The 144,179-nt window shown below is 39.9% G+C and overlaps 2 protein-coding genes across 2 annotated transcripts; one reads left to right on the top strand and one right to left on the bottom strand.

The window, feature by feature from the left end:
• Positions 1 to 28,606: 28,606 nt before the first annotated feature.
• On the top strand, positions 28,607 to 115,369 carry LOC126236986 (uncharacterized). The gene is made up of 20 exons (XM_049946710.1): positions 28,607 to 28,793; positions 30,803 to 31,066; positions 32,617 to 32,867; positions 45,576 to 45,731; positions 49,199 to 49,320; positions 49,512 to 49,703; positions 50,796 to 50,908; positions 51,001 to 51,077; positions 51,165 to 51,340; positions 53,734 to 53,874; positions 60,577 to 67,020; positions 67,902 to 68,129; positions 68,223 to 68,342; positions 74,821 to 74,931; positions 80,546 to 80,690; positions 88,356 to 88,621; positions 89,770 to 89,950; positions 100,580 to 100,857; positions 101,129 to 101,274; positions 114,307 to 115,369. Exons 1-20 carry the CDS (start codon positions 28,623 to 28,625, stop codon positions 114,499 to 114,501), a joined length of 9,777 nt encoding a protein of 3,258 aa, XP_049802667.1. The 5' UTR covers positions 28,607 to 28,622; the 3' UTR covers positions 114,502 to 115,369.
• Positions 115,370 to 142,909: 27,540 nt separating this feature from the next.
• Positions 142,910 to 144,146, bottom strand: LOC126234607 (dynactin subunit 3-like). The gene is made up of 2 exons (XM_049943331.1): positions 143,900 to 144,146; positions 142,910 to 143,827 (listed from the first exon to the last, which is right to left on the bottom strand). The coding sequence occupies exons 1-2, from the start codon at positions 143,907 to 143,909 to the stop codon at positions 143,262 to 143,264; spliced, it is 576 nt and encodes a 191-aa protein (XP_049799288.1). The 5' UTR covers positions 143,910 to 144,146; the 3' UTR covers positions 142,910 to 143,261.
• Positions 144,147 to 144,179: the final 33 nt, after the last annotated feature.

The following is a 144,179-nucleotide window of genomic DNA, read 5'->3' as shown; positions in this document are numbered from 1 at the left end:
GCAGAATACTGCTCCGTTTCACTAGCTACCGGAACAAGCGGAGCAGGGCGGGGTCCGAACTGGGCACTGTCACCGAAGACGGCACTGTTCCAAGCAACGCGAAGGTGGCGGCGAGGAATGTGAAAGGCTGGCGAGCGAGATCTGATAGTTTCCGTCTGCTTCGTCAGATTTCCTTGCAACCGGTCGGAGGCCAGTTTCTGGCGTGAATCACCTCTTGGCGGACGGGCGACCTTTACGTTGCCTCACATTCGAGTCGCGATCACAAATAAAATGCTGGCAGCAAATGTTTAGTGGGTGACAGTTCAAACTGTACGATTATTTCCTTAATTCTTTCGCTGATGCAGATTTTGGCATCATTTTAGCGCTGGATAAATGTTGAAGAAGTCCGTCACCGAAATCGGAGTGTGCATTTAAAAGCAGAGAACTTGGATATTTAGGTTTATTTGTGATTCAGTCAAGGGAAATATAGTAATACTGCATTTCTTAATTGTATGCATGGTAATATTCATTGCGGACAACTTTTCTCTACAGTTATATATATATATATATATATATATATATATATATATATATATATATATATATATATATATATATATATATATATATATTTCATCCAGATCCACGGTTCATTAATAAGTAACAGCTACGTATCTGGCTTAATGCCGTTGAAATAGCTTGTCTAGAAGAGGAGGCCTCTTTAGTTGTAAGCAGGTTTCATTCTAAGATAGTGTCTTCGTATTTCCTCTATATTTCAGGATTGGCATGTTGAAGTAATTTTATTTTCCAGGGAAGTTTGTTGTGAGTACAACATTATGAGAAGGCACCTTTTTTTAAGTTTTACAACTTGTTCAGTATAGAAATTCGATTTAGTTGAAGGAAGTTAGTTTGTATGATGATGATATAAACAGTTGGGGGTAATGGAGAAGGAGGAAAAATGTGTCACTTTGAGATAGGAAACTTTCGCCCGGAAATGTCGAAAGTTACGAATACAATCGTATCGCGGGATATCTCCACCGGCAAAATACGAGAACCTATGAATCGTTGTTTTTGCGGTGTAATAAACACTAGAAGACGCAAATCTACTGTACGTGTAGGCGTAAACCAGATTTCATACAAGGTGGATGGGAAGAAGTCCTGTTTCGTAGTCTGTTCGTTCACGTGATCCGACCCTACTTGGTTTCTCTTCTTCTGGGATCATGTTGAAACTAAAGAGCGTCTCTTTGAAAGGACTCTCCTGCCTGTTTTCGAGTGACGGTGGCGTTTTCTCATTATTTAGTAAGAAAAAGAAAGAAACAAGTATGACAGAACTTCGTGCAACGATGTCTCATGTCCGCTTAAAAGTTGGAACACTCCGCTTTGTACACCTGCCGCGAATATAAATCGTATGGAAGTCATCCAGATAAAATGTTTAAATTCTCTGTTTTTTTATCATCGTCTGCAGACCGAACGACAGTGTATTGAAAATGTCGCTTTCGCTTATAATTTTATGCTCTTACGTTTCCAGGTTAGGCTCCTTTATTTCAAATTGTTATACAGGGTGAGCACAAAGTCTTGCCCTGATTATAACAATTTATTACAGAGTAACAGTTTCATTTGTTGCCGTTGCATAGGTTAGTGTTACTTTTTTTTTTAAACCACTTGCGTTAGTAAAAATCAACATGTGCTCCCTTGGTAGCTTGGAAAATGTCGAGGCGGTATTCCAGTTCCCGCCAGGTGTTTAGTAACATGTGTTCTGTCACAGTACCCACAGCAGCTTGTATCCTAGCCTTCAGTTAGTCGACTTCACCAACTGGTGTGACGAAGACTCTGTCCTTGATATAGCCCAAGAAAAAAAAAAAAGTCAAGGGGCGTAATGTCTGGAGAGCGGGGTGGCCAGGGTGTTTGACCGTTCCTTCCACTCCACTGATCCGGAAATGTTTCATCCAGGAAGTCACGCACTATCAAAGCCTCGCACAGTTCGAAGAATATCAACCATGGATAATTTTCCAGCAAGATTGAGCAACCCCCCCCCCCCCACACACACACACACACTGGGCTTTGATAGTGCGTGATTTCTTGGATGAAACATTTCCGGATCGGTATCAGTGGACAGTGGAATGGAACGAACGGTCCAACACTCTGTCCACCCCGCTCTCCTGACATTACGCCCCTTGACTTTTTTTTCTGGGGCTATATCAAGGACAGAGTCTTCCGTCATACCAGTTGCTGACGTCGACGAACTGAAGGCTAGGATGCAGGCTGCTGTGGGTACTGTGACAGAACACATGTTACGAAACACCTGGCGGGAACTGGAATGCCGCTGCGACATTCTCCGAGCTACCAAGGGAGCACATGTTGAGGTTTACTAACGTAAGTGGTCTTAAAAAAACTAGTAACACAAACCTTTGCAACGGAATCAAATGTAAATTATTATGTCAAACGGTTATTCTGTAATAAATTTGTTATAATCAGGGTAAGACTTCGTGCTCACCCTGTATTTGCCCACCTCCATCTTCTCTGAAATTTTGTGTTATTCTCGTAAACACGCTGTAAATTTATAAAAAGAATTGTTTTATTACTAGGAGCAGTCACACGAGAACGAGATAGATTGAGAAAGTAAGTGAACTGTTTATTATTTCAAAAGTGATCGCCATAACTGTTAGTACAGTTATGTCACCGTGAACAAGATGTTCAATGCCCTCATGGAAAAACGTTTTCAGTTGCCTACAGAACCATTGTTATACTCAGGCTTGCACCTCTTCCTTCGTATCAAATCGACGGCCGCGAATGTATTTCTTCGGGACACCAAAAATATGAAAATCGTGTCGGGAGAAATCGTGACTATATGGAGGATGTGAAAGGGCTTCCCAACGAAATGTCTGCAACGCAGTCGAAGCAACCTTGTCAACATGTGAGCGGGCCGCCTCGTCTCACAGCAGGACAGTTGTCGCGATATCATAATAAACAGTTCACTCACTTTCTCAATCTGTCTCGTTCTCTTTTGACTATGCACTGTAGTAAGACAGATACAGCTGTCACTAGTGGCGGTTTTTGTAAAATATATTTAATAATTTTAACAGACAATCACGGTCTAAAACAGTCATTATGTCAATAGACTGCTTTTTTGTTCTTACTTCACTTCGTTGTTAAACTGTAAATCTATTAAAATGGGAATTACAAAGGAATCCTAATTCCATTTGAGAAAGCTTGTGAAATAAGATCATACTGAAATCATACATTACTTTTGCCATCTCTCTTTATAATGCGAAACTGAATACGAGTTCGTTGACAGAATGTAGCGACGGTACCTACAGTGACACACCATACTTTCTTCTGAAGTTTCATGTGAATTGCAGTTAGGTAAACTTACAATAATCATTCGGCGATCTACATTTCCTACATCTGACTTTTTAAAATATTTTCTGAAATGTGTACAAGATTGTTAGCATCAATCATTTACCCTTTTTTTACTTATTTACTACAAAAATTTTTTACTGAACTTACTTTCAGTAAGTACCATTTTCCTGTTTGGAAGCCTTTGCATACCAAAGTGCATCAGAGCTGGCCTTAACGTTTCCATACTCCAGACGGATTACTATCGACAGTGTCCCACGATCTTAATCTTCGAGACACCAGTGAAGCGTTCGCAGTTTAACTTAGGACTTGTGCGCTAATTCTGATGAGTAGAGACTTTCTGCCATCCCCTCTTTCTCCCCTTGTTGACCGAATGCGGATTGTTAATTTCTTCTACTGCTAGGCTTCAAACCAAGAACCTCCGAATCGAAAGCCATCACACAACCATGCGTTAGCGATTTCGGTTAGAATGTACAACTGCATTGTTAGCACACAGTGTCTAGGTATACCCCAATTTTCTTCCAATGTTTGAGTTTTTTAATGGCGCAAAATCAGCAGGAGACGCTGTAGTCGTTTTACCGTTCGTTATCTTTCGTACAGCTCTTTCGGTCGCGTACACTTCTGAGAATTACGTCTTAGTCACTATATTTTCCATAAGAAGAGCACAGAAAAGCGCATTTCAGGGTTATTCTGCATAGTTGTGCCATGAGCAGAGTAAGTTATAGGCAGTAAGGCTTCATTATAGAGCGATTTTCCAGAACTCGATTGCAGCAGTGATGCAGTTACGGGCAGGAGGTCGTTTTACCGCCTCAATTCAGTTCGTGACCGGAGCACAAAGATTCATTTGCCCCGTAAGATTTCCCTTACAGACAAAATCTCTCGTTGCTCCGAAAGTGATGAGGTCGCTCCAGGAATCTAAAAGCCTGAAAGAGACTTTCTACAAAAATGTCTGTCTGCCGCTACAGATGTAGTGCTTGAAACTGTGACTAAAGTAGTTGATTTGAAAAGCACCTGTGCAGCTCCAAGAAAAACTGTTCATTGTTCAAAGCAGTTGTTCACGAACACGGTTTTGTTGCACTTAAGCAATACGACTGACCCAGGTCTACTTAACTCTCTTGCAGTGTTGTACTTTTCTTCACTCCATGTTCCTTCTTTCTTTATGTATTGTGGCTATCCCAGTCGTATGTATGAAGGTTTAACAAACTACTCCACAGAAACTTATTATAGAAGAAAACGATCATGTACAGAAAGCTATAGTAGAAGGAACAGAAATACGCAATGAGCACATAGTACTCTGCACTGAAACTCTGTTCTTCGCTCTAAAATAACTATCAAAGGATCCAAATTCATAATTAAAAAATACATTACATTCGAACAGACAGAGAGAGAGGGAGAGACTCACGGACACGCCCATCAGAGCCTGGTGTCAGTACAACGTTCGAAATTCCCACCCAGAGCACGTAAAACAAGCTGGCGGAACAGATGAACACCTAATAAACAGCAACAAAAATGGTTCAAATGGCTCTGAGCACTATGGGACTTAACATCTGAGGTCATCAGTCCCCTAGAACTTAGAACTACTTAAACCTAACTAACCTAAGGACATCACACACATCCATGCCCGAGGCAGGATTCGAACCTGCGACCGTAGCAGTCGCGCGGTTCCGGACTGAAGCGCCTAGAACCGCTCGGCCACCGCGGCCGGCAAACAGCAACACAATCCATGTTATAACGTATAGTTTACATTGGAGCATGAGACAGTGGAAGTAACAAAACGAAAGTACATACAAATCAATCAAATAACATACTGGTAAACGGAACAAAATAGTTTGTAACTCCGGTTTTGCCGTTGTCATTTGTGGTTTCTGTGGCTGTTTACTTTAGGCACAAGACTTAATGAGTCATACTCTTCTTAAATTACCTCATAGTCAATAGGTCATTAAAACCTCAGTCCTGTAAATACAATAATAACCAGTAAAGCAAAAATATAAATAAGAGAAGAATCTAAATAATATGAGAAATCTAAAACATCGTCCGATAATAGAGTTTGGTGTCGATGACGTAGATGTTGCGCACCTTAATTCCAGCCAATAACCAACCAGTGAGCCGACCATGAAGCTTATCCTTCAGGGATCATTCACAGATATTATAATCACATTGTTCATAATAAATTACTCTTCTTCGTTTTTATTCAGAGGCGAGAACATGATGTCAGAAGCTCTCCATTGCATTGCTGAGACAGCTGAGACCATTTCTGTTAGTACTTAATGAATTGATTAACTGTCTCTGTAGCGTGTAAGCAAGACGTGTGTTGTTGTGGTCTTCAGTCCGAAGATTGGTTTGACGCAGCTTTCTATGCTACTCTAACCTGTGCAAGCCTCTTCATCTCCGAACAACTACTGCAACTTATATCCTTCCGAATGTGCTTACTGCATTCATCTCTTGGTCTCCCTCTACGATTTTTACCCCCTGCACTTTCCTACAATACTAAATTGCTGATTCCGTGTTGTCTCATAATGTGCACTACCAACTGATCCCTTTTTCTAGTCAGGCTGCGCCACAGATTTCTTTTCTTCCCAATTCTATTCAGTGCCTTCTTCTTCTGTAACATCACGTTTTAAAAGCTTCTGTTCTCTTCCTGGCTAAACTCTTTATCATGACTACACTCCATACAAATACTTTCAGAAGTGACTTCCTATTATTTAAATCTATATTCAATATTAACGAATTTCTCTTCTTCAGAAATGCTTTTATTGCCACTGCTAGTCTACATTTTATATCCTCTCTTCTTCGGCCATCATCAGTTATTTTGCTACCCAAAAAACAAAACTCATTTACTACTTTAAGTGTCTTGTTACCAAATCTAATCCCCTCAGCATCACCTTATTTAATTCGACTACATTCCATTATCATGGTTTTGCTTTTGTTGATGTTCATCTTATACCCTCCTTTCCGTTCAACTTAACGTACGAAGAATAAATTCGAAGACAGCAGTAGACCCATGACTACCTCACCCGTGTCATATGAATCAAAGCGATGTATCAAGGGCAGCGTCCAAGTGGGGTTGGGCAGTATTTCTGGTGGTCTGGTTATCTTACAGAAGTCCTTGATGTTACAAGCTAATCAAATTTGGAATATTTTTTCATAAGACACTTCCTGCTATTCGAAACATTTTCCAATGTCTGTGTGGTTCTTGAGGATTTTATCAGACAAATGTGAGGGGCGAGGAACGAGACATTTCTTTAACTACTCATTGTCGGGAGTTGAGACAAAAGGAGGGGACGGGGGTGGAGTAAAATGTAAATGTCGTGTGACTAGGGCCTCCCGACGGGTAGACCTTTCGCTGGGTGCAAGTCTTTCGATCTGATGCCATTTCGGCAACTTGCGCGTCGATGAGGACAAAATGATGATGATTAGGACAGCGCAACACCCATTCCCTGAGCGGAGTAAATCTCCAACCCAGTCGGGAATCGAACCAGGGCTCTTCGGATTGACATTTTGTCGCGCTGACCACTTAGCTACCGCGGGGGGGGGGGGGTGAAGCTACGAAGATGATATTAAATCACTAATACGGCCACATGTTTGTAGCCGCAATGGTGAGCTCACGTAGTTTTTACGCGTGAATGATGCCTCAAGGGCTGTACACAGCATTCTCGAGTTCTAAGGTTTGCAGATACATCCAAAAGGAGTTGCTACCCCGGCATATTGAAGAATCTTATCTTTCCTTGCTTCATAACGCCCCTGGTACTATTTACCGACAAGTCAACGTCTTACCTTAGATTTCACCTTGAATCACAGTGTTCTAGGCTATTCGCCAACATGCCGACGACAGAACACGAGGGAGATACGGTAATAATCCAATTCGTCCATCGATGTCGTGTGACAAATGTTAACGCTGAACTATCGACTCGAAGAGTTTTCGAATTTAATCCACGGAAATGCTGGTGCGTAACATGTTAATTAGATGGTTATCCACAGTCATCCCATCCGCTTTGACGGCCAATCATGCTAGTAAAGATGTACCTGAGTCGCAACAGTGAGTGACACTAAACTCGATGTGACCCGTAGTGCACAGCGTGTCCTACCACTTGTCCTAAAACAACCCTCGCAGATCGTCCGGACTGCGTGGACTTTGCCCGTGGCTTTTGGCACGTTGTTCCAGCAAGCTCTGCAGATATTCAACGCAGTTCAGTCCGCAGGCTTTGTGAGACAGTCGTAACACGAGAGTGTTCTTACGTGTTTCACTGACGAAGCAGTCTCATTTATGCCAGTAAGGACGAGTATTTTCTTCTTTGGAGATAGAACTGGTAGTGCTGTGCTCCTTGTCATGACGATTGTCCAGGGCCTTCACGTAGTCGTTGCTACTCAAGGCACTTGTCATCCCCACCAGAAGATCACCCTACATAGGAACAGACTCTGAGCACTATGGGACTTAACATCTATGGTCATCAGTCCCCTAGAACTTAGAACTACTTAAACCTAACTAACCTAAGGACAGCACACAACACCCAGTCATTACGAGGCAGAGAAAATCCCTGACCCCGCCGGGAATCGAACCCGGGCGTGGGAAGCGAGAACGCTACCGCACTACCACGAGCTGCGGACTACATAGGAACAACATTCCCAGAGAAACACTGAGCCGTCTCCAGCTTTTAACGTCTCGTGTCTTCGACGAACACTACACCTCACACCACTGGATTGCAGGCAGAACAGTGATCAAAAGTCTGTTATGCGCATTCCGCACAAAATGATCGATCGGTGCAACTCGCCGCGAAGTATTCGTTCAGAATTCTCTCGGAAAATATTTGCGTGCACGTCTTGCAGAAATGCACGACTCACACTGAATGAGATTTAGTAGACAGCCGAGAGATATGCCAGAGTCCCGGTCTTTCGTGATTGCTTTTCCCCCACTGTGCTCAACCACTTTGGTAAACATGGAGCTCTAATTGAGATGCCATCTGAACATCTGAAGCTAATATTAGCTTCAACGCAGCAGCTGTTAATTTGTGTTGTTAGTGACTTTTTTTGGTGAATTTGAAAATCTTCTGTAGCCACGATTGCTTAACATTTTTGTTTTATTTCACAATGACCGGTTTGGACAGGATCTTGCTGTCATCATCGAAACTTCTTGTTGACGTGCATACGTGCCACGAATGCAATCAGAACTTATTTGACTGTGTTGTTTATTTAGTTTATTTGTACCAGAATCGCCTTAAATAATACACTAACATGTAAAAAAAACAGCTAATAAGAGAAATAAAGCTGACTGGACTTAAAAACTAAATTTTCTCTGATAAAAAACTGACCATCTCAGTTTCTCCGGTGAGGCTGTGTGGAGGTTCTCCGTCGTACATGCGGGGAACGCAAATTGCAGTAGTAGAGCTGAAGTGACACCACGACTCTGAAATGCTAATGCTTGTTACCTAGTGACACTGTAGTTGGGACGCTGTCTCTTTAAAATCAACATTTTTGTATGTCCGGTAGAAGGCTACTCGCAAGATGTCATCGACTGTTAAGGTCTGGGGGCCCTTGCTCGCCACCTTTGGACTCAAGCTTGCTGCGGAGTTTCTAGAGTGCCAGTGCTATCTAGAAATTGTTTCTTGACCTGAGACGTTGGTGTGCTGATTTATACTCAGACAAGGGATGGGCAGAAGATTGCAATCCCTTGTTATTTCACTACCATCACGCGAACCCGTTACCTTCAGGTGGACAACGGCCACACGATTTACCGGAAGTGGATGTTTGATGTGCCAGGCATTACGTAATTTAATGGTAAGTTTACTTTGCTCTTTTCTTACGTCGTTCGTTGCGGACTACGACATCCTGTAAGCGAGAGAATGTTGACCGCCAAACCAGTAACCGCCGCAATTTGTTTCTGAGACAGCCGTTGGCGGAACGCATCGCGGCCTTGGCGGTGGCGGTTAGCTCGTCCTTTCGAGCAACGATGTTCATGGCTGGCCGCGCCATCCTCTGTAACGAGCTTTTAATACGCCGCATCGCATGTAGCCCTCCTCTTTCTACTATACCTGCACCGCCTACGGGGAGTTAGGTTAGCGTCCTGGCGATAAAGTATCACTACCATATTGTTGTCACAGTGAAGAGTGGATAGCGATCCATATGCTGTTTTGTATTATCAGTTGTATTTCCCTCACTCCATGGAATCATGTACTTAGCAATACTATTGGCCAATACGTAATTTTATACAGTATGTGTTCGCTGAGGCATCCTTATCACCAATGAATGGAATATGGTGTGTCAGAAGCTCACGACACGCATTCCCAATCAGTATATCCGGCACACTAAGCAATCTCGTGTTGACTGCCATTTATATCTTTCCGTTGCTTGAGGCTGCAATCATATGATACTGTTTAAACGAAAGTTCCGCCACTTGACTGTATAGATTGTTTATTCTATTGTGCATTCATGATTTCGGTCTTTGGCCATCTTCATGTCCACAACGTTGGGCATGATCACCAGACTTCAGCAAACAAAGTCGTTGTCGAAATATATTAAACTTCGCAAAGTGTCTGGGAGGAATAGAACAAACATATTTGATGTACATTTAGCAACTATACCGTAAAACGACCACGAAAAACAGTCGTTAATATGCAGGCACCGTTATCTCGCTTTAGGTAATAGTGCCTCCACATGTAATGACTGTTTTTCGTGATGATTTTCCGGCATAGTTACTAAATGTGTAACAAATATGTTCGTTCTATTTCTGCCAGACACTTGGTGATTATGTTCTCGTTTATATTCTGTGACACCTGCATTACATAACCAAGCTTAATATATTTCGACGCTGATTTCTTCTACAGAAGTCCGATCATGTTTCTACATCTACATCTACATCTACATTCATACTCCGCAAGCCACCCAACGGTGTGTGGCGGAGGGCACCTTACGTGCCACTGTGATTACCTCCCTTTCCTGTTCCAGTCGCGTATGGTTCGCGGGAAGAACGACTGTCTGAAAGCCTCCGTGCGCGCTCTAATCTCTCTAATTTTACATTCGTGATCTCCTCGGGAGGTATAAGTAGGGGGAAGCAATATACTCGATACCTCATCCAGAAACGCACCCTCTCGAAACCTGGCGAGCAAGCTACACCGCGATGCAGAGCGCCTCTCTTGCAGAATATGCCACTTGAGTTTATTAAACATCTCCGTAACGCTATCACGGTTACCAAATAACCCTGTGGCGAAACGCGCCGCTCTTCTTTGGATCTTCTCTATCTCCTCCGTCAACCCGATCTGGTACGGATCCCACACTGATGAGCAATACTCAAGTATAGGTCGAACGAGTGTTTTGTAAGCCACCTCCTTTGTTGCTGGACTACATTTTCTAAGCACTCTCCCAATGAATCTCAACCTGGTACCCGCCTTACCAACAATTAATTTTATATGATCATTCCACTTCAAATCGTTCCGCACGCATACTCCCAGATATTTTACAGAAGCAACTGCTACCAGTGTTTGTTCCGCTATCATATAATCATACAATAAAGGATCCTTCTTTCTATGTATTCGCAATACATTACATTTGTCTATGTTAAGGGACAGTTGCCACTCCCTGCACCAAGTGCCTATCCGCTGCAGATCTTCCTGCATTTCGCTACAATTTTCTAATGCTGCAACTTCTCTGTATACTACAGCATCATCCGCGAAAAGCCGCATGGAACTTCCGACACTATCTACTAGGTCATTTATATATATTGTGGAAAGCAATGGTCCCATAACACTCCCCTGTGGCACGCCAGAGGTTACCTTAACGTCTGTAGACGTCTCTCCATTGATAACAACATGCTGTGTTCTGTTTGCTAAAAACTCTTCAATCCAGCCACACAGCTGGTCTGACATTCCGTAGGCTCTTACTTTGTTTATCAGGCGACAGTGCGGAACTGTATCGAACGCCTTCCGGAAGTCAAGAAAAATAGCATCTACCTGGGAGCCTTTATCTAATATTTTCTGGGTCTCATGAACAAATAACGCGAGTTGGGTCTCACACGATCGTTGTTTCCGGAATCCATGTTGGTTCCTACATAGTAGATTCTGGGTTTCCAAAAACGACATGATACTCGAGAAAAAAACATGTTCTAAAATTCTACAACAGATCGACGTCAGAGATATAGGTCTATAGTTTTGCGCATCTGCTCGACGACCCTTCTTGAAGACTGGGACTACCTGTGCTCTTTTCCAATCATTTGGAACCCTCCGTTCCTCTAGAGACTTGCGGTACACGGCTGTTAGAAGGGGGGCAAGTTCTTTCGCGTACTCTGTGTAGAATCGAATTGGTATCCCGTCAGGTCCAGTGGACTTTCCTCTGTTGAGTGATTCCGGTTGCTTTTCTATTCCTTGGACACTTATTTCGATGTCAGCCATTTTTTCGTTTGTGCGAGGATTTAGAGAAGGAACTGCAGTGCGGTCTTCCTCTGTGAAACAGCTTTGGAAAAAGGTGTTTAGTATTTCAGCTTTACGCGTGTCATCCTCTGTTTCAATGCCATCATCATCCCGAAGTGTCTGGATATGCTGTTTCGAGCCACTTACTGATTTAACGTAAGACCAGAACTTCCTAGGATTTTCTGTCCAGTCGGTGCATAGAATTTTACTTTCGAATTCACTGAACGCTTCTCGCATAGCCCTCCTTACGCTAACTTTGACATCGCTTAGCTTCTGTTTGTCTGAGAGGTTTTGGCTGCGTTTAAACTTGGAGTGAAGCTCTCTTTGCTTTCGCAGTAGTCTCCTAACTTTGTTGTTGTACCACGGTGGGTTTTTCCCGTCCCTCACAGTTTTACTCGGCACGTACCTGTCTAAAACGCATTTTACGATTGCCTTGAACTTTTTCCATAAACACTCAACATTGTCAGTGTCGGAACAGAAATTTTCGTTTTTATCTGTTAGATAGTCTGAAATCTGCCTTCTATTACTCTTGCTAAACAGATAAACCTTCCTCCCTTTTTTTATATTCCTATTAACTTCCATATTCAGGGATGCTGCAACGGCCTTATGATCACTGATTCCCTGTTCTGCACTTACAGAGTCGAAAAGTTCGGGTCTGTTTGTTATCAGTAGGTCCAAGATGTTATCTCCACGAGTCGGTTCTCTGTTTAATTGCTCGAGGTAATTTTCGGATAGTGCACTCAGTATAATGTCACTCGATGCTCTGTCCCTACCACCCGTCCTAAACATCTGAGTGTCCCAGTCTATATCTGGTAAATTGAAATCTCCACCTAAGACTATAACATGCTGAGGAAATTTATGTGAAATGTATTCCAAATTTTCTCTCAGTTGTTCTGCCACTAACGCTGCTGAGTCGGGAGGTCGGTAAAAGGAGCCAATTATTAACCTAGCTCGGTTGTTGAGTGTAACCTCCACCCATAATAATTCACAGGAACTATCCACTTCTACTTCACTACAGGATAAACTACTACTAACAGCGACGAACACTCCACCACCGGTTGCATGCAATCTATCCTTCCTAAACACCGTCTGTACCTTTGTAAAAATTTCGGCAGAATCTATCTCTGGCTTAAGCCAGCTCTCTGTACCTATAACGATTTCAGCTTCGGTGCTTTCTATCAGCGCTTGAAGTTCCGGTACTTTACCAACGCAGCTTCGACAGTTTACAATTACAATACCGATTGCTGCTTGGTCCCCGCATGTCCTGACTTTGCTCCGCACCCTTTGAGGCTGTTGCCCTTTCTGTACTTGCCCGAGGCCATCTAACCTAAAAAACCGCCCAGTCCACGCCACACAACCCCTGCTACCCGTGTAGCCGCTTGCTGCGTGTAGTGGACTCCTGACCTATCCAGCGGAACCCGAAACCCCACCACCCTATGGCGCAAGTCGAGGAATCTGCAGCCCACATGGTCGCAGAACCTTCTCAGCCTCTGATTCAGACCCTCCACTCGGCTCTGTACCAAAGGTCCGCAGTCAGTCCTGTCGACGATGCTGCAGATGGTGAGCTCTGCTTTCATCCCGCTAGCGAGACTGGCAGTCTTCACCAAATCAGATAGCCGCCGGAAGCCAGAGAGGATTTCCTCCGATCCATAGCGACACACATCATTGGTGCCGACATGAGCGACCACCTGCAGATGGGTGCACCCTGTACCCTTCATGGCATCCGGAAGGACCCTTTCCACATCTGGAATGACTCCCCCCGGTATGCACACGGAGTGCACATTGGTTTTCTTCCCCTCTCTTGCTGCCATTTCCCTAAGGGGCCCCATTACGCGCCTGACGTTGGAGCTCCCAACTACCAGTAAGCCCACCCTCTGCGACCGCCCGGATCTTGCAGACTGAGGGGCAACCTCTGGAACAGGACAAGCAGCCATGTCAGGCCGAAGTTCAGTATCAGCCTGAGACAGAACCTGAAACCGGTTCGTCAGACAAACTGGAGAGGCCTTCCGTTCAGCCCTCTGGAATGTCTTTCGCCCCCTGCCACACCTCGAGACGACCTCCCACTCTACCACAGGTGAGGGATCAGCCTCAATGCGGGCAGTATCCCGGGCAACCACAGTCTTAGTCCGATCGGGGGATGCGTGGGACGAGCTGGCCGTCCCCGACAAACCCCCATCCGGACCCCCACAGTGATGCCCATTGGCAACAGCCTCAAGCTGTGTGACCGAAGCCAACACTGCCTGAAGCTGGGAGCGAAGGGATGCCAACTCAGCCTGCATCCGAACACAGCAGTTGCAGTCCCTATCCATGCTAAAAACTGTTTTGCAAAGAACGTCTGAACTAATCTACAGAGAGCGCAAACAAATCGACAAAACTTAAACGGTTATTAAAATACAAGATTGCCTAGTAAATGCAGTAATGCTGCTACTTGCGCACTGCTGACACACTGCTCGTCGGCGGAAGGAGACTACGCGATTTTACACTATTCAGGTACTAAAACGCGATGCTACAACTCTCAAATACTATAATACGCCCGAAATTTATGTATCAAACAATGCAAGTACCAAAAACACTCAAAGAAATTAAGAATTAAACTATGTAACAAATGAGTGAGCTAGGAGTATACGACTTGCTGCTGCAGCTGCTTATCCAACGGCGGCAGGGAGCACACTGCAGTACCTGAAAATGCGCAAAGGTCGAAATGATAATTGTGCAGTAGAATAAACAAACTGTAAAGTCAAATGGCGGAGCTACCATTTATGTGTTTCTGTGTTGTCCTGCCACAGTATAGTCCGTACCTTGCCGCCACGACAGAGTGATTTTTCTGCGTCATGGTCCCTTTAACTATCATAGTGATTGTAAATACGAACCTGTGCTTGTTGAATCCCTCACTCGTTGTTGTTGTGGTCTTTAGTCAAAATCGTTGCTTGATGCAGTTTTCCACGCAGTTTTACAGCAGAACTTCATGTCCTCGGGAAATACAACGGCTGTAGCTTGCGTTTAACTGTTCGCAGTACTAACATCGCAAGATCATACTGGCTGATGTTACAAGGGCAGATCAGTCAGTCTTCCCATGGGAATACTGAAAAGGCTGCTGCCCCTCCCAGGAAATATGTGTTGATCTGGCCTCTCTACAGCTATCCCTCGAATGCGGTTTCACCTACGGTACAACTATCCCAATTCGGCAGGGTCCGTGGTTCGTGGCGGCAAGCTTATACAGTAATTCAGAGATTGTACCCTCATTCTCGTCAATTGGGTTCAATTTCCTACAAACCCATCCTGTTTTCGTGGTTCATCTAAATTAGCTGAGCCAAAAGTACCTATGTTTCATTCATCCTAACCGGAATAACTGAGTGTTTTGTCCATTTGTGATAATACACTCTTTCAAGTGACTTTTTAACAATGTCCTGTTAATCTGGTCTTAGATATATGTATCTGCACTTTCCTACCCCCAGAATCACACTAAATCTTTCTTGGAACTCCAGAAGTTTTTCAGAAAATTAAAAAAAAATGTACAAAATCTTTTTTTGTCAAGATCGCAAACAATGTACATTAAATTTGATAAGTAGTTTGGGTTGGTCTCAACCATCAGTCGTGGTAAAGGCATTGTGTCAGCTTATACAGTAAGGTTAGGCCGCATCATTTGCATATCATGGTACATTCTCATGTAAGGGACCATTTTTTGTTACACTTCATACACTCGAATGTTTCGATAGTCCGCAAATGTTACATTTCAAAAATTATTTCTTCCGTTACACAGCCTTTCGTCAGAACTGTTCTCAGGGACTTTCACTTATCTTATTGACAAACTTGACCACCGTCTAGTATTTCTTGGATTCTTCTCTCTGTGCTTTTACATACTAAGCTGAAGAGCATTTATAAGCTTGTGTTAATTATACAGCGTTAAGCAAAATTTTCATGTTCACACCGTTACATTATATTTATAGCCTATGTACATGATTTTGGGGAAAGGCTTAACTCGGATAGTTAATATTTTTGTTTTTTTTTATAAAAAAAGTCTCAGTTTTGGAAGTCAGTATACCTGACTGAAAGTTCAACGCAGTTACGATATTTGGATAGCAGTGTGATTCATTGTGTTTTAAATCGACGGCGAAAATCGTATGGATGCTACGAACAGAAAGCAGGGTGGCGAGAATTTCTCAAAGGAGATTTGCCAGTGAGCAACAAGGCTTTATTGAAGTGGTGCTGAAGAATGCAAACATTAAATAGCTACAGCCACAATGGCAGTATGAGTTTGGAAATTAACCGTCAGGAAGTTGAGTATTAAAAGAGATAAATGACGTCGACGGTACTGCTCTTGGTCATAAGCCAATGTCTGGACGACCGCGAGCAGTAGTAAATCCGACTTCCAGTGCTGCCTTGTTCCAATATCTACCGTGAATCAGCGTGCAGGTGAAAGTTAGGTGAGCTGTACGGTGCATTCTGAAGGCTGCAAAGTGGGAGGTTGAACTACAATACAACAGCTGCGCTCTGTGATCGAGGACGGCACGGATTGAAGTATTTAGTACTACGAATGGTTCGAAGCGCAACCTGACTGCCAGCGAGATGTCTGGTCGATATTGGATAATACTGTAAATGGACGACGGATAAGTCACAGAGGTGCTACTGAGTAATAGGCACCACGGTCTCTAGAAGTAACACATGTCGATCTATATCTGCGTCTTACCTTAGTGATGAAATTTATCAATGGACGCCAGATGGACGAGGAAGCACCTAAGCGTCGTGTGCAGCTAACATACGAATATTCGACAAGCTCACAGTCATAGTTTGATCAGTAGTGTAGCGCAAGGGTGCCATTAAGTCGTTGATGGTGGCTTCGAGCACCTGAAATGACCTAAAAATGTCAGAAAATTTTTAACTACGTTCCATTTTGTTCCAAGAAGATGTGAGTTATTAACAGAGAATGAGTACACTTTTTTGATCTTTCTGTACGTTTTGATGACATCCCATGCCGCAAACGACAACCGCTCAGCTCTTGCTGTTTTCCCCTCTGACAATCTGGTCCGTGGTGTCGCCGTTATGGCTGCGCTTGTTCACACAGCCCGAACTTTCGACAGACAAGAGGGGAGGGGGGGGTTAAGAAAAGCATCAACGGTGGACACTGCAAACTGGTTGGCAGCGGTCCAGCAACTTTCTACGCCGGCGTCTGTTGGCTGCGCCTAGCGGCACAAGAGCAAACAGGTGGCCGGACCCGGGAGAAGTGCCGACTCATTTCTCTGCACCGCACGGCTCATTATAAGGGAGGACGACTCGCCGGAGAAAGGTCACAGAACACGCGCCGCTGAGAAACTACTGTGTGGCGTTCCACTGTAAGCGACATTGGGGAGTACAGAATCGTTAACTTCCTCGAACGAATGACACCGAGCTACCACATGCAGCAATGGTGCGAACAGAGACCAGCTGATGAACTGTCAGGATTTTGCATTGCTAGCGTCAGTCACCCGATTTCGTCGATGGGGTCGCTGTCACTTGCTAGAGCGTTGGTGGTAGACACTGAGGTAACTAGTATGAAGTCTGGTGATGAAAGAAATTATCGGTGAGAGACAATGCCATAAATCATCAAGAGCGTAGACTGTACCAAGTATGTAACAGTAATACATAAAAATTCTCCTGAAATTCCTTGTTACTATTCCTTGAGCCAGTTTCCTATGTTAAGTCCAGGGTCACTTCATTGTGTCTCGAAAAATGAGGATGTATGACACTGTAATCAGATCGTCAGAAGTGAAAGACAAGTTAGGTAACCCTCCCGTTACCATTCTAGTGGAGTAGGATGTATGCCGACACCGGATTTCGCTCTATCCCTTATTTTCGTTTCTGCTGTCGAATAAATCATGACAAACCACCTCCACTAAGTCCTTTCATATACAGCTAAGTTGGGTTCCCGCATTATATCTCCATTTTACTGCCTGAGAGTGGGACTGACTTATTATGGAATCATAGTATAACAACAGGAAAGGAAGAAAGTTGAAATGGAATTAGAATCGTGATAAAATCTATATTTTTCCACTTACGCGTGTTAGTACTGTATGAGTCCTGTTGACTGACATTAAAAAATCGTTGGATCAGTGTTATAAATGAACTCAAAGGTTCCACTTGCGTGACTTATGTATAGATACAGTATGTCCTAGATTGTGTGGATTTTCAAACTGCATATCTATCTCGTGGAGAAATCGGCCGTTAAGATCGTTGAAGTTTCAATAACAACAGTGTAGAAGATCAAAGCAAGCATCGCTGCAGAAGGCGTCCTGGCCGTGAATGTAACAGTACGTGTCTGGCATTCGTCGGAAAATGGCGGTGGAGCAGCGGGGCAACATACATCACGTTTTGTGTTGTTTTATGTCTGTGAGAGAGAATTCGTCGAATTCGATCCGAATACCAAGAGGCCAAGTTCTTAATCATTCTTCCGCGACAACACCCTAGCCCACAAAGCGAAGATCGTGTACGAGTTTTTGGCACCCGAACAGACCACGTGTAAAGAGTATACATTGTGCTTTCGTCTACATATCGAAACAGCGCATCACACACACAACCCCTTTTGAGAGGGTACGCGGCGTAGCACTGTGCAGATGATGTACAACGAGCCGGTTCCTTACAATGTATCAACCACAGTTGGCACAACAGCTGTGTAACCGCCTCTCCCTGTCTGCCACATTTGAAGGCTGCCAGCTCGATCAGCAGACCGACCTAAGAAGTGAATGTGACGAATGCGTAAGACGAAAGGGGCGGAGGAATGCAGCTCCTTGGGTTCCGTTGAACTGAACAGTTCTCTGGATATCTTAACGGAGGCTTTACTTTAGAGGAAGATGTTAGACCTCTCATACCTCTGCAAAACATCACTCTTTTTTCCATTTGTGCAAGTCCATTCACCCGTTGTCCCGGCCTCTCTTGATGATTGTCCTAAAAATGAAATACTTTAATAAAACACTCCTCGGTATATTTCAGTCTTATACTGTAAAATTAAATTGAATAAGAGCCAACTGATCGGCTGTCTTTGAACTTAAAATGGCAACCATTGTTTTTTAAAACATTATAAAAGTAATTCTGAAGATCGTATGACCGAAGACGGATTTTTGTGTATTGTTTTGACCACATATTTGTGTTGTCAGCTGCAAGAATTCGTGTACAATGGCATACCAATTATTACAACACCTGAAGACGGATCTACTGTAAATGAAAGGCTACGTCCATCGACAAAATAAGAAATATTTTCCGACTAAAAAGTGAAATCCCAGCAGTCGAGTTTGTTAGTCTCAAACGCCTCTCTGAATGGGAAATTCAGCTGAGAAACTCTTATAGGGCTCGGCGTAATTACCCTTCCACATGACTACCCTGCAATTCGTCATTAAGTGTCTGGCAGAGGGTTCATCGAACCACCTGCGTGCTACCTCTTTACCGTTGCAGGTCGTACAGCGTGCGTGAAAAACGAACGCTTAAATCTTTCCGTGCGATCTCTGATTTTCCTTGTTTTATTACAGCGAACATTTTTCCTTGTGTAGCTGGACGCCAACAAAATATATTCTCATTCGGAGGAGAAAGTTGGTGATTCTACCACAACGAAAAATGCATTTAGAAGGAAGGTCAGCGTTAGCCAACCTTCCTTCTAATTTTACTTATTATATGGTCGTTGTGCACACAGCACTCTACGGAGTCGCCAATCAATTAAAATGCCTTTGTTTTAATGATTGCCACCCCATCTCTCATATTATATGCGTGACATTATCTCTTCTATCTCGTGATAATACAACATGAGGTGCTCTTCTTGAACTTTTCGATATGTTCCGTCGGTCTTATGTGATGCAGATCCCACAGCGCGGATCAACAGTCGAGGAGAGGACCGATAAGCGTAGTATACGCAGTCTCTTTAGTACGAGCCTGATTTGCCTCACCGTTCCGTTGTTCTGTAGGGCAGTGTAAGACGTTTTTGTATACAGTATATATCTTCCACTGCCGTGTCAGGGTGGCTAATATTTAGTAGAATTTCTTTATGTGCAAATCACCAGAGCTGAATTCTGAGTGTCATTCCGGTTGCCCAGATCTGTCATTTAAGATATTCACTTAAAGTGCAGAAGCAGAATATTGCAGCGTTTTACCTTACGCCATAGATCTTGCTGCGTAGGCGAAGTCGCTAACGTACGCTTAAGCATTGGCATATGTTTCTGAGACAGTTGCTTTAATAGTCGACATTTGATCGGAAACGGGAAGTGGATACAGGCACAAAGTTACAGATTACCACATCAGACCTCTTTATGGTCACTCATGATGTGAGACCATGTGATAATTGAGGCGACACCGGTTTCCATTCTCTCCTTGTTATCCTCATCCTCAATGACAATGCAACCACGGCTCTCTCATATCATAGGCAGCTACACTGCAGAGCCATACATCAGTATCTCTGCATTAAATATCTAAGACATCTGCGTTAAATATCGTCCAACACTTAAAACAAATCAAAGACATAGTATAAAAATGTTTTTGGAGATGCAGACGGAGGACCCGCCCCATGAACAAGTATTGTCAATATCTTACGTCGTCATTCCGTTAGGATCTCATCCATATTTTCTTTCTACCATTTTCAAGTAATTCGCCCATTGCGGCAGCTTTGATTTTTGTTTATTAAGCAATATCACGTCTGCTAATCTGGAAAAAAAAGAAAAGAAAACGAGTTGCGCAGCGGTTCAGAGTAGACATTAAACTGTAGGTCCCTCCGGGTAAGTCATTTCAGAGGTCGGAGAAAGGACCAGGCTTAATGAAGCACTGTGAAGTTCTAATCAGCCTTCAGGCTGACGACAGCTTTACCATTTTACCCTGTTATTTTGTAACAGATACGACTAATGAGGCCGTAGTTACTGCTTTCAGGATAACTGTGGCAGCTTTCTCATGCAGGATTGCTTGGATCTGCCGTGTTTTGCTTCAGAAACTTGATGCAGCGCCATATTTCCCAGGAAAAGCGCATAGGTCGTTCACTCGGTGGGCGGCTATCCCCTCGTTCTGGTCTGCGGCAGAGCAGGCGGAAGGACAATTAAGAGCCGCAGAGAGAGACGAGATTCGTGTCTCGGAACACCAGCGTTGCGTCGCTGTTGTACGTATAACGAAGTGCTAATGAAACCCGACTGCATTCCCCCAGATTCTCGCGGAGAGCCTGATGTAACGGAGGCCAGCCCACTGCGCATTTCCCAACAGGCGCCATTGTGTCTCTTGTCCTTCCTTCACGCGGAGCGTTCTCTAGGTTCCTCGGCTCGTTAAGCTGCGAAGTGGCGTCGCAAGTGGAATGCACAGATGCCCGCGGCTCTTCGTGATCCTCGCGCGAATTGTTGTCCGGGAAAAGTCAGTAAAAAGCGTACAAAATGGCTGTAGAAAGTAAAGGTACTTACGTAATAACAGATTTAGTTTTTTCCATGTATCATCGAAGTGTCCCGTGGTTCTTATGAGCATCAGCCTACAAGTATAACAGAGTTGTTGGATTTCTTCCACAAGCACGTATGATCGATGCATTCATCTTCTACATTGCCGGCGAAACGTGGGCCGCTATGACGAACACTGAATGAATTTGGTACATGTATGATGGAGAACTGGCCCATTTTCAACTTCGGATGAGGCGACATCTAACACAAATCTTTCAGGAGCGATGGACTTGTCAGTGAGGACGAATACTTTGACCAGCCCGTTCCCACTGACCAAAACCTTGTGGATTTTTGACTTTGGGGTCGTGTAAAGACCTTGGTGTATGCGGTACCCATAAATGATGCGGATACACTGCGAGAACATGTGTCAGTGATTGCAGTGCTTGCGACGCAATCCAGCAATAACTTGGGGTGTTCCAACGAGACATAGGGTGGGAGGTTGCATTACAATCGATGGCGGTCACATCGAGCACATGTTGTGAAGAGTTGCGTATAGGCATGGTGATCATTGACAGTAGTAGTAGTAGACCCCTAGCTGACAGAAAAAAATGTCACGAACTGCAGGTCTTCTAATGTACCTGCTTCCAGCGCTGTGGCCGTTTTCAAAATGTTCTGATACGTTCAACATTGGTGAAAACTGTAAATTCCTATGTCTATCGTGAGGACATAGCATGAAAACAGCTGGATACAGGATAACAGCTCGTTAGTTAGCCTTTACAGCATATGGAAGACCACTATTATTATTATTAGCAGAAAACCAAGATGTTAAACATGAATGGTGACCAACTTTTCACAGTTCCAAATCTTCATGAATCGTTATCGTCAACAAATCGCCAAGCGCCAAAGATGGTTTCAAATGCAGACCTGTCGCAGAATAATGAGCAAATAAGGCCAGTCTAAAAATGAAGAAAATAAAATGCATGACTAAATGACTTCTCATCTTAATAATTGTATTACACCGAATGGTGTCGCTAAAACTGCAGGACTTCTAACGAACCGCTCTAGTTGTCATCTTCAGAGAGCGTTGTAGACTGTTGAGCGCTTGTACTAGTCATCATTGCCTGAAGATGAGTAGGCGCACGGTCGAACGTTCCAGTTGGAGGGACATTTTCCGACACGACGCTCGAGAATACAATGGAGATGGGAAATGCATATACAGCGAGATGACGAGCTGCTCTATAAAAGTGTAACCAGCAGAACGCGTCGAAGGCCTAGAAACACATGAAGAGAAATAGTGCAAGGAAGCTAACATATGGATAAAAACAGAGGAAGCGCAATTACTCCGTTTGCACCCTTTATTCAAACATATCCAACACGGGAAGCTGAAGATCTGTTTTTATAATCAGAGGCAGTGACACCCATTGCAGTCGAAGACTTAATAATACGAACTAGTTCATGATCTGTCTCTGTCCGTCAATAAAGATATACAGTCTTGACGGCGCTGCTACGAATACAGTCTTCTCCAGCAATAACTGATGTTCAGTAGTTCTTTAATTTTTATTTAAGAGAGAAATATTCTGTAATTGTAACAAAAAAAGCCAGACTGCATTGGAGTGACTGTAGAAAGTGTTTCATACTCGAGGAAAATTCGTCTGTCTACCTCAATTAACCACTAATATAAACGCACGGATCAAGGCGCACATAACGAACACACACATAGATCACACATCTCTCATCTTTCATTGGTAAGGAAATTTTCTTTTCAGATGCAGTTAGCCAAAAACCAACGTAGAGAATGCTTGTAAGTCAGCAAATACTACTGTTGCTTCTTAAGGACGATCCTACGACGAAAAGAAAACGACGGGCAAATTTACGTGGAAGCTGAAATAACAGCTTCTGTTTCGCGCAAAAGTTATCTTCTTGGCATCTGACAGCATCTTGCATGCAAACAAAGCACTTTGCGTAGCTTTGTGAGACTTTAGCTCTCGAATGCAACTAGTAACGGTTTTGGCGCCAGAGTTCATTGTCATGAAGAAGCGACATCCCTACCTCGTATCACACACTACGGCTACCAGCGCTGAAAGTAATCTTCATTTCAGTTGACCGGTGTCTGATTATACTTATAAGATCAGGAGCGCATGTGAGAATGAATATTTAACGCATTGCGGAAAGCCCTCTGCCATGTTGAAATCTCATTTGGTGTTTTCGAAGCGAATAGTCTTTTACCAGCACAGAGTTTCACCCTGAAACTAAATTTCATGGCTGTATCGCCTTACAATATTGGTTGTCAGTGCCACGACTGCAGCTGCAGCTGCAGCTTCAGTTTCAGTTTCAAATATCTCCTCATTCGTCTTCACACGGAAGAGTGGATTCCGTTCGCCAGAGGTTACCGTCAATCGAACCACGTTCCTCCGCATTGCTGAACCTACATTGACGAAAAGAAAATCGCAACACCAAGAAAGAGTTGTGCGATATAAATTAAAGTTGTTAGGCTTGTTTGCCGGCCGAAGTGGCCGTGCGGTTCTATTCGCTGCAGTCTGGAACCGCGAGACCGCTACGGTCGCAGGTTAGAATCCTGCCTCGGGCATGGATGTGTGTGATGTCCTTAGGTTAGTTAGGTTTAACTAGTTCTAAGTTCTAGGGGACTAGTGACCTCAGAAGTTGAGTCCCATAGTGCTCAGAGCGATTTGAACTCTCTCTCTCTCTCTTTTTTTTTTTTTTTTTTTTTTTTTTCTACATCTGAAAGACGTCGTCTATTCAGATTTAGCACCAGTCACACAAGAGTGGCTCAAGTAGCTTCACTACGAGGATACAAATGAGGTTTGCTTTACGTAACGGTCTTGAGCGCTTGGAACCTTTGTGATTGATCGTGCTGAGTTGGTGTTAGTCAAGAATGCATTAAGGCGACAAAGACGCCATTATCAACACCTCGCTGAGTTTGACCGAAGTCGTTTAATAGCGCTAAGAGAAGCTGAATGTCCCTTCTGCGATATTGCAGAAAAACGTGGAAACGTGGCAGGAATGTGGCCACTGCACGTGAGTGCTGGTCATGAGAATGTACTGTCGCAAGAAGACCAGGCTCCGGACTGCCACTAGATACTATCGAGAAGGAAGACCATGGTGTTCAGCGTATGGCTCTGTAGCATTGTAGAGCATCTGCAGCAACTATGTGAGCAGAAGTTGGTACCAAAGTGACACAACGAACTACACTACTGGCCATTAAAATTGCTACATCACGAAGATGGCGTGCTACAGACGCGAAATTTAACCGACAGGAAGAAGATGCTGTGATATGCAAATGATTAGCTCTACAGTGCATTCACACAAGGTTGGCGCCGGTGGCGACACCGACAACGTGCTGACACGAGGAAAGTTTCCAACCGATTTCTCATATACAAACAGCAGTTGACCGGCGGTGCCTGGTGAAACGTTGTTGTGATGCCTCGTGTGAGGAGGAGAAATGCGTACCATCACGTTTCCGACTTTGATAAAGGTCGGATTGTAGCCTATCGCGATTGTGATTTATCGTATCGCGACATTGCTGCTCGCGTTGGTCGACATCCAATGACTGTTAGCAGAATATGGAATCGATGGGTTCAGGAGGGTAATATGGAACGCCGTGCTGGATCCCAACGGCCTCGTATCACTAACAGTCGAGATGACAGGCATCTTGTCCGCATGGCTGTACAGATCGTGCAGTCACGTCTCGATCCCTGAGTCAACAGATGGGGACGTTTGCAAGACAACAACCATCTGCACGAACAGTTCGACGACGTTTGCAGCAGCATGGACTATCAGGTCGGAGACCATGGCTGCGGTTATCCTTGACGCTGCATCACAGACGGGAGCGCCTGCGATGGTGTAATCAACGACGAACCTGGGTGCACGAATGGCAAAACGTCATTTTTTTTGATGAATCCTGGTTCTGTTTACAGCATCATGATGGTCGCATCCGTGGTTGGCGACATAATTGTGAACGCACATTGGAAGCGTGTGTTCGTCATCGCCATACTGGCGTATCACCCGGCGTGATGGTATCGGGTGCCATTGGTTACACGTGTCGGTCACCTCTTGTTTGCATTGACGGCACTTTGAACAGTGGACGTTACATTTCAGATGTGTTACGACCCGTGGCTCTACCCTTCATTCGATCCCTGCGAAACCCTACATTTCACCAGGATAATGCACGACCGCATGTTGCAGGTCCTGTACGGGCCTTTCTGGATACTGAAAATGTTCGACTGCTGCCCTTGCCAGCACATTCTCTCCAGATTCCTCACCAATTGAAAACTTCTGGTCAATGGTGGCCGAGCAACTGGCTCGTCACAATACGCCAGTCACTACTCTTGATGAACTGTGGTATCGTGGTGAAGCTGCATGATTCTGCCCCTGTACCAGTGATGGTTGTGTGTGGAGTTATGGTGTAGGATGCGATTTCGTATGACAGCAGCGGCACTCTCGTGTTAATCCCACGCATCCTGACTACAAATTGTACGTCAATCTGATGATTAGACCAGGTGTGCCGCCATTCATGAACAACGCGTGTTTTCCAACAGTATAACGATCCCGCACATACAGCTATTGTAATCCAACATCCTCTACAGAGCGTCGACATGTTGCCTTGGCCTGTTCGATCACCGTATCTGCCTCCAATCGAACACATATGGGGCATCATCGGACAACTCCAGCGTCTTCCACAACCAACATTAACTGTCCCTGTATTGACCGACCAAGTGCAACAGGCATGAAATTCCATGCTACAGACTGGCATCCGGCACCTGTACAACACAATGGATGCACGTTTACGTGCTTGGATTCAACATTCAAGCTGTTGCATTGGTTATTAATGTATCAGCATTTCTTTACATTTAGAGTGGCTTATCTCGCGCTTACATTAGCCTGTCATCTTGCAATGTTAATTACTTAAATATTTTACCTACAAAAATGTATTCCCGAAATGTCATTGCTCTACATTAATTATTTTTTTGCTGTTGCGATTTTCTTCCGTCAGTGTACACATATTTTATTTACTTAGTCACAAAAAATATTTGGTATTAACACTGACGGATGTGCAATTATGCTATAGTTGAATTTTTCGATGAAATGGAAAAAGAAAAGCTTAACCTTACCGTTCCTGCAGCTTACTGGCAATTAAGCCAGTTAACAACTCGTTGAGCTAATTGCTTATACCGTGCATTTGACTGACAATGTAATTATTCCAATAATGCCCTACGGTTTATTTGGCATTACGTAGTCTCCCCACTGACTTCGCACAGAAAAGCAAAGTCGGTAAAAAAAAAAAGCACGATGACAGCCGGCGGTAAGGACGGGGGCGGAAGGCCACGCCCGGCAGAGGATAGCCAGCGGTCAGCGTCGCGGGTGAGCGAGTTCCTGTCTGCGGCCTCGAGCCGGCGGAGCCAGCGGGCTGCTGGTTGCGCAACCGCTGCCACGTCCTGTGGTTCTGTGGACGACAGTCCCGTCTCGCCTCATGCTGGCTGGCGCTAGAAAGGAAAAGTGCCGGTCGCATGCCAAGCAGTTCCGTAACGGGTTACCAGCCGGGCCGTAGAGACATCAACGAGTGGTCGGAACACTAACCTTCAAACGATGCAGCAGCTCTCCGTACGAAAGATTTCTGTGCACGACTGGCTAATAACATACGTTCTGTGATTTGTTTTTACCATCCTTGTGTATGTCGGACTTACAATTCCATTTTCATTACCCCGGCCTGACACATCCGTAACATTTGTGCTGTTCGCAAAAACGAATTAGCACGTGATATTTAACTTTATCAGTGAGTGCGCCATTATGTTTTTGCTCATAAAGCAGCGTGCTGCGTTATTGTGGCGTGGGGATTTCAATGTGTACCAGGACTGCAGACATGTATCTGCAAATAAACAAAGAAATAATTATGTAACTTTAATGCACAGCCGTTGTATATTACCGGTAATATCCCTTACCAATTGCGACGACAAGTGCGAGTAGTGTGGATCAGTTTCTCTCCAAAATGACATCTGACACCTGTACAATCGTCTCGCGCCTGATTGCAGGACTGTTTTGTGGCTAGACAAGATCAGACATGGCAGTTGCGTTTTCCAAGGCAATTTTCGCCTTATACAAACTCGTTTTATAAATTCGATGCCTTTTCTTTACTGCAAACTAATGTTTATTTACGTTCCAAATGGTTTTCGCTTTTTATTTTAAGGTATCCTCAGGGGATTTAATAGGGAATAACACAGTTTTGTTGATCCATACTGTGCTCATAGATTCGAAAACGTTCATACCATAATTTTTACATGAATAAAATACTCCTCGGTTACTAGTTCATCATGCCAAAATATGCGTTTCCTCTCATCTGGTCGTAGGTTAGAGGTCTTACGCCCCACCTCGGAAGCGTCGCCACATGCTCACATGGAAATCTTTTGGTTATGAAGGTTTCATATTTCGTTAGCTAGATGATGTGGAACACATCACCACTTATCTGGCAAGGACTACAGATTTATCTTACAGGAACTGCGAGCGATTTGTTCACTTGGTATCTTTTTTTTTATTTGTGTACACAAGTGTTGCCAACCTGTCGGCTGTTACGGCGCGGGCGTGTATGTGTTTGTGTGTGTGTGTGTGTGTGTGTGTGAGAGAGAGAGAGAGAGAGAGAGAGAGGGAGAGAGAGAGAGAACTTCAAAACCAAAAGATCTCGGCGTGAGTACATGGCGAATTTTTATTAGTTAAGTAGTTGTGCTCGCTCTAACCTGCGACCAGATGAAAGAGAACGCAGTCTTTGGCAGGACAAATGAGTTAAAGTAATATTTTATTACTTTAAAAATTATGATTGTGAACACTTCCGAATCTATAATTATCGTACATAAAAACAAAACTGTATCATTCCGAATTAAATCCATTGAAGACGCCTTAATATAAAAGGCGAAAGCCATCTGGATCGTAGATAAATATTAAGGGTGCAGTCATAAAAAGGTGTTTGAATCAACAAAAGAGTGTTAAGAATATGTAATTGCCGCGGAAAATGGCCACATACTTGCTGCACGCAGTTATTACACAGTCAAAATATTATTTGCACTTGGCCTCCTGTGACCGCTATCGGAAACACACTGTGACCTTACGATAAATAAGTACAGTGGTGATTAAGGGAAAAGTTTCGCACAGTCAGTGTTTTGAGGTCAGCTGTGCATATACTGTCAAGTGGTTCAGTTTGCCCTCGTGAAATATCAGGCTCGCGATAAGCCGAGAGAAGCACACTCACTTCCAGGTGCAAAAATATTGTGGTCGATTAACAAACTTTGTGACTGTTAGACAACTACTTCAGGGTCTTCAAATTTCATTTTCCATCATTGTGGCGGGAAGTGCTCGTTGTAGTCCCGCAATAGCGACAGCTTAAACCGCGGTAGCTGTCACATTGCGGCACCCCAGCGGCGTGGCTGCGCCATGTCGCAAGGGCGGGGCAGCGTCTTCTGAGAGCTGGCTCGCTTCTGTTGCAGAGCACCGATGAGCGCACGGCCGTGAGCACTTCGCCGCCATGGAGGCCCAAGACGAGCTCAGCTGCTCGAGCGGCGGCAGCAGCAACAGCACCAGCACTGCCTCTCTGCCGCGCCACCACGACCCGCCCCCGCCGCCACCCAGCACGCCGCCGCCCCCGCCGCCAACGATCGACACCAAGAGGTCCAGCATCGTTATGATGATCAACCAAGTAAGTGCCGTCTGCTCTCCAGCATTGGGGCGAACCGACGAAATTTCGTTTAGGCACATTTCCTGAGTATTTTGGTATGAGGTGCGTACTGTCTCCAGTGGCTCATTGCAGATTTAACTGCATTTCGTTTGATTTCTTACCACCCCTCCCTCCCCCTCCACCCCCTTCCTCCACCCCCTCCCACCATTTACAGTGTATCATGGATGATCCTGTTGTATACAGAGAAGCAGCGACCTTAGAAAATATCTGCAAAATGCAGGAAAATCTGAATAGGATCTGCTCTTCATTCGAGCATTGGTAGTTCATCCTAAATATAAACAAATGTAATGTTCTTCGCATAAATAGATAGAAGGATCCATTATTGTATGACTACATGATTACAGAACAACCACTGGAAGCAGTCACATCCTTTAAATATCTGGAAATGGGGATTATATAAAGTGCATAAACCACGTAACACTAATCGCAGGGAAGGAAGGTGTTAGAATGAGACTCATTGAAAGAATCTTAATGAAGTCCACATGTTATAGTAACCACAATCCCTAACGTGCAATAGCAAGGTGAATGTCTTTCTGGAGGGAGTGGTTCAAAACCTGATGAGGGAACATTCTTTGATGAAATTCAGCCAGTAAGAGGAAACGATCTGGTAGCTTACCGTTGCTCATCAGCAGACCTTTTGCTCTCCCATATATCCCATGGGGTGTGGGGACAGGCGGCACAGTGCTTCTTGAGAGAAATGGGCTGTGTATCATTACATAAATTGTGTTATGTTAACCCAGTCCTATATTAATCTCATACGGTTCAGTGTGATGGGTTTCTCACACATTATTTGGTAATTGCACTGCATTTTGGTACTAATGCCAGACTGAAACTCATTGGAGGAATCCTCAGGAAGTGTAGTTCAACAACGAAAGAGATAGCCTAGATAAACTTCATGTGACAGAATAGCTTGCCAGTATATATTGCTTCCTCCTACATATATCTTGAGAAAGACTGGACATAAAATTGGAGAGATTCAAGCTCACTTGTGAGCTTACCAACAATTGTCCTTCTCGTGTACCATTTTCAGTTGGCACAGGAAAAGGGGGAGGGGGGAGTGAGTGCTACTCAAAGTACCCTCCAACTACACCATAATATGACTTGTGGAGTTTAGATATAGGTTGCACTCAAAATATCTCCAAAACAGTGTAAATGTCGATGGCATGTGCTATCTGTTTTGTCTGGTTGCAAACTTCTTCAATTCACTCACACTTTTGCTAACAGAATGTTTGTACTGTACAGCTGCAACCACCCACAATTTGATTTCGTGTACTTTACTGAAAAATTGCAGTTTTTGGTTTTGAATTTTACTGTCATCACCAGACGTGCTTTCATACTTGTATCAAAATACGTAGGTATGAGTTTACATGTGAGCTGCCCTAGGATAAACAAAAATTCTCAGTTTGAAATGTTTGACAGTGATGGTTGTGTCACGTACTCAACTTACATGGAATGACTGCCTTTCTTTTCGAACAGCTGATACTTATGTTGTTCTTTATGTTTTCACTTACATTCACACTGTTACGTATGTACATAAGTGCCTGTGAGAAGCCAGCTCTATTCTGGTGATTGTGTTTTACAGTCTCTTTAACATTTGTGAAGGTGTTTTCACAGAAACAAAGATCATTGGGGTAACAAACAGAATAAATCATAATTATGTAAACATGCTAAGGGATACCATGGTTCCCTTATAACAAAATACAGTAATGAACCTGCAATACCAGATATTTACTGCGAACTATCATGTCATCAAAATTGCAGATGTAAACCATTCACCTCCTAAATTCACTATGAGTAGACTACGTGGCAAAACCAGAATTACATTATTTTTATGATATTGTGTAATGCATCCACACTGATCTATAGTTATAAACATATGGTAAACATATGGCATAGTTGAAAAAAGCCATACGACGACTCGATAGGACGGGTCTAGATTTTTCTCGCTATTGGTTATCAATATGTCTCAGGACGAGGTGGATACCAAGGGCTCAGGTGGCGTCTCCAACCCGGGCTTTGTGGATGACGATGGCAGTGCCAGCGGCCGCGCCACAACGCCAACTTCAACATCTGGTGCAGAACCACACCGGCCTGCTCCACCACCACCTCAACCACAGCTGCAGCAGCTGACCAACGGTGGCTTCAATGAGCACCACCTCAATGGCGTAAATGGCGGGCCATTCCTCAACACCACTGTGCAGCAGCCACCAGGAGTCGTTGGTACTCTTACCGAGGTAAGGGCACACACCTCATTTCTTGGCACAGATTATGTGGTTTACATTCAAGGGAAAGGGCCAGCATCACACATTTTCATAGTTGTCTTCTGTGATTTTTGGGCATGGGCTTTTCTTTCCAGTCTTCTGACTCATTTGATATGGCCTGTACAACACCCCTAAAGTGTGCCCTGACACTTCCCTGTTCACTTTTAAATCTTTTGAAGTGCTGAATAAGTTATATTAGTAGACTAAACATAGTCAATGGAGAACCAAAATTACCTTAAGCAATTTGAATTTTATGTATGACTACTTATATCTTTCTTTTAATATATACTCATCTGATTATTACTTTTATATGCTGAAATAGGTATTACATATCTGGCTTACTTACAAAAGAGTTACTTATTTACCACTCTATTATTCCTCTTTCATTAAATTTTCTTTCAGTTTTAACAAGTCAATGTTATACGACTTTCCTGTAATAAATCTTATCTTAGTCAAAATTGTAGCAACAAATCCAGAGATACACTAATTCTCAACCCAAATATCACATTCCTGGGGTTCTTATACTTGGTGTTTCTATATGTATTAAGGAAATAAAGTTAGATAAAAGTAGCTAAAGTGGACGAGTTGGGTTAACTGTTGTACTGTGGGCCAGAATTTATTTTGAGGGAGGTAGTTGCAATCATCACTTTTGCACTTAAATTAATGCATTTCCAAATGAAGCCTAATCATTTCAGACATTGTCCTCTCACTACATTACTTTTCCCATATACAGGAAACTATCAATTGTTGTTGTTGTTGTGGTCTTCAGTCTTGAGACTGGTTTGATGCAGCTCTCCGTGCTACTCTATCCTGTGCAAGCTTCTTCATCTCCCAGTACTTACTGCAACCTACATCCTTCTTAATCTGCTGAGTGTATTCATCTCTTGGTCTCCCTCTACGATTTTTACCCTACACACTGCCCTCCAGTGCTAAATTTGTGATCCCTTGATGCCTCAAAACATGTCCTACCAACCGGTCCCTTCTTCTTGTCAAGTTGTGCCACAAACTCCTCTTCTCCCCAATTCTATTGAATACCCCCTCAACTTATGACCACAGCAGTTGAGTCCCATAGTGCTCAGAGCCAATACCCCCTCATTAGTTCTGTGATCTACTCATCTAATCTTCAGCATTCTTCTGTATCACCACATTTCGAAAGCTTCTATTCTCTTCTTGTCCAAACTATTTATCATCCATGTTTCACTTCCATACAAATACTTTCATAAATGACTTCCTGACACTTATCTATACTCAATGTTAACAAATTTCTCTTCGTCGGAAGCACTTTCCTTGCCATTGCCAGTCTACATTTTATATCCTCTCTACTTCGACCATCATCAGTTATTTTGCTCCCCAAATAGCGAAACTCCTTTACTACTTTAAGTGTCTCATTTCCTAATCCAATTCCACAGCATCACTCGACTTAATTCAACTACATTCCATTATCCTCGTTTTGCTTTTGTTGATGTTCATCTTATCATCCATCTTATATCCTCATTATTATTATTATTATTTACTTTTTTTAGGTGCAGCTGAACAGCATGGAACGCAGGAAAAGTGCGAAAGACAAAGAGGTGGCTGCTGAAGCTGTGAATCTAGAGCTTGTGAATATGAACCCATTTACTGGCAATGGAGATGCTGATACTACAACAGCTGGTAGCCTTCCTATCAAGAAAGAAGGAGGAGATGACCTGCCAGACATAGCAGCAGAGTCCTATGCTAACGATCCATATGATGAGTACTTTGTACCTGTCAATGAGCATCGAAAGTACATGAGGTAAGCTTTCAGCTGGGTTCTGCAGTTTAAGATAACAGAAATTTTATAATGGTAAGTTGCAGTATTGACTTCAATCTTACTATTTCACAACCAACAGAAATGTGTAGATTGCTTGATTTAGAGGCAAAGCTTCTTCTTCTTATTCTTCTTCTTATTCTTCTTCTTCTTCTTCTTCTTCACAAAATGTAGCATACTCATGGTCTTCTTCTGACAGCCCTTCTATTCGCATGCAATAATTATTTCACTCTCTGTTGTGTGCCATGGAGCTTAAGTAAGAAATTGTATTATTGTGATCCCCATTAGTGTATTAGTACAAATTTGTTCTCCTTGGGCATTCAAGATGTGTAAAAAGTCAGGATTATAAATATAAAATGAAATATTTAAATGATTTTAGACATGAGCTTTCATATATGTATATTTGGTAATCAACGTGCTATATTGATTTCTGTAATTCAAAGAAAAATTGCAAAATACACTGAAGCACCAAAGAAACTGGCATAGGTACGCATATTAAAATAAAGAGATGTGTAAACAAGCAGAATATGGTGCTGCAGTCAGCAATGCCTATATAAGACAACACGCATCTGGCGCAGTTGTTAGATTCGTTACTGCTGCTACAATGACAGGTTATCAATATTTAAGTAAGTTTGAACGTGATGGGACACAGCATCTCCATGGTAGCGATGAAGTGAGGATTCTCCTGTATGAACATTTCATGAGTGTAGCGTGAACATCAGGAATCTGGTAAAACATCAAGTCTCTGACCGCTGGGGCCGGAAAAAGATCCTGCAAGAACAGGACCAACAATGACTGAAGAGAATCGTTCAACGTGACAGAAGTGCAACCCTTCTGCAAATTGCTACAGGTTTCAATGCTGGGCCCATCAGTAAGTGTCAGCGTGAGTACCATTCAACCAAACATCATTGATATTGGCTTTCGGAGCCAAAGACCCACTTGCGTACCCTTGATGACTGCACAACACGAAGCAAAGGCCTCGCCTGGGCCCGTCAACACTAACACTGGACTGTAGATGACTGGAAACATGTTGCCTGGTCAGACAAGCCTTGTTTCAAATTTTATTGAGCGGATGGACATGTATGGGTATAGAGACAACTTCATGAATCTATGGACCTTGCATGTCAGCAGGGGACTGTTCAAGCAGATGGATGCTCTTTAATGATGTGGGGAGTGTGCAATTGGAATGACATGGGACCCCTGATATGTCTAGATATGACTCTTGACAGGTGACACGTACATAAGTATCCTGTCTGATCATCTGCATCCATTCATGTCCATTGTGCATTCTGACAGGCTTAGGTAATTGCAGTAGGATAATATGACACCCCACACATCCAGAATTGCTACAGAGTTGCTCCAGGAACACTCTTGTGAGTTTAAACACTTCCACTGTCCACCAAACTCCCCAGACATGAACATTATTGAGCATATCTGGGATGCTTGCAACATGCTGTTCAGAAGAGATCTCCACCCCCTCGTGGTCTTACGGATTTATGGACAGCCCTGCAGGATTCATGGTGTCAGTTCCCTCCAGCACTACTTCAGACATTAGTTGAGTCCATGCCACGTCATGTTGCAGCACTTCTGCATGCTTGTGGGGGCCCTACATGACATTAGGCAGGCATACCAGTTTCTTTGGCTCTTCAGTGTAACAATAATTAAAACAGTTATGTACCAAAGTTGATGAAATCTGCCATATTGTGCATCACAACACATCCAGAAATTGTTAAGAAAAGAGGAAAAACTCTGAATCATAAAATCCTGAAGTGTCACATTCTAGAATTAAAATTGCATTGAAAACAGCCATGCTATTCATATGGAATAGTTTATAAAGAACCACAGAAAACTCAAATCGGGATGTAGGGACAAGCCAAAGTGACACAAAAAGTTTTTTCTCCCTTTTTAAGCCATTATGTTGAGCTACAACCACCATAACCTAATCAAGTGGACATGACATACCAATATACAAACAGTATTGTCCACTACTCCATTCAGTTCAGTGAATTTCATTCCCATTATTCAAGTAAGAGGATCTAAAATACCTCTGCAAATAACAGAAATAGTGCTCCAGCAGGAACGCCTTCAACTTGGATATGAAAATTGTCAGTTTGTCACTAAAAGCATTCAGCTGTTGCAAAAGTCTGTTTAAAATGTAATATGCAGAGCTTTACTGGGGTTTTGATCAGATCTAAGGTTACATATACAATATAAAGATTGTTACTGAGCCTTATGTTCATTGGATAGACATTGCTACTCCTCTCTAAATATTTCATTCTGTTGACCAAAAATTTTAAAAGATGTACAGCAATATCAGTTTAAGAAGCCCTAGTTCATTAAATAGATCTCTGTGAATTATTTCCACACATGATGGGTGGAAGGCACACCTTTGGGCTAAAAGTATAAACATGAAAACATGTTTCCAAATGAAAATTCTGCAGGTTTTGTGTCAACTCCAAGATTATTATTTATCCACTACAGTGAGAAACTGTGATTGATTTCTATTTTGAGCAGTAACACAATAAGTGCATTTCATATGCTGATGGTGTGGTTACCAACATGTATATTGTACAAATGGAAAGACTGTTATTGACTCAGAAGCTATAACATTTTAATTTAGAATACCAGTAGCAGTATTCACAACACAACCCATAACAGACAGAATAGATACCAACACAATTACATAAAATGGATGCATTTCAGAATGAATTTTCATTATGCAGCAGAATATGCACTGATTTGAAACTTCTTGGCAGATTTAAACCTTGTGCTGGACTGGGACACAAAGCTGGCAGTTGTGACTTTCATGGGCACACAGGCTCACCATTTACTCTGCAGGAAGTTTCAAAGAATCTATTTGTTCTCAAACAAAATACCTATTTATATAGACATTGTGTAAAACAGGCCATCTAACAAACTTTTATTTGAATACTACAAAATGGATACTCAGGTTGGAATAACACAAGCTTTGTTAGTATTGAATGTGGATATTCTGAGCAGGAATACGTCACTCACAGTGAAGTGTAAGGCTGTTAATGTGTTGTGTCTCTATGAAGTGAGTGCCATTCTGTCTTCAGAGCTTTCTTCTAAGGACAGGGAAGGCCTAAAAGGAATATTACAAACAGTAGAATCTTTCCTGGAAGCAGCCCATATATGCTTTAAGAGATCTAAGCAGACCACATACAAACACTCTCTTATATTAAGGCATTCCTTTTATGGATGTTTGATGGATAACAACAGATTCCAGCTTCTTATACACTCCAGATATTTTGCCGAGACTGCGGTAGCTAAACTGGGACTTATCTGCAAAGACAGTGGTCCATCCTTTATTCACAACTTAGTGACGAAATACTGACTGCAGGCACTCTCCCCTGCGTCTAGTGGTGAGTGGTGCACATAATCAGTACCTATAGATAGTTGCCTTCATGAAGCCTACTGTGCGCCTCCAGTGATTGTATTTTTTCAAGTGCATAACAGAAAATATCAAGGGTAACCAGGTGTCATATCCACTAATCGAGTCTTTTAGCTGCTAAACATCTTGTCAGAAATTCTTGCCACATTGTTCGAATGACAACAGGAGAAACATTTTACTTCGAAATAAATTCACTGACTGCAAATATCTTGGCATCTATAGATATAGTACCTATTAGTCACATATGAAAATTTTTGCCAGACCGGACTTGAATCTGGATTTCCCACTTATTGCCCACCTCAACCACTTTGGCTACCTGTGCCTACCTCCAAGACTGACCCAAATTTCCATATGTCATACTGTGTATGTACCTATACTGTAGTACTAAACCAAGGTGTAGAAACTTCGTACTTGATTTATGCATTTCAAGTTGGCAGTATAACAGTTTAAGTAGTGAAGAACAGGAAGCCCAAGGTGCCAGGTATGGGACATGAACCCATCCCAGTGCAATAAAATTGCTTTCGGTTGTGACGTCAAAACTCCATTGTTGCCGGATTTGTTTTGTGTGTACGTAAACAGTGTGCCAAGTGGTTCATTTCTACTGTGTGCTTGTGTTAAATTCTGCTTTAGAAAGTTCTGATACATGAAAAATTCCACAGAAAAGAGTTTGTTCATCTAGTGATAATCCTTTGCGTCCAGGTGTGCCACTAAACTGCCAGGCACTGGAGTTACTATGGAGAACTCATGAGTTTTACAAACAGGAGAAAGAATATGGACAGCTGTCAGTTCTTGCTGATAAAGTAGTGGAACACATCTCAATAACTCTTTGAATTAATGTGAGAATGGTAGTAAATAAGGGGATGTTCGTGCAAAAGTTGAGAGATGTAGACATGAGCTTAACGATGCCGAGATGTCTGGATCAGATAATTTACTTTTAGCAACTCCTGGAAAGAAGAAAAAGCAGCTTTATCCTGTCACCAACTTAGCTTCTTTCCAGACTGATGCAGTTCACAGGCATACTTATGCTTGCAAAATCAGGAAAGAGTATCATAACATTACAAAGTTGATAGTGTCATTAAAAGAATGTGAAATTTCCAGGGGTGGGAAAACATCACTAAAAATTGTACTGAAAGGTATCGGTTTCCATTACAAATACTAGGGACCCAAAATCCTGTTAGAAAATGTGCATTCAAGGGTGGGAAAACATCACTAAATATTTTGCTGAAAAGTATGGGTTTCCTTTACAAAGTGCTAGATGGACCCAAAATCCTGTTAGAAAAGGAGCATATTGTGACAGCAAATTCTTATTCTTGAGGGAAAAAAAATCTTCTTTCACAAAGTGCCTAGCACCTGGTACATGTTGGTCTATCAATTATTCAGATGATTTTGAAAGGCATCCCAATTGGTTTTTGAACACATTATAAGTTGATTTCTGAAGGAATCATAAATTGATATTTGAATGTGTGCATAGTATATGTAATGCCTCTGCCAGGGGAATCCATCTAGAAATAAACTTTCCTGCAGACAAAAGGGGACAGGGCTATACGAGCTGAGCGGAATAAAGCCGAATGGGTGAAAGCCAACTGCTGTTTGTTTATGTGATTGATTGGGTATGTGAATGACCAGCAATGTTATAATTACTTGTGAAGTCCATAGATTCAGACTACCAGAGTGGAAATAAACAACTAACAGGAATAACAGGTAAGAAAGATTAAGTATTATCTTCTCGGTGTATCCAAGAAATTGAAATTTTGACAGAAAATTTTTGGGCAGATCGCTACACTAGAAAGGGCAAGTTGTACAGTCCCCAGCTAGCAGTCACTTAAGTTCTCTTCTGGGAGTAGCATGGAAAATGCATTGTACGAACATGTAATAATGCGTAACTGGAGAGCAATCGCTGGATAACTAAATCGGTGATTCTGACAGGTTGGTAGGAGTTAACCAGAGAATGAGTTTTGTCAGTGGTAGGAATAGTTACAGAATTAGTGATGAGAAGATTGTTAGAATGAGGAAGGAGAAGAAATGGGACAACACACAAATTATGGAAGAATATAATGATTCCAAATTTATACAAAAATTTCGTACTACTACTTTTCGATCACATGCTTGAGAAACTGTAGCACATGAATGAAATGTGAAACTATTTCCTAACATCAAGCTTTTTGCTTTTAGTAGGGCAAATAGGCATTTCATATTGGTATTTCATGAACTATATTCTGCCCTATTATAAAAATGACCATTATTACCAAAACAGTCTCACATATTTGGTGTGTGTTACAATCGATGCGATATTAGAAAGGCCTATTTTCTTTTACCTAGTAGACAGTGACAAAATAGACGAAATCAGATTGAGAAAACACACCAGTCTTGGGTACTATTTGTATTAACAGCTTTTTCTGTATTAGACAATGACATTTCGATTTTTAATGTAGCAAAGCGTTTGACAAATTTTGAAGAGGTAATAGATTCTTTCACAGAGAGGAAAGCACACCATTTAAAGCTATAGCAAGATTAGACAGAAACAAAATGCTAGAAGCCAAGGACTGAATAAATGTCACCACAGGACATTTTAATTTCCACTATCCTGAATATAGTTTGATGGCATCCATTACAAAATATACACATTTGAGTTCCACAGTGCAAAATACAGTGACGTGCGCTAGAAGAATGCTGTGTGAAAACGCATGGCACTGCACTTTAGCACACTTAAGACGTGCTACAAAATGAACTTTCTTCTTCTTCTTCTCCTTCTTCTCTCTCTCTCTCTCTCTCTCTCTCTCTCTCTCTTCTTCCCCCCCCCCCCCCCCTTGCGTCCTGTCTCAAACGCTCTAGGGAGGCAGGCAGAGGGTGGGACACTACCATCCAATATTTCCCCAGTTAGAAATATTGTATATCTGGGGCTGCTGCACAGAGCAGTCTGACTTATAGTTGGGGGGGGAGGGGGGGTAGGTGTGTCTCCACATGATCTGTGTTTACATTCAGTGATTTTGCTGTTTCCTCTTCATTTACTGCTCTCACGTCAAATGAAAAAACAGCGATTTCTGTGGCTGGGAGTTATCAAGTGAATTAAAATACATTCACATAATTATGGAAGGGTAAAATATGTTATTAGTTTCAGATTTTATTTTTTTCCGCCTTTCTGACAGTCAGGCATTAATTGCCTTGCAGAACAATGAAGTTAGATTTCTTTTCCGCTGAGGCAGCCAATTTATTAGAAACAAAGCGTTTAATTCCACACTATTGGCTAGTTTCAACTGTTCACTGCATTTCAAGTGCACGTTTTCATCTTCTAGCACATATGGCATTATGCCATAACAAAGAACATAACGTAAGAAAAAACAGTACTGGTACTCCAGAAAACCACACTGAAAGGCTTAATATCAGGTCGAGGCCTGCTTCGTTGAGAATCTGGATATACGAATGAGCACTTTAAGGTGAATTATTCATTTCAGTATGGTTCACGAAATTTCAATGCTCTTGGAGTATCCTCTGATGTCTTGTTTCTTTGATGATATAATTTAAGATCTTTTAATGTCTTACACATATGAACATTTGGGCTTCCTACGTCATCGTAGCTGTGCAAGCATGGTGACGCCTCTTATCTGGCACTCTGGTAACTGCTGGAACAAATCTATTTCTAACACATCGTGGGAAAATATTGCGAATTGTGGTTTGAAAAGTACTGTTTCGAAGTAAATTTCCTTTTACCCAAGATGAACTATGTGCGAGAATGTATTTCTTAAATCACAGAGCATTTGCCCCTCATTTAAAAATCAAATCTTTGATGACGAGCCATTCAGATTTTTTGAGCCCAGAACATCAGAGATTTATGTCAGTGTTAAACATTTTATGGGCACATTTGTGTGATGTATCTTAAAGTGTAAAACGCATAAAAAAGATTAACATTATATGTGAAAGCTTAGCTTCTCTTGTAGCTTATTAATCTTAGAGACAAATATTATATATGAAAGCGTTTCTTTTCTTGTAACAACACTGTTGTTGTTGTGGTCTTCAGCCCAGAGACTGGTTTGATGCAGCTCTCCATGCTGCTCTATCCTGTGCAAGCGTCTTCATCTCCCAGTTCCTATAGCAACCTACATCCTTCTGAATCTGCTTAGTGTATTCATCTCTTGGTCTCCTTCTACAATTTTTACCCCCCACGCTGCCCTCCAATACTAAATTGGTGATCCCTTGATGCCTCGGAACATGTCCTACCAACCCATCCCTTCTTCTAGTCAAGTTGTGCCACAAACTCCTCTTCTCCCCAATTCTATTCAATACCTCCTCATCAGTTATATGATCTACCCATCTAATCTTGAGCATTCTTCTGTAGCACCACATTTCGGAAGCTTCTATTCTCTTCTTGTCCAAACTATTTATCATCCATGTTTCACTTCCATACATGGCTACACTCCATACGAATACTTTCAGAAACGACTTCCTGACACTTAAATCTATACTCGACGTTAACAAATTTCTCTTCTTCAGAAACGCTTTCCTTGCCATTGCCAGTAAACATTTTATATCCTCTCTACTTTGACCATCATAAGTTATTTATCTCCCCAAATAGCAAATGTCCTTTACTGCTTTAAGTGTCTCATTTCCTAATCTAATTCCCTCAGCATCACCCGACTTAATTTGACTACATTCCAGTATCCTCGTTTTGCTTTTGTTGATGTTCATCTTATATCCTCCTTTCCAGACACTGTCCATTCCGTTCAACTGCTCTTCCAAGTCCTTTGCTGTCTCTGACAGAATTACAATGTCATCGGTGAACCTCAAAGTTTTTATTTCTTCTCCATGGATTTTAATACCTACTCCGAATTTTTCTTTTGTTTCCTTTACTGCTTGCTCAATATACAGATGTGTATATTAATTTCAAGCATTAACTTTTCCTGTTTGTGTGTTTGCGCTACTTAACAATGATGTTGCTATTGGCTGACTATGTCACATGTCCTATGCTTTGAGTATCCGCTGTTATCGACTGGCGAGATCACGTGACATGAGCTATGACTGGCTTACAAAAGCACATCGTAATCTTGATTTCAATGCTTCAGAAAGTAACATGCGGTGTTTGGTGGAATCCAATTTTATACTTTCGTAATACAAAAATATGCAGCGTACATGTTGCTGCACATCAAAGAACATTCCAAAACATGTTTTTCCCCTGTGTTTCATTTTCTAAAGTGCCAGTAAATTCTAAGTAGCTGTATAAAACCATAATGATTCAAATTACTGACAAATTTTTACAGTTACAAGGGAAAGTATACTGTCACTTAACATGGAAAAAGTGTAGTTTCACCCAGGAGAAAGTGTATTTTTAACCAGGAGATCTGGGAATTTTTTTGCTTGTCCACATATACACCCTGATTAGACAAAATCACCATGGAGCAGCATGATACTGCAATAAGGCTGCCACCATATCAGTGCCATTTCAACCCCACCATGATGTGAAGACATACATAAGGAACAATAACAAGGTCTTACGATAACAGGGGTAGAAAGGCTGTTGGTGAAGCTCGTGGGACTGTGCGTGCAACCTCTTGAAGGAAGAATGTCAAGCATATCAAAACACTTATTTAGGGAGCACAGACAATGGAAGGTACCATTAGTGACCATGAACAGCTAATGAAATGACTCAGTGGTGACCACAATGACAGTTTTTATGCTGATTCTAACAACAGTGATGACGGGGAGCTGTGTAGAATTGCGCCATTGTCACCATAACATCTTGAGTGAAATGCTACAAATATTGGTTATTAATTGCATCACTGTGTTAATAAAACCTAGAGTGAGAAGTTACAATCTCAGTTATTGTCTATTTTGTAAACTATGTACCATAATGTTTTCAAGATATCAGTCACCATCAAATGCTTATTTTCTCCAAATACTTATTTCCTATATTTCTTTGCTTCATTATCAAAAGCATATGTTTTGTTATTCTTATATCTATAGTATTATGTGGTTGAATCAAACAATGGAAAATCCAAGATGGAATGTAACAGTATTATGATAAGGGTAGTTGCTAGTCACCATATAGCGGAGATGATGAGTCACAGATAGGTACAACAAAAAGATGGTTGGAAGTGAGCTTTCAGCCAAACTAGGCCTACAAGAGCAATAGACAACACACACACACACATATGTAGACACAAATTACAAACACACAACCACGGTCTCTGACTGCTGAGGCCAGACTGCGAGCAGCACTGCATGATGGGAGAGGCAACCGGGTGGTGGAGTAAGGAGGAGGCTGGGGTGGGGAGGGAGAAGGATAGCAGAGTAGGGGTGGGGTATGATAAAGTGTTGCTTGTGGAAGCATACAGGGAAGAAGTGGAGAAAGGATAGGGCAGCTAGGTGCAGTCTGGAGGTTAAACAGAGAATTGGGGGGGGGGGGGGGAGCATGGTGGTATCAGAAAAAGAGAGAAGTGAAAAGAATGTCGGTGCATTGGTGGAATGAGGGCTCTTTAATGCTGGAATGGGAACAGGGAAAGGGCTAGATGGGTAAGGGCAGTGACTAATGAAGGTTGAGGCCAGGAGGGTTACGGAAACGTAGGATATATTGCAGCGTGATTTCCTGTGCATTTCAGAAAAGCTGGTGTTGCTGGGAATGATCCAGATGGCACAGGCTGTGAAGCAGTCATTGAAATGAAGAATGTCATGTTGGGTAGTGTGCTCAGCAACAGAGTGGTCCAGCCATTTCTTGGTCACAGCTTGTCTATGGCCATTCATGTGGACAGACAGCTTGTTGTTTGTCAGGCCCACATAGAATGCAGCACAGTGGTTCAGCTTACTTGTAGATCACATGACTGGTTTCTTAGGTGACCTTGCCTTTGATGGGAGAGGTTATGCTTGTGAATGGACTGGAGTAGAGACAGGTCTTGCATCTAGGTCTATTACAAGGATATGAGCCATGAGGCAAGGGATTGGGAACAGAGGTTGTGTAGGAATGGACAAGGATATTGTGTAGGTTCGTTGGGTGACAATACCACAGTGGGAGGAGTGGGAAGGGAAGTAGGTAGGACATTCCTTATTTCAGGGCACAATGAGACATAGTCAAAACCCTGGGAGAGAATGTGATTCAGTTGCTCCAGTCCTGGGTGGTACTGAGTCACTAGGGGAATGCTCCTCTGTGGCTGAATGGTGGGACTGTGGGAGGTGGTGGGCGACCTGAGAGTTGACCATGAGAGATCTGTTTTTGTTCAAAGTTGGGAGGGTAATTATGGTCTGTGAAGGCCTCCAAGAGACCCTCAGTATACTTCAAGGGACAATTCATCACTGCAGAAACGATGGCCACGGGTGGCTAGGCTTTATGGAAGGGACTTCTTGGTGGGGAATAGGTGGCAGCTGTCGAAGTGGAGGTATTGCTGGTGGTTGGTAGGTTTGATACGGATGGAGGTACTGATGTATGCACCTTTGAGGTGGACATCAACATTGAGGAAGGTGGTTTGTTGGGTTGAGTAGCACAAGGTGAACAGAGTGGGGGAGAAGGTGTTGAGGTGTGTGTCCTCACCCTCAATTCAGATTACAAAGATGGCATCAGTGAACCAGAACCAGGTGAGGGTTTTGGGATTCTGGGGATTTATAAAAGCTTCCTCTAGATGGCCCATGAATAGGTTGGCATAGGATGGTGCCATTCACGTGTTCATAGCTGTACCCTGGATTGGTTTGTAGGTAATGTGGGACAGGGATGCAGGGAGTGGACTCTGGGGAGAGGTTGTGGAATGGGCCCAAGGATTTGCACAGAGGCTGTAGATCCTACTGGATTTCTGGAATGGGGTCAATGTGGCAGGGTTTGTAGGTAGATGAATTTGACAGCTAGCGTAATCCTTGCGGTTCAAAACAATAATGGTGGAGCCTTTGTCAGTAGGTAGGATTATAAGGTCAGAAGCAGTTTCTAGATAGTGGATTTTGGTTCTTTCTGTGGATGTAAGGTTAGTTTGCATGTTGAAGGAGAGTTCAGTATTGATCTTAGGTTGAGTCTGATTGGTAAGATTGGTGGCGAAAAGTGTTTCCACTGTAGGGTCTGCAGGAAGGTTGTTTATTTGCTGTCATTGTGGTAGCAACTCAAAAATGAATTCTTATGTACACTGTCATTGTTCAGTAGCTTACATTTACTAGATGGAAAGGAAATCCATATTATCTGCTGTGTGTGTGTGTGTTTATGTATGTGTGTGTGTGTAGAGTCAGCTGTTGCAGTGTCGCTATTGCACTATAGCCAACCTAACTTAATATAACATGAACTGTCAAGTGCAATATTTCTCTGACATAGATATAATAGGTTTCTATATCTGTACCTAAGACAGCTGATGTCAAGACACTCTCAGACAGTTAATTTATTTTGAATTTGTTTTGGATAGTTATCAGTCATCATTAATGCATGTTAAATGTGACAAGCAAGTAAACATTTTACTATTTGACTACTTTTGAGTTCAAAATCGTTACAATTTACCAGTGGTTTTTCATCTCAGTTCATCTGGTAAACAATGCTTCTGTTGTTAACCAGACCCTACTGGACAGAAGTGACAAGTGAATTGCAGTGCAACTAGTTAGTGTATGGTGGTGTTCACCTGTATTATTGTTGTTTTTAAGAGTTTTCAATTGTTTGTAGAAATAGGTTTTTGTTAAAAATAGGAGAGTGCTAATAACAACAGTGATGCCGGAATCTTTTCATCACCTTCATGTACTGAAATCTGGAATGCTATTCTAATTTTATAATGGGACTTGCATGAATTGAAACACTTATACATGCATCATTTTTGCTATGAAATTTGTAATCTTAAAACTGTTAACATGTACATATTAAGCACAGTTAACTGTAGACATTTTGGAAAGAAGGAGTAAAAAGAAATGGTGTATTAATGTAATGAGTGTGTATCACTTCACTCATACTGATTTCTGCTGAATACTTTAACTGCATGTAATAGACTTTATTTGTATAGCTTTTCTCTGACGATACACAGTTTTGCACTTCATCAAATTATATCGTCAATAATTTGAAAAAAATGTAATTTTTGAATGGTTCTAGTACACTGTGTTCTGTAAGCAATGTAAGTACTATACTTTATTCTTCTAGTTTCCTGTAACTCTAATACAGTCATAGCAAATCTTGATTGCAGAGCAATAAAAGTGATTTTATAAAAAAAAATAAATAAAAGGGTCTGTAAATACATGCTAAATGTAGAAGGCACTTAACACATGCATGGTACATCTGGAAACCCTTTACCTTTCCTGCACTGTCTGTTGTGTTTAGTCAGTTGCACGCAATACTTTCTTCACAGTGCAAGGACTCCCGAAGACCCACCTCGGTCGCGAATTACCTTCCTGCTCCCCAAGCCGGAGGTGCCCGGTTCCGGGGTGGATCGATCGGGCCTGTCTGTTAGCCCGCCTGTGGAAGGGGTCATCAACTATCGTGAATGGATGCAAATGTCTGAGAGGTCAGAGATTCTGACAGAGTGCATAAGCAAAGAGTCTCTGCTTTTAATTTAAATTTCTGGGTAGAGGGAATAAACTGCTGAGTGCACGCTGCCTGTATATGGTTGGGTGCAGTTTGGTTGACCTCTTTCACTTATTATTTTTTCCCTAGTCCTTGCAGTGTCCTCAAACTGACCATTAATGTTGTGCTTCATGTGTTAATGTTTGTGTATTGCTGTCAGCTGTGTAAAATATTTTGCTTTCACTTGTAAGTAGAGTGCATAATGAACTAAAAAAACAAAATAGTTTACATTTTTATTTAACTGGAAACATAGGAAACATAAACAAAATACAGACTGCATAGACTCTGTTGTAGTACAACAACATGTATTTTATTGAACAGAATCATAAAGTAATTAAACTGCTGTGTATCATTCCCAGCAAAGATAACTGTTTACATTTATACCTTGCTTTCAATGTCATCTGAAAAACATTGTGTGTGCAAATCTACTCAATTATTATTTTGTACATTTCTTACATAAAACACTTTACTGCATTATGAATAACAGTACAATATCTGGATACCTGTGCTATTTATTAACTGCATGGGAATAATCAAGACATTTCCACTATTAATACTGTACTTCCTGAAGAATGCACACTCTTATCCACAAAACTTGTAAAATATACTGAATATTGTCACTTCAAGAGTTTTTTTTCTTCTTTTTTCTTTTTTTTTCCCCCCTTGCAGTCTAAAATGAGATGAGGCACGGGCATATTTTCATTCTCAAGCATAATCATTAGGGATGCATTTGTTGTAAATGCTTTGTATTTCAAATGTAAGTAATATAGTCTAATTCACAGACACAGACAATTAGTGGATGACTTCATTTTGCAAAGTTCAGTGTTTGAAGGTTCTTTTTTATTTTATTTCTTAAATCCTATCTTATTGTTATCATTTCCCTTTTTATTTTACTTCTTTTTTCTGGCACCTTCATTGTGTATGCTTTATTTGCTTGTCTCAACTATCATTCAGAAATTATATTTTCTTCATGGTTTTAACATTTTGTGTGTGCATGTCTCTTCATTCATGATCCAGAATTCATTTTCATGTTCTTTTACATCTTTTCCTGTTTTGTTTTGACTTGAAGAATGTATAAGGGACAGTCAAATGAGAGCAAGACACATGGGAAAAAAGTAAATAAACTGTTTATTATTTCAAAAGTGATTGTCATAACTGTTCATACACGTATTCCATTGTGAGACAAGATGGTCAATGCCATTATGGAAAAATGTTTGTGATTGCCAACAGAACTGTGATTGTATCCATGTGTGAACCTTTTCATCCAAAGCAAATCAACAGCCACAATTTCTTTCTTGGGGGCTCCAGAAATAAGGAAATTGCATGGGGCAAGACAGGGTCTGTATGGAGAATGTATAAGGGCACTGCAGCAAAATTTCTGCAGTGTACTCAAAGCAGCGCCATTCTGTTTCAGGATAATGCTCACAAACATGTTGCCAAGATTATTTCAAATACACTGTAGAAGTTTCACTGGGAAGCCCTTACACATCCTCCATACAGTCCCAATATCTCCCCAAGTGAGATCCATATTTTTGAAGCACTGAAGAAAGACATTCATGGCCTTCAATTTGCTTTGGATGAAGAAGTGCGTACCTGGGTTCCATAGGCAACTGCAAACATTCTTCCATGAAGGCTTTGACCATATTTTCTCACAGTGGGATAACTGTATTAACATCTATGGCAATTAATTTTAAAATACTAAACAATTTACTCACTTTTTTCACAAGTCATGTTTTCATTTGGCTGCCCTGTAAACCTTTTCTTCCAGAAAGTAAAGAATAATTTTGATTTGTTGTTTATTGTTATTAGTCAAAATACAGTGTGTATTTAGTAAGTACAGTCTTTATTCCCTATCTGTCCAGCATCTTTAATTTTTGATTGTCTTTTTCTAGTTTAACTTTTAATAAAATCTTCTATGTTACACTGATCCTCACTAACATGTTTTTCTTCTTTTTCTCTCATCTTACTGGAGGTGCTTTCATTTGTGGTTGTGCTACTTTACACTTTATTCTTCATGTGGCGGTGAAAGAAAGTTATCTTATTTTTTGTTGATCAGCTATATAAGCTATTGGTTCTGTAGATGGTTACTGTATTGTCTTCATCTTAAATTCTTAAACAGTGCATACTAACATTTTAACATTATTTTACAAGTGAACACTAGTAAAAGTATAGGAGACAAGAAAGCTAACAATACCCGGTCTTCAGAATTCTTACATTATATGAGCAAGGCTTTTTTGAGTCCAATTTAAAAAAGTAAAGACTATTATTTGTCGTGTAGGAGTACATTATGTAAAAATTTTGTGACTTGTACTCATGAAAAAATTTAGACTTATTGGGCACTTTGTAAAAATGTGGAAGGGGGGGGGGGGCAGAAGTATTGTATATGATGTACATCCACAGCAAGTCAGTAGGCATTAATATCCTCAAAGAACACTTGTTGTTTTATAAATATAATTAAAGTAACTGTCAGGACTGTGAAAGTTTCTTTTAACAAAAGATATAAGGGCACTATTTACATAAAACAGAATAAAAGTGAGAGTACCAAGATTTTTTCATAAGAGAGGCATCATTATTTCCAGTGGTTATTACCATTGTAGGATGCTGTAGCAGTTTGAAGTAAAAGAATTGTTAATATAAGACTAATTAATATGATGGGAATTGCTGCTTACATAAAAGAGAAGTCAGCCATAATGAAAATAATACATAATAATGAAGTGTATGAGGATAGACTCTGTATCTTCACTATCTGTGCCAAATTGTGCTATTACCAGTGTAAAAAAGACCTGAAAAATAAAAATGCCAGTTAGGAAAAGAATGACTGGGATCACAACAGAATGTGACTTAAAAATATATGGCCACCAGCACTGAAGAAACAAATGCCAATAACACGTAAACAAAGTAAAATTTGAAGTATCAAATAACCAACACAAATGTCATCAATTATTGAGAAAGAAGCCTCTCAAATGTATGAATCTATTATGAAATTACTGCCTACAGAAATTGATGGGGTGAAAACCCATTGTCTTCAAGACTCATCCCAAAACAAAAGAGAAGCCCTTGCCAAATGTAATGTAGAAGATAACTAAGGAAAACAAAAAATCTACTTTTATGATCCACATTTATTTGAAATTGTAGAAATGGTTCAGAATTTTGGTCTGTATTTATATGAACTGCTAAACACACTTAACAACTACTATCTTTGACTGATCCATGATCAGTTACTTTTTAGGTTTTGTATATCAATGCGTCTTTTAAAATATGTAATCAGTTTTATCAAAATCTACCTAGTCCAAATTTTACTATTAGTGTAAACGGTAAATTAGTTAAAATTGGACTCATTTTTGTGTTAGCAGTCACAGTAAAGAAACTATTGGATCACAGAATACTAAAAAGCCTATTCAATTTCAGAGGTGAGAAGCTCTACGTCACAAAAGACAAAAGGAGATCTCAGTCATGGAAACGTTGCATCTGTTGGGGAATTGCCTTTATTTTATTGGCCGTTGCAATATTAATTGCTGTTTTAGCAGGCAGTAAGTATTTAAATTTTTACTTCCTTACTTTACGCCTATGATGATTTTTCAGCTATGTAATATTACACAAGAGGACTTGTTTTGAGTTGCTGAAAATACTGTAGCAGCATGTTTAAACTACAACCTATACTATTGCATTTAGAATGAAGTAGGTCTGCTATTTTTAAAAGATTTCATGCCTTAAATTTCAGCTGGAGTTATTCTTGCACAAGAAGAGCCCATTATTGGTGATACAAGTGTAAGCAGTAGGCAGTTAGGTGCAACAGGGAGTAAAACATTAGAAACAACAACTGAAGGGCAAATATCATCATCGTACACACCACCACCACTGTTCCCAAGTATACCTGATAAATTGCCAACTACTGACATGAGTGGTCTCTATGGTAAGTTTATTTTCAAGTAACTTTAGTATATGCTTTGCATCTCAAAACTGTCAAAACGTAATCAATTTCATTTATTGTAATGATTTACTTTCTGTGACTTTCAAACTTCATCAGTTTCCCTCAAGAAATACAACTCATTTGTTACATAGCTATTGGATTCACCTTGTTTATTTACAGTTATTCAATACTACAATCATTAGTCTTTCATATGAGTGAGTTGACAGCTACTGTGACTTTCTTGAGGGAAATCATTTTCCTGTGCAGATTGTTTTATTTTTGAAGTAGCCAATTTATTTCATGAGTTAGACTTTAGCTAAGTTTGCCCTGCCCCCTCCATGGACACAATCAAGCTGCCTCTTTTTCGTACTTCACTGTAAAATATTGTAAGCATATAGCGTAATATATTCCACACATCTGTGTGGAGATAGCAATATGTGGTAGAGTCCTTCACAACAGTTTCGCACAACAGTGGTAGCTTTGGGCACAACTATGTCACGCATGCAACTTATAAGTAAAAGGGGAAATATGTGCAGTAATTGCAAAAAGATGAGTCCAACAGTGAAGTATTGAAAACATTCATAAATGTTCCATTTGCCATAATAACATTCATAATACTTACTTTAAAGCTATATTACTCTTGTCATGGAAAAAAAAGAAGAAGATGAAAAATGTTGTTGGATTTTCATTGTAGTATTTGGCCATACTTCATGGGATGATGTAAATTTTTAGTCCCTCAGCATGTGCTCTGAGAACAGCTTACATGGGTATAACATGGGCTTGTGAATAGAAACTGTTCCTCAGTAATATAGTCATCAGCTATCATATCACAATCCAAAATTCCGAAGACCATTGCCTTTTGAAGTATCAGGAACCTGATTGTTGAAATTCTGTGGTGTAGTCTCAAGTACTGAACCAATCGACATTTTTCTAACCAGTAGATTTCAGTACATGTGTTTGGTGGATCATTTATTGTCAGAGAAGAGTTATTGAGAAGAGAAAGCAAGAACAGTCAAGAATCTCAACACTGCCTAATCTTTCGGTGTCAAGAAGAATCCTAGGAGAGACTTATTCCAGTAATTATCTTTTTTATAGTTCCAAGAACTCTGGATGGGGAGCTAAAAATAGATGACATGGACTTCAAACAAGAATATAGTGATAAAAATTCAGATGAATATAATAATCTGGCAAATCAACTTGAGGAAAAAGTGAGTACATTTTCAGTTTGTCCAAGTAGTTTTTGTAATGTAAATAATTATTGTAATTATGACCATAAGCTGATGATTTTCATTTCTTTCAGCTGTTGCATGCTCTGTTTACTCTTCAAGAACGTGAATATGGAGCTGCAGAGCTTTTAGTGAAGGTCCTCAGCTTCTCGTAAGTAAAAAAAGCAATTTTATAAGACAATACTAAATTGAAGGTAAGATTATCACAGATAATTCCAAAATGCTTATAATTTTTCAGTCCAGGTAGTATTGTTGTCAAGTTCCGAATAGGATGGCAGTTTAAGGATGGAATAAAAGCATCTCGCCCACCACTTAAATTGACTGAAGTCCGAGAAAGACTGGAAAAACATTTGGCCACCAATGGAGGAACATTAGATCAGTTTCACATCCCTATGGGCTCTATTCGAGCTAATTGTAAGTATACGTATGGATATCTGTTTACAATGCTTGTGAATGCTCTGCAAGTTATTTGAAGATCCAGCATTATTTACTGTGTAAATATGAGATAACGAGGAAGGTTTCCATGCTAAACAGGGAGAAAGTTGTGTTTCATTGGTGATGGACTACTCATAAGTAATTGTTAAGATTGAGCTTCTAGAATCAAAGGTTGTGTTATTGAAAATTAAATGACAAGCAGTATAAAAACAGCAATAATTGTAGGAGTGGAAGGAAGGAACCAGTAAAACAAATAGCCGAGTTCAAAAATTGTGGGGTAATTATAATGTATGTGTATGAACCAAGAGACAGACCAGGACAGGTCAGATCTTAAGTTTCTAAACAACATTTTTGTATCCTGTTCTCATCCAATGTTTTTTCTGTATTTCTTGATACACTGCTCTAACTGTATTGCTGTTTCATATTGTATCTTGACTATTGTTTAATTTAACTCCCCTCAGCTGTCTTCCTATAGTTTTTAGAAACTTGAAAATTAACTTTTTTTTTTCATTTTTCTTTCTTTTTGTATCATTTTATCCATCATTATTTGCGTTTTTGCTTTTTCAATGTGATTCTATGTTCTGAGTTAGTTGGTTCATTCAGCATGGCATAGACCAGCTGTGTGGCTGTATTGAAGAGTTTTTAGCAAACAGAACACAGCATGAAACTTCCTGGCAGATTAAAACTGTGTGCCCGACCGAGACTCGAACTCGGGACCTTTGCCTTTCGCGGGCAAGTGCTCTACCAAATGAGCTACCGAAGCACGACTCACGCCCGGTACTCACAGCTTTACTTCTGCCAGTACCTCGTCTCCTACCTTCCAAACTTTACAGAAGCTCTCCTGCGAGCTTCTGTAAAGTTTGGAAGGTAGGAGACGAGGTACTGGCAGAAGTAAAGCTGTGAGTACCGGGCGTGAGTCGTGCTTCGGTAGCTCAGTTGGTAGAGCACTTGCCCGCGAAAGGCAAAGGTCCCGAGTTCGAGTCTCGGTCGGGCACACAGTTTTAATCTGCCAGGAAGTTTCATATCAGCGCACACTCCGCTGCAGAGTGAAAATCTCATTCTGAGAACACAGCATGTTGTTCTCAATGGAGAGACGTCTACAGACGTAACCTCTGGCATGCCTCAGGGGAGTGTTATGGGACCATTGCTTTTCACAATATATGTAAATGACTTAGTAGATAGTGTCATAAGTTCCATGTGGCTTTTTGCGATGACGCTGTAGTATACAGAGAAGTTGCAGCATTAGAAAATTGCAGCGAAATGCAGGAAGATCTGCAGCGGATAGGCACTTGGTACAGGGAGTGGCAACTGACGCTTAACATAGACAAATGTAATGTATTGCGAATACATAGAAAGAAGGATCCTTTAGTGTATGATTATATGATAGCGGAGCAAACACTGGTAGCAGTGACTTCTGTAAAATATCTGGGAGTATGCGTACGGAATGATTTGAAGTGGAATGATCATATAAAATTAACTGTTGGTAAGGCAGGTGCCAGGTTGAGATTCATTGGGAGAGTCCTTAGAAAATGTAGTCCATCAACAAAGGAGGTGGCTTACAAAACACTTGTTCAACCTATACTTGAGTATTGCTCATCAGTGTGGGATCCATACCAGGTCGGGTTGACAGAGGCGATAGAGAAGGTCCAAAGAAGAGCGGCACGTTTTGTCACGAGGTTATTTGGTAAGCGTGATAGTGTTACAGAGATGTTTAGCAAACTCAAGTGGCAGACTCTGCAAGAGAGGTGCTCTGCATCGCGGTGTAGCTTGCTGTCCAGGTTTCGAGAGGGTGCGTTTCTGGATGAGGTATTGAATATATATTGCTTCCCCCTACTTATACCTCCTGAGGAGATCACAAATGTAAAATTAGAGAGATTCGAGTGCTCACGGAGGCTTTCCGGCAGTCGTTCTTCCCGTGAACCATATGCAACTGGAACAGGAAAGGGAGGTAATGACAGTGGCACGTAAAGTGCCCTCCGCCACACACTGTTGGGTGGCTTGTGGAGTATAAATGTAGATTTAGATGTAGATCATTTCCACAATCTGTATCAAAAATTTATTTATAGTGACAATTACAGGATGCATATTGCAAAATTTGTTTGTATCTTTGGCCACATTCTAGCAGTTTTCAGACTACTAAATACCAATAATGGCTGAACTTTTGTAATAAAATGAACATATTAGTCTTTTGTTCTAGTTATAATGTTAGTGAAACATATTCATCTTTGAACAGCAGAGCCAAACTGGTTTTTGTTTTGTACTACACAAGCTGTTAGATTTTAATTGAATTACCATAATTTATACTCTGTGGCTTTTGCTTTCATTTTCAACAATTCCATACAGTTGTTAATCTGGCTCTCTTTCCTTTGTAGATGTTCTGGATTCTTGCCAACTTAATAATGGTGGCTGCTCACACAGTTGTGTTTTTGACTACAAAAAGAAGTTGGATTTTGAGTGTGTGTGCCCAGACACATTAATTTTGGATGCTTCTGGCAAAAATTGTGTTAATGAAGGTAAGAGATACTTCCTCTGCGCATTTTCAAGTGTAATATGGAGAAATAATCAAGGGCTGCAAAATTACTTCACTTCTTACCCCCATTCCTCCTTTTCCTTACTTCCATTCCTCATAATGTTTTATATATAATTTTCTGTATTGGCAATCTGGCAAGCACCAGAAATCTCATATTTGTCAGGAATGGTATTGAGATCTTTGAAAACAATACTGTGGCATCTTTAGACACATAAAAAGTGCTACTGGAATTAAATATCTACCTAACTGGGGTCATTTACATGTCCAGTGTGATGATACCTAACTTGGAGGTAAGTAGTTTGAATATTGGTAGTAACTGAAATTTTCCATCATCAGCATTTGCCCAACAAGGGGAAGAGTGGTGATAGCACAACATTCCTGATTACTGGATGGAATTAGATTCCAGACATTATTGTAGTGTCTCATGGAGAGAAGACACGTAACACTGTTGACCATAATATGTCCATTGGATTGAGCTCAGCAGAGAGTGAAAGGAAAGTGAGAAGGGGTGGGGTTTAATTATGTGTGGCAGCAGAAAGGTTGTTAACAAACCCTTTCCTTATTGCCAAGCATTACAAAATGTTGTTGAAAACAACACTGCATAAAATTGTATTGCCACTATGGCCATGTCTGTACAAGATCAGTTATCACTGTCCAGCATTAGTGAAGACAAGGCATTCGGAAAGAGACTGAATTCAGTTATTGGCAGTTGTTTTTGGAGTGACATACTATGAGAAATGGGCTGGTTTCACGGCATATTCAGCATAAAATGTAGTCTGAATTCAATCTGAGAGCTAGTCCCCTGTTTTCTTTGAGTAATTCATTCACTGGCTTTGTTATGATCAGAATTCACAAAAAAATTTCTGAGGGAATCTAGTACCCTATACAACAACTTTGCCAGCTGGAACAACTACAGAAACAAAAAAGTAAAGATGAAAAATGTCTAGCTCAGTAGTTTTTTCCTTAAAACCAGAATGCAGGAGAAGGAAAACTGTTGATTCAGTTAATATTAGTAAAAGAAATGAGTGCATTGAGAGCTCTGCATGAGACAGTTAAAGTGCACAATATGACTTTTCTAGAAATGGTTCTTCAGATTCCTTTTATATATGCTTCTGAACTCGGCTTTGCCCAGTACTATTTGACATCTCTTTTTTTTAGCTTTTTGACTCTGTTTTGCGTTGTGTTTCTCAAAGTAAAACAGTTCAAAGTCAGAAATTAAGTGTTCTTTTCTTCCTTTTTTGTTGGTCTTTTTCTAAGTATCCAAGAAGACCACAGGAATAAATGTCTAATCAACACCATGAACATTATGGACAGAGAACTAGATTAGCTAGATAAGAATGGGGAGGAAATATGCAGGTGCTTACTTGTAAGGGTTATGAAAACAAAGGAAAATATGAATCTGTGACTTCATGAATTTAACAAATTTCTGATTGGAAGTTTTCTTTCCATACAATATTCATAATTTTTCCATCATGTATGAGAGTTTTTTATTCAGATACCCATATATAAATGGATGACACTGCTTTATGATCATGAAAATTAGGTGAAGTGTTCAAAATACACACAGTTAGTTACTACTCTGCTGCACCTTTGGTATTAAGAGATTTTCTCCCTATTTCCCAGTGTAGCCCCCTAAGTAGTCCTTAACATGGATAACAGCAGTCTGATTCAAATAAAATCTTTTGTCTTGTTCTGCACTTTGTTTGTTTTGGTTTGACAGAAGAAGAAGAAAATCATTGATATGTTGTTGAGATCTTGATCTGGAGAATATCACTAATGTGAAAAGACTTGCTATCCACAAGAATAATATAGCCACAGTGGTTTCACCAAACATATGAATGGGACTATTGTTGAGAGAGAACAAAACACCCCATATGAACTTTTCATACTGTTCAGATTTAACAGACATCTAGCACATAGACTTACAGTTTGCAAATAAGGCTGACCACATTGAGATCTTACAGTCTTATTCCAGAAAATTTATCAGTGAGATACAATAGCCACACTTACTACCTACAAAACTTCTTTTTTCTCAAGTTATGCAGTATTACCTACAGCTTATTGAGTTAAATGTTCTGTGAAGGTTACTGTTTGACATTACAAACAAATAGCTTAGCTTTGAACATTGGGTCAATGTTGACTAGTTTTTATTGATTGATCTAACATGGGCAATCCAGGATGAAATGTAACATATAATGAAAAGTGTAGGTGCTGCTCACCATATAGCGGAGATTCTGAGCTGCAGAAAGGCACAACAAAAATACTGTCACACAATTGGCTTTCAGCCAACAAGGCCTTTGTCAAAATTAGACAGCACACACACACACACACACATATATGCAAATGCAACTCACACACACGACCACAATCTCTGGCAGCTGTATTACTGATTAATGTTTTACATGGCTAATTCTTGAAAATGAATTCCTTATAATAGCTCACTTCTATGAAAGATAATGCAGCATCACCTTTTGCTATGACATTTTGTGTAGGAGACTGAATTAAACAGTTCTTCAAGCTCCTAAGGAAATTATATGTGAACAAGAGGCTACAATTGGTTGCAGAATAGAACAATAACAGAAGTAATTCATATCTATTTTGTAATTCTTTTATTTAAAATCGTATGTGGTTTATATTTCAAATTACATCACTGCAGTTAAAGGGAGTTGGAATGCCCTATCCTGACAATGTTAAATTTAGTGACTTGGCTTCCCTGTATTTCAGGAACCACTGTAGCCATTGACATAAAACTTTTACAGGACATTAAGCCGTATGTTCTGAGTCTACTGAACTACAATAAAGCATTTCAGCCAGTGCTTTTGGAAGTACAATTTTTTAATTACGTGGTTAAAATTTTGTGTACCTTTTTTGTATGTTATCCTAAATAATTTTAATTTTACATAACATTATGTTCTTTTTTTTAGTTCAGTAGACTCAGGATATGTATGTTATTACTCCCTGAAAATTTGAATATTCTACTCGAAGTGGTTTCTGAGATTTAGGGAAAAATGCAACAGAAAATGTAAATTTTCAGGAACAGCTTCTAAAGTTTCAAAAGACTCTAACTCACATAATATATGAACATAATAGAGGGAAACTTTCCACGTGGGAAAAATATATCTAAAAACAAAGGTGATGTGACTTACCAAACGAAAGTGCTGGCAGTTCGATAGACACACAAACAAACACAAACATACACACAAAGTTCTAGCTTTCGCAACCAACGGTTGCTTCGTCAGGAAAGAGGGAAGGAGAGGGAAAGACAAAAGGATGTGGGTTCTTATTTTTTTATTTTTAGTCACTCAGAAGCATCCTGCACCATACCATATATCGTCCTCTTGTTCTTTTTACAAGTTTTTTCTTCTTTTCTTCTTTCTGGACTCCTTAGTGGCCAACTGTGCTGCATACTCTGCTTTATCAATGCGAACCGAGTCCATCCATTCAAGTTCTCTGATGCAATTTGCTCCAGGATTAATTCCCATATGCTGTAGCACTTTTACGCTACCAATGTTGCCATCATTAAAATCAATAACAGCATCACTGACCACCCATTTTAGTGTCTTCATTCCAACAAAAACATTTTTTGTTAAGCAAGTCCATATAAGATTATTGAATGACTCATTGAGATTTTGAGTCTGACCATGCAGACACTTCTTCAGTAATTCAGGATTTGCCATGTCTCTGTAAATAGGTTTTATGATATCCATGAATGTTGCTGGGATGGAATGTTTATGGCTGTATGAACTGTTTGAGCACAGGGCATTGCTGTAATTGCGCCATGAATCAGGTCCAGAAGGGCAAAGGTGGTGTACTGGTTTTTCATCAGTTGACAGTCTGTGGAAGAAGGTAGCCCATACTGCCTGCTTCACTTTCAACAAATCTTCAGTATTATTTCTAATGGCCATCCCATAATACTGCTGTAGCTCATCAATCATTTTGTCTGTCCACCTGCCTCTTATGGTTTTACCATCAGAAAGTTTCTTGTCTTTTAAACTGTGTCTCAACTTCCTCAACCTGGTGCCCATCCTCTTCTGGACATGACCAACACATTCCATCTTCTCACCATGTGGCTGAGCAGCTACTACACTGTTATATGCTTTTGAGTCTCCATAACCTAAGAACATAGTGTAACACACCCCCTTTCATTCACAGATCAACTAAAACTTTCAGTTGCTGCAGAGGCCTCCATACCATCACTTGTTCCTTCACAATTTCTGTCACAGATATGCTCTTCTTCATTCCCTGATTTTCACATATAACAATGTTCAGTTAAATCTGGAAATCTATTACATTTCCAGTATCCACACTGATCACCGTAGCAACAGAATTCTTAGAACTGTAGCTGCGCTTCTGCCAAGTGCCATCAAAAGCTACTGCTATGTCAGTCATACCATCATTTATTCAGCAGCTTTGTTTACAGCACCATTCATTGACTCACATGCAACAGATTCCACAGCAGCTCCAATAGTCCTGCATACTTGTCGATTTTACAAGGTGGGCGTGGCAAATTCATCACGGCACACGTTGTTTCTTCTGCAGTGTGTCCTTAGCCAATAGCTCTCAATCCATAAAACCACATAACATTTACTTCAAAATAATTATCTTTACACTCATCAGAATTCCAAAATGAATGAGTATATTTACAACTGGCACAATTAATGGTAAGTTTCCTTGCTAGTCCATTTGATACCTCACTGTCTTCACATAAACTAATTGGCTCTCCATATATTTTGCAACACACACATTCACCTAACATCCTTGTTGTTGTTATTGTTGTTGTGGTGGTCTTCAGTCCTGAGACTGGTTTGATGCAGCTCTCCATGCTACTCTATCATGTGCAATCTTCTTCATTTCCCAGTACCTACTGCAACCTACATCCTTCTGAAGCTGCTTAGTGTATTCATCTCTTGGTCTCCCTCTACAATTTTTACCCTCCACGGTGCCCTCCAATACTAAATTGGTGATCCCTTGATGCCTTAGAACATGTCCTACCAACCGATCCCTTCTTCTAGTCAAGTTGTGCCACAAACTACTTTTCTCCCCAGTTCTATTCAATACCTCCTCATTAGTTATGTGATCTACCCATCTTATCTTCAGCATTCTTCTGTAGCACCACATTTCGAAAGCTTCTATTCTCTTCTTGTCCAAACTATTTATCGTCCATGTTTCACTTCCATACATGGCTACACTCCATACAAATACTTTCAGAAACGACTTCCTGACGCTTAAATCTATACTTGATGTTAACAAATTTCTCTTCTTCAGAAACGTTTTCCTTCCCGTTGCCAGTCTACATTTTATATCCTCTCTACTTCACCATCATCAGCTAATTTGTTCCCCAAATAGCAAAACTCCTTTACTACTTTAAGTGTGTCATTTCCTAATCTAATTCCTTCAGCATCACCCAACTTAGTTTGACTACATTCCATTATCCTCATTTTGCTTTTGTTGATGTTCATCTTATATCCTCCTTTCAAGACACCCTTGTTACGATATGTAAATCTATCAAAATATAACCTAACCTACCATTTACATCATTTTCGGTTTGAGAAAACTGTGTATCACAAAATTTTATTTTAATCTTCAAAGCACTGATGGGTGTTCCTGTAGATACTGATGAGTTTGCCTGTATTTCATAGTATGTAACTTCACATGCCACATGTTGAACACAATGCTTCCCTTTATTCAAAAATCTGTTATGAAACCCACACCCACGTTTCTTAAAAACATTTTGTTTTGGCATCATACTTTACCTTTTGAGAGATTTACCGATCTGTTCATCACTTTTCCTTGGGAAAATGTCAGCACTTCAACATACAATGTATGTTTATACTATGAAATGATATGACACTGTTTTTATCAGTGCTATCAGTACAAGCACGTATTTTAACCTCTATAATACAGCAAATATAAAAAATTACCGATTTTATTAGATCTTGAAGTAATGCATGTAAAAATTTCAACATTTTCAATCAGTTTAGATTATATTTTAAAAAATAAAATAAAGTACTTCCCATGTGAGTTTACCAGTTTGTTCAGGAAATTGCAAATTTTAGAATTAGGTAAAAATCCGAAAATGTGAAAAAAAAATTTCCATTCTAACTCCCCTTAAATAGACTGAAGAACATATTTATTATAATTTTTTTACTCCATTTTTTCCACTGTGGGATTCCAGTTAAATAATATCACTTCAAAAATGTATAGTATATCATGTGTATTGTAGAGTATCACTCAGTATTACATACATGTAGGCCATTTATAATAGTGAAAAAAAATGGCTTCTTCTTTTTACAGTATGGCACAGTCAAGCATTCACAAAAGTTTTAGAGAAAATGACATCAGCAGGAAAACCCTACAAATAAACAATATTACTTTTGTTCTTGTAATGGCACTCAGGTTATAATGAAATCAGTTCTTAGAAAATTGTACACATGAAGTTGCATAACTTACTTTTCATTGTTTTATTTTGTGAAATAGTGTGTCACTAAATGAACCCTTAAATACTTTGTGGTACATGAAATACACGGAAAACGTCATAATTCTTTATTTCCTGAAAAATGTCAGGCACTTCAGAAACATCTGTAATTATGTTATTACAGAGACAACACCCCAATATTTTTTAACTTTTTTAACATTTCTCTAATTTCAATGAATAATATTGTAAATAATACCATTTCTGTTCCAGGCACATGGGAAAAGGAACCCTCACATCACGTTGGAAATACTGGAAACACTGAAGAGGAACATGATGTGCCTGTCTCTCATTCACCAGATCCATTTCTCTCATATGAACCATTACCTACAACTGAACCATCTCCTTCAGCTGAACCATCACCTTCACCTGAACCTTTTCCTTCATCAGGGTCACCCTATTTCCTTGATCCTTCAGTTTCACCTGAACCATCTCCTTCAACTGAGCCATCTCCTTCACCCGAGCCATCTCCTTCGCCCGAGCCGTCTCCTTCGACCGAACCGTCTCCTTCGCTCGAACCGTCTCCTTCGCCCGAACCGTCTCCTTCGCCCGAACCGTCTCCTTCGACCGAACCGTCTCCTTTGACCGAACCGTCTCCTTCACCCGAGCCGTCTCCTTCACCCGAGCCGTCTCCTTCACCCGAACCGTCTCCTTCACCCGAACCATCTCCTTCACCCGAACCATCTCCTTCATCTGAGCCATCTCCTTCACCCGAGCCATCTCCTTCACCCGAGCCATCTTCTTCGCCCGAGCCATCTCCTTCGCCTGAGCCATCTCCTTCGCCCGAGCCATCTCCTTCACCTGAACCACTTCCTTCACTGGTACCAAATCCTGCAGCTGAACTATTGCCTTCACATGAACCAACTCCTCCACCTGAAACAACTCCTTCACCTGAACCATCTCCTCCATTCGAATCACTTCCTTCATCAGAACCGTATCCTGCAGCTGAACCAAGTCCTTCACCTGAACCAACCCCTTCATCAGAACCATCTCCTTCAGCTGAACCATCTCCCTCACTTGACACATACTCTGAACATTCTGCTTTGCTTGAACATACTTATCTTCCTGAAACAGTTTTCTCTACTGAGCTCTCCTCTTCTGGCCAACCTTATCCTCCAATTGAAATGAACTCCACACCTTCATCATCATCTCTGTTTCATCCCTTTTCTACATCTGAGCCTTCTCCTTCATCAGACCCACTTCCTTCATCTGGAACATTGCCTTCAGAATCTTCAACTCCATCTGGACCTGTGATGGAGGTGGAACATGATGCAACTCATCATCACAGAGAGACTGAACGTGACTATTATCCTCATGCACAAGGTGGTAGTTGGGCTGTTAATGAGAATCAGGCAACAGCAAATACATCAGTTTTAGAACCTGAGACAAGAGATGAGCTGGGAACATACACAGAAGTACCTGTGTTCCAAGATGCGCAACCAACAGTCTACCCTGAGATGAAATCTATAGCACAAGAACATGACTCAGATGTTGCAACAGAAATAACACCATTCTTGCATGAGCTATCATATGATATGGCAACAGGAAATGCAAATCAAACATCAAATGAACTACAGAAGCATCAAGAGGCAGAACTTTCTGAGAAATTTCAGTCATCACTGGGAAAACAATTTCTGGAATCACAGCCATTACATGAATCAGAACTAATGACAAGCTCACAGTCATCACTGTCAGCAGATAGCTTGCCGATCACCGAATCATCAGCAATTATGGATCATGCATCTGTAGGTATAATTCAGGGAGTTTCTTTTAATAATACAGCACATGAATCAGGGGAAACGCCTGAATATCAGATAGGATCACAGTTTGAATCTTCTGGAGTTACTCTAAAGGAACATCTGTTACAAAAAAATAAAGGGACTGAGGCAGAATTTCATGGTTCACAAGAAATGACAACAAAAATTCCTGACATGCTTGTGGCTACAGAGCACATTTCGGTACCAGGGATAACTGCCATAAATGAAGTGCACCAAGAAGCTGAATACGTAACTCAACCTGCACCTGACCAGTCACTGAGAAATAATGAAAGTTATGCTGATGCTGTAAAACCTGAAGCTGAATATGAAATGGAAAGAATGAACGAATCTTTTGGAAAATCTCTTTCAGATACATACATGCATTCAGATGTTAGAGCATTCTTGCATCATTCTTCAACACCGTCTTCTACAGTGTCAGAGATGACAGAAAATACAAACCTGGAAGATGGTCTCCACAGTGTAGAAAATGATGTAAGTGATCCTAAAAGAGTTTCCCCAACTGCAGATATTTCTAACGAAACTACTATGTTGACACCAAATATTCACGACAACAATGTTTTAAATATTTCAAAACCAGACGTACTCCAGTATGATACTGCAGATTTTAACACACCTGGGACAGAAACTGCTAATGTATCACAAAATTCAGCATCATATGATACATCTGATGCATTAATAGGCAATACGCCACTAGAAGATGTCACCAAAGAGAAAGAACATGTAGAGGATGTTACTGTGGATGTGGAGCATGCTGAGCACATCTCCTTACATTCTGATATTTATAATAACATAGAATATCAACCAGAAGCCAAAACACACTCTAGACACTCACATGAACATACTGAGAATCAAGAAATCTCTGATGTGATTTATACCACAGCTGTGCCCTTTATGTTGAAGGAAGACCATATGATTATGGTAAATGAATCTCAGTTGGTAAGTCCTACTGTAAATGAGAACAGCACAGCACAAAATATAAATTACAGTATTCATATAAATAATAATAATTCTATGTCAGTCCCCAACAGTGGATTTAATAATCAGCTCCTTATTTTACAAAATAGTAGTGCGAATCTAAGTACAGAGTCTCCAATACTTGTTCCTCATTATCATTACATGGAAACTATCAATAATTCTACTGATAATGAAGAAAATATGTTCCCTGAAATCGCTATAAAGAAAGCAGAGCTGGATGATATGGGAGAAGTCAGTATGTCTGACACAGCAACACAAATGAATGAAGGTATGTTTGCAGAAAAAGGCACTGAAGATGAAATGACAACTTCCCAACCATTACTCTCATTTAATGATGATATAAATGCCTTACAACCTGATTCAGTGGTGGACACACTCCATAAAAATGTCAGCCAGGTGGATGATGCAATAAGTTTTGTTTCTAACACAGGGGAACAAAAACTTAATGATAGCTTTCCAGAGAGTATCTCACATACAGAACCAACGAGATTACATGACAATGAGATATATGATACAAATGTTCATAATAATGGGAAAAACATAGTATACAGTGAGCAGAATGGTACTGAATCACCATTTTTTGATGGAAAGGCAAACTTAGGTATCCCTGCTGATGACACAATAAAAGGTAATTCATCAGTCTCTGAAAAGAAAACAGGACATGCAGGAACTGAAAAGGATCACTTCAATGACATCACAAATCAAGAAAAAGTTATGAAAGATCAGATTAAGGATAAACAAAATATAAATGAGAGTACTATGCAACCGCCAATATCTTCAAATGTGGAAGGTGTTACTACTGTTACTGGTCTTGATAATATAGCTGTAACTGAAACAAGAAATTCAAGTAATGTAGAAGAAACAGGAGTATTACATTCTGTGAATAATGTTGTTGGGATCTCGTATGCTACTGAGATTCCTGATAAAACAGATCCAGCTTTACAAGTAATGGAAGTTACACCTACTAATGAAACAAACTCTCATATTTTTAAAACCACTGATGTTCAAGAAGTTTCAGCTATAAATTCAGTACAGGGTGATACTCATAATGTTGCTTCTCACTTGGAAGATAGTTTACCCCCAGAAATAGCAACAACAATATATGGGTTTGAACCTGTTACATCACCTTCATTTAATATTGTTACAACAGAGGGTGAATCACATCATGTAAACTCAACAGATTCACCAGCTGATTTTGGTACATCACATGAAAATTCTGTTCTTGATATTGTACCTTCTTCACAAGACTGGACAGAGAAGGAGAACGCTACATCAGCCAAATATAATGAAACTGCTCCAGTAGCACTTGATACAGAGCACAGGTCCGATAATGATAATGTCTCTAGTATTACTAAGAATGGTCTGAATATATCAAACATCAGTACTGTGTTCACTGGCAACAATGAGGGTCATTTAGCTAATGTGGTCACAGATGTTGTCATGAATGATCCATTGATTTTGAATGAAAGCTCCATTGCCAGTGTCACTGAAATGAAAAATTCATCAGATGCCATAACACACCCAATTTATGAAGTTCAAGAAATGGAGAAGGGAACATTTGGTCACTACAATGCTCAAATCTCTGGAGACAGAACTGTTGAGAACAGTACTTACAGAGCAGATAATCCAAATGAAAATCATATTTATAGTGATACTGAACCATTAAATCAGACTACAGTCTCTGTAGAAAGCATACCTGTTTTTCATGAAATAAATGAAAATGGAGACATGTTGGGAAAACATAATGGTACAGAAGCTAAACATATTGAAAATGATATCATCAATGATTCACTTGAGAAAACAACTGAAACTGTAAAATTACCACCTTTATCTGTAGTAGCCAATTTTGATCCCAGCTCATCACCAGTTCCTTCTGTAATACCACTTAGTACAGAAGAAAGTGTATTAAGCAACAATGCAAATACAACTACGGAGTCTACTGAGAACATAGGTGATTCAAAGTTACAAAATGTCACTATAAAATTTGAAACCCTTGATAATATACCTACAGAATACCCTCATGTAGTTAGTTATGATGGTCCTATTCCATTTGCTAATGGCTCTGATGTTGCTAGCATTTTAGTAAATCCTATAGTTCACAATGAGTATGTCGAAGAAAGCCATGAAAACAAATTATTGATTGGAATGGCTGGATCCCCACAAGCACCCTCAGTAACTACTCAGAATCCTGAAAATGTTCACAGCTTGGAACCAAGTGCAGAAGGGAATATTATTCCACCAACATCGCAAAGTATTATTGAATTAAGTCCAAGGATACCTGGAAATATGCAACAGGAGAATATGAATGGATCTACTTTAACTCAAACAAATGTTGACATGCCAAAAATGACAATGTCTGAAACTGCACCAACTGATCTTGATGTGGAGGGAGAAAATAATCCACCACTCATTAAAGATGAAGTTAAGAAAAAAGATTTAAATAATAATGGTAAGAAATCAGTCCTTCAGTATCTAGATACAGATTCAACAGGTGAAAATATCCAAGAAAAACAGGTAGCAGGTCAGTTTGACAAGAAAAATAATGAGAAATTGCTGAAGTTTGACAAAGAAGGTAGCAAGAAAGTTGAAAAGAATTTGCTGATGTCAGTGTTAAATGATACTAAAGAAGCAGGAGGAATAGCGGCACAAGTGGACCACATACCTGACACTACAATTCTTCCACATGTTATAGAGCCGAAGCATTCAACTGAAAATGAGTCTTCTCCAATGGCAGAAGGGACAATTCTGGGAGATAACCCATCAGAGACAATGACACTGCCATCAGCAGACCATGTTTCACCAATAAGTGAAATGACTCCCATTGTGGTTTCTCATACACCAGAACCACAGATCCCTCAGAACGAGAGCAATTTTGGCATTTCAAAATCTGAAGATGAAATAAATGTTGTTGACAATGAAGAAAATAAACCAAAAATTGCAGGAAATGTTTATGTAGAGGAGAAATCTTACAAAATATTGAAAGATGATTTGAAAGGTGCAGAGTTGATTGGTAGTAAAAGTGAGGAAACAATTAATGGCAGTAATGAAAGTGCAACCCTTGTGAGTAATACATCTCAGTATCATTCAGTTTCTTCTGTGCAAAACTACAGTGTAATTGAAGGCATGGAAGATATGAAAACTGAAATTCCACAGAATTTTGATGAAAATGTTGTTCCAAAGGAAGGTTCATTGGTTTCAGAAGGTACACAGGTAACAGAAATGCCTCCTACTCTAAACAACAGTGGCATCTCTCAAGATAATGTTACAGAATATGCAATCAGTTATAAAATATCTAAGTCACCATTAGCAACAGAAAACAAAGTTCCATTAGATATGCCATTTAGCAAGACTGAAAATCCCATTACAGAGACTGAAGAAAAGTCTGGAAACATAAACATTGTGGCAGATGTAATAAACTCTGATAATTCCTCAATACAACAAAATTCCTCAGGAAGTTCACATATTTCTACAATGAAAATTGAAGAAATAACTGGGAATATGCACCTAAGTCGACAGCCTGTAATTGAAGCTACTAGTGAAATGGTATTCAAAAATCCTGTAAATATCTCTCAGGATAAAGAAGGCTTGTTCTTCTCAAGTAATGAAGCCAGAGAAGTGTTACCTCCAGAACTGAATGAAGCAAAACCCTATTCATCCACAATACTTCCTGAAATATTCATAACGCCTTATCCAGTTACAGTGCAGGACTCATCTAAACAATCAACCAGTAGTACCTTGAATGGTTTTGGAGGAATAACTGTTAACACAACAAACAATAACAAGGCTATTGATGACTCTAATGAAAATCCAAGGGAAAATGAAGCAGCAGAAGATGAAGCTGTCCAACTTCTCACTGTGTCTGCAGCTGAAAAACTGCCCATGTTTTTCTCAAAGTGTGCAGCAGGTAAATTATCTTAATTTTTTAGTAATTAACTATAGTTAGTGAGCTGAAAATGTATAAATAATGCAGATTTAATATTTGAGGTAACTACTAATTAGTATCACACCTAGTAAGTATTTATTGGTTTTTCAAAACCCATATTAATTCAAGTCATGTACTGAATGCAAGTATCAAATAAGAAGCACAGTGACAGTGGCTGTGAGATGGATATGATGAGATTAACAAACTGATAAGCTAGCAAGCACTGTACTACCTTGTTACCATCTCCACTTTTGCATCTCTTACTTACTCACTTTTATTAGAGGGTATGTATATGTTATTTAAATCATGTTGTGCAGTATTTTTTACTGTTTCTTATTTTATTGTTAACTTAGCAATTGCATTTTGCTATACAAATGTTTTTGCAAAATCAAGTTTATTTGAAATTTAAATTTAGTAACTTTATCTCAAAGCACATCAGTTGTTACTGTAACAACTGAAAACTGAAATTGTTACTAGGCTGAAAGAAACTGGCAATTTCCATTGCTCTTTGTCATAATGCTTGTAAAACATGCTTATTTGCATTTATCTTTGTAAGAAATTTTGCTTTAATTCTTAAACTGTTAAATAAACAAGCATCAGCAGCACAGTATATTACACTCTAGTAATCACATTTAGGAAATAGAATTGTATTAGCAAATTTTTAGCTGTAAACTGCTTTGAAATGAGCCTTAAATGTATAGATCCTTATTGGCGGTAAAGGGAGGTTGGTCATAACAAGCTGATGAAACACTGTCTGCATTTAAACTAGCTCTACTCTATTATTCATATGTTCTTAGGCATTGATTTTTGAATCTGAACTTTAAAAAGTGTATTCACATTGCCCTCTTCCTTGTGGTTTTCAGGTCAGTTCCAGTGCACTAATGGTACAACAAGGGAAGGTGCCTATTGCATTAGTTTGTCAGCAAAATGTGACTCTATAAATGACTGCTCTGATGCATCAGATGAAGATGGATGTATTGAAGAAGGTTGCCCAGGAAATTTCCAGTGCACAAGTGGTCAGTGTCTCAAGCGGCATTTGGTGTGTAATGGTATCATTGACTGCAATGATGGCAGTGATGAAAAAGAGTGTGGTAAGTCTTTGTACTGGTTTGTGCAAAATCTGATTTCTGTGTTTTATGATTTATGCAATAAGTCACTCTACTGAGAGAAATACAATATTTCAGATAAATGGCAGTGTAAATCTGATGAATTTCAATGCCCATCTGGAAGGTGCATCCCTGTTCTGTGGCAGTGTGATGGAAAACCAGATTGTCACAACCATACTGATGAATTTAGCTGCCCAAGTAAGTTTATTTGTAAATATGCATTCATTAGTCTGAAAATGAATTTTATGGTATCTATACTGCAAACTGTTGTGCTGTTAGTTTCACTATTATTAAATTGCTATTTCCATTACAAAAGCACATAGTGTAGTAGCTGCAGTTTTCATAACAGATGCTACTAAGCTTTAGCTTCACTCTGGCTTTCCTGAAACAAAAATAAAACACTCCTTTATTATTGTCTATCTTTCACTAGATAAATGAAGTGCTGCTTTATTTCTTTTTAATTCCAGTACTCTTATTAATTGTCTGCCTCCGTAGCTAAACAATCAGTGTGACAAACCCTCATGCAGGGGGACCCATTTTCCATTCCCGGTACTGCCAAGGATTTTTCTTTTGTTGGAGGACTGGACTGATGTGCACTCAGCCTCGTGATGCTAATTGAGCAGCCATTCAATGAGAGGTAGTGGCCCCAAGGTCGAAACATTGGCAACTGCCAGGAGTGTGGTTTGCTGACATCATGCCCCTTGATACTACGTCTGATGATGAATGGCTGAGGATGATACGGTGGCCAGTCAACTATCGCATAGTCTTCAGGGCCTGATCATGGTTTTTCTTTTTCTTTTCTCTTATTAATTACTTTTTCTTCAATTAATTAACCCTTTCACTGCTGTGGGCATGTATGCACATACCCAGGCACTGTGGGCATATATACGCACACATGGGTTTTCTTACAGTGCTATGACATCCACACGTGTTGATCTCTCTCTGTTGTGGATCAGTTACTAGGCCAAGTCAAAAATTATCCAGATTTTCTTAAAAACAGCCTTTTGTAGTAGTTGTACTGTGTTCCGTGAATGTGTGCTGGCAGTTGGTATCATTGTGGCGGCGTGTGCCTCACTTGACCTTCATTGCAACAGAAGTGAGCCAGCAGTGGCAGCATAAAAATGTCCATTAGACTAGCTGTTTGTGCAAAGGAAGAACAAAGGACAGTGATATGATTTGTTTGGTCAGAAGGAGTGAAATGGGCTGAAATTCATCACAGACTGTTAGCACAGTATTTGGACAGTACATGGCCACTGTCAAGTGTTTTTGAGTGGATCAAGAAGTTCAGAAGTGGCTGGAGAAATGTGATGCGCAAGCAGGGAGTGTAGCACCTGTCAACATCCTCAATGGCCGACAAAATGGAGCAAACTCAATTCATGATTTTAATGAATAGGCGAGTTACTACCAGTGGTGTAGTCATGGTTCTGCCTGTACCATCATCTGTGATTAGCTTGGCTTCCATAAAGATTTTTTGCAGTGGGTCCATGACAACCACTGAAGAACACAAATTCTAACATCTTGAGATCTCCCAATGCTTACTCAATCATTACAATAGATAAGGCGAGTCAATTTTGTAAAAATAGTGTTCTGTAATGAAATGTGGGCTCATCACTGTGAGCCAGAATCAAAATGCTAGAGTATGGAGTGGAAGCACCCTGAATCACAAGTGAAGAAAAAATTCAAGTTGGCAGCATCGACAGGAAAGATTATGCTAACTGTGTTTTGGGATGCAGAAGGACTATACTGGAAGATTACATGGAGAAGGGGAAACCATCAACAAAGACTAGCACTGTGGATTGCTGACCAACAATGACTTAAACCAGCAATTCACAGCAAATGATGAGGTCTTTTGTCACAGAAGGTGTTGTTGTTGTATGATAATGCTTGTCCTTACAAGGTCACCTCACCCTTGAAGCCATCCAGAAACTGGGTTTCTACCTGATGGAACATCATCCTTATAGGGAAATGTGCCCTCACCCCAACACACAAAATACTTCTCTCCTGGCCTCCTCAGTAGCACCCAGAGATAGTTTGACAACCAGTATGACATAATTTATAAAATCAAGAACTGGCAAAAGTGTGAGCATCGGTGTATAGTTCAAACATTACTCTAGCAAAGATAAATCTGCACCATTCAAATACTTCCCAGTGATCTCAGTTGCATTTGTGCCTAAAAATGACAAGGTGTTCATCTGTCACAATATTGGTGACTGCCAATGACATTACCTGGCATTAAAACTTACAAAATAAATAGTACTAGTCACATCAATAATTAGAAGGAAGAAAGGAAACAAAACAATGGAGATTTCAAAGTTGTTAAATTGTACTTGCACAAACTAGAAACAGCGAGGTAAATAATATACTGCAGGGATCGATAAATTTGTCAGTAAATAACATTTTTATGCAAAGATAAAAATTTATTCCTCCACTGTATACAACACATATTGTCCAAAAAATTCAGATCTTCATCTTTTTTTTATTTTCTTGCATAAGAAATTTGTTTCTTATACTGTATAATATTTATTCATGGTAAAGCCAATCCTTGCCTTGACCAGATTTCTTTCCTGAAAGCAGTTTTTTAAGATCAGGAAACCAAAAAGACACATGACCAAAATCAGGATAATTTGGTGTGTGGAAAACTATTGAAGTGGTCCGTTCATGCACTTTTACCATCAAAATGGCTGTCTTTTATGAGCATGTCCATTCTCCTGGTACAAGATCATCTTTTTACACAATAGCCTTGGTTGTATATATTTCAATTGTACTACTGGCCAGATACTTCCTGGCCATCAAAACTGCAACACCAGGAAGGTGGCATGCAACAAACTTCAAATAGGCCTGAAGTCTACTGCGTGCTTGGTTATACAAATGTTAGTATTTCAATGCAACTTCACAGAATAGGAAGGAGTAACACCATATTTAGAAGTAAGTGTCATAATTTGATAACTGCAATATGCACCCTATCAAGACTGTAGTTTTTTGTTCGGTGGTACTGCAACTCTTGTTTGATGGGATTCCATAATTGTCATGTGAATATGAAATCAGTGGATTCAGGAGGGCTATACTCAGTGCCATGCAGAATCTCAATCGTAGCACATTACTAACTTCTGAAGAAGATAAACCTATTTTTGCTCTACATGAAATTTCATGCAGGACTAGGACTCAGACCCAGATTTCCTGCATTATGCAAGTGGTTGCCATGGCCACTTCGGCTATCCATGCATAACCAACTGCCAGATCCAAGCTTCTATATGCTGTCATTTCTGTGTCACAACCTGCACTCATACACAAATTATGTAATTCCCATTTTAAATTAAAGTTACTGTCTGGTACTGGCAGATAGATATAATACTGCAGTGTCAGAGTTGTTAAGAGGAATGATGCAAGATTCCTTCAGACATACATGCATGTCTGAACGAGCAGTAATTGTGGCAACTACAGCCATTCTGAAATACATGAAATGTATCAGCTGTATAAGGGAATGCTATATAAGGGAATGACAGCAATGAAAATGTGTGCTGGACCATGACTCAAACACAGATTTCCCACGTTATGCGAGTGGCTTCCTTAACTGTTTTGGCTTTCTGTGCTGACTCATGGCCAGACCCAAATTTCCTGTGTCACAGCGTGAGTCGTACACACATTATGTAATTCCCACACAGAGGAGGGACATTTTAATTGAAAGTCGTTGCCTGGTATCAGCAGATAAATTCAATGTTGTATTACCTGTGTTGTTAAGAAAACCCATGCAATGTTCCTTTGGATATACATGCGTGTCCAGAGGAACATTGCATTATTCTCCTTAACAATGCAGGCACTGCAATATCGTATTGTTTGCTAAGCCATGCAGGATCCATACAGTGTTGTCACATATTTTGAGTCAGGAAATGGGACTGTTTGCAACAAGACAAGTAATGTGGATAAGGGAACATCATTTGGCAGCACATGGACTTGGCACAACAAACATTGTTGTGGCTTCATTTTTCACAGCAACAGAAAGTGTGGAGAGGAGAGAGAGAGAGAGAGAGAGAGAGAGAGACTTGGCAACGCTGAACATAACAAATACGTGGTTACACAAATAATAAATAGACAGTTGAAACAAATGACCTGTCATAGGACAGAAGAACTACAAAAATTATATCAGTTTCAAGATGCTAAAGATGATAGCACAGTACAATAACACAGCATCTACTTGTCATTTATACTACATGTAATATGAGCACTCAGATGTTGCACATTAGCAAACAATTACAATAATAATGACCATATTAATAACCACATGACCTTCACAACAGAATACATTATCCTCAGAACAACAGATGCTCACAGCGACCTCCCTGCATGTCCAAACATTGTGCTGGATCGTACAACTGCAGCCACAGTAACAAGAGCAGCCTGGACATGCACTACGAATTGTTCTACATTCGTCGGCAGAGTAGAGTACACATGCTCCTTCAGGTGTCCCCACAGGAAGAAATCCAGTGGATTTATGCCAGGCCATAGAACTGGACCTCCACATCCAAGCCATTTCCCTGGAAATGTTCTGTACAAATACTGTTGCACATTAATTCCAGATTGTGGAGGTGCACCATCATCAGGGTGTATATGACCCAGGACAACCGGGAGATCCAGGAAAAACCAGGGAATTTTTTCATTGGGGAGAAAACCAGGAAAAAGCCAGGATTTTTTTAGAATTCCATGAATTATTCATTGTTTTAGTTTTCAGTTAAAATTTTTGTAATTTTGACTGGTAAGAACTGATACTCTAACAAATAATTTTACTTTAGCCCGCTACTGAAGAATAATATTGCAGCAATAAAACATAAACAAGGGAAAGAAAAGCAAAATAAACTTAAGTTGCAAAGGAAATGCACCGTTTCCAACAACAAATGACAGTGCACACACAAGTGCCTGCCAACACCAAAATGTGTCGAAGGCCTTAGGATGAAGACTATGCAATACTTCATAACAACAAACTGCTTCCGATGACCATGAGGCCACAATGATTTGCATTAGGTTCGTTTGAGCAGTTGCCAGCGGGCTCGTGCACATGCGCAGTTGATTCGCGGCGTATGAGCAGAACCTACTCCCGCACATGGCTATTTGAAGTATGGCTGTTAGCTGTATCAGCAGTCACACACAGCAGGAAAAATTCTTCTGGCAGTCCAAGCTGCCAAATTCACACATGCGCAGAGCAGTTTAAGTAGCAGTGGAGAGGATGGTAGTCTCCATGTGACCTGTGTTTAGATTTAGTGATCTCACTGTTTCTTCTTTGTTTACAACTCTCACGTCAAATGCAAACAAAACAAATTTCTGTGGACGAGAGCTAGCAAGTGAATTAAAATAGTCATATAATTATGAAAGACTGAAATGTTATTAGTTTTAGTTTCCTGATTTTATTTTAATTCCAAGTTTTTGGCAGTCAAGCATTAATTGCCTTTCAGAATACTGAAGTTATTTTTGTCAATTTTCCAAAGAAATTTGACTTTTATGAATCTCTTCCACAGAATCTTTTATTTGAAACGAAGCATTTTATTCCACAGTACTGGCTAGTGTCTACTGTTTGCAGAATTACAAGTGTCCGTTTTTATCCCCTGGCATGTATGGCATTATGTCATAATAAAGAATAATATAATAAAGGTGTTTGACACCTGCAAAAAGTATTTTTGAAGAATGGCTTTTCACCCAGGCAAGCGAACAGAGTGATGAAGACCTACAAACGACGGAACAAGGAAGAGGAAGAGGCCTTCAGGTCGACTGTTTATCTACCATTTATTGGGAACATTTCTTCACAGATAGGCAGAATATTGAGAAAGTATCAAGTGAGAGTCATCTTTCGCCCTCCTTCCAAAATTTCATCGCTGGTGGGATCCGTTAAAGACGACCTGGGCCTGCATAAATCAGATGTTTACAAAATTCCGTGTGAATGCGACAAATCATATATAGGGCAAACAACACAAACTGTGCAGGAACGCATTGTGGAACACCAAAGGCATACTCGCCTTCTCCAACCCACCAAGTTGGCTATCGCCGAACATTGTATTTTCCACAGACCATTCCATGAATTATGATGACACAAAAATTTTGGCCCATACATCAAACTTTTGGATCATGATTATCAATGAATCTGTGAGTATAAGATTTTCTTACAATGAGACTCTCATCAATCGAGATAACGGTTATCAGCTAAACTCTGCTTGGAATCCTGTTATAGAGAAACTTCGTAGTCGACATAGTTATCTGCAGCTCTCCATGCTACTCTATCCTGTGCAAGCTTCTTCGTCTCCAGGTACCTAATGCAACCAAAATGCAGTCGCAAGAACTTCAAAACAACAGATGACAAATGGTGGGCAACAATGAGCAATCTAGTACTGGGAGCTAGGTTTTCGTGCACCTCTCTGTATAATATGTATGTATTTGTATACAATTGGCACTCCTGCGCGTACACACACACACACACACACACACACACACACATATACACACACACACCACAAGGCACTCCAATAGGTATGTAAAAAACATGCTCTTATTTGAATGCACAGTGTGTCAGAATTGCAAAGCAATCAATGAAGAACATTCACAGATATAAGATTTTGAACAAGTGAACATTTACATTTTTATTGAGATAGCTGTAGATTTTCAGCAAAGTTTTTGAGGATCTGACTTTTTACAGCATTGTGTGGAAATCATGAGTATCAGTGCCCTGAAGGATGGTGTATACCAATGACTTGGAGATGCAATGGTGTCCCGGAATGTACAAATGGAGAAGATGAAAAACTTTGTGGTATGTTCACTTAGTATTGTCCTATAGAAAAATTAGCAAAGTTTATTTTGTTCTATCTTTGCATTATAATTTATATCTTAGATGATTATTAAATCAAAATCAGTCTAACTGTTGTCATTTCTTAAACATAAGAATTTTTATGCAGAGAAGTTAATAATGCAGTTATAAGTATTATGCACACAGGGCAAAAAACAATATGATGTGCTTTATATATGATACAAACATTTTTCCTCATAAAATAACTTTTTATAATTATTTGTCATGATTTTACCCTCATGATTAGACTGGGACAGGTAAATACATATTTTTATTGTAACCTTTCTTCAAATAATGTCTTCAGTGATTAGTATATTTATATGCAAATAATTTCTGTATACGTTTTACATTATGCTTCAAAATTGTGGGTTGGTGGGCTAGTGTCAGACTACATGTTCAAACATTCATGTTCCTTCCACAGTCAGTCCTAAGATTTTGTGAAATCTGTCTGTGAAGAAAAGGCAATGTTGCACTGAATGGGTAAGTCAGTTCAGGGCATACAATCTCCAATAGGCTCATACCTAGTCAAGCACTGTTATTTTGAAACGAATCGTCTGTTTGAGGTCAGCTATAGTTCACCTTCGTACTATACACAGATGTAACATATCCTGCCTTTATCTGTTGCAGTAAGCATTCTGTATTCCTTTGTATAGTGCGAACTTCTTGTAGTGGGGACTCTTTGTCCTGTGGATGGTTGACACTTGACATATTGGTGTTCTTCTCTCTACTGATGCTGATGCAAATTAGTCAGCACAAAAACAGATGAGTTAGTGTTGTGCACTTCCCATTCCTATCAGGACACAACTTTTATAAGGAAAAATTATCATGTGTGTCATATGTGTAAATAGAAGTAAGTACTCATAATCCACTGTATAATTGCAATCACCATGAATATAAAATCATATAAATCTTCCTGAAACAGTGGCAGTTATTCATACCGTGCGTCATTTGTAAGTGGAATGGGAGGAGAGGGAAGTTAATGCTACAAGTAGATCTTTATTTTCCTTGTTCTCACAACATGCATGGCCTTCTCATGTTGGGATCCAAACAACCTGCTCTTCTTTCTAACCTTCCCCAATCTATTCTAGTTCTTAAAGGTAGGAAAATTATTTTTATTTTTAAATGTGCCTCTCAACATCACTGGAAATTTTCCTTCTCAATATAAACACTGGTCAACTATTCTGACAGCTCTTGTTTGATCATTTTCGATCTCCTTTATTGAAACTGTTAACAAAGATCCCAAACATAGTAATGCCATAAATGGATTGGATGAAAGTTTTTTAAACAGACCCCTTTGCAAATGACTTTCAGTTTCTGAGAAATTTTCCAATGAACCTTAGCCTTGTGTCATATTTCTTAACAACAAGATTCATGTTGGTTTTCCTTGTAATTAATTTGGTTTGTGTAATGACATCTAAATGTTCAATTCGTGTGATTCGTGTGACAACTGAGTGTTGTATGTCAGACATTATAACATGTCTACAACTGTTTGCTGCATTTTGTTATATTTGCTCCTAGTTGAATACAATCTGCCCATCTTTCCACCAAGCACTGATAATCTGAAAGTCTTCTTGCAGTTTGCAATTACTTTGTATTGCTGATCGTCAGTACCTTTTTTTAGCTGTTTAATGAGCATTGCCAGGTAAAGGCCTCTACCATACTTCTGCATGTATTATGTACTTCAGCTACATTGCATCCATTTTGTTCCTGTATGTTTTCTAATGTCTTGTACCCCCCCACCCCCCACCCCACCCCACACACACACTTTTTAAGTGGTTGTCTCACCTTTCTCATGCCCACTGCGATACAGCATAGTACTGCCCTGGTGCATCTACCATCCATTCACCTACCTACATGTCCCAGCTGCCTACATTCTGTTGTCATTATAGTCGTCATTAAATCTTTCTATTACATCTGTTCTTTATTGTAACACAAAATAACTTAGTCAATTATGTTCTCAGTTTTATTTGGTTGTTGCCATGCCTATTTTTATTTGTGTGTTGAGCACAAATACGAGGTGCATTCAAGTTCTAAGGCCTCCATTTTTTTTTTCTAATTAACTACTCACCCGAAATCGATGAAACTGGCGTCACTTCTCGACGTAATCACCCTGCAGACGTACACATTTTTCACAACGCTGACGCCATGATTCCATGGCAGCAGCAAAGGCTGCTTTAGGAGTCTGTTTTGACCACTGGAAAATCGCTGAGGCAATAACAGCATGGTTGGTGAATGTGCGGCCACAGAGAGTGTCTTTCATTGTTGGAAAAAGCCAAAAGTCACTAGGAGCCAGGTCAGGTGAGTAGGGAGCATGAGGAATCACTTCAAAGTTGTTATCACGAAGAAACTGTTGCGTAACGTTAGCTCGATGTGCGGGTGCGTTGTCTTGGTGAAACAGCACACGCGCAGCCCTTCCCGGACGTTTTTGTTGCAGTGCAGGGAGGAATTTGTTCTTCAAAACATTTTCGTAGGATGCACCTGTTACCGTAGTGCTCTTTGGAACGCAATGGGTAAGGATTACGCCCTCGCTGTCCCAGAACATGGACACCATCATTTTTTCAGCACTGGCGGTTACCCGAAATTTTTTTGGTGGCGGTGAATCTGTGTGCTTCCATTGAGCTGACTGGCGCTTTGTTTCTGGATTGAAAAATGGCATCCACGTCTCATCCATTGTCACAACCGACGAAAAGAAAGTCCCATTCATGCTGTCGTTGCGCGTCAACATTGCTTGGCAACATGCCACACGGGCAGCCGTGTGGTCGTCCGTCAGCATTCGTGGCACCCACCTGGATGACACTTTTCGCATTTTCAGGTCATCATGCAGGATTGTGTGCACAGAACCCACAGAAATGCCAACTCTGGAGGCGATCTGTTCAACAGTTATTCAGCGATCCTGCAAAACAATTCTCTCCACTTTCTCTATCATGTCGCCAGACCGGCTTGTGCGAGCCCGAGGTTGTTTCGGTTTGTTGTCACACGATGCTCTGCCTTCATTAAACTGTCGCACCCACGAACGCACTTTCGACACATCCATACCTCCATCACCACATCTCCTTCAACTGTCGATGAATTTCAATTGGTTTCACACCATGCAAATTCAGAAAACGAATTATTGCACGCTGTTCAAGTAAGGAAAACGTCGCCATTTTAAGTATTTAAAACAGTTCCCATTCTCACCGTTCGCGGTAAAATTCCATCTGCCATATGGTGCTGCCATCTCTGGGACGTATTGACAATGAACGCGGCCTCATTTTAAAACAATGCGCATGTTTCTATCTCTTTCCAGTCCGGAGAAAAAAAAATCGGAGGCCTTAGAACTTGAATGCACCTCTTATGTTGTTCTTCTCAACAAATTCTACTATTATGTGATGCACCTCATTTCTGCCATCATACCCTTGGCTGTGTCCTACTTTTGTATGGATCTGCTATATCATTTTCTGTAGCTCTTTGTAGAGGCCTTCTACCTCTTCATCTAATTACATACTCTGCAAACCACTGTAAGTGCATGGCAGGAGGTACTTGGCATAGTACCTCATATGCATTGTACCACATATCCGGGTTTCTTCCCTTTCCAATTGCATATGGAGTGCAGGAGGAATGACTGTGTGTACTTAATTAATATAGTCTTGGCTTCACAATCCCCGTGGGAAAGGTATGGAGGGAGATGATTTATATTTTTACAATCTTCTTGAAACTTTATAGTAGGCTTTAGCGAGATAATTTATGTCTGTCTTCAGTGAGATAATTGCTGTCTGTCTTCAGCATCTAAAATTCAGGTTTTTCAAAATTTCTGTTATGCTCTCCCATGAGTCAAACAAATGTGTGTCCATTCATTCTGCCTTTCTTTGGATACTCACAATATTCCCATTTAATCCTGTCTAGTATTGTCCCACACACTTGGCATTATTCTAAAATGGGGCATACAAGAAATCTGTAAGCACACTCCTTTGTAGACTTATATTATTTTCCCAATATCCTGGCAATGAACAGATGTCTGACTCTTGCCTTACCTGTGACTGACCCTGTGTGATCATTTCAATTCATATACCTGCAAATTTTTACACACAGGTATTTCTGTGAGTTGGCTGATTCCAGTCATGACTGGTACTGTAGTCATAGGATACTGTCTTCTTTGCATTTCAAAATGTACAATTTTACATTTCTGAATTTTTAAAGCACATTGCTAATCTTTGCACCACTTTGAAATCGTATCAAGATCTGACTTGCTATTTGTGCACTTTCTCAGGTATTCCTTCATTATAGATAATTGCATCACCTGCAAAAAACTTGACATTATTATAACTACTGCCTGTCAGGTGTCAACATATAGTGTAAACAGCAGGGACCCCAATATACTTTCTGAGGCATGCCCAAGTTACTTCTGTTTCTGTCAGTGACTCTCCTTCTAAGATGACTTGATGCATCCTCCATAACAAGAAGTCTTCAATGCAGCTACAAATTTTATTTGATGCCTCTTGTAATCATACTTTAGTTAACAAATGTTGGCGTGATACTGAGCCAAAAGTCTTTTCGAAATGTGTAACCACTGATCTGTCAAACTGTCTTGATCCATAGCTTTCAGGATGTCCCATGAGAAAAGTGTGAGTTCAGTTTAACATTAGTGATGTGTTCAGAATCCACACTAGTTGGCTTATATGTATTAATTTCAACCTGTTTTTGAAAGGATTCTGGCAGTTTGATAGTCGAGACGTGCAGCCAATAAATGCTACTGGATATAATCTTTGGTCTGTTTTTGATTCTCAGTTCTACATAGATTATTTCACATTCTGTGTTGATATTTATCTCACTAAACTGAACTGGGTACAGTTCTGAGCTTTAACACATTTCAGACTTTCGTCCATCATCAGCTGGTTTACTATTATAGTTATATTACTGACTAATAACATGTTTTTTATCTACTAGTTTTCTGAGTGATATTTTCATCCAAGATTTTGTTTAAGTCTGTTTGAATTTGAAAATATTTCCTGGTAACTAATAACAATCTTGCCACAGCTACAGTTGGGTATATACGTGTATTTATTTTGCTGCTTGTAGGAGAGTGTGTACTTTAACTAGTAAAAGAATGGTAAGTAAAAAGATAGCCAATAGCCTGTATTGCTATATGTGTCTATGCAAGACTACTAGTGAGTGGTAGTCTCTCTTCATCATTGTCTGTTATTTCCATGTCAACATTTCCCTTATTTGGATATGCTTTGCCATCTGTATAGTACATATTTGAAACACTACAGTGTATGCGAATCAGGACTGTTTGCTAGTGGCTCTTTCCATTATTTGCTATACAATATTGCAACTGCGTATATTCAGTTTCATTAACTAAGGAGGGGTCCCCCTGCCCCCCTCCGCCCAGCCCCCACTTCTCTCCAGTACTGTCCTCTGTGTAATAGGAACATTGACCTTTCCTTTATTTAATATTTCATTAGAAAATAATTTAATACAAAAATAAGCAGCCTATTATCATATACAAGTTTATTTTCTTTACGATTGTTGTCTCGTTGTCATTATGGCTGTGGCTGGTCTCTGTACTAATAACAAATATTCATTTGTTTGTATTTTTCAGACTGTACAGTGGATCAGTTTCAGTGCAACACAGGTGGTTGTGTAGCAGTGTCTCAAGTATGTGATGGTGTGGAGGACTGCCCAGACAACAGTGATGAATGGGACTGTATACGACTTAAAAATGGTACAATGACATTGGAAATAAGGTAACTAAATCACTCATAACCCCTTTACTTTAATTATTATTACTATTATTATTAGCATCTGACTGCATAGCACCTTCATACGTTGTACCACCAATGTGAAATTGGTGTGCTACATACAAAAGTGAGTATTTGCTGTACGTTTTTCTGTTTCTTTTAAAACTCTTTACTGTTTGAAAAATATTTACATGCAGTAAATTAAAAACATGTACTACTCTGTGTAGCCAACCAAAATTCATTTATGAATGACTACCTTCAATCAGTTTTGTTTGTTGTTCTTCCCATCCAGGAATTTCCATTATTGTTATCTCCAAGCGATTCAATTATTTTTAATATTTTAATTAAAAAGATAAAAAATGAGGCTACAACAAATTATAGAATAGTAAAACTGCTCAAGCAACAATGATAGCATTCTTATTTTTTTTTGTGTGTCCTTATGTCAGTTACTTCTTAGTAGACATTACATCCCATGAATTGTATTTGCTTGCAACAACAGTCAGATATATATGTCAGTTTGATACATTTCCTAAATATCACCATGCACTAAACTTTGAGATATTTCTATTGAAATTTACCATAATTTTGCAAATCACATTTGTATATTGTTCTAGTATAGACATTATTGCTGTATTATCACTACTTGGATTTGAATACCTGCAGTTTGTCAAATTTTTACTCAATACTGACATACTAAAAATGATATCACAGCAATGAAATTGAAATTCCTTTTTACTGTATACAGCATATCAATAAAAATTTGAAAATGTTTTGACAAAAATAATACAATGATTAAATTTGAAATAAGGGTAGATGCTTTTAGGACAGATAAATATTTATAATGAATAGTTTGTACTAAACAAAGATGAATCTAGATTCTTAGCAGTTGTTTTAAGGAGAATGAAAGATAGGAATTAAAATGCAGAAAAAGATATCTAAAGACAGCAGAAGGAACAGTTTTTCCATATTTGTTTCCCTGTTGTGGAAATTATCCTCCTTTCAGCACTTGACACTTTTTATTGCTATGTTAGGTGAACATTCTCTTGTTTTACTGATGTATGGTAACTGGCATTCTTCTTATTAAGTGTGTTCATATATGTCACTCAGCTATTACAAGGATTTCTTTGTCATTCCAACACTGAGTGAGGTGGCACAGTGGTGACACACTGAATTCACATACAGAAATATGATTGAAATTCCAATCTGGCATCCAGCTTTCAGTTTTCTGTGGTTTTCCTAATTCAATTAATGCAAATGCTAGGATGGTTTCTTCGAAAAGGACATGACCTATTACCTTCCCCATCCTCCCCTAATCTGAGCTTATGTTCTAATGATCTCTGAGCTTATATTCTAATGATCTTGCTATTGACAGGACATTAAATACTCATTATTCTTCATTTTATCTTAAGCCAAGGATATACACGCATCAAAAAAAGTTTACATCACCTCGATTCAGAGAGTTCCAGAACCTGTACAGAAAATTGGAATAGAGATCAACACAAACATCATTTCCGCCTCTTTTATTGTTCATGAAAACCACACACTGCATGTTGTACCATGACCTTCAGAGGTGGTGGTCCAAATTGCTATACACACTGGTACCTCCAATATCCAGTAGTACATCCTCTTGCACTGATGTGTGCCTGTACTCATCGTGGCATACTATTCACAAGTTCATCAAGGCACTGTTGGTCCAGCTTGTCCCACTCCTCAACAGTGATTCGGCATAGGTCCGTCAGAGTGGTTGGTGGGTCACGTCATCCATAAACAGCCCTTTCTAGTCTGTCCCAGGCATGTTCAATAGGGTTCATGTCTGGGGAACATGCTGGCCACTCTAGTTGAGCAATGTCATTATCCTGAAGGAAGTCATTCACAAGATGTGCACGATGGCAGTGCAAATTGTCATCCATGAAGACAAATGCCTCACCAATATGCCACCGATATGGTTGCACTATCAGTCAAAGGATGGCATTCACGTATTGTACAGCCATTACAGCACCTTCCATGACCACCAGTGGCGTACCTCGGCCCCACATAATGCCACCCCAAAACAGCAGGGAACCTCCACTTTGCTGCACTGTCTGGACAGTGTGTCTAAGGCATTCAGCCTGACTGGGTTGCCTCCAAACATGTTTCCGATGGCTGTCTGGTTGAAGGCATATGTGACACTCCTCAGTGAAGAGAACATGATGACAAACCTGAGCAGTCCATTCGGGATGCTGTTGGGCCCATCTGTACCCCACTACATGATGTCGTGGTTGCAAAGATGGACCTCGCTATGGACATTGAAAGTGAAGTTGTGCATCATGAAGCCTATTGCGGACAGTTTGAGTCATAACACAAAGTCCTGTGGCTGCACGAAAAGCATTATTCAACATGGTGGCGTTGCTGTCAGGGTTCCTCCGAGCCATAATCCATAGGTAGCCGTCATCCACTGCAGTAGTAGCCCTTGGGCAGCCTGAGCGAGGCATGTCATCAACAGTTCCTGTCTCCTTGTATCTCCTCCATGTCCGAACAACATTGCTTTGGTTCACTCTTGAGATGCCTGGACACTTCCCTTGTAGAGAGCACTTCCTGGCACAATGTAACAATGCATACATTATGGAACTGCAGTATTAACTGTCTTGACATGGTTGAACTACAGACTGGGAACCAGAGTGATGCAAAAGTTTCTTTGATGTGTGTGCGAGGAGTATGTAGCATGATGCAAAAGGTATGAAAAGAAATCATATGGTTGAGACATCATGCAGAAACTAAGGCAAGCTATTAATTTAAATGACTTCAGGGCAGAATAAAACTTTCACAGTACAGTGAAGTGTGCTTTGTTGGGAAACTTCCTTGGTTATTAAAACTTGAGTCCTGGACCCACATAAAATTTAAATCTGTCGGGAATTTTGACTTCAGGGTAGACTGTGATGGCCTGATGTTTGTGAACGAATGTCATGGATGCAACAAGTATTCTAGGTCATTCAGTTTCTGCCATCATTAATATCCATTAAAACCTCAAATATTGGTAAACTGGTTAGCAAATGTCGACAGGGTGTATATGACCCAGGACAACCAGGAGATCCAGGAAAAACCTGGGAATTTTTTCATCCCGGAGAAAACCGGGAAAAACCCGGGAATTTTTTAGAATTCTGGGAATTTATCATTGTTTGAGTTTTCAGTTAAATTTCTGTAATTTTGGCTGGTATGAACCGATACTCTAACAAAGGATATTACTGTATCCCTTTACTACAGAATAATACTGCTGCAATAAAACGTGAACCAGAGAAATTACAAAAATAAAACTTCAGCTGCAAAGGAAATGTGCCACATACAACAACAAAACACAGTTATCATAAAAGCGTCTGCCACCAGCAAAATGTGTCAAAGGCTTTAAGAAGACTATGCAATGCTTCATAACAACAGATTGCCTCCGATGAGTGTGACATCACAACTGTTTACATTAGATTCATTTGAGCAGTTGCGAGCGGGCTCATGCGCACGCGCAGTTGAGTCGCGTATGGGTAGTACCTTAACTGCTTCTGGCTGCTGAAGTGTGGCTGTTAGCTGTATAAGCAGCAGCAGCAAGCAGCCAGATGCTACCCATAACAATTTTACTGGTGCACCCAAGCTTCCAGGTTCATGCACACGCATCAAGCCTGGATCTAGGGACCTTGGTGGGGGGCGGAGGGGCAAACCAGGGTGTCTGCAATTTTAAGTTGGGGGGGGGGGGGGGGACCAAATTCATATTCTTGAGGGACAAATCCTTGTTTCACAAAGCATCTAGCATCCAGTGCACATTGGTCTATCAATTATTCATATGATTTTGAAATGCAGCACTGTAGATTTCTTAACATTTTTGAACATATTCCAAGTTGATTTCTGAAATAATCATAGTTTGTTATTTGGTCTATGGGGTTTGCAAATGATCAGCTTTGTTATAATTACTAGTGAAATCCATAGATTCAGACTACCAGAGTGCAAATAAATGACAAACAGGAATAACAGTTAAGAAAGATTACATATTCTCTTCTTGGTGTATCCAAGAAAATGAAATTTTGACAGAAAAGTTTTGACCAGATTGCTACACTTACTAGTGTACAGTCCCCAGCTAGCAGCCGCTTAAGTTCAATTCTGGGAGTAGCACAGAAAACACATTGTATGGACACGAAATAACACCTAACCATAGAATTCACGTGGGATAACTAAACCGGTGATTGTGGCAGGGTTAGTGAAGCTAAACAGAGAATGAGTCTTAACACTGGCAGGAATAGTTACAGAATTAGTGATGACAAGATTGTTTGTTGGAATGAGGAAGGAGAAGAAACGGGGACATCACACAAATTGTGGAAAAAATATGACGATTCCAAATTTACACAGAACTTTTGTACTACTACTTTTCGATTTCATGCTTGAGAAGCTGGCGCCTATGATTGAAATGTGAAACTATCTCCTAACATAAAGATTTTTGCTGTTAGTAGGCCTAATAGGCGATCTGATATTGGTACTTCATGAATTACATTCTGTCATGCTATAGAAATGACCATTTGTGCCAAATCATTCTCATTTATTTGGTGTGTGTTACAACTGCTGCAATATTAGAGAGGCCTATTTTGTTTCATCTAGCAGACAGTGACAAAATAGACGTAATCAGATTGAAAAAGCACACCAGTCTTGGATACAAAATATACACGTTTGAATTCCCCATTGCGAGATACAGTGACATGCGATAGAAGAATGCTGTGTGTAGAGATGTGGCATTGCACTTTTGCACGCTAAAAGTCCAAATATAATGTCTTACATTTCCTCAAACATGTGTCTTTTATGTATCAGACTGTTCAGAACGATGTGCACTACAATATGAACATTTTTTTAAAAGTCGATTTTTTTAATTTTTTGCGTTCTATCTCAAACACTGGAGGCAGGGGGTTCGGAAATATCATAGATCCGGGGCAGATGTGGAGAGCAGTCTGTGTTGTAATGGGGAGATAGGTAGTCTCCACGTGACCCGTATTTATGTTTAGTGATTTTGCCATTTCCTCGTTGTTTACTGCTGTCACGTCAAATGAAAACAAAATGGATTTCTGTGCCGAGAGCTATCAAGTGAATTAAAATACATTCACATAATTATGGAGGGCTAAAATGGTATTAGTTTCAGATCTTATTTTATTTACACCTTTCTGACAGTCCATCATTAATTGTCTTGCAGAACAATTAAGTTATTTTTGTCAGTTTGCTAAAGAGATTTGGCTTTTATTAATCTTTTCCACTGAGACAGTCAATTTATTTGAAATTAAGTGTTTAATCCCACACTATTGGCTAGTTTCAACTGCTCACTGCATTTCAAGTGCACGTTTTCATCTTCTAGCGTGTATGGCATTATGCCATAATAAAGAACCAAACATGAGATAATACATTAGTCCAAGAAAACTTACACTGTAAAGCTTAATGTCAGGTCGAGGCCTACTTCATTGGGAATCTGGACATGCGAACGTGCACTATAAGCTGAATTATGCATTGTAATATGGTTCACAAAATTCTGATGCTCTTGGAGTATCCTCTATGTCTTGTTTCTTTTTTGACACAATGTACGATCTTTAAACGTCTTACACGTATGTACATATGGGCTTCCTACGTCATTCTAGCTGTGCAAGAGCAGTGGCACCTGTTATCTGTTGCTCTCTGACAACTGCTGAAACTGATTTCTTAAGTCGCAGAGCATTTGACTCTAATTTAAAAATCAACTCTTTGAGGACAAGCCATTTAGAAGAATTTCGAGTCCAGAAGATTACATTTGTGTGATGTATCTTAGAGTGTAACATCCGCAAAAGAGATTAACATTATATGTGAAGGCTTAGCTTCTCTTGGAGCCTCTTATTCTATAGGCAGTGGAGAGCAGGTGTGGTAATTATGATGATTAATAATCACTCACACTCCCGTCACTTACCATGAATACTTTTATTCTTGCAGCATATACACAATGCATGTAGCATCGAGTGCATACTACAGAGAACTGATCTGGTAAAGATACAGTTGTTCTCGCTGCGGTAGGGTAGCAATATTATTTTAGGGTGAGCCAGTGGTTCTTAGTTGCCACAAATCTTAGAGACCAATATTATACGTCAAAACTTTGCTTCAAGCAACACTGTGTATATTAATTTAAACCATTAACTTTTCCTATTTGTGTGTTCACACCACTTAACAGTGATGTTCCTCTTGGCTGACTACATCACGTGTTCTGTGCTCTGAACATGCGCTGTCATTGGGTGGCGAGATCACGTGACATGAGCTGTGGCTGGCTTACAAAAGCGCATCGCAGTCTCGACTTCAGTACTTCGGAAAGTAACATGTGGTGTTTGGTGGAATTCACCTTTATACTTTTGTAATACGAAAATATGCAATGTACATGTTGCTACACATCAAAGATCTTTCCATAACATATGTTTTCTATAGTGCCGAGAAATTCTACACTGGAGTATAAAACCATAGCCATTCAAAGGGTTTATAACTTTTACAGTTCCGAGGGGAAAGTATACTGTCACTTAACATGGAAAAAGTGTATTTTCACCCAGGGGAAAATATATTTTTAGCCGGGAAATCTGGGGAAAATCCGGGATTTTTTTTTCCTTGTCTGCATAGACACCCTGGTCAAGTTGTTGGACATACTCATCACACCAAAAACTAAGAAATAGGAGCTTTTTCAACCGTGTCAAGGAAGAATATGTCAATATTGGACACAGCTAATAGCAGAGACTGAAACTGAGGAAGGCAAAAGTGCTTCTATTCACCATATGTTCTCACAAAAGGAACAGTACAGCAGCCAATCTTTGTGTGTCCTCTTTTTGTCTCATTAATGACACTTCCAGTGTTCATGATAACATTATGCTTGGACCATGGAACAGTGGAAATTTTTTGCCTGCTCCTGTGACTATCACATCCTGTTACGTCATGCTTGTAACTGAGTTAGAATACAAGGGATTCAGAAAAAGAATGTGGGGTTTTGAGAGGGCAGGGCCTGGCTGTAACAGTACTAAGCAACATGAAACATTCACCTAGAATGATCAACTGTTATGAAAGGCACTCTGGAATGTACTGTTGACTGCTTTATGTTTCTCCTAAAGGTCAGAAATGTATTGTGTTGGTTTGAGGAGCATGGGGAACCTCATATGATGCATTAGTTCATGAATTCTCTATATTTCAATAGAATACATTTGAGATGTTACAGAATGCCAGCAGACAGTTTGTAAACCAATGCTTTATAATGTGCAGGAACTGTGTACTCTAAATGATGGCATCTGCTGCCCTATTCCTGTTCTCACATGCCCTGTGTACAGCAAGAGTGGCTGACACACTATCAAGATCAAAATGTTTCAGTTCAGCAGGGTGTTTTAATCATTTCATAGTCCAGAAGCTTCACTTCCATGTTGGGGTGTTCAAAAGACAATGATGTGTGTGTGTGGGGGGGGGGGGGGGGGGGGAGAGGGAGAGAGAGAGAGAGAGAGAGAGAGAGAGAGAGAGAGCAACATATTTACATCATCATTTACATCTGCAAATTTCACTTTGATAGTGAAGCTTTAAACAGTAACTTAAAAGACAAAATAATGCTATTTTTGGTTTTTGGATATCACTGATCCTCACATAATGTCACTTACTTACATATAATTCCACTGTCTTCATATTTTTCAGGTCCTCTGATAATGTCTGGCATCCAGTATGTGCTGACAATTGGAGTAATGATTGGAGCAATCTAGCTTGTCAGAATCTTGGATATAGCAAAGCTGAATTCACAGAGACTCTTCCTAACTTGTACAATACATCCAAGTCCAACATCAGTTATTATACATTAACAGGCAGAGACACCAGATCAAAACTGACAGTTGCTTTGCAGCCAACAAATGAGCAAATGCCATGTGCATCGAACAGCATTCTGGAGATATCATGTGCAGAATTTAGTGAGTATTCTCACACCAAAAACTTTTTAAGCAAATATGACATTAATAACATTTAATTTACTGATAGTTAGCATTAATAATTTTAAATGGCATTATCAGGAAGACATAGCTTTGTTTAAGATGTGTCTTGCTTAAAGGAAATTAGTAGTTCTATCAGCCACTGAATAATGTTTTACTTGGTTAGATAGTAAAATTAGTGGTGTGGGCCACTGAAGTCAGACAGCATAATATGAAGCACTGTATTCTGAACAAGACAATGATCTATGCCACAACCAGAGCCAGTTGTCAGTGAAATGACACTTGTTCTGACACGCAAGACAGTCCCAGATTTTTAAATAATGCTAACACCTGTTAAAATAATATTGGGCCTGGAAAAGTTGATCTTATTGAGGAGTTATTCTATAATGGAAGGGAAAACAGAGGATGCATTCTTCAGATATGACCTGCATTACACAACCAGAATTATGCCATTAAATCTTTGTAAAATTCTGAGTTATTATTTCTTTCTGTGTACATCCTCTGTATGGCATTGTATTACTTGTAGATATATTGGTTGTATAACATCAGTGTTCCTGTTTATGACTTTTAGTAATATTGGCAGAAGGACTTACAATGGCATTGTTTCACTTCAAAATCAGATAGCTTCTTATCAGATAGTTACTTATTGTAAAGGAGACATGTCAGACTGCAGACAGACACAACTAAAAGACACTTACATAAAGCCCGTGACCACAGCCTTCATCATTAAAAGAGAGGCACGTATCATTCACACATACAAGCAAACACACCTCACACTCATATGGCTGCCAACTCCAGAATCCCATTAAGTTGCAGATAAGCACAATTAAAAGACAAAAGTGTCTTCTGTACAGTAAGTAGCAATCTGTGTTTTCCTATATTGCTGATATTACTACCAAAATTTCCTTTGTTTTATTTGTAACTAAGGAACTCATGGATATTTTACAGGAATTGTGTTTAGCTTTTATAACTGCCACAATAAATTACATCATTACCAGTATTCATTTTGAGAAATATTGTGTTTATGATTTTCTTGGCATCCGAGCACCTGTCAGTACCCTACACCAAATTTTAAAAATGTCAAGTTTCTAATAAAAAACAGTTGATGAATGTCTTTTTGTTCTTGTCAGCTTGTGGCAGTCATGGCCAAGCAGAAGGAATTGCTGCTCGTCTGGTTGGAGGAGATGGAGCAACAAACGGCCAGTGGCCCTCAGTAGCACTCTTGTTCCATGCTAAATTGAGGACTAGCTGCACGGCCACAATTATTAGCCCTAAATGGCTTATCTCATCGTACAACTGCATCCATATGAGGTAGTAAGGAGTGACTGGATATAATTTTTATATAGTTGAATACTATTTTAAACCCTTGGCATGTTTGTAGCCATGTTTTTATGCGGAGATGATTCTTATTCTGTTAGCTTGTATGCATATGATGAAAAAATTGAGCTATTTTCTTTGACTGATAATAGAATCTCTTTATAAACTAGCTTTTTATACCCAAAATTTCACCAAAGTATGTATATGTCACATATATTGCACACATTTATGTCTGAATCTCTGCTGTTCTACTCCGTGCGACACCAAAGAATATGTTAAATTTATCTGTGATCTTCAGCTGTATGACATGATCTTTGGTCCTGAAACATATTGACAGAAATATTGGCTCAATGCAATACTCATTCTTGTAACCTGATTGAAACAATGAACAGCACAAATAAGAGGGAAATTGCAGTTCATAGTTCATACTTTTAAAGAGTTCCTAGTCAACTAAATCCATGATGATGGTAGATGTTAGCTACAGTTTTAATTTTGAACATGCTGTCTCTCTTCCACCTCCTTCCACGCATACCCTTCCACTTCCACCTGCCTCTTCACGTCTCTGTCTGTTCCACCTTACACCCCGTTTCTCTTCCACCTGTCTCTCAACACCCTCTTCCTTTTCCACCTGCCTACTACCCTTTCCCCTTTCTATCTTCCAGCAAACTCCTATGCAGCCCCTCCTTCCCCTTCTCTCTGTCGACCTGCTCCTCCCCCTCTTTCTGCCCATCTCCTCCCCCCCCCCTCTCTCTGTCCATCTCCTCCTCATGCTCTCTCTGTCCATCTTCTTCTCCCTCTCTCTCTATCAATCTCTTCCTCTCCATTCTCTCTGTTTTAAATCCCACCCCCACAGTGCTTCTTTCAATTCAATTATATGTGTACCAAGTTTGGTTAAAATCTGTGTAGTGGTTTAGGATGGTATGTGGAAGATACATACATACATTTTTGTAATATACTAGGTTTTACCCCCAGTTTCACTCACATAAACATAAGTCACATATATGTCTCAGTCTCTGCTGTTTTCTTACACTGTGCGACCCCAGAGTGGATGTTAAATTTATGTTTGGTACTCAGCCATGTGCCATGATCTTTGGTCTCTAAACATGCTGACAAAAATATTGGCTCATTCTTGGAATCTTGGTGACACACAAAGCAGCATAAATAACAGATAATCTGCACCTCATACTAAAAGTATTCCAAGTCAACTAAATATAGAAAAGAAATACCAAAAGGTACTTCTAGAATATTTTTGCAAGGCTCCTCCTTCTCAACCCCATCCATAGGGGTAGTAGCGTTCTCTTTCACCCACAGTACTTCACCTTCCTCCTCACACCAGCTTCCTTTCCCACCTGCCCAGCACCCCTCTCCATCCTCCACCTGCCTCCTACACCTCCCCATCCTCCCTGTCCATCTCCTCCTCTCTGCTCTCTCTCTGACCATCTCTCCCTCCCCTTTCTCTTTGCTCAGCTGTGCCTGTCCACCCGGAAAACATTCTGATACTATTCACTCAACATGCTGGTCCTCCAAGGCATCTGAGATATCAGGTGTTACCAAACCTTTTCACCCCCACTCCATCCCTATGGGAGCTAGAAGGTTACCCTCTACACACACACACACACACACACACACACACACACACACACACACACACCTCTGGCAACAAAAATCAGAAACTCAGATTTTGAGATGTGGTATTACAGTACAATAGTTGTATCAGCATTTTTAAAAGCATTACAATAATGTTTTAAGAAGTTTAAACTCAGAAATACCCCACAGTCCTGGAAGTTCACAGTACCGTAACCTCTCGTTTTACAAATTGGGCAAAATATATAGATAGTACATAGCTCTTAAAAAGAAAAATGCAAAAGTAAAGCTGTTTTTTTCTTTGAAATGACATATGCAAGGCAAATTCGCATTCAGTGATAGAAAGTCTCTGTTAATTTCATCTCTGTTTATGTAGTGCACATAATTAGTGCATGAAGCATAGTTGTTTTTCCTCAACATATTACAGGTACTGCAAATGATCACTTTGTGTGAAATACCAAAAATCAGAACACAGTTAATTTTGTTTGAGACATGTCCCTACATATCTCAGTCAACTTCTCCATGGCCTGAGATCTGCTATTCTCCAAACAATACATGTTAAAGGGTAAACAAACACAACATCCTGGATGGACTGGCACATACTGCTGGGTGATAAACTGGGTGATCAGTAAACCAGAGAAAAATCGGTCATATCACTATTTGTGCATACTTCATACAGCATTCCTGTAAAGTACCATACAGATTTTCATGAAAATTGAGGAGGAAATGGGGAGTAGCTCTGCATTTTCTGTACCGCAGATCCTATCATTATGGTGACTTATCTTCCTGTTCAGGTTGAATGGTGCCTCATCGCCAAATCCTAACCTGCCATGACATCTAGTCTCTAGAAATAACTACTGTAACAATCTTGTGAAGATTCTGTATCATGTATAAACTGTTGTGTATACACTATTGTGTATGACATTTCAGTGAAGAACTTACCAACTTTATGTTTGTACCATTCGTTTTGAGTATTAACATAGAATTATTATAAGAAGAAATGATGTAAGATATCTTACTCTGAAGCAAAGAGAAATAACTTGTAATATACTGTTCACAGCATATGCATCTTTTGTGTAAAATGTGTTCTTGCAGATGCAAATGAGTACGTGAAGCACCTTCATTAAGTAATTCATATGCCAGATTTCATAAAAAATAATTTTCAAAATTAGTTACGGAAAATATTTCTAACACTTCTATTATTTGTAACATTTAATGCAAACATGTATAAAGTGTTGCAAAATTTGGAATGCAGATTGGCTGTCTTTTCAAAAAGTTGCATAATTTGGAATTTTCCTGGTTCCTGTTCAAAATTGTAGATCTGAAGGCAGCAATTTAGTATTACCATAATAGTAATTCATTATATTTAGTACTTAAATTAGATCTCCAGCTCTCAAAGCTGAGATTCACATATAATGTTCAAATTAGCATTCATTTCCCGCATAGAGAACTGATGCCATAGATATGACATCAAATAAAATTACCCTACACATTCCAGTAGCAGTTTTGTCCATTGATGCCTTATTTCTTAATCCTTTTGCAAGACTAATCATTCCAAAATGACATATTATAGAGAGATCTTTAATCTGGTGCATAAGTTAAACTGCATGTCTTCACAGTACGCAAATATAAATACTTTAGCTTTGCAAACATGTAAATCAATGTGACTGTTTGCTTCTAACAGCCAATCAGATCATGAGGTACCCCACAGATCAGGCTGTAAACTACATTTTGCAAGATAATAAAAATAATATTGAGTAAATACGGAAATAAACATTTCCCGTGTTCTTTTGTACCACCAGGAAAATATCTGCATGATGTCACACACACTGTGCTGTGATTGACTAACAGAAGCATATTTATGTACTATAAAAATAAGTAATTTAATTTATGCACTACCTTAAATAGCTCTCCAAAATATGTCATTTTTGGAACAATTTGCTGTGGTAAATTGGCAGGAAAGGTGGTGTCAGTGAATAAAGCTATTACTCCATTCCAAGTTAAAACCAAATGAAGACAGATTCTTTGTTGTGAGAAAAGGAGTATTTCGTGATAAACCCATTAGATTTAAAAACCATACAGAAACTAGTACTTTAGGTGAAAGAAACACTGAAACTAACAGGGTTGCATCTTCAAACTAGGCTACCAACTCCTATGACCACAGAGCCATGCAAGTGCTTCTTCACAGCTCCAGGTTCTTGTTTCAGCCCTAAGATGATAGTGGTGAACTCTGGAGAAATGACATGGCAAAGAGCCTGTTATGTATATCTACAATGGCTGATCTCCCTGGTTTATTTAATCTGAAGGGGTACAAATTCCTTCATAATTTAGTGGAAGAATAGCTTTGCATGTCAGCAGAATATATTAACATTGCCAAATGCCAGTTGTTCTACTCAAGACAGGTTTTCTTCCACATTCAGATATAGACTCGAAGAGGCTGCTTCCATAATGTAATGAAGAGTTGATGGATTGGCAGCACAATGTCTCAGAAGAGAACTTGAAAGCAATGACAGAGGTTTCCTTTGAAAAAAAAAATCATTAGTGCTTGGTTGCTGAGTTATTTTCTATTTTATTAGATTTAGGTTTAATGTAAATGTTTCATTTTTCCAATAATTGCAATAAATGTGATCTTTGATATTTATAAATACAGTGTAACTGATACTTACATCTTCATTTCCAATGTAATACTGGTAAAAAATTTACATGAAAAATAAATCACTGAAAACTGGCAAAAAAGAGAAAAAAACACTTAAAAGAAAACACTCACACACATCTCAGTTGGAGATGGGAAGGGGAGAGAGGGAGTGACCATAAAATGAAATTGCCTTTCTTGCCCCCTGTTAAGGATGTCTGCTTGTGTCTGTGTAGGTGCGGATGGATATGTGTGTGTGTGCGCGAGTGTATACCTGTCCTTTTTTCCCCCTAAGGTAAGTCTTTCCGCTCCCGGGATTGGAATGACTCCTTACCCTCTCCCTTAAAACCCACATCCTTTCGTCTTTCCCTCTCCTTCCCTCTTTCCTGACGAAGCAACTGTTGGTTGCGAAAGCTTGAATTTTACAAACAAACACAAACATACACACAAAATTCAAGCTTTTGCAACAAACTGTTGCCTCATCAGGAAAGAGGGAAGGAGAGGGAAAGACGAAAGGATGTGGGTTTTAAGGGAGAGGGTAAGGAGTCATTCCAATCCCGGGAGCGGAAAGACTTACCTTAGGGGGAAAAAAGGACGGGTATACACTCACACACACACACATATCCATCCACACATATACAGACACAAGCAGACATATTTAAAGACAAAGAGTTTGGGCAGAGATGTCAGTCGAGGCAGAAGTGCAGAGGCAAAGATGTTGTTGAATGACAGGTGAGGTATGAGTGGCGGCAACTTGAAATTAGCGGAGATTGAGGCCTGGTGGATAATGGGAAGAGAGGATATATTGAAGAGCAAGTTCCCATCTCCGGAGTTCGGATAGGTTGGTGTTAGTGGGAAGCATCCAGATAACCCGGACGGTGTAACACTGCGCCAAGATGTGCTGGCCGTGCACCAAGGCATGTTTAGCCACAGGGTGATCCTCATTACCAACAAACACTGTCTGCCTGTGTCCATTCATGCGAATGGACAGTTTGTTGCTGGTCATTCCCACATAGAAAGCTTCACTGTGTAGGCAGGTTAGTTGGTAGATCACGTGGGTGCTGTCACACGTGGCTCTGCCTTTGATCGTGTACACCTTCCGGGTTACAGGACTGGAGTAGGTGGTGGTGGGAGGGTGCATGGGACAGGTTTTACACCGGGGGCGGTTACAAGGGTAGGAGCCAGAGGGTAGGGAAGGTGGTTTGGGGATTTCATAGGGATGAACTAAGAGGTTACGAAGGTTAGGTGGACGGCGGAAAGACACTCTTGGTGGAGTGGGGAGGATTTCATGAAGGATGGATCTCATTTCAGAGCAGGATTTGAGGAAGTCGTATCCCTGCTGGAGAGCCACATTCAGAATCTGATCGAGTCCCGGAAAGTATCCTGTCACAAGTGGGGCACTGATATGACACTCCCTGGCAGATTAAAACTGTGTGCCAGAACATGACTCGAAATCAGGACCTTTGCCTATTGCGAGCAAGTGCTCTACCATCTGAGTTATCCAAGCACGACTCATGACCCATCCTCACAGCTTTAACTCCAGCAGTATCTCGTCTCCTACCTTCCAAACTTCACAGAAGCTCTATGGTAGACCTTGCAGTACTAGCACTCCTGGAAGAAAGGATCTTGCAGAGACATGGCTTAGCCACAGCCTGCTGTTGTTTCCAGGATGAAATTTTCACTCAGCAGAGGAGTGTGCACTGATATGAAACTTCCTGGCAGATTAAAATTGTTTGCCAGACTGAGACTCGAACTCGAGACCTTAGCCTTTCGCAGGAAAGTGCTCTACCATCTGAGTTACCCAAGCATGACTCACAACCCGTCCTCACAGTTTAAATTCTGCCAGTATCTCATCTCCTACCTTCCAAACTTTACAGAAGCTCTCCTGCAGAACTTGCAGAAGTAGCACTCCTATACATCATGGCTGCTTTCACTTTTGACCCTGCGTTTTATTGGGTAGGTAATACCTGTGACTGGACTGTGTTAGGAGGTGGATGTACGGGACAGCACTTGCACCTAGGCCAGCTACGAGGGAAGAAACATGGAGTGCAGGAGTGGAAGTAGTACTGGAATAGGTTTGGACAATGATATTCTGTAAGTTGGATGGGTAACAGAACACTACTTTGGAGCATGTGGGTAAGATTTTGGGCAGGGTATTCCTCATCTTAGGACACCACATCAGGCAGTCAAAGCCCTGATGGATGGTGTGGTTGAGCTTTTCAAGGCCAGAGTGATACTAGGTGATCAGAGTAGTGCTGGAGCAGATGGCACAGGAGACATGTTTGTGGATGAGCTACATAGGATACAGCCTGTCAGTAAAGGCTCTGTTAATGTTATCGGCATATTTCAGCAACTCCTGCTTTCCAGTGCACATACAGTTTCTATAGATGGTGAAGCTGTAAAGAAGAGATTATTTGATACGGAATGGGTCACAGCTGTCAGAATAGAGGTACTACTGGTGGTTGGTGTGCTTGATATGGACAGATGTATTTATGGAGCTATCTGAGAGGTCGAGATCAATATCTAGGAAGGTGGCTCAATGAGTTAAGAAGGAGAAGGACCAGATGAAGCAGATTTGGAAATAGTTGTTGAGATTATGGGGGAAAGAGCAAAGGTTGTCCTTGCCATGAATCCAGATCATGAAAATGTCAAGAGGCTTTCATTGCTGCCTGGACTGGAAGGATTCCTCCAGATGGGAAATGATGGTGCCATGTGAGTACCCATAGCAGTACCATGGATTTGTTTTTAGATTTGGCCTTTGAATATGAAATAATTATAAGTCAGGATGTGGTTGGTTAGGAGGATTAGGAAAGATATAATGGTTTGGTATTCAGAGAACCCTGGGAAAGTCAGCATTATGGCCATGAGCATGTGGGATGTTGGTGTGTAAGGATGTCGCATACACAGTGACCACCAAGGATTCTGATGGCAACAGGACTGGAACTGTGGAGGAAGTGCACAGTGTGTTGGATGTAGGATGGGAGGCTACGGATAACAGTTTGGAGGTGTTGGTCAATGAAGTTAGAGGTTCATTCTGTGGTGGTGAAATCCTTATACACCAACATCCTCCTGATACCAAACCCACCATCTCTTTCCTAATCCTCCTAGCCAACCATATCTCAATTCAGAATTATTTCACTTTTGAAGGCCAAATCTACAAACAAAATCAGTACTGCCACGGGTACTCAGATGGCATTATCCTATGATAACTTATTTAAGGACCATCTGGAGGAATCCTAGGTGTTGGTCTTCACCTCTCAGATGGCTCCATTAATATATATGTCCATATCAAGAGCACCAACCACCAGCAGTGCCTCCACTTTGACAGCTTGACCCATTCCACGTCAAAAAGTCTCTTCCTTACAGCCTCACTGTCTGTGGACACCGCATGTGCAATGATAAGGAGGAATCATTTAAATATACAGTTAACCTTACCAGAACCTTTACTAAAAGGCAATAACCTATCCAATCCATCCACAAACATGTCTCCCATGCCATCTACTTCTCTGACAACAATAAACCTGTTAACCAGCCACAGACCAGCACTCCTTTGATCACCCATTATCACCCTGGCCTTGAAAGGTCAACTACATCTTCCACCAGAGCTTTGACTTCTTTATGTAGTGTCCTGAGATGAGGAATATCCTACTTAAAATCCTACCCACATCATCCAAAGTAGTGTTCCACTGCCCACCCAACACACAGAATAGCCTATTCCCTTTTCCAATCCTACTCCCAATACTACAACCCACAGGTTGTTTCCTCTTGGTTGGGACAGCTGCAAGACCTGTCCCATACACCCACCCACCCACCCACCACCTCCTACTGCAGTCCAGTCACAGGCATTTCCTACCCAATATAAGACTGAGCCATGAGCGAAAGCAGCCATGTTATTGATCTGCGATGCTCCAATTGCTGTACAGCATTCTATGTGAGCATGACAAGTAACCAACAGTCTGTTTGCATGAATGCTCACCAACAACCTGTGGCAAACTGCCAGCTTGACTATCCAGTTACCAAGCATGTTGCACATGGCAAACTGCCGACTATCCAGTTTCCGAGCACATCAAGACACAAATGACTTCAACAGCTGCTTCACTATGCTGGCCATTTGGATGCTCCCTACTAGCACAAGTTTCTCTGGACTGCACAGATGGCCATTGTCTCATGAATACTCCATGCACTCTCACAGTTCCCATGGGCAAAACCTCCACTAACTTTTTCCCAATGTGTCACCTTGCCTTTACCCTTCTCTCTTCTATCCATACCACTCCTCCTCCATCCAGATCATGCCCTGCTTTCTCCCACCACTCTTCCCCCCCCCCCCCCATGTGGACTCTCTCTCATGCCCCCTTTTCAGCCCCTCACCCTTCTCTCTCCCCTCCCTTTCTCTCCTTTTCCCCCTCCCCTTTATTTTTACCCCTCTCAGTTCCCCTCTCCCTGTCTTCCTCATGCTGCATCTCATTTTGTTGTACTCTCTATATGTTTTCCATATTACTGTGCAGCCACAAAAACATTTGTCCAAAGACCTGCCTCTTTCCTGTTAGCTCCTCCCTGCATCCTTCCTTACCCCCTCCCCATCTTGGCGATGGGTGTGTATGTTTGGGTGGTTGTGTATGTGAAAGTGTGTCCAATTGCAGCAAAAAGAGCTAGTGTTCAAAAGATAGAGTGAATGCTGTTTTGTGTTATGTGTTACTGTGCTCCCTGTGTCAGTCCAGTAAATGTATTTTACGTATTACTCCATCCAGTAATTTCCATTATTGTTATGAAATTATTTTAACATGTTCATTGTATATTAAGTCTGCCAGGCTTGGGCTTTGATTCTTCATTCTGTTTTTTGATCTGTGTCACAGAACTTAACAACATGAAAAATGTTAAGGATGTGTAATTATGTGATGTGGTGTGGCTGAACTGTGTTATTGAAACAATTAGAATATTTACTCTTTTAGAGAATTACTCCTTACTGCAACATTCATTCATTAACACATTTTGTTCCATAAATTCCATCATGAAGCATATCCTTCATGAATGTGAAATGAATCATGATATACACTAGTAGGCAGAAGCATCAACTACAAAGTACACCAATGATAAATTATGACTAGTGCTGACCTATTTGTACAGATATGTATGGGGATTATACTCTATTCATCATAAGAATGAACCTCACGTAAACAAACACAAACTCCATGATTGCTCAGAAGCCGGAACACATGTACACTGGTGTTGTTCCCTTGTAAGTAGATCCTACTTATGTATTAGGTACCTCATTACTGAGTTACGTTAAATGAAAGTTTAAGATATTCTAATGTTTGTAATTAGAATGCTATGTTAGGTGAGAATGAGAGCATTTTATGCCTTCCATTTGGTCACCTAAGAAGCAAGAGGTAGTGCTAGAGTTTTACTGCATATTATTTCATTCTCTTTAAGAAATTAAATGGCATTCGAAGCTATACTGTTTCTTCACTCTTCTCTTTTTAAGTCTGAACTGCAACTACTCACATCACTGAAGCTTAGTTGGATCAGCTGGCTGGCCAGTGCTGTCCAAGTTAAATGTGCCGGTAAAGCTGTTGTCCCCCATTATCACTCAGTCTGTGTGCATGTAACACAACATAAAATGCATCCTTATGATCGTACTTGACTGTACTGGATACAGTTGTGACTTCTGCTCCACGTGAAATGAGATCCAATGGGATTCAGGCAAAAACAGAAGAATACATTATGTAATGTTTACATCAGGTGTATTCTTGTGATGGAACACAGTATAGCTCTAATTTATATTATAGATATTTATTTTTCATTGCCACAATTATTTTAAAAACTTGACATTACACAGAAATTTATATACCTTATACAGATCTAATTTGAAAAATTGAGGTTACAGTTTCTGAATGTGGGAGGAAGAGTCTTTAAAATCTCTACATGTGTTTAGTCAGATGTCATCAATTTACCTTATAGTGTGCTTGATAAACAGTGGAATATTAAATTAAATGAACTGCAGCTTTTTCAGCTTTGAGGCATATTTTCATCTGAGGTTTTCTTTATTGTTGTTAGTTCATGTTGGCTGCTTGTGTCTATTGGCATCCACGTGAACAATGTAGGATTAATAATGACCAGCATTGTTAAACATGAGTTACATTATACTGTATTGTTCCCACTGTGGTAGTCAAGGCTATAGGCAATTGCAACCATTTATCTCTCTCTCTCTCTCTCTCTCTCTCTCTCTCTCTCTCTCTCTCTCTCTCTCTCTCAAACCCAAGCTAATTTATTATTTCATTGTGCATGGAAACAGGAAATTCTTGCCTGAAATTTAACATCTTGGTCAGTCATAAGTACACACATTTGTTTTTGTATGTCTTAAAAATATAAAAACTATCTGATGATTTTCATCCATATTTTCTTTTCAGGGACAAAGATATGAAGCCTGATAACTGGGCTGCATTTGCTGGTGGTTCAATGTTTGACAATGAAAAGCCAGACACACAGATTCGAGAAGTTCTTTCCATAGTGGCCCACCCACAAGTAAAATTTAACCAATTTTTGTACAATAATGATATTGCTCTTGTGGAGCTCTCAAAGCCACTGCTGTTTACAAGATATGTAGGAGCTGCCTGTCTACCTGCCAAGGAGATTGAACCTCGGCAACTTTGTGTCACAGCAGGATGGGGTTATACATCACCTGGTGGTAAGTTGTTTGTGAAGTCATACAAATGTCAGGGCTACCCTCTGAGGCATTTTTACTGTTTTCCCTCTATAAACTGAACTTCAGTATGTGTATCTGCATTCCTAGGATATAGTGCAACTTATGTATGGGTATGTTTACATTTCATGTTTTTTGGCAAGAATTAGATTTTATCTGGTCTTGAGAGTTCTTCATTAATGTTTAGAAAACTATATTTGCCTCAATCTGAGAATGTTTCCTTCTACTTACATAAAATAACTACTTTCTGTTGCAGTAATAAATATTACCCAGTACTTGCACTATCTACCAGTGCCAACAATAGATCTGAAGGAATGTAATTCTACAAAACATTACGCTGGATTCATCACTGAGAATGAAATTTGTGCAGGGTTCACAGATGCTGAAAAGTCTCCTTGTTATGTAAGTACATTCAGACACACCTCTGCATAACAGGCAACTTTTTTCCCACAGTTCAATTACAGTATATCACTTTAAGTAAGTTGGCTGATGCCAGAGGGTATTGTGGGAAGTGGAGAGAGCAAGCATGAAAGCATGACCACCACAGGTTGAGGGCTGTGTGTGGGGGGAGGGGGGAAGCCTCACCTGCCGCCCGCAGTGTAGCCACTTTAACTTGTGGTTCATGCTTCCACAAAAGCAAAAGTCACACATTGAGATAAAAATTGCTTAAATGTTGTTTGTAATCAAAACAGAAATTGTCTTATGTATTGACATTTTAATAAAGCTCCTAATTCCAACAATTACATACACTTATCACCAAGAAAGTAAGCACTATGAAATAAAGTGAACAATGCAGTCAACAATGACTACCTCACACACTACTATTAGTTGGGTAAAGTTGTCTGCAACTAAAAACAAATGACTACCACCTAAAGCCTACCAACATCCATGAAATTCTACCAGTTCAGGATTATCAATATTTGGGAACTGAGTGGCCAATTTAAAGTTAACACACCATACTGGAATCCCTTGCATTAACTGAATAAATATCTTGTACTTTTGTTTTCAACTGTTTTCCTTATTCCAAGATAAATGATAGAATTTCTGGAAAATATTATGCTTATACCTTGTGACAAACAATATTCCCAAAATAAATGCTTCTACAAAATCAAAACTGTATAAAATGGAATAATTGTTTCTATGTGACAAATAGTATCACTTAATACGAATAAAAACACATATTGGGTTGGGGTTGGGTTGTTTGGGGAAGGAGACCAGACAGCGAGGTCATCGGTCTCATCGGATTAGGGAAGGAAGTCGGCCGTGCCCTTTCAGAGGAACCATCCTGGCATTTGCCTGGAGCGATGTAGGGAAATCACGGAAAACCTAAATCAGGATGGCCGGACGCGGGATTGAACCGTCGTCCTCCCGAATGTGAGTCCAGTGTCTAACCACTCAAACACGTATTGGAAAGTGAGCATAAAACCTGGCATTGGATAGCTCAATGACAAAATTTACCTCTGCTAACCCTCCCCATCCTGCTCCTTGATACATTATATGTGTTACTTTCAGTTTTTTGCTACTAATTTTGAATTCAAAGCATATTGTCTTCCATAACGTATTTGCAGTTTTAGTTGCAGTTTCATGAACACTTTCTGCCATTATCTTTGCACTTGAAATGTTGTTGGGAATTGCTAAAATAGCAGCAGCAAAAGTGAGACATTTCACCTCTCACTTATTCTTGTCACCAGCAGATTCCTAAATCCTTTTTTACATCATTTTCCCATTTTCTTGTGACCTTATTTCCTTGCATGTCGTATCTACACTCCTGGAAATTGAAATAAGAACACCGTGAATTCATTGTCCCAGGAAGGGGAAACTTTATTGACACATTCCTGGGGTCAGATACATCACATGATCACACTGACAGAACCACAGGCACATAGACACAGGCAACAGAGCATGCACAATGTCGGCACTAGTACAGTGTATATCCACCTTTCGCAGCAATGCAGGCTGCTATTCTCCCATGGAGACGATCGTAGAGATGCTGGATGTAGTCCTGTGGAACGGCTTGCTATGCCATTTCCACCTGGCGCCTCAGTTGGACCAGCGTTCGTGCTGGACGTGCAGACCGCGTGAGACGACGCTTCATCCAGTCCCAAACATGCTCAATGGGGGACAGATCCGGAGATCTTGCTGGCCAGGGTAGTTGACTTACACCTTCTAGAGCACGTTGGGTGGCACGGGATACATGCGGACGTGCATTGTCCTGTTGGAACAGCAAGTTCCCTTGCCGGTCTAGGAATGGTAGAACGATGGGTTCGATGACGGTTTGGATGTACCGTGCACTATTCAGTGTCCCCTCGACGATCACCAGTGGTGTACGGCCGGTGTAGGAGATCGCTCCCCACACCATGATGCCGGGTGTTGGCCCTGTGTGCCTCGGTCGTATGCAGTCCTGATTGTGGCGCTCACCTGCACGGCGCCAAACACGCATACGACCATCATTGGCACCAAGGCAGAAGCGACTCTCATCGCAGAAGACGACACGTCTCCATTCGTCCCTCCATTCACGCCTGTCGCGACACCACTGGAGGCGGGCTGCACGATGTTGGGGCGTGAGCGGAAGACGGCCTAACGGTGTGCGGGACCGTAGCCCAGCTTCATGGAGACGGTTGCGAATGGTCCTCGCCGATACCCCAGGAGCAACAGTGTCCCTAATTTGCTGGGAAGTGGCGGTGCGGTCCCCTACGGCACTGCGTAGGATCCTACGGTCTTGGCGTGCATCCGTGCGTCGCTGCGGTCCGGTCCCAGGTCGACGGGCACGTGCACCTTCCGCCTACCACTGGCGACAACATCGATGTACTGTGGAGACCTCACACCCCACGTGTTGAGCAATTCGGCGGTACGTCCACCCGGCCTCCCGCATGCCCAGTATACGCCCTCGCTCAAAGTCCGTCAACTGCACATACGGTTCACGTCCACGCTGTCGCGGCATGCTACTAGTGTTAAAGACTGCGATGGAGCTCCGTATGCCACGGCAAACTGGCTGACACCGACGGCGGCGGTGCACAAATGCTGCGCAGCTAGCGCCATTCGACGGCCAACACCGCGGTTCCTGGTGTGTCCGCTGTGCCGTGCGTGTGATCATTGCTTGTACAGCCCTCTCACAGTGTCCAGAGCAAGTATGGTGGGTCTGACACACCGGTGTCAATGTGTTCTTTTTTCCATTTCCAGGAGTGTATATTAAATTCTTTTAATGTGAAGAGTAACTTTATCTATGGAATTGTAGGGCTTTTTAAAGCCAATCAAAATGACAGCTGTGTTGAAGCTATGTGTAGTTCAATTTCTAAAGATCATTTTCTGGTTAAAAATTTGTCCTAGACATCTTTTTCTTTTCTTTCTGAACCCAGCATAGTATTCACCAATTCTGTGTTCTGCTCATTTTTTATCTTGTTCAGTAGTGCTGTTGAAAGAATTCTGTGAGAGACAGGTGGTAAGGAGAGGCCTCTGTAATTGTTGGACTGCATTGTCTCCTCTTTTTTTTGTAATGAGTCATGAGGGCTTGTTTCCAGTCATTTGGTATTCTTCCTTTTTCCCTGCATTCTTTGATATTTCTGTGTAAGGTTACAGCTGCAAGTTTTCTGGGTACTTTGCACTTCTCACATTCACAGGTGAATTATTGTATTACAGTTCATGACAACAGTGTTCAGTTTGCTGCAGAGTTGGTGGTTTTAGATGTAAGTTCTCCTTTTGGGGCTGTGCAAACTGTAATCATTTTGCTGGTTTCTCACAAGTTAGAAGCTCTTGCAATGACTAAATTTTTTCTTCTAGTGCTTCCATCTGTCTATTATTATAATCTTTGAAGTCTCTTTTCTAATCTCTGTGAATGTGTACAAGTCTCAGCATTTTTTATGAAAACTCCATTTTTCCCAGGCTATTAATCTATTTATTGTCACTGTGTCACATGTCAAGTTTCATCATTTATGGCTTCTACATACTGGTAGTTCTTTTGACAAATTCTTTTCTGTTTTCTGACTTAATTTTTTGTCTAATATAGAGATGCTGTTGAGTTTTGGCTTCAGTCTGTTCAGATGGAATTATATTTTTATCTCCATTACCAAGTAGTGTGGAGCATTGTCCCCAAGATCCTTGACATCAGATCTGGCTGAAAACTCATTCTTGATTTGTTTTGTCTTTTCTTGGTTTGCTGAAGCAATTATGATATCATCTACATGAATGAGTAGGAAGACTGGACATTTCGTACACTGTCTACAAAGAAACGTGGATCTGAATGTGTGAGTTGCAATCCAATTATTGTTATGCTTGCATTCAACTTGGCTCATCACAGTCAACCAGCTTGGTGCAGTCCATAAATAGGTTTTTTTTTTTTAATTTACACACTTTACCACCAGATTTCAGTGTTTGGAGCATTTCACTTGCTTTCTTGACTATATGATTATCTTTTTCCAAATCTTTCATCTTTTGTAATGATTTGACCAGTGATTCCTGCTGTTCCATGAATATGTGTCAATTTCACCATTCAGAAATGCAGTGGTGATATCAAGCTGTGAGACACGCTAGTCAAATTTGAGGGGCAGAGCTATGAGTAGTCAAAATGATTCTGTTCTGCAACTGTGGAGAATGTTTCCACAAAGTCAACTCCAGTTGACTCCTCATTCAACTACTCATGCTTTCCTCCTCAGCAAAGATCCATCAGTTCTGTATTTGTTCCTCAAAACAGCCCTACAGTCAATTATCCTTTCATTTGTTGATACGTCTACAATGTCCCAGATATCATTTTTCACTGGTGACCTGATTTCATCATACACACTTCAAAAAAGTTTTGCATCACCTCACTTCAGAGAGTTCCAGAACCTGTACTGAAAATTGGAATAGAGATCAACATAAACATCATTTCCACTCTTTTTATTGTTCATGGAAACCACACATTTCATGTTGTACCACCATACTGCGAGACCTTCACCGGTGGTGGTCCAGACTGCTGTACGCACTAGTGCCTCTAATATCCAGTAGTACGTCCTCTTGCATTGGTGCATGCCTGTATTCATTGTGGCATAATATTCACAAGTTCATCTAGGCACTGTTGATCCAGATTGTCCCACTCCTCAATGGCGATCCGGCATAGATCCTTCAGACTGGTTGGTGGGTCACAGCGACCATAAACAGCCTTTTTCAATCTACCCCAGGCATTTTTGATAGGGTTCATGTCTGGAGAACATGCTGGCCACTCTAGTTGAGCGATGTCATTATCATGAAGGAAGTCATTCACAAGATGTGCAAGATGGGGGCGCGAATTGTCATCCATGAAGACTAACGTCTCACCAATATGCTGCCCATTTGGTTGCACTATCACTCGGAGGATGGCATTCACATATTGTACAGCCATTACAGCACCTTCAATGACCACCAGTGGTATACATTGGCTCAACATAATGCCAACCCAAAACAGCAGGAAACCTCCACCTTGCTGCACTCGCTGGAGAGTGCGTCTGAGGCATTCAGTCTGATAGGGTTGCGGTCCATTCGGCATGTTGTTGGGCTGCATTGTGTCATGGTTGCAAATATGGACCTCGCCATGGAAGTCAGAAGTGAAGTTGCGCATCATGCAGCCTATTTGCACACAGTTTGAGTCGTAACATGATCTCCTGTGGTTGCATGAAAAGCATTATTCAACATGGTGGGGTTGCTGTCAGGGTTCCTCTGACCCATAATCCGTAGTTAGTGGTTATACACCCTAGGGCAGGCGAAGGGAGGTATGTCATCGACAGTTCCTGTCTCCTTGTATCTCCTCCATGTCCAAACAACATTGCTTTGGTTCACTCTGAGACTCCTGGACACTTCCCTTGTTGAGAGCACTTCCCGGCACAAAATAACATTGAGGATGTCACCAAACTGCGGTATTGACTGTCTAGGCATGGTTGAACTATAGACAACACGAGCCACGTACTTCCTTCCTGGTGGAATGACCGGAACTGATCGTCTCTTGGACCACCTCGATCTAATAGGTGCTGCTCATGCACGGTTGTTTACACCTTTGGGCGTGTTTAGTTACATCTCTGAACAGTCAAAGGGACTGTGTCTGTGATACAATATCCACAGTCAATGTCCGTCTTCAGGAGTTCTGGGAAGCAGGGTGATGCAAAACTTTTTTTCTTGTGTGTATGTAGCCTCAAACCAGTCTCAGTGATCAGGACCATGTATTGCGTCACGGCACTGATCCCTGTTGCATTTGACACGAAGTTAGCACCATGAATTGAAGATGACTGTTGAGTGTGTTGGACAGGTATGACACTTAAAGAATTATTGAATTCATCAAATGGTAAGTCATCATTGGGACTGAATTCTTGGTCTGTGGTGGTTGGAAGCCCATTTTCTTCAGAGCCATGGAATGGTTCATCCTCTGACAATGGCTCTGGATCAGTGTATCGCCATTGAAGTCTCCTCCAGTGGAATTCATGTTGATGTCTCCTCTTTGGTGATAATCTGTTTCATCTGAACAGAGGTATCACATAGTGGTGGTACCAGTACCAAAGGTATCTCAAGTACTATCCTGTCCTGTGGATCCTGTCTCCTCTGCAGAAAGTACAGGATCTGTTATTACTTCTCCATTTGACTGCAAGTGGTGTTTCAATGGTAGATATAGGCATCCTGTATTGTGACAAAGGGAACCAGGGAGGGCTCAGGGTGTTATACTGCTCTCCCTTAGCAATAGGTTTAAGGTGCTGTCTTTCACTAAACGGAAACTGACCCAGTGGGACTCACTTCACTTGTTTTGCGGAAACCTGTTGTGTCCAGCATCAAGAGGTGGCAAATGCCATAGGGTACACGTCTGTTAAGCATGAGTAGTTCAAACATATGGCGAATGATGGTACCCTTTAGGTAAATGGCGGTAAGGAACAAGAAAGGATGCCAGTTGCACTCAGTGCATCTGCCTGGAGGCCTCATTCAGCATGTTGCAGAGGCTGTTCCGTCAATCATTGAGGGAAAAGGGTGCAAGCAACTGCAGATTGTGCACATGTTAGAACAAATGATTGATGTCTGTCATCTGGGCTCTGAGGTCACATTTGGTTCATTCCAGTGACTCGGAACTCAGATCCACCAAGATAGAAATTGAAGCTGCATATGAAATTGTTTGGGCAAGACAGTCATAAAATTGTAATTGTATTCTTTCATTGCCCACCAGACTTCTCTCCTGGTGCAACCAAAAACTTTAAAGAAAACCTCAGTTCACTTGTATGCAAGTTCCCCAATCATGTTGTATCATCGGTAGAGACTTTAATCATCCAACAAACAATTGTGAAAATTACAATTTTATTAGCGGTGAACATAATAAGACATCCTGAAATATTACTAAATGCTTCCTCTGAAATCTACCTGGAACAGATAGTTTGGAACACTACTCATGATGGAAATATAGGAGTATTGGCTCTAAAGGTAACAAATAGCCCTGACTGCATTGATGATGTCCACATCACAACCAGTATCAGTGATCATGATGTGATAGTGGCAACAATAATTACCAAAGTACAAAGGACAACAAAAACTATCAAAAAGATCCATACATTCAGTAAACTAGATAAAAAATCAACAGTGTTATATCTCAATGAGAAACTGAAACTTTCAACACAGGGCAGGAGCATGTAGAGAAACTATGGCTCAAGTTTAAAAGAATAGTTGGCAATGCACTGGATAGATATGTACCCAGTAAAACAGTTCATATTGGGAAGGACCCTCCATGATATACATTCATGGTAAAGAAACTTGTAAAGAAACAAGGACTACTGCATAGTATGTGTAAAACAAAGCATAGGACTATAGATACAGACATGCTGAATGAAACACATTTGCCTGTCAAAAGGGCAATGTGTGAAGCCTTCAGAGACTACATGCAGTTCAGAACTTGTAAGGGGTGTCCCAAGAGTATATGTCTAACATACGATGACAGGAAGATAGAAGAAGTGGACAGTGTTAAATTCTTGGGATTACAGCTTGATAATAAATTCAACTGGGAGGAGCACACCACAGAACTTCTGAAGCGTCTTAACAAATCTCTGTTTGCAATGCGAATTTTGTCAGACATAGGGGATATAAAAATGAAAAAGCTGGCATACTATGCTTACTTTCATTCCATAATGTCATATGGGATTATTTTTTGGGGTAATTCATCAAGCCAAGCTAAAGTTTTCCGGGCACAAAAACGTGCAGTGAGAGTTATATGTGGTGTGAACTCAAGAACATCCTGCAGAAGCCTGTTTAGGGAACTAGGGATACTAACTACTGCTTCCCAATATATTTATTCCTTAATGAAATTTGTCATTAAAAATATATCACTTTTTCAAACCAACAGCTCAATTCATGGAATCAATACTAGAAATAAGAATAATCTTCACAAGGATTTAAAGTCACTTAGTCTTGTACAAAAAGGTGTGCATTATTCAGGAACCCACATTTTCAATAACTTGCCAGCAGCCATAAAAAGCTTAACAACCAATGAAATTCAGTTTAAGAGAAGCCTAAAGGATTTATTGGTGGCCAACTCCTTCTACTCCATTGATGAATTTCTTAGTAAAACCAACTAATTTGTATATAAGTACAACATAACTTCTGCACAATTTCAGTGCAGTAATGTGTTCATTGAAAATTTGTGTGTGTGTGTGTGTGTGTGTGTTAGTATAATCTAACTTCTGCACCATTTCAGTGCAGTAATGTGTTCATTGTAAATAAGTATTACAGTAGTTGTATTACCTTATAAATAAATAAAAAACTTTTTTATCTTAAATTTAGTGCATTAGTATTTGTAAAATGACTCTTAGTGTTCATTAAAAAATGACGATCATTCCACTTGGGACCTGTGGAGTGGTACATTAGCTTATTTGTTTTAGTTGTAAATATTTGTCATGTATTGTTGTTTTTCTGACATGTTCCACATCCTGGAGGACCTCCTCACTACGGATCAATTGGAATGAAAGTAAATCTAATCTAATCTAATCATTGCAGAATACTGTCAAATTATCTTTCACAAAACCCAAAGATATTCTGGTCATCTGTAAAGGCTGTTAGTGGCATTGAAGTTAGTGTCCCATCCCTAGTGTATGAGAAAGGAACTGAAAATGGATGTAGCAATGCAAAAACTGAAATGAACTCTGTTTTCAAATGTTTCTTTACAAAGGAAAACCCAGGAGAATTGCTTCAATTTAATTCTTATTCCACTGAAGAGATGAGTGAAATAGGTATTAGTGTCAGTGGCGTTGAGAAACTGCTGAAATCGTTAAAACTGAACAAAGCTCCAGGGCTGGACGGAATCCCTGTCAGATTCTATACTGAATTTGTGGCTGAGCTAGACCCCATTCAAACTATAATCTATCATAGATTCCTCAAACAAATAAACATGCCCAGTTCTTTAAACGAGAAAAAAAAAAAGCATAGGTCATACCCATCAACAAGAAGGGTAGTAGACGTGATCCACAAAACTTCTGTCCAATATCCTTCACATAGATTTGTTGTAGAATCTTAGAACACATTCTGAGCTCAAGCGCACACACACACACACACACACACACACACACACACACACACACACACAACTGAAACCACACTGCCTATAATACTGTTACATTGTTACATTCCATCCAGGGTTTTCCGTTGTTTGATGTAGGTGCAGGTAATTTTGTTTGGGCTGAATACTGTTATGATCCAGAAACTTCACACTTGAAGCCTGTGATCTCTAGGTGCCCATACATGACAGATTTTTGAAAAATCAGAATAGTCTACAAAAATCTCCCCTTTGCCTTTAGAATTGACCTTTTCTTTGTTTGGTGATTTATCCAGGATGACGGCCTTTTGATCAAATGTACGAAGGTGAGACATATTAGGTTTTCTCTTCAATCACTTCTCATATGGAGTTTCATCAGACAACATTTTAGTTAAGCAACAATTTTGGATGTAGTTAGCTGTGTTGATGGCTTCAGCCCAACATGATGGTGGTAGCCATGACCTGAGCAGCATGCAGTGAGTCTCTTCAACTAACAGGCAGTTCTTTCATTCAGCTGTGATGTATATGGAACTGTTAGACACCACTGTATTCTTGCCTTTCTGAGGATGGAGTACATTCTTTCATTGCAATACTCCTTACCATTCTCTGACTGAAGGACTTAATCTTATGTCCAGTCTGATTTTCAATAGGTTTTTTAATTCAATAAAAATTTTAACAACTTCTCCTTTGTGCTGAAGGAAATAGACCTGACACCGTTTGCTGTGGTCATATATAAAGATCATAAAAAATTTGCACCACCTTCAGATGTTTCTCTCAATGGCCAACAGACATCAGAGTGGATTAATTCCAGAAGTTTGTTTGAGTTCCCTTCTTGTTTGGTGAAGATAGTGGATGTGATTTTTTTTCCTTTAAGACACTTAGTACATCTTGTTACATCGACGTCACTGAATTTCAAATCTGTCACATATTCATTTTTGAGCATTTTGAGCGTACCTCCTGAGTTAAAGTGGCCTGATCAAGTATACCAGATTTGCATATCACTTCTCGTATCCTTCAGTTTAACAATGAGACATGCCTTTGGAACATTTACTTGTAAGTAAAACAAGTTAGCAACTCTGTTTGCAATCACTTTGATTTTATTGTTAGTGTCTCATACAACTGCATGAGTTTTCTCGATGTCACTGTGTGGTTGTTTTTCACAACCTCTGCCACTGAAATGAGACTGGGCCCAAGTTTAAGCATACAAAAAAGGTTTTTTTGTGTTATGGAGTTGCCGCAATTGGCTGCAGTTGTGATGCAAACATCACCCTTATTTTTTACATGCATAGCACTGTTGTCTGCAAGCATTAAATTCTTTTGTGTTTCTGCATGTGTGTCCAACCATTGTCAGTGCACCAAAAAATTTTGGAGTTGTTAAACTTCAGAGCAGGCTCATTCATAGGTAAACAGCAATGGGCTTCATTGACATTGTTTGCAGCTTGCACACTTAGTTTCTTCTTGAAAATGCACTCATCTTTGTGTGCCTTCTTGTTACAAAAGTTGCATTTGTATGTCAGTTTCCCTTTTTTAAATTTTTGTTCCAAGTTGTCACTCACTCACAGCATTTTCTGGCTTGTTCACAAAATGTTTGCTGGTTTCATAAACATCGCAGCATTCTGAATCCTTGCATTGTGTTCTTCCAAGATTTTTATTTTTAGCATCTCAACATCTGGTAGACTGCCACAGGATTCAACACCACATCTAAAACTGTCATAGCTATAAGGAAGACTGTAGAGCAGCATTATTGATTATAGATCACTGTTTATGTTGACATCCATTATTTGTAACTTATCCATAGCATCAAAGAATTCATTAAGATTTTGTTTCACGTCATCACTGTGTGGCATCTTGTGAAGAATGAGGCATTTGAGCAGTGTTGCTTTGTGAGCAGATCCTTGGGAAGTGGTAGACTGTCACAGGATACACCACCATAAAAAGTAAAGCCATATTGATGTGATGTTGTGCAATTCTTTATTTACATCAGCTCAGTGGTATTGACAGATATATCAAGTCTGCTTTTATGTTCCTGTCAGCCGCTTCCCATGCTTTATATGCAATTTGTGCAACAGCAAACAGTTCTCCTTTACCAGACACTGCAGGTCACAATATGTCTCCAGATACATTTCCTCAAGCGTCATTTTTGATGAGTAGTGCTTTGACTTATATTCTCCATGTGTTGTAAATTACGAGTGACAGTGTTTCTAATGGGAGTCCATGTGCAGCAGTCGTATGCACCATATTCATTCTGTTAATAAACTCATTAATTTCCACTTTTAAGCTCCCGAATCTGAATTTTTGTCTAAGCGCAAAATGTCATTTTTGCTGATTGCGTAACCTGGGCACATAACAGTCATGACACGTAATTACTGAACAACTTTATCTGCAACTCACTGCATCACTGCACAGAGAATAACACAGAAATACTAAAATTTGACTTGAAAACATATGCATGGTGAGATCTATAGACACCAAAGATTACAATGGTGGTAAAATTTGAATCTCAACAGATACAGCTGATACAAGCCTAAATATGTGTTTGGGGATGATGAAGTCTTGTTCCTCTTTGGTAATTTAAGAAAAAGGTTGAAGTTTGTGGGCATGGATAAGGTATTTGCTATTGTTATTTGTGTTTTTGTGAGCTGGAAGGTAGTTACACATGGTTTTGGATTAGTTTTGATGACTCATGTTTTAGTGCTTCCTAAAATTCTTCCACTTTTTATGGATTTCTCTTGTTGTCATTGTCCACATGTGTATGGGGCCATGATGATAGTATATTCTTTGTTTCTTGATCAAAACGAGGAAAGCTGGAAATGTAAGACATATTATTGATTATGTTTGCCAGTGAAGTAGTTCCAAGTACTGTTGTTTAATGCCCAGTTTCCCTTTATAAACCATTTGGTGTTTGGATTAGAATGATTTCTCATATACACAAGCTGGTCACAAACAGTCTGAAAAACTTTTGTAATGGTGTTGCAGGGTAAGTTGTGCTGAGAAATAATTGTTAAGATTAGCATTGAAGTTAGCCGGTCGAGCCTTTGTATGTGAAAATTCAAGCAGCCCACCAGAGACAAGTGTCCCCAAATGTGTTCTTCATTTGGTTTCCTATAACCGAACAAGAGAGTGATGCAAAAATTGGACATGGGGTGGTAGTCACTATTGAACCCGAGCCAAGTCTGAGCAGTCTTGTGCACTATCATTTACACCTTGAGAACGATTGACACAAATTGTGGTTCTAGGCACTTCAGTCCAGGACCGCGCGACCGCTACGGTCGCAGGTTTGAATCCTGCCTCGGGCATGGCTGTGTGCAATGTCCTTAGGGTAGTTAGGTTTAAGTAGTTCTAAGTTCTAGGGGACTGATGACCTGAGATGTTTAGTCCCATAGTGCTCAGAGCCATTTGACACAAATTGTCTCTGGCTGGCTGTTTGAATTTACACATGCAATGACCTGATTGGCTAACTCAATGCTAATTAACTTGGAAATGGCACTACATGCTGAATTTATTCCTTAACTGTTATTTATCAGCATGTCCTGTCCTGCAATGCCCTTACAAGCTTTTCAGACTGTTTCTAACCATCCAGTATAGTTTGTAATCTACCCCTCCCTCACATCATTGTAAGGGTGTCCCTTTACAAGTTGGTTTCTTGTAATGCTCAAATTATGATGCTGTGCCTTTTCTGTACATCCATTAATTGTTTTTGTTTTCCAATTTTTATGCAAATGTTGATCTTCAGTGTTCTTAGCAAACATGTTTGGTTAGGTCTAGAAACCTCTGCCTCTCCCCTCCAGACTCCAAGAGTCTTGTTGCACCATTGTATCCAGCAATGGAACATTATGCTTAGTTAGTAATCTATTAATTCCATATCATTTGCCTTTTAGCTTATCTAAGTTAATTTATCACTTTTCCAAGAAGTTCAGTATGTGCTTTTTTTACAGAATGATGAGGGTGCTCCTCTTATGTGCATAAGTGAAGAAGGCCTATGGGAACTCCAGGGAGTACTTAGCTACCATAGCAACTGTGGTAGAGGATACCATCCCTCAATATTTAGTTCTATCACCTCAGTACGAGGATGGGTTGAGAAAACAGTTGGTAGCAGATTTGAACAAAAGTCAACATTTAATGTGAGGTAGAAGCTACCTGCCTGTTTACACAGGACTGTGGAACAGATATTTTTCCCACTGACGTTTTATTGTTAGTACGGGTGCTTTATGTACTTAGTGTGACTGAATGTACATTGGACACTGTTGTTCCAAATCAACTTGTGGAAAGTGTGATGTAAAGTGTACAGTTGTCGTACACTGTTTCAGTGTGCAATATGTGACTGACATATTAAGTGCAATGGAGACATACACTGAATAATACAAGACTGATGATGCAAAAGACATTTTCCTATATATAGTCATTTTGTTGCTTGTGTATACTTGACATAGTGAAAACAACTGAAGAACATTAGCAACGAAAGTGTTTGAAGTTCCAAAGTGATAGTACGCATTGTGTGTGAAACGTGTATAGATGTAGTTTTTGAGGGGAAAAAGACATACAAAGTGCGAAATCACAACTGTCTGTACATAACTGGAAATAGTTATTGTAGCTACTACTGTTTCTACATTTAAAAACAGAGAAAAAAAGACAGCTGTGAATCTTCTTGAATGTATCAAATGTACAGTCCATATCTATATGTATATCCAGATTCTACAAACTTAAGAAAATGGCTTGTATGATTATATATTAAGAAAGGATCATGTGTGTGTGTGTGTGTGTGTGTGTGTGTGTGAGAGAGAGAGAGAGAGAGAGAGAGAGAGAGAGAGAGAGAGAGAGAGATCAGAATTTTGTGGTTCTTAACTCTTGTGCAGAGATTTGCTCATATGTTCGCTGTTTTAGAAATTTGTGCCTTGAAATGTAAATAATGTAATTATGTTTTATAGAATGTAAATTAATGAAATATATTAAGCTATATATAATGTACTGTTTTGAATATATTCTTTGTAATTGCCAGAATATTTTTGTTTTATTTTCCACCTTTTGTTTGTGATGTTGTAAATGATTATTTGGTGTTATCTCATATTAGACCATAATTTTAAGCATTTCTTGTGATTATGTCATTGGAACAGTGTGAAAGAATATTAATTGCTTACAACCAAATTTTCATCTGTGGAAAGTACTTTCAATATTTCTATATCAGTAGAATATAGAATATTATCTGGAATTGGTAACAAATGAGTGAAAAACTATATAACATCTCGAACTATGGTTTGTAAATTAAGATCAGTTCAATGAATAGTTCCACATGCTGTTAAAGCCTGAGGCATTTTGGCTGATGTATTAGTGAAACATGCTCATTATCCACAAATGTATATTTATTAACAGTTGTCTGTTGGAAAAAGAAAGGAAGAACCATAAAGGCACACAGTGTAGAATGCTTAGTCAATATTGCAGAGAGCGGCTTACATCAGGAGATAGGAGACTTACATTTAAACAACAGGCATGCTGTAGCCTCTAACTGGATAGTTCAATCCAGGTGCACATTAAGGCAAAGCTTCTATCCACAAGTCTTCAAACTAATATCATGGTGGAGCTTGATATCAGTGTAGAATTGAATGCTATGAGTGTCAATTAACAAGGGGCTATTTTTTATGTGTGGTGGGCGGGGAGAAGGAGGTTCAGGAGAGCGGGAAAAGTTATGGGAGAAGGGGCAATTATTCGGTCAGTGTGAAAATAAAGTGCCCATCTAGTTTCCAAGGTGGCCTTTACATGAGGTCATATAACCCAAAGAGGGCGAGACTGGATGCTAAGTAGTAGCCTCATGTTGGACAGTAAACAACCAGCAATCAGCAATTTTTAAAAGAAGCATGTGTGTCTGACTTGGTACACTATACTGGTAACACCGTTGTAGAAGTAAAATTTAACTAAACAAATTGTGATTGGTTTAATGGTTTTTATTATCCCACCCCTTCCTTCTTCCTTAAATCCATATTGCATGGATGGACAGGCCAAACAGTGCCAGAAAACCAAAAATTTCACATGATATATTTAATGTGATTTTACAAAATTAAACAATCTAATGAATGGATTATGGATGACTTAATGGTCAACAGTGTGTTATGTATATTTGAATCTTGAAGTATGAGGCAGTCAGAAACTCTTCAATAGCTGCAATGATGACTACTTGCAGCAATACTTTTACAGCAAAAATGAGAAGATGCTCCTAAGATTATAATACCATTGATAAGACTTGCAATTTTTGAGAAAACTAATTTACACTCCTGGAAATGGAAATAAGAACACCGTGAATTCATTGTCCCAGGAAGGGGAAACTTTATTGACACATTCCTGGGGTCAGATACATCACATGATCACACTGACAGAACCACAGGCACATAGACACAGGCAACAGAGCATGCACAATGTCGGCACTAGTACAGTGTATATCCACCTTTCGCAGCAATGCAGGCTGCTATTCTCCCATGGAGACGATTGTAGAGATGCTGGATGTAGTCCTGTGGAACGGCTTGCCATGCCATTTCCACCTGGCGCCTCAGTTGGACCAGCGTTCGTGCTGGACGTGTAGACCGCGTGAGACGACGCTTCATCCAGTCCCAAACATGCTCAATGGGGGACAGATCCGGAGATCTTGCTGGCCAGGGTAGTTGACTTACACCTTCTAGAGCACGTTGGGTGGCACGGGATACATGCGGACGTGCATTGTCCTGTTGGAACAGCAAGTTCCCTTGCCGGTCTAGGAATGGTAGAACGATGGGTTCGATGACGGTTTGGATGTACCGTGCACTATTCAGTGTCCCCTCGACGATCACCAGTGGTGTACGGCCAGTGTAGGAGATCGCTCCCCACACCATGATGCCGGGTGTTGGCCCTGTGTGCCTCGGTCGTATGCAGTCCTGATTGTGGCGCACACTTGCACGGCGCCAAACACGCATACGACCATCATTGGCACCAAGGCAGAAGCGACTCTCATCGCTGAAGACGACACGTCTCCATTCATCCCTCCATTCACGCCCTTCACGACAGCACTGGAGGCGGGCTGCACGATGTTGGGGCGTGAGCGGAAGACGGCCTAACGGTGTGCGGGACCGTAGCCCAGCTTCATGGAGACGGTTGCGAATGGTCCTCGCCGATACCCCAGGAGCAACAGTGTCCCTAATTTGCTGGGAAGTGGCGGTGCGGTCCCCTACGGCACTGCGTAGGATCCTACGGTCTTGGCGTGCATCCGTGCATCGCTGCGGTCCGGTCCCAGGTCGACGGGCATGTGCACCTTCCGCCGACCACTGGCGACAACATCGATGTACTGTGGAGACCTCACGCCCCACGTGTTGAGCAATTCGGCGGTACGTCCACCCGGCCTCCCGCATGCCCACTATACGCCCTCGCTCAAAGTCCGTCAACTGCACATACGGTTCACGTCCACGCTGTCGCGGCATGCTACCAGTGTTAAAGACTGCGATGGAGCTCCGTATGCCACGGCAAACTGGCTGACACTGACGGCGGCGGTGCACAAATGCTGCGCAGCTAGCGCCATTCGACGGCCAACACCGCGGTTCCTGGTGTGTCCGCTGTGCCGTGCGTGTGATCATTGCTTGTACAGCCCTCTCGCAGTGTCCGGAGCAAGTATGGTGGGTCTGACACACCGGTGTCAATGTGTTCTTTTTTCCATTTCCAGGAGTGTATATTAATGATTATTTGTGTGTGTGTGGAAAGATTGACACAAAACAAATATACTAAACATGATGCCCTGAGCATATGACTGTACTTGACTTGTATTTCTTTTTGGAGTGATGTTTTCATGAAGTTAATTATAGTGAAATCAACAGTGTCTGATTGTGTAGCATTTTAAAAGTAATTTCAAGCACAAAAGAATTATGAAGTCCAATAAAAGTATGTTTGTCATTGATCACTAAAGGAAGCTGTAATGTTGAGAACAACCAACCTAATTAATATAAAAATGTTATGTTGATTGCTTATGTGAATCTATGTTTCTTCTACTGTTGAAGGACTTAGTCCAAAACCTGAATATTTCTAGCATTCTTTTTCATGGCGGCGTCTGTGAATCAACAACTGTTCTGTATGGTGAGTATCAATCTGCCCTTTCAATATTGATGGTATAGTAATCTATGTAACTTTACTATAGAAAACACTATCAGTTGTGCATATATTGGAAAAGTTGAAATTAGTTTAATGTGAATACATGCCACGCTGGAACTTTTATTTCTAAGTCTAAATATTCTGATAAATTATGGAAGCAGTTCTATAGCTTATTCTTTTTCTTTGTTTTTTGAATATCTGGGCATTTTCAGTTTCCTGACTGATGTCTGTCAGTAACATGTTAAAAACTCTTGCAGTTGAATACAGAACTCAATCAGAACCTTACACAAGAACAAGTAGTCAATATAGACATTAATTTTACGTCTTTTATTATTGTTGTGAATTTCACAGTCCATCTTAAATTCAATTCTGATGTTAGCGACAAGGGGCAAATTGTGTGTTCTGGAGGTATAACAGGATGGAAGGTACACGGTGGAGGGTAAAAGCATGAGGGAAGGTAGGTTGCTGGACTGTGGTCATGCAATTCCCTCCTTCATAGATCTGCAAACTGAATAGCAAGCAGATGATTACCCTCTCTAACTACCCCACTATGTCACAAGAAGCAACTGCAGGATGTTTCACAAAGCTATACCAACCCTCTACAGTACACCCTATGAATCATTGGCAGCGATGCAGTGCGCAGACATGCAGGGTGGGGGGAGGGAGGGGGTGTTGTTTAATTCATACAGAATGCATTAACATTACCTACAATACAGATATATGTCACTATAATACTACACAAGGAACACATATGGACAGAATCTACATAAATCTCTGCACACTGCTCTATACTGCTGGATGGGGAAATTGATTTTTAGTCATCCTGTATGGTAGTTGCAGCATTCTTCCACGAAAGGTAACATCCCCCACCACGAGTGCTGCTCGCTTTTCAGTTTACAGACAGATTGTACCTTCCCAGCATTTCCTGTCCTGTCCTGTTCCATGAGCAGACAAAGTAACTTCACTGGGCTCTTGCTTATATAATGGAATTATTTTCAGTTTATTAAATGAGTACTTATTTGCAGTTGTTAAGTGCGCTTCTATGTAAAATACATTCCTATACACAGTGGTTGAGAAGTATATAGCTAGTGTGATAAAGTCAGTCATTTTTATAGTGTTGTTGGGAAAGGTACTGGATTGGTAAATGTGGCACCATGCTGCTGTCTGTCATTAGCAGCATAATGTAAAGCTATGTAATGGTGGTGAATTTATGACTGACAAGAAAGTTACTACACTGCTCTCGCCATTAATTGTGTTACTGGTACTCTGCGTAAATCTCTTCCATTTGGGAATTGCTGTTTAACAAAATACAATCTGATCAGAAAAAATACAGTGCTCCCTTAACTAAACCTTAAAGTTCATAAATATGCCTATCAAATAAGCCACTCAACTTGTGTTAGTAAAACAGCTACACAAATTTTTGGGTATAATTGTTGACAAACTTCTCTCATGGAAAAAACATATAGACCATAGTTGTAAGAAAACCAGTACAAATGTGTATGTACTGAAACAGTCCTTCTTGGACCATGATAGCTTGAGACAAATATGCTTCGGAGTGATACGTCCAAATCTTCGGTGTGGTACTGAGATATGGGGTGGGGCACAAACTACCTCTACAGATGGGCTCTTCAGACTATAAAAAAAGGCAGTAAGAGTGGTAGCTAAAGTAAACAAGAAAGAGCCTTGTAGAGAAATCTTCAGAAAATGTAAAACACAAACCATCTACTCAACATGCACCCTGCAGGCAATAATGTGTGTGAAACAAAATCCAGAATATAATGAAACAAACAGTAATACACTGGGAAGGGAAAACTTTAAAAACTTTCACAGAATTGCAAGTAAAAAAAAAAAAAGGCTGCAGATTGTAGTCCACATACAGTAGGAACAATCTTCTATAACAGACTACCTCTGACCTCAAGACAGCTAATTTAAACACTGTAAAGAATAAACTTCAGCATTTATTAATAGTGAAAAGCTGTTATTCAGTAGAAGATTTCAAGTTATAATATCCTCTTTCTAAAACAGTGTATACAGTGTAAGTTTCTTTTTGTAACAAAAAAAAGATAATTTCTGATTTTCACATACCGTAAGGGGTGTCCAAAAACAAACAAGCTGGAGTCTGGAATGTGCAAACTGGTGACAGGAGGGTAATATTGTGGTATGTGTAATGAGGTGTGGTTCCGACCAGAGCGTGGAAGTTCACAGCCCATCGCATGCATGCACGTCACGTGACTATACAGAGCTGGCAGCATGCATCAATCATCCAATGCTGCCAGTCACATTGCAAACAGTGACATGGAGGCATCAAAAGAAGAGCAAAGACATGATGTTCGTTTTCTGACAGTGGAAGGAGTAGGAGGAACAGACATTCATCGACAAATGTCACAAGTGTACGGCGAACAATGCATGTCCCTTGCAAGGGTCAACGCATGGCACAAGCCCTTCAGGGAAGGACAGGTGTTGTTAGCCAATGATGCACAGTCTGGAGCACCACATTGCATTACCGATGACGTCATTCAGCTGGTGATTGCACTTATTACCCAGGACCGCCAAGTGACGGTGAAAGCCACAGCTGCCGTGGTTGGATTGAGCATCAGAAGTGTTCACACCATCATGAAGGAACGACTGCACATGCCCAAAGTGTGTGCCCAATTGATGCCTCACAGTCTGCAACCCCACCAGGAAGCATGTCGAATGGCCCACTGTCTTGCTCATCTGCAGTGCTATGCTTGGGATGGGAATGCGTTCCTGGCACGAGTGGTGGCTGGAGATGAGTTATGGTGTTATCACCTTGAACCAGAATCAAAACGACAAAGTCTCCAGTGGAAGCATCCAGGGTCACCACCACTAAAAAAAGCCAAGGTCATCCACACAAGTGCAGGAAAGGTTATGCTGACATTCTTCTTTGCCAAAGATGGCCCTCTTCTGATTCAATTCCTACAGAATAGGACAACAGTGAATGCCCAGCATTACTCGCAAACCTTGACCACCCTTTGTAAGCAATGAAATCAAAACGCCCAGGCAATCTCACCCATGGAGTCATTCTGCTCCACGACAATGCAAAGCCTTAAACAGTCAACACAGTCGCGGCACTCCTGCAGAAATTCAAGTGGGAGGTTCTCAGCCACCCTCCGTTTAGTCCAGACCTCTCTCCCTGTGATTACACCATTTTTAGTCCCCTTAAAAAGGCTCTAAAGGGGCAAATGATTCACCTCGGACAACAACGTCCAACTGTACGTGCGGAACTGGTTAACATTGCAGACCCGGGAGTTTTATGAGACAGCCATTCTCTGCCTTGGGTCACACTGGGACAAGTGTCTCAACAGCCAGGGTCAATACTTCTAACATAAAGGTATTGGTTTCAGTAATTATGCCTCTGGCTTGTTTCTTTTTGAATGTCCCTTATATATCAATTTACTCATTTATTTTTCAAGTTGTAATGTCTCTTTAAAACAGTGTATATAGCATAAGTTTGCCTTGCAACAAAAAAATGATAATTTCTGATGTTCACTATTTATATCAATGTATGCACTTCACTATGTTAGCTAAACCTTTGTATATGTGAACTAAAATCAATTACAACGTCCAAAAACTGATTGTTATATGAACAGCAAACAAAGAAATAATAAAATAAAAAAACCACAAGGAAAATGATATGATCAGCTTTTAACTGTTTGGTTTGGAACAGGCAAAGATGTCTAGCCCAAAAATGTACATGATGATGATAATGATAATTATGTAGATGATGATGATGATGATGATGACAATGGTGACCTAGTTAGATGAATGACAAACATCACGGTTTTGGATGTGTTTCCAATGCCTTTGGCAAATCATTTGCATAGATCAAGGACAGGAATGGGCCAAACACTGAATCTTGCATGAGACTATATTTAATATTAAATCTGTGGTTTTATTTTAATATGAGTCAGGCCTGGTAATCTAGTGGTCAAGAGTGTGCCTGGAAACTGAGAGCTTGTGGGATCAAAACCTTTTTGGAAAATGACAATTTTCAGTTTTCCTCTAACCTAGACTTCACCTCTCTGTGATACAAGGAGTCACCAGGAACGATATGTGGTTCAGATTCCATCGTAAATTATAGGTTTCCTTTCCCTGGTTGGAGAAGTGGGGTAGATTAGGGATACACTGGTCACTTTAGGGCATCCAATTGAAAGACTTGCACTTGTCCATCGAGTCACAAAAAAATTATAATTTTAATATGTTGTTAAGGTATGACTCCATCCATGCAAGTGAGATGCTCTTACTATCCATATGTTTTAATTTGCCTTGTAGAAGTATACGATGTACATAACAAAAGGCTTTGATAAAGTCACAGAAAATGCCAACATGGCAATTTTTGTTGTTATGAGGTGGATTTGTGAGTTTGTAGATTGCTTTCTCTAGAGAGAATCATTTAAGGAACTGAAGCTGAGTGTAGCATCTCAAATATCGTTTTTCCCATAAATGATCATATCAATTAATCAGTAATAATTAAAGGAAGATAGTCTTGTAAATTAAATTTTGATATACTGATTACTTTAGATTTATTGAAACTTTATGGTCAAATTTTATATGTTTAATTATGTTGGAAAAAAGCAAGAAGAGTTACTGATAACTTCCCCATATACAAGAGTCATTGTACTCAAAGTTTCAGCTTGGCAGCATTAGTCATCAATTATTTAATTAAAACCCAAAAGATGGCAGCTAAAGAGAAGCATCCATTGCCCATTTCGAAAGCAGCAACTTTTTTAAAAACTCCCTTACACCATGCACTTACAAAGTTTGAACACAACTAAAAAGCTCTCCTACACCACATACAGTGAGTGCCAACTGAATGCCTTTACATTGGTCCCTCATGGTCTAGGGCAGGGGTGGCCAAAAATTCAGTCAAATTGTGGCCTGCGTGCTGCAGCACTCAGTGAAATGGCATGTTTCCCCCACTGCTATGAGCAGGAAAAGGGGTAAATGGTGAACATGCCCTATTTAAATGGCAATGCAGTCGTACTGCATACTACTTGGATTCATATTTCTTAACAACATAAATCACAGACCAAATGAATTATCAGTATTACTTAATTATTTTTGGCACACTGAAGACATAACATAATTTTTGTCTGCTACAAACTGTTGGTACACAGACAGAAAGAGATAATTTCACAGATTTTTGCACTCAGCTACCCACATAATTGTGACTTATTTCATTTTGTAATAAAAAAAAAGCCTTTCAAACACATATTCTGACAAACATTTTGTCACAATTCAAACTCATTATGAAGATGTGGAAGCTCTCCCTGAGGAAAACAGTGAAGATGTCCTGGATATTGTTAATGTAAAAGTATCTGTCTTTACAATGGGACTTACACAGCAGATCAATCAGTTACATCTGCATATGGACAGGGGTGCTTTGAACAGAAACTTCCAGGAATGAACGAGCAAAGCAGACGCAGGATGACACTTGGCCCACACACCCTGCACGCGTAAAGTTTGGCACACTGTGGCTGGCCTTGGGCTAGGGAGTGGAGACAGGCACTGGCAGCATGGTCACTAGAAAGTTGGTACCATGCATATTTGAGTTGTCTCCTGTTTTTTCTCAAAATGATCTTATAAAACTGTGAGCACACCTTGCCTCGCTTGGTGTGCAGGCTTCTTCTGGATCACATAGTTGTAGATATGAGTCATCCTTTATAGGACAAAGCAGATGGACTGTTAGGCCAACATTTGTTAGCATAGGGCGTCCATATTTGTTTTATTCAGATGTGGCTAGCAACAATTGTTCATGAGCTGTGGAAGTTAAGCATTCCTTTGCTCACTAATAATTCTACCAACTGTGCTGTATGCTATTCATAATTTACCACTGCCAGTGCTGCAGTAATGCCTGGTGCTACCCACTCTCAACAGCTCACACCCAAGCCAGATAAAGATCATCTGTTGGGAGTACAGTTCTCTTCCTCATAATGCCTTCCTGCTCTTTCCCATCTTTTATCTATACATCAGTCTTGACTATTAGTATCACAGTGTGTTCAAGTGTGATTTTCAAGTCAGAAGCTGCCTAGGGTCAGAAGCCATGATTGTGTGGTAATTACCTTACTTGTGATAGGGGCAGACACTATTCTAAATTGTTAGTTAAAATTTCTTGGATAATTTGTTGGAATCATTACGAGGCAGTGCCTGTTTTGTACAGTGAACAGTACTGTTTACTCATCAGTGATTTATTTTCCATGTAATTCTCATAATTATTGAATAATATAACTGTGTTGTCCTTCCACATGTCTAATTTTTTATGTCATATCAATGAAAAGAATTAATGTTTGAAAATGTAATATAATACCGAATGGATAAAAAATCTACTCACCAAATGGCAGCTGAATAAAACACACATAAAGGTTATAGAAATCATATGAAAATCTTTTCCATTTTGTATGTGTTTTCTCGTGCCACCACTTGGTGAGCAGACTTTTTATCTATTCAATTATATTATGTTTTATTATGCTAGCTTGTTGAAACTGTTGTCCTAGTGCTCCCTTATTTTCTGCTGCATAATTATTCCAGACACAGTGATACAGTGGAATAAAACCCTATGCCTGTGTGTAGGGCTGTATCCAATTGCCAATTACCAGCAGTTTTTAGCAAATAACTGTAAACACCAGCTCACTTAGCTCATAGGAAATCATAGTCTCACTCATTCAAAATTGGAAATTTGTGGTAAGGTCTTATGGGACCAAACTGATAAGGTCATCGGTCTCTAAGCCTACACACTAGCTGCATGGACCGTGACAAGGCGCCTTAGACCATCAGTCATTCAGTCAATGCGCAGTTCAATACAAACAGTGATTTAAAGGTTATTGTGTTAAATGGTCCATTACGAACTAAGTTCTCGAAATATTTTAGAAATAAAGGAAGGAGGGAAATGAACCTGCAATTAGAGGTGACATCCTTATTTTCAGTTTTACAAAGGGGTATTACTCCTGCATATCTCAGCCTTCCAGGAAATGCACCTTGATTATAGACTGTTGTTAAGGAAGGTGTCATCCAGTGGGCACATGTACTTTGGTTGAAATACCATCAGAGCCAGAGGAGTAACTAATTTGCAGTAACTTCATGTTTTTTTTTTTTTTTTTTTTTTTTTTTTTGTGATCTCTTTCGTAGTTGAGTTGACAGAAATTTATTTATTCTAGTGAGGTATACCATGCTTATCTAAGTAAATATGATGCATTTGCTTTCAAAAGTCCATTGTTGTCCCTGTGTTTTCAGGCACTTTAGGAAGAATTCATTGAATTTAATGACCAGACATTTGAATCTAATGCCGTCTGTCTCAGCTACTGTCATCAGAAAGGTGAATACATTTTGCCTTTTCAAGTTTATTCATTTCATGTATAGTAATGCTTTTAACTCTTTTTCACTTTGTTAATGAAATTTTGTGCATAGAGCTCAAGTTCTATTTTTCACATGACACAGTGGGCAATTTTGCAGTACTGCTTGCAGTGCATTTTGATAATACCTTGTCCTGTATATTAAATGAAGTTCACTCTCCATGCAAAAGGTTTTTCCAACACAGATGTTAGCCACCCTCTCTGTTGGCTTCCTCTGTGATTTCCCCTGACTTCCCCTAAAGAAAAACTGGATTCAAAGTGTTGTAAGAACATTTTAAGGAAAGAATTAAATTTCTCGTCTGCTGTGTGCCACTATAAATTTCTTCCCACTGTTCATCTGTAAATTATTTCTTAAGTATTGTGAGCGTGTAAGCACATCTGCTTCTGGGAAATTCTACTTCTCACTTCTAAATTTATTTGTAGGGATGCTTTATCGCTGCCAAAAGACCATCATGGTCAGAAAAATAATTTATTGTATTGTCCACATTTCATGAAAGAAAGTGGAATTTAGAATTAAACTATCACTATTATGTCATTCGATTCTTTTTGGGAATGTTAATGTGGGGACAAAGAACAAAGTTGAAAATCAGTAACGCTACGTGCTTTCGATTAGAGATGAAATTAGTACTGAAATCTCCACATAAAATGACAGGGTAGTTTGATGATTGGTTTGGACACAATAGTGCTTTATTTGATATAGAAGTGGTAATTCCTCCCTTTTTTTCAAGCTAGGATCTGACTTACTCAGCCAGTTACAGAAGGACCTACAGTCTAATGTGTACTTCGAACTAAGGTGGACTTCGGTGCAATAAGTCAAAGAAAAAGTCTTACGGGCAAGATTTAATGTTGGGTTTGTGGATTTGAACGATACTCTCTCCCAACTAGCCTGCAATTTCTGTTACACCTCTCAGAGACAGGCAAAAACATTTCTTGACACAATGGTACTTCAGGCAAGCTGGAGAACTCTTGTATGGATCACAAGGACCAGACGAGCATCCTGTATGTTGTCTGCCAGTAGGACCAGTGAAAATAGTACAATGGAGGCACCAGTCAAAGGCATATGACAAAATGTATGTCCCAACGGGACATGGAGATGGTTTTACAGACATTGCTTAACTGAAGATTATTCATGTATGTAATACTTTTAGAAAGGAATATTCATGGTGAGTGTGTATTTCCTTTATTGGGGTGAAGGATGGCATTATGCCACAGCAATTTTAATACATAATTTGATTGGTAAGATGAAGAATTTGAGCTGGCCAGTCAGTTGTAAGGACACACCTAGAGCACAGTTTACAAAACACTGTGGGAGATAAGTTAATACTCAAACTTCATCGCTAGGCCTGGTATAAGGCACTTTGTGTGCTGAAGGGTTGTTCATGACTTTGGGCATGGGTGCAAGCTATAAAAGTCAGTGATAGCCTTGCTGCTAATGCCAGAATTATGGTCCAGCATCAGCCGCAGCCACAGACATGCAACAGCCACTATCTGTCATCTTGAGCATACAGCCAAACAACAATGCCTACGGACCTGTCTAGTCCCAGTCTAAGACATAATTTTCACCAAAATAAATTCCTGTGGCTGGTACACCTAATCCATTGTACAGGTTGGGAGAGGGGCCTATGAGGCATTTTGAAGGCTGCCATCCTGAATGCAACTCCTAATTTTCAAAGGGAAAGCAGTCATCTGATGTATCATACAAACAGGATTGCCTAAGAAGCATAATTGCGCCTTATATTTGAGTATAGCTTTATTCATTCTCAAGTTATGACTGATATTTATTCCTTGCAGTTGATATGAAAGTTGATGACATTAATACAAGCTGGACACATTGATATTATCTTGATATCAGCAGAAAGGAACATCTGTATTATTGCTGATGATTTCAACCACCACCAGCCAGACAGACCACCCTAACACTTAAATCTATGTTCAAAATTAACAAATATCTCTTCTTCAGAAATGTTTTTCTTGCCATTGCCAATCTGTATTTTAAATCCTCTCTATTTCAGCCATCACCAATTGTTTTACTGTCCAAATAGCAAAACCCTTTCTGTCACTTCACGTGTATCATTTCCTAATCTAATGCCCTCAGCATTGCCTGATTTAATTCCACTACATTCCATTATCCTTGTCTTGTTTTTGTTGATGTTCATTTTATATTTTCCTTTCAATACACTGTCCATTTTGTTCAAATGTTCTCCTGAGTCTTCTGCTGTATCTGGCAGAATTACTGTGTCATCGGCAAACAGCAAGGTTTTTATTTCTTCTCTCTAAACTTTAATTCCTAATCCAAATTTTTCTTTGGATTTCTTTACTGCTTGCTCAATATACAGATTGAATAACATCAGAGACAGGCTACAACCCTGTCTCACTCTCTTCTCAACTACTGCTTCCCCTTCATGCCCTTAACTCTTATAATTGCTGTCTGGTTTCTTTACAAGATATAAATAGCCTTTTGCTCCCTGCATTTTACTCCTGCTACCATCAGAATTTCAAAGAGAGTATTCCAGTCTACATTGTCGAAAGCTAAGAATACATGAGCTACAAACGTAGGTTTGCCTTTCCTTAACCTAACTTCTAATATAAGTCGTAGAGTCAGTTTTGCCTTGCTTCTTCCTACATTTCTCTGAAATCCAAACTGATCTTCCCCCAAGGTCAGCTTCTACCAGTGTTTTCATACTTCTGTAAAGAATTCATATTAGTAATTTGCAACCATGACTTGTTAAACTGATGATTGGGTAGTTTTCCAGCAACTGCTAGCTTTGGAATTGGAATTATTATGTTATTCTTTAAGTCTGAGGGTATTTCGCCAGTTTCATACATCTTGCACATGAGATGGAAGAGTTCTGTCATGGCTGGCTCTCCCAAGGCTATCAGTAGTTCTGACAGAATGTCGTCTGCTCCAGGGGTCTTGTTTTGACTTACATCCTTCAGCGCTCTATTAAATTCTTCTCACATGTCCCATCTTGCCTTCATCTATGTCCTCTTCCTTTTCTATAACATTTCCTCCAAGTTCACCTACCTTGTATAGACCATCTATATACTCCTTCCACCTTTACTTCCTTTGCTCAATACTGGTTTTCCATCTTGATATCCATACAGCTACTTCTCTTTTCTCCAAAAGTCTCTTTAATTTTTCTGTAGGCAATATCTGTCTTTCTGTTAGTGAAATACGCTTCTAAATCCTAACATTTGTCCTCTAGCCATTCCTCCTTAGCCATTTTGCACTTCCTGTATCTCATTTTTGGATGTTTGTATTCCCTTTTGCCTGCTTCATTTTTATATTTTCTTCTTTCATTAAATTCAGTATCTTCTTTGTTACCCAAGCCTTCTCTAAGGCCTTGTCTTTCTACCTATTTGATCCTCTGCCTCCTTCACTATTTCATTTCCCAAAGCTACTCTTTCATCTTCTATTGTATCTCTTTCTCCTGTTCTTGTCAATCCTTGGCTAATGCTCCCTCTGAAATTCTCAACCACCTCACTTTCTTTCAACTTATCCAGGCCCCATCTGCTTAATTTCTACCTTTTTGCAATCTCTCCCATTTAAGTCTACAGTCCATAACCAACAAATTGTGATCAGAGTCCACATCTGCCCCTAGACATGTCTTATAGTTTAAAATCTGGTTCCAAAATCTCTGTCTTACCGTCATATAACTAATCTGAAGCATTCCACTGTCTCCAAGTCTCTTATGTATAAAACCTTCTTTCTTGTTTCTTAAAAGAAATGTTAAAGATGATTAAATATGCTTTGTGGAAAATTCTACCAGGTGGCTTCCTGTTTCATTCCTTTCCCCCCAGTCCATAATGAATGTATATCATCATAACTGATCTTATTAGGTACATATCTATCCTTTGTACTTGTAGTAACTGCCCTTTGTACTTTAGTAAATATTGTTGCTACAACTCCCTCTCAATCTCGGTATAAGTTCAATGCAGACATCATCAATGAGGTCAGGATTATCTTTTACCATGACGACTAATATATTCATATTATGAGTGAGCTTCCAAGCTATTTTTCACAAGTAATTTTCTAAGAAAGTATTTAGTATTGTTTCATATGATACCCTGTATCTCAACTGATTGTTGGACAATTTATACTTCCTTAAAATAAATGACAATATGCGTGAGAAACATGCATTGGTGAACTGAAGATCTGCTCTAAAGCTTTGGTAACTAATAGAAGGAACTGATTAAAAAATTATGCTCATCCACAAATATGCTTCACCAAAAAATCTCATATTCAGCTTCAATTTCTATCTCAGTGGATTTTAGCTTCTTGCCTACTATGACAAAGACACCACATCAGTTGCCCTTTAGTGTATCCTTTCAATAGACAATTCTGTCAATTTTAAATTTTAGCCAGTTTTCTGTACTTAGTATTATATGAGCAAAACTATTCTTTAGGACTGCTTCAGACTCTTGGGCTTTGTTGTGAATGCTTAGGCATTTCACTGAAGGTAAATACACTCCTGGAAATGGAAAAAAGAACACATTGACACCGGTGTGTCAGACCCACCATAATTGCTACGGACACTGCGAGAGGGCTGTACAAGCAATGATCACACGCACGGCACAGCGGACACACCAGGAACCGCGGTGTTGGCCGTCGAATGGCGCTAGCTGCGCAGCATTTGTGCACCGCCGCCGTCAGTGTCAGCCAGTTTGCCGTGGCATACGGAGCTCCATCGCAGTCTTTAACACTGGTAGCATGCCGCGACAGCGTGGACGTGAACCGTATGTGCAGTTGACGGACTTTGAGCGAGGGCGTATAGTGGGCATGCGGGAGGCCGGGTGGACGTACCGCCGAATTGCTCAACACGTGGGGCGTGAGGTCTCCACAGTACATCGATGTTGTCGCCAGTGGTCGGCGGAAGGTGCACGTGCCCGTCGACCTGGGACCGGACCGCAGCGACGCACGGATGCACGCCAAGACCGTAGGATCCTACGCAGTGCCGTAGGGGACCGCACCGCCACTTCCCAGCAAATTAGGGACACTGTTGCTCCTGGGGTATCGGCGAGGACCATTCGCAACCGTCTCCATGAAGCTGGGCTACGGTCCCGCACACCATTAGGCCGTCTTCCGCTCACGCCCCAACATCGTGCAGCCCGCCTCCAGTGGTGTCGCGACAGGCGTGAACGGAGGGACGAATGGAGACGTGTCGTCTTCAGCGATGAGAGTCGCTTCTGCCTTGGTGCCAATGATGGTCGTATGCGTGTTTGGCGCCGTGCAGGTGAGCGCCACAATCAGGACTGCATACGACTGAGGCACACAGGGCCAACACCCGGCATCATGGTGTGGGGAGCGATCTCCTACACTGGCCGTACACCACTGGTGATCATCGAGGGGACACTGAATAGTGCACGGTACATCCAAACCGTCATCGAACCCATCGTTCTACCATTCCTAGACCGGCAAGGGAACTTGCTGTTCCAACAGGACAATGCACGTCCGCATGTATCCCGTGCCACCCAACGTGCTCTAGAAGGTGTAAGTCAACTACCCTGGCCAGCAAGATCTCCGGATCTGTCCCCCATTGAGCATGTTTGGGACTGGATGAAGCGTCGTCTCACGTGGTCTGCACATCCAGCACGAACGCTGGTCCAACTGAGGCGCCAGGTGGAAATGGCATGGCAAGCCGTTCCACAGGACTACATCCAGCATCTCTACGATCGTCTCCATGGGAGAATAGCAGCCTGCATTGCTGCGAAAGGTGGATATACGCTGTACTAGTGCCGACATTGTGCATGCTCTGTTGCCTGTGTCTATGTGCCTGTGGTTCTGTCAGTGTGATCATGTGATGTATCTGACCCCAGGAATGTGTCAATAAAGTTTCCCCTTCCTGGGACAATGAATTCACGGTGTTCTTATTTCAATTTCCAGGAGTGTATGAACACGGAGGTGTTGGTAAAACAAATCAAATTTTTCATTGTCATATTTCAGCACATCATGGAGCTGTCAACTGAAAATAAATGCCAAATAATTTCTTTTGGAATTGAGTAATTACTAACCGATAGATTTTAAAAAAAGAAAAAAACTGGTGAATTATGAAACAGACTCTTCAATCTTGTTTATAACAGGATGCCTAATCATAAAAGCAATATATGAAATGACACTGCATTTTACGTCTTTGCATCCATAATACTGGCATAAACGATCATTATCTTGTGACTAGAGAAGAGCCTCTTCATACTTTCCATCAGAGCCATAACACAGTTTATGCTGAAACTTGAAAGTACTTCCCACGCATTTTCCCGAATTTGGCTGTGTTTAACACTTTAGATGCCTATCTGAGAATCACGCCTTCAGGAAACCTACCTCGATTAAATACATCTTGCCTTCTGCATTCCCTTCCTTCTTCCTGAACGTAGGCTGTATCACACACAATAAACACATACGCACTCTAAATCTTAAGACCCCCAAAACAGCATAACAGCAGTGGATTAACCATTCACCACATATGCAGGGTGTATGACAAGCTGGGAAAAAATATCTACTTATGGGGCAGTGCAACAGTGTAAACTAGTAACTGCAAAATAAGATATTTTAAGCTCCTCTGATATACCACAAATAACCAACACACGCAATGTTTTTATGTGTGTATCTGCATATGGTGACTGATGTACTATGAAAAGACCAGATATCTGAGTATGAATGCTTGTAGCAGCAAAGCATCACATTTCACATTGTAAACTGAACAACGCACCATGCAGGCAGTGAAAGAACATCAAGAAGAGTACAGCATGAACCAGACATTAAAAAAAGAAAAGAAGCATATGTACTTGCTAGGCGTCTACTTATTATCAAAGTGCCCCAGTTACTCAATACATGTTGCAGCTGAAACAACAAATCAAGTATTCAAATCGTAGTTTCACCACACAGCTTCAGAAATAATCCTGATGTAGTTTCACACAGAAGCCAAGAAACTGCAATGATCTGAAATTGATGTTATTAAGAATTTTATTAATAAAATTCCTAGACAGGCAAATTGATCATTTTATGATGGATTCAACATAATGTCAAGTTACTCAAAAACTTTTTTTTGCATTAAGCTCTGTCAGTCACTATGCTGACTGGAAAGTCATAATAATCTTGTCCTACTTTGCATTCTTGTACTTTATACAGCCCTGTGCCATTATATTCTTGGTAAATTTTGCAGAAACAGAGAAATTTTTCACGCTAGAGAAATAAATGCCCACATTAATTCTCTGTCTTTAAAGACTGTCACAATATTTATACTACATATACACTGAGATGAAAAAAAGTCTTGGGGTAGCAATAAGCACATATGCGTGTGGTGGCAGTATCACATACAAGAGATATAAAAGGGCAGGGCATTGGTGGAGCTGTCATCTGTTCTTAGGTGATTCACGTGAAAAGGTTTCTGATGTGATTATAACCACACAATAGGAACTACCAGACTTTGAACATGGAATGGCAGTTGGAGCTAGACATATGGGGAATTCCATTTCAGAAATTGTTAGGGAATTCAATATTCTGAAACAGACAAACAACGCTGCATGAAATAACTATAGAAATCAATGTGGGATGTATGACAAACATAACCGTTAGGACAGTGCAGTGAAATTTGATTTTAATGGTGTATGGCAGTAGACTACCAACAAGAGAGCCTTTTCTAACAGGAAGACACTGTCTGCAGAACCTCTCCTGGGCTTGTGATCATATTGGTTGGACCACAGACAACTGGAAAACCAGGGTCCTGTCACAATTTCAGTTGGTGGGAGCTGACAGTAAGGATCGAGTGTGGTGCAAACCCCATCAAGCTATGGACCCCAAGTTGTCAACAAGACATTGCGCAAGCTCCATATTGGCATGAGCTGCGTTCACGTGGCATGTACTGTGTCCTCTAGTCCAGCTGAAATGATCGTTGACTCGACACAGTCATGCTTAATTACTTGGAGACAATTTTCAGCCATTCATGGACGTTGTGTTTCCAAACAACGATGCACCACATCACCAGGCCACAATTGTTCGCAACTGGTTTGAAGAACATTCTGGACAATTCAAGTGAGTGATTTAGCCATCCATATCACCCGACATAAATCCAACTGAACATTTATGGGGTCTGTTCAGGTACAAAAATCCTGCACTGGTATCACTTTCACAATTATGGATGGCTATAACAGCAGCATGAGTCACTATTTCTGCAGGAGACTTCCAACGACTTGTTGAGTCCACGTCATGTCAATTTGTTGCATTACGCCGGGCAAAAGGAGGTCCGATATGATATTAGGAGGTATCCCATTAGTGACCTATGGAAAAAGACAGTACCAGAATTTTCACAAAGCTTTAACAACTATCAGAAGGGAGTTAGACAGTCTGGATTAAAAGGTTATAGCATGCTTCCTACCTGAATGCAACAAGATATCGAAAACACGGTAAGTTTTTAAAAAGAAAAATTCCTCATTACTATAAAAAAAACTGAATTTTTAGTGTTCTAAACTAGTCTAATGTTTGAACAGAAGGATTTAATAGTAAAAATCAAGTAAAAATTAAATTTCCATTAATATCAGTAAGTTAAGAGAAGTAATTGAATATATCACAAAACGTGTACAGAAGATATCATTAAATATGTTCATATAATATTGTATTATATGTACTAGTAAGTTTGCTGATATTGTCTTCTTTAACTTATGACGTATCATTACAGCACAACACTGACTTTCCCTCCTTCAAGTGTATTACATGGTAATGGGAAGGATAGCGATATACTGGTGTACAAGAAGCTAAACTGCACATGAATAGTCATCCCAACGAAGGCTATCGGTAACAATATCTAAAATATTAGATTTTGTTTCATGTCATGTGCAGACACATGAGGTGGTTTGATTAGCTTATTCTGCAAACAGGAATAACCTACACACCAATGAATCTAAACCAACAAAACAATAATGAAGAACTGGTGCTAGTTCAGAGCAGTTTGTACAATTTGAACAATGTTCTGTGCCTATCCATTATTCAGCACCTCCCTGTAACATGAATTATTGCGTCTGCTAATTCCTTTATTTGTTTTCCACTATACTTAAACCTAACAGTATTACTGTATAGAATCAGGCCTGGAACTTGAAAACATGTTATTGAAGTCAGTGACACTGTAGTTACGGTGTGCTGCTGCAATTAATTACATAGATCGAAGTATAAGAGACAGTTCATACGACAAGTACCGTACAAGGAAACTGCACTGATAAATCACAGGAAAACAAGTATAACTAAAATGATATACAAGGTAGGATGGAAAATCCCAGCATGAAAATAAGCACGAGTCAGAGTTAGGAGAGAAACGGGTAGAGCAGTTCAGCATGTGATGAAAACCCCAGCTGTCAGCAAAAGATGGTTGTTTTAGAACAGAATGAAAAAATACTCATTTGGTCTTCGATATAGCATGGGATCGAAGAAGTAATTAACATGCAGCTGGCATTCTTATGTAGCATTTCACTGAATTTTAAGAAAGATAGATCAGTTATAGGTGACTTAGAAACTAAAGAACAGAGTAGTTACTGATAAGGTATGGTCCACTGAGGTGGTAGCCATTGCCTTCCTCCAACCTTTGATCTGACTTACCCAGCCAGTTATACAGAGACCTACAGTTCAATGTGGATTCTGAATCACAGTGCAACTCAGCATTGCTCACATCAACAAATATTGACACAGCTCAAAAAGTGATAAGACTTGCTTAAAAATACCAGATTTTCACAACACAGTCCACTTAACATTATCAATAAACAGTTTAGCTGAAGCCTTCAAAACCACTCACTGGCCTTGACAAAAAACACAGCAAAATCCAATATGCACAGTAAAGCACTATAATAAGATTGAAAGTTATTGTCATGTCAGATTCATTGAGTTTGCTTACTTACAACCACTCTGTCATGTTTCAAACTAACCTAGATCTCAAGCTACTCTATGGATCAGTCTCTCACTGCGACATACATTGCCAAACATAATACAGAAGCAAGTAAGTAATGTGTTCTCTTCCTTTTTGTGTATGTATGACATCACTGTAAAAAGGCAACATTCAGTTTCTGTAGGTGTATTGACTCCCTACAAGCATTCAAATTTTAGTCACTTTCTCTATTTCATGCAGCAATAATAATAATAATAATAATAATAATAATAATAATAACAAGAAGCAATAGACCAATTAGATGAAAAGAAGCAAAAATTACAAGCTTTGGCGAAACGACTCAGAAGATACAAAAAAAGTGAAAATAGAAGGAAACAAAACCAAACATTCAACACAAACCAAAAGAAATTTTACCAAACAATAGATAACACACACATAAAAATAGACAATTCACCAAACATAAGAGACATGGAACACTTCTGGAGCAGCATATGGTCAAACCCGGTACAACATAACAGGCATGCACGGTGGATACAAGCAGAAACAGATACATACAAGATGATACCACAAATGCCTGAAGTGATAATTTTGCAACATGAAGTCACCCGAGCAATTAATTCTATGCACAATTGGAAAGCCCCTGGAAATGATAAAATAGCAAATTTCTGGCTAAAGAAGTTCACCTCAACACATTCACATCTAACTAAATTATTTAACAGTTACATTGCAGACCCATACATATTCCCTGATACACTTACACATGGAATAACTTATCTGAAACCTAAAGATCAAGCAGACACAGCAAACCCAGCTAAATATCGCCCCATAACATGCCTACCAACAATCTACAAAATATTAACTTCAGTCATTACACAGAAATTAATGACACATACAACACAGAACAAAATTATAAATGAAGAACAAAAAGGCTGCTGCAAAGGAGCGCGAGGATGTAAAGAGCAACTGATAATAGATGCAGAGGTGACATATCAAGCTAAAACTAAACAAAGGTCTCTACACTACGCATACATTGATTACCAAAAAGCTTTTGATAGTGTACCCCACTCATGGTTACTATAGATATTGGAAATATACAAAGTAGATCCTAAATTGGTACAGTTCCTAAACATAGTAATGAAAAACTGGAAAACCACACTTAATATCCAAACAAATTCAGATAATATCACATCACAGCCAATACAGATTAAGCATGGAATATACCAAGGAGACTCATTAAGTCCTTTCTGGTTCTGCCTTGCTCTGAACCCACTATCCAACATGCTAAATAATTCAAATTATGGATATAATATTACTGGAACATACCCACACAAAATCACACATTTGCTATACATGGATGATCTAAAACTACTGGCAGCAACCAAACAACAACTCAACCAATTATTAAAGATAACAGAAGTATTCAGCAATGATATAAATATGGCTTTTGGAACAGACAAATGTAAGAAAAATAGCATAGTCAAGGGAAAACACACTAAACACGAAGATTACATACTTGATAACCACAGCGACTGCATAGAAGCGATGGAAAAGACAGATGCCTATAAATACCTAGGATACAGACAAAAAATAGGAATAGATAATACAAATATTAGGGAAGAACTAAAAGAAAAATATAGACAAAGACTAACAAAAATACTGAAAACAGAATTGACAGCAAGAAACAAGACAAAAGCTATAAATACTTATGCTATACCAATATTGACCTACTCATTTGGAGTAGTGAAATGGAGTAACACAGACCTAGTAGCACTAAATACACTTACACGTTCACAATGCCACAAATATAGAATACATCACATACATTCAGCAACAGAAAGATTCACATTAAGCAGAAAGGAAGGAGGAAGGGGATTCATCGACATAAAAAACCTACATTATGGACAGGTAGACAATTTAAGAAAATTCTTTCTAGAACGCGCAGAAACTAGCAAAATACACAAAGCAATTACTCATATAAATACATCGGCTACACCACTGCAATTTCATAACCACTTCTACAACCCTTTAGATCACATAACATCAACAGATACGAAGAAAGTAAATTGGAAAAAGAAAACACTTCATGGCAAGCACCCGTATCACCTAACACAGCCACACATCGATCAAGACGCATCCAACACATGGCTAAGAAAAGGCAATATATACAGTGAGACAGATGGATTCATGATTGCAATACAGGATCAAACAATAAACACCAGGTATTACAGCAAGCATATTATTAAAGATCCCAATACCACAACAGATAAATGCAGACTTTGTAAACAACAAATAGAAACAGTAGATCACATCACAAGCGGATGTACAATACTAGCAAATACAGAATACCCCAGAAGACATGACAATGTCGCAAAAATAATACATCAACAGCTTGCCTTACAACATAAACTTATAAAACAACACGTTCCTACATACAAGTATGCACCACAAAATGTACTGGAGAATGATGAATACAAATTATACTGGAACAGAACCATTATAACAGATAAAACAATGCCACATAACAAACCTGACATCATACTCACCAATAAAAAGAAGAAATTAACACAACTAATCGAAATATCCATACCCAATACAACAAATATACAAAAGAAAACAGGAGAAAAAATTGAAAAATACATCCAACTGGCTGAGGAAGTCAAGGACATGTGGCATCAGGATAAAGTTGACATCATACCAATTATACTATCAACTACAGGAGTCATACCACACAATATCCACCAGTACATCAATGCAATAGAGCTACATCCAAACGTATATATACAACTACAGAAATCAGTAATTATTGATACATGTTCAATTACCCGAAAGTTCCTAAATGCAATATAACACATACCATACAGTTAAAAGGAAGTGACGCCTGATCAAGGTCCGCGTCACTTTCCATTTTTAACCAGACTTAACGTCTGAGAAAGTAATGAATAATAATAATAATAATAAGGCCCGGGAAAAGAATAGGCCTCCGGTATGTTCTGCCAGTCGTAAAAGGGGACGAAAAGAACAAACCACTAATAGGGCTAACCCCCCTTTTAGTGTGATTAGTTGGTTCAGGACAGAACTAATGAAGCCTCGGACAAGCGCTGTCATAGTCGGGGGCGACGCTTGAACCCTATGCCCGTCCACAATGGTAACGACACTGCTAGCCACACGGCAAATGATTTAAATCCAAATAGAGGTGTTTTGAAGGATATGCTTCCTGCAACCACTCTAGAAGGAAAACAAAGGCAGAGGATGAGATGGTGAGATGAAGTTAATCGACACCTCATGTGTTGTTATTACCAAGCAACAAACTTAGGAACCAACACAACTGGATACAGATCACAAGTATACACAACATTTATTACCAGATACCCAGAATTAAAATTTTTAACACAACAACGACTAGCTGATTAGATCCGTGTAATAATCAAAAATAATAGGATACCCCAGTCAGAATTAGAAAACATCAAACAACAAGTACAACAAATACTGGAACAAATAATGTGCAATTAGAAGAAGAAAATACAGTAATGGACTCAAACATCCCAGAGCAAACAAACAAAGAACAACATGCATCAATTAAACAATCAGAGGAAAACGAAATCTTAAGACAGCCACCAGAACAAGCACAAATAGAACATGAAGTGACACGCATGTTAGATATAGAAGAAAAATTTCAGTTGACATATACAGAATTCAAAGACACAAATACAGACATTAGACCATTCTTGCATAGACCACCAAATAACCCACAAGTTGAAACAACAATAACAACTATCAACACAATCACACACAACAAAATAAATGAAAATACAACTATGGAAGAAATACAACTACTGGTTTATGTAGGAGCACTCACTACTCTAAATATACACACTAGGCAGAAATTAGAACCAACCAACACACAGAAGAAACCCACAAAACCAGCATGGCAACACAGGCTATAGATCAGAATAGAAAAACTGAGAAAAGACATCGGACAGCTAACACAATTTCTAAGAAATGAAATATCAGATTAAAAACGAAAAAGGTTAGGTAAAATCTCACAACAAGAAGCGATAGAGCAATTAGATAAAAAGAAGCAGAAATTACAAGCATTGGCCAAACGACTTAGAAGATATGAAAAAGTGAAAATAGAAGGAAACAAAACCAAACATTCAACACAAACCAAAAGAAATTTTACCAGACAATAGATAACACACACATTAAAATAAACAATCCACCAAACATAACAGACATGGAACACTTTTGGAGCAACATATGGTCAAACCCGGTACAACATAACAGGCATGCACGGTGGATACAAGCAGAAACAGACACATACAAGATGATACCACAAATGCCTGAAGTAATAATTTTGCAACATGAAGTCACCCAAGCAATTAATTCTACTCACAATTGGAAAGCCCCTGGAAATGATAAAATAGCAAATTTCTGGCTAAAGAAGTTCACCTCAACACATTCACATCCAACTAAATTATTTAACATTCCACATGGGAAAAATATGGATAGGTGTGTGTGTGTGCGCGAGTGTATACCTGTCCTTTTTTCCCCCCCTAAGGTAAGTCTTTCCGCTCCCGGGATTGGAATGGCTTCTTACCCTCTCCCTTAAAACCCACATCCTTTCATCTTTCCCTCTCCTTCCCTCTTTCCTGACGAAGCAACCGGGGTTTGCGAAAGCTCGAAATTTTGTGTGTGTGTGTTTTTTATTGTGCCTATCTACCAGCGCTTTCCCATTTGGTAAGTCATGAAATCTCTGTTTTTAATATAAATTATTTAACAGTTACATTGCAGACCCATACACATTCCCTGATACACTCACACATGGAATAACTTATCTGAAACCTTAAGATCAAGCAGGCACAGCAAACCCAGCAAAAAATCGTCCCATAATATTAACTTCAGTCATTACACAGAAATTAACGACACATACAACACAGAACAAAATTATAAATGAAGAACAAAAAGGCTGCTGCAAAGGAGCACGAGGATGTAAAGAGCAACTGATAATAGATGCAGAAGTAACATATCAAGCTAAAACTAAAAAAAGGTCGCTACACTACGCATACATTGATTACCTAGAAGCTTTTGATAATGTACCCCACTCATGGTTGCTACAGATATTGGAAATATACAAAGTAGATCCTAAATTGATACAGTTCCTAAACATAGTAATGAAAATTTGGAAAACCACACTTAATATCCAAACAAATTCAAATAATATCACATCACAGCCAATACAGATTAAGCGTGGAATATACCAAGGAGACTCATTAAGTCCTTTCTGGTTCTGCCTTGCTCTGAACCCACTATCCAACATGCTAAATAATACAAATTATGGATACAATATTACTGGAACATACCCACACAAAATCACACATTTGCTATACATGGATGACCTAAAACTACTGGCAGCAACAAATCAACAACTCAACCAATTACTAAAGATAACAGAAGTATTCAGCAATGATGTAAATATGGCTTTTGGAACAGACAAATGTAAGAAAAATAGCATAGTCAAGGGAAAACACACTAGACAAGAAGATTACATATTGGATAACCACAGCGACTGCATAGAAGCGATGGAAAAGACAGATGCCTATAAATATCTAGGATACAGATAAAAAATAGGAATAGATAATACAAATATTAAAGAAGAAATAAAAGAAAAATATAGACAAAGAATAACAAAAATACTGAAAACAGAATTGACAGCAAGAAACAAGACAAAGGCTAAAAATACGCTATAACAATATTGACCTACTCATTTGGAGTAGTGAAATGGAGTAACACAGACCTAGAAGCACTCAATAAACTTACACGATCACAATGCCACAAATATAGAATACATGCCATACATTCAGCAACAGAAAGATTCACATTAACCATAAAGGAAAGAAGGGGATTTATTGACATAAGAAACCTACATTATGGACAGGTAGACAATTTAAGAAAATTCTTTCTAGAACGAGCAGAAACTAGCAAAATACACAAAGCAATTACTCATATAAATACATCAGCTACACCACTGCAATTTCATAACCACTTCTACAACCCTTTAGATCACATAACATCAACAGATACGAAGACAGTAAATTGGAAAAATAAAACACTACATGGCAAGCACCCGTATCATCTAACACAGCCACACATCGATCAAGACGCATCCAACACATGGCTAAGAAAAGGCAATATATACAGTGAGACGGAAGGATTCATGATTGCAATACAGGATCAAACAATAAACACCAGATATTACAGCAAGCACATTTTTAAAGATCCCAATACCACAACAGATAAATGCAGACTTTGCAAACAACAAATAGAAACAGTAGATCACATCACAGGCGGATGTACAATACTAGCAAATACAGAATACACCAGAAGACATGACAATGTAACAAAAATAATACATCAACAACTTGCCATACAACATAAACTAATAAAACAACGTGTTCCCACATACAAGTATGCACCACAAAATGTACTGGAGAATGATGAATACAAATTATACTGGAACAGAACCATTATAACAGATAAAACAACACCACATAACAAACCTGACATCATACTCACCAATAAAAAGAAGAAATTAACACAACTAATCGAAATATCCATACCCAATACAACAAATATACAGAAGAAAACAGGAGAAAAAATTGAAAAATACATCCAACTGGCTGAGGAAGTCAAGGACATGTGGCATCAGGATAAAATTGACATACCAATTATACCATCAACTACAGGAGTCATACCACACAATATCCACCAGTACATCAACGCAATACAGCTACATCCAAACTTATACATACAACTCCAGAACTCTGTAATTATTGATACATGTTCAATTACCCGAAAGTTCCTAAATGCAATGTAACATATACTATTCAGTTAAAAGGAAGTCACGCTTGATCAAGGTCTGCGTCACTTTCTATTTTTAACCAGACCTAAGGTCTGAGAAAGGAAAGAAGATAATAATCATCTTCTGTCAGTTATTCTTCATGAGACAACAGCAGGTAAAAATGCAGTTATTTAATTTAAAGCTCACATGCAAATTTTGTGTTCTGCGGAAGTAATAGGCCTATACAAAGTTTCATGACAATTTTTTTTTTTCCACTGAAGAAATGGAATTTGCTGTCGGTTTTTGAAATAATCACAAAATAGATTTCATTATTGTTCATTGAGAACGTGAATATGTGATGCAAACATGACAGCATAACATAGTTTTATTTGTTTTAATGAAACATAGTTTACAGCATAATCCTTAGTACAAGCTTCAGGGACCAATGGGCCCTAGTGTGAGTGAAGCACATCAAATAAGTTAACTTTTTATTCTCATTTTCAGAAATAATCGATTGACAATGCAAGCTTAATGAACTAAACACAAAGTTCCTGCAATTACATACGTATAATTGGTTTAAGTAGATTTGCAAAGTTGTTAAATGGTCTGCACAAATTGATCTACTGTGTCCACAGATGCAATTCGCAGTTATAACACCAGTGCTGATAGCTAGACTACAGGAATTATACACTATAAAAGACATTCGGAACTCGGTAACATCATTCATCAATGACCTTAGGCTGAGCTATCTCCAACCGAGTAAGACATGCATCAAATTTCACAAGTGCACGCGATATTTCTGTAATAGCGCTATTATACTCTTGTATGTAATCACGAAAGTTTCCACATAAATCGTCTGCTTTATCTTTAAGTTGTAAATTTGTAAGAGCTAATTGTTCAAGTCGCTTAGACAGTGCTGGCACATTTTTTGTATGTTCACTATTTAGTACTGGTTCTAGTTCCTTTATCTGATTTAACAGTACAACATTATTCCTTAACAGTGGTTCAGAAAGTAGTATAGTTTGATACATAGCATCGATGTCAGCCGCACCCAACATATCATTACTAGGGTTAAGATATTTCTCGAGTTCTGATAATCTTTTCATGACGGCAGTAATTTTTTCTCGACCTGATATAGCACTCTGCAAGTGGCTGCTTGTCCGTGAAATTGCTTCTGATACAGGCGTGTAATTTTCTGGAACGTCTCGCTTTCCCAAAATCTGTTTTTCCAACAGTGTTATCCGAGCCTCGACGACGTCCAGCATTTCACTTTCGCTCATCTCACCTGAAAAAGACAGCTGGTTTAAAAACACGGTATTCGCGGAGTAAATTTTTATTCTTACTGAAATATACTTACCAGTCCCCATGACTAATTTTATGTAGATACAACAGTCTATATCTTCAAAGACACGAATGTTCAACACCTGTCATTCCTTACGGCAGACATAAACACACCGTCCTATCCAGAGATACTGGAACGACCACCAACTGCACGAGCCGCAATTATGAAATTGGGGTATCTCATTCCATGTTTATAAGCTTGGAATATTTTTCTCTGCTAAAACATTCCTCTTTCCTTTTGTACTTGTCTTTGCAGGTGTCCAGAGATTTTTCTGAAAGCATAGAGTCCTAAGTTC

Source organism: Schistocerca nitens, chromosome 2 (assembly GCF_023898315.1).
Source record: "Schistocerca nitens isolate TAMUIC-IGC-003100 chromosome 2, iqSchNite1.1, whole genome shotgun sequence".
Lineage (NCBI taxonomy): Eukaryota > Metazoa > Arthropoda > Insecta > Orthoptera > Acrididae > Schistocerca > Schistocerca nitens.
The sequence above is the reverse complement of the archived record's forward strand: the minus strand, read 5'-3'. Positions and strand labels throughout refer to the sequence as shown.

Excerpts from the sequence above, each read along its gene's own strand:
- LOC126236986 (XM_049946710.1), top strand. The coding sequence starts at position 28,623 with ATGGAGGCCCAAGACGAGCTCAGCTGCTCGAGCGGCGGCAGCAGCAAC. Across the intron at positions 49,704-50,795 it reads TGACATGAGTGGTCTCTATG|TTCCAAGAACTCTGGATGGG; the intron begins GTAAGTTTATTT and ends TCTTTTTTATAG. Across the intron at positions 50,909-51,000 it reads CAAATCAACTTGAGGAAAAA|CTGTTGCATGCTCTGTTTAC; the intron begins GTGAGTACATTT and ends CATTTCTTTCAG.